We start from the raw sequence: 144,179 nt of genomic DNA on the forward strand, positions 1-144,179 counted from the left end.
GAACAACAAGTATTGATATAGAAGCTGCAGAGAGTTATCCAGAAGATCTAGCTAAGATAATTAAGAAAGGTGGTCACGCTAAACAACAGATTTTCAATGTAGACTGACAGCCTTCTATTGGAAGAAGATGCCATCTAGGACTTTCACAGCTAGAGAGGAGAAGTCAATGCCTGGCTTCAAAGGTTCAAAGGACAGGCTGACTCTCTTGCTAGGGGCTAATGCAGCTGGTGACTTTAAGTTGAAGCCAATGCTAATTTAATCATTCCAAAAATCCTAGGGCCCCTAAGAATTAGGCTAAATCTGCTCTGCTTGTGCTCTATAAGTGGAACAACATGGGATGAAGCATAGCTGTTTACAACATGGTTTACTGAATATTTTAAGCCCATTGTTAAGCCATACACCCCAGAACAAAAGATTCCTTTCAAAATATTACTGCTTATTGACAAAGCACCTGGTCACCTAAGCGCTCTGATGGTGATGTAAAACAAGATACATGTTGTTTTCATGCCTGCTAACACACCCATTCTGCAGCCCCTCGATCAAGGAGTAATTTCAACTTTCAAGTCTTATAGTTTAAGAAATATTTTGTAAGGCTGTAGCTGCCATAGCTAGTGATTCCTCTGATGGATCTGTGCAAAGTCAATTGAAAATATGGAAAGGATTCACCATTTTAGATACAATTAAGAAATTTGTGATTCATGGGAGGAGGTCAAAATATCAACATTAATAGGAGTTTGGAAGAAGTTGATTGCAACCTTCATGGATGACTTTGAAGGATTTAAGACTTCGGTAGAGAAAATCATTGCAGATGTGGTGGAAACAGCAAGAGCACTAGAATTAGAAGTGGAGCCTGAAGATGTGACTGAATTGCTGCCATCTCATGATAAAACTTTAATGAATGAGGAGTTGCTTTTTATGGATGAGCAAAGAAAGTATGTCTATCATTGACATATAATCTACTCCTTGTGAAGACGCTGTGAAGATTGTTGAAATGACAGCAAAGGATTTGGAACACTTCATAAAGTTATTTTATATAGCAGTTGCAGGTTTTGAGAGGATTGACTTTAATACTGAAGGAAGTTTTTCTGTGGGTAAAATGCTATCGAAAGGCATTGCGTGCTACAGAGAATTTGCTCATAAAAGGAAGAGTCAATTGATGCATCAAACTTCATTATTGTCTTATTTTAAGAAGGTGCCACAGCCACCTCAACCTTCAGCAACCTCCACCCTGATCAGTCAGAAACCATCAACATTGAGGCAAGAGCTTCCACCAGCAAAAAGATTATGATTCCCTGAAGGATGAGATGAGGGTTAGCATTTTTAAATTAAGGGGTGTGCATTGTTTTTTTAGACATAAAAAAAATATTGCACACTTTAGACTGCAGTATAATATAAACATAACTTTTATATGTGTTGGAAAACCAAAAAATTTATGTGAATTGCTTTATTGTGATATTTGCTCTATGGCAGGGGTCTGGAAGCGAATCTGCAGTATCTCTGAGGTATGCCTCTGTTAGGTTGAACAAAGAGAGGCAGTTGTGGAAAAGTAAGTAAACTATGTGGAGAGGCTAAAGATAGATAAGAGAGGAACTATTTTAACAAAGTCTGTTTGTGTAGAATTCTCTCCGTTTCAACTTCTCATCCTTGATAAGAATGTTACTTTTCTTTGGCACATAGAAATTCCATTTTCTGCTTTTAAGAAAAGGGAAGAAGGTCAGAGTGTTTTTCCTATATTTGCCGTTTTTCAAGTGCCTTTAACTCGAAATAGTCAATATGCCAAGGTGTATTTTGACTATTTGGGGATGGTGTGTTCTGAACTCCTTCACTACCTACTCAATAAACAAAGGAATCAGTTGTGAAGAAATACATAAAATGGTCCAAATGTGTGGTGCTATGTCATCTTGTGCTGCATCCCAAGTTCATAGCACTTACTGAGTACCTAATACCCATGCATCAAATTAATTAAGGACAAAAGCATTATTAGGGACAGAAAGTATGCTTACATTTTGATAACAGTTCAGGAAGATATAACCATTTCAAGCTTATATGTATCTAATAAGTTAATTAAAAATATATATACAGAAAAATTGATAAAAGTACAGGGAAAAGTTGACAAATCTATCATAGTGATGATCAAGTCTCCGAAAATCTATCTATAGATTCAACGTAATTCAAATGAAATTCCCCAAAGTATTTTTCTGTTTAAAATATATATGGGAAAGCAAACGGCCAAGAATGACCAAATGCTCTTGAGAAAGAGCAAGGTGAGATGACTTGCTCTACCAAACATCTAGATTAACTTTCATCTGAATAAGAAAATGATAGAAAAATCAAGAAATGTAATTTATTATTGCCTTGATATTTGACAAGGGTGGTATTCAATATTCCTGTGGATAGCATACATCTTTTTTTAAATGATGCTGTGATAATTTGTTGATGATATGGGGAAAACAAATAAAATTGAATGCTCACTTCATGTACAAAAATCTATTCCAGATAGAATAAGAACATCAAGGCAATACGTCCAAATACTTAAAAAAAAATAAGAGAATATTGTTATAACTCTGGAATTGGAAAGAACTCCCTAAACAACTTAGAGAGAAACTTATCATAAAATTTTGACAAATTTGTTTACTTAAAAATTAAGAACTTCTATTTACTAAAAGATTTCATAAAGAAAATAAGAATATATTTTCAGTAAGAGCTACTGCCTAGAAAAAAGGACTCTTCCAAATCAACCTGTAGAAGATAATCAGGAAAGAGTGTTAAGACGTGAACATACATTTTGCCAAAAAGAAAATGTGAACGGTGAGTAACCATAAAAAGGAATTCAACTTCATCCATTATCAGAAAAAGAAAATAAGATGAAATAGTATTTTTTACCCACTAGATTGACAAATGTTTACAGTCTGGCAATATCGACTATTGGAGAGGATGTCGAGCAGCTCTTACATGCTATTGATTGGAGTGAAAATTGGCTTAACATATGTAAAAAGGTATTTAACGTTAATAAATTAACATTTCTCATTATCTTGTAATTTAGAACATTTGGATATTGTACGAGAAATAGTTCCGTATGTGTAATGTATAAGAATGTTAAGCCTCACTAGAACATAAGCTCCATAAAGACTGGGAAATTTTTTCGTGTGCTTTTTTTTCTATTGAAACAGTGATTGGCACCTGGTTCAATAAATATTCGCTAAATGGAAGAATGAGGAAAACCAACAAAACATATCTTCTCAGAAGAATAGATACGTATGATGTGTTCAGAAAATGGAATAAATATCAAAATAAAACTTAATAAACTATAGCTAAATAGTGTTGTGTTCAAAAAATAATTTTGAGTGGAAATAAATCTCAAAAATTACATCTAGTATGTTACTTTTATGGCACTAAAAAGCAAGAAGACATAAATTATCTTTTAGGGACATAAACATATATAGTAAAACTTTTTTTAAAACCTCAACAGAATGATAAACATGCAGGAGCCAAGGCAAAGGGATGGAGAGCAACACATGCTAATGCACGGGAATTGGAAACACTCTAGTCACAAAATTGGGAGGAGTTCCAGGGAATTAATATTATTATGCATTATAATTTATAAATGCTACATATCCCGTTGTCTGTACTAATTATAACATTAGAATAATAAAATAAGTACAAATTTAAAATGCAAATAAAGAAAACCCTTTAAAAATATATAGATAATTCTGCACTTGGAACATTTAGGCAAAACTTATAAAATCTGTTTGAAATTGAGTAGTGAGCCAATTGTAGATCTGGCACAGGGACAAAGTTTCCTGCTAGCTAATTTGGTACATTTTCAAAAAGTACATACCTTCTAATTTGCTGGATTAATAATTAGAACTTTGTAAGACTTATTTTTTTAAAAACTAGAATTAAAACTTTAAGAGTTTAGAACCTACTAATTTGGACTTGGCAATAATTCGGAATGAATCAGCCTGATGTTTACCTTCGCACTATTTGAAATGAGTTGGTACTTTAAGCAAATTAATTGTGCTAAGATTGAAAGTTTTAAAACAAAATTATCTTTTTAATTGTTCAAACTTTTCATGGATATAAAAAATCCTGACAATTCTAAATAATCACTCTTCTAATCGCATGTGAGTCTTACTGATTCCTCTGAGCAGGATCTGAGAACTTTGTTCTTCAAGGAATGAGTTTCCTCCAGAAACTTAAATCTATGAAGCTAATTGTTTATAAAATCTTCATGAGCCTATTTTCCAACAATTCTAGTCACCTTTCACTATGGTTGGAAAATGGGAGATTTTCATGCACAGTTCCCTATTAAAAGATCAGTTTAGGAATTAAAAAAAAATTCTTGGCTACTCAGAAAACAAACAGAAAACATTCCCCTATCCTAAATTCTACAACCCAGCTTGATTAGGATTCAATATGGTTTGTATTGATCTAATCCAAAAATAGCCATAGAAAGGACAATTGGAAATGTTCCAGATGAATAAGAACGATACTAAGAGGAGAGTAATTAGGCTAATATGTTTAATGTTCTGAGAAGAAAACACATGGAGAAGGATTTCTCCTATTCCCAGGAACGTAAGTAGTCTCAATGTTACAAAATTACTGAAAGAAATGTTAGAAAGTCTAACTCAGTGAAAAAAATATTATTTCAATATAACGCGTTGAGGCACTTAAAGGACAGAGTACTTAACAAAGTGTATTTAGAGTATTGATTATGGCCATAAATTTATATACTTCTTGTGTAGATAAATTTACTACCGTGTTCCATTCAAAATTTCCATTTTGATGGTATTACTCTCTATAGAATGCTGGCAAACTGGAGTGAAGCTGATTTATTCAAGAGAATTATTCATTTAATTTCCACCATTTAGTATTTATGTTCCCTTTCCATTCATTTATTCATTTTATCTTTATTCATTTATGCATTTATCAAATATTCATTTAAATGAGTTTCATTATAACTACAGAAACTGTAGGGCGAGATTCGCAGTAAATTTATTCTTTTAATAGGTTTATTCTTGCAAAATCCTCAGAGCAGATAAAGGCTGCTTGACCCATTATATTCACATCTCTTTAAATTTTTTACTTCTCCTCTACCCATTTCCTTTCTTTATTTGGATACTTTCCTTGAATTCATTGAATTGCCTGGAATCAACTTTAGTAATCTAATTAATATTTAACACACAAAATATTTATTTATTCAACAAATATATTATATGTTACATTGTAGTTTTATATTATAGCGATTGAGGAAACTTTAACCTTCAACAGTCAAGCAAACATTTCACACTTGATAATGTAATAACACTGAGAATTTTCCCATTTAAAACTATTCATACATCACAAACATTGTCTGTGATCATTTGCGATTTTTTCTGCTTCATGATGTTTTGTTGTTGTTTCACTAAAATTAACTTGCTATTTACAAAAACATCAACTAATTAAATTTTACATTGCTAGTGGAACTGTTATTATTATTATTATTTGTTTAATGATGATTGTGTACCTGGTCTTGCTAGTGCGATGGAGCCTGAAATCCTGCTTTTCTCTGAGCTTTGGCTGAGCCATATGGTTTCCCTTTTCTGCAAATGAGCATTTTCCCACATATACCAACACAGGAACTGCGGTGGAAAAAGAGACAAAGACAGAGACACACAGAGAATGGAGTAATTTTTCTTAACTTTTCATATTTTGAATTTGATGCTCAGTTTTTTTTAAAGATAGTCACTTAATAGATAACTTTTTTCTTTTTTTATCCCCCAGCCTTATCGTTCCCATGCTCCCGTGTTTTATACCTATTTCTTCCCACCCCTTTTCCCTATTTTGATTTGGTTATTCATTTTGTCTCCCCTTTATGGGTTACTGATTTTGGTTTCTACCTAGATTTGGTTTTTCACCCTTCCTTATTTTCATTGTATCTGAAAACTTGGAGTCAGAGTCCCTCACTTGTAGTCCTATAGTTGTAGTCCTATAGAATAAAGAGCGGGCAGTCTACTTCCAGCCCAGAATAATTCTTTCTCCCAATTCCTCCTGTTACGATTTTAGAGAATTACTTAATGAAACCTGATGAAATTATTGTATGGAATTGCATCCCATTTCAAATTGGAGACTACTGAGAGTAAATGAGTTAGCCAGCATCCCTTATTCTAGTCTAGATTTTGAACACCAGAAGGTGGAACACCAATATTTCCTATTTAATTATTTAAGTATTAGGTTTTCTTTATTATTTTTAGGTATTAGGCTTCCTCTTAAATGGCAGGAGAAAAAAGCTACAAGTCAGAGATGGCCAGCAATTGTCATTGTTTTCCCTTTGGGTTTCAATTTTTATTTGAGATCAGCATGAATATGGAGGTACACTCTATAATTCTAATAGCAACAAGTATGCAAATCATTGGAAAAAATGAGTATTCAATCTAGTAGTCTGCTGATAAAGTGAACACAAAATTCCATTTGCCATAAATTGTTCTACAGAAATGTAGTCTGGAAGAACATTGCTGACGGGTGCATAAACCGTGCCAAAACTTAGAGAATTTAGAGAAAAAGGTAAGAATAGATTCCACTTTACATATATCATGCTGATTATCCTAAGCCACATTCAAAATTAGTGTGCTTGGATGAAAGAAAGTGCCTTATAAGTACATTGCGTTCTGTTTGTTTAAATTCCTTTTCCTGAAATTATGACAATGCTCAATCATTTTCTATACAAACAGTTTGAGATTACGGTAGTTATTTTTAAATCAATTTTAGTAATTTAAAAAAAAATTACAAGTGTAGTTTAAGTAACAGGATATTATTTTATATAAATAATAATCATAGTAATTATGTAAGCACTGAATGGTAGCTTTATGGTGAGTTCAAATTTCAAATCTCTGTGATGTCAGTAGTTAAAACATAGAGAAAAACTCTCATGAAAGCCATCTACCATAAGTGCTGTATACTGATGAGAACCTTAAGTAGCAAGAGAGAGAGCTTGGAGAGCTTGAGTCAGCTTCTCAAGAGATTGTGTTTTGCTGTTTTCATTTTGTCTATTAGGAATCAAACATTACATATAAACTCTCTTGTATATAAACACATATCCTTTATGTTTTATTCTTCCCTCAGTTTAAGTCTCTTAAATTCTTGCTACCCATCTCTCACCAACTGTGGGCTGTCTTTCTGATGTACCCTTCCTCACTTTAAAAGACTCTATTCATTCTTTTTTGTTTTCTGGGGGAATTTTTGGTGAAGAAGATTAGCTCTGAGCTAACATCCATTGCCAATCTTCCTCTTGTTTGGCTTGAGGAAGATTAGCCCTGAGCTAACATCTGTGTGCATCTTCCTCTATTTTGTATGTGGGTCACCACCACAGCATGGCTGATGATGGTGTAGGTCTGCAACTGGGATCCGAACCCGTGAACCTGGGCTGCCAAAGCAGAGTGTGCCACACTGAACCACTATGCCATGGGGCCAACCCCTATTCATTCTTTATCAATTGTAAATTTCCTGCACAGTGCTTAGGACGGCCCTTCACAAAGCACAGGGCCTGTCTCCAGATTTATCAGTGTCCTGAACATATATGCTTCTCTACTTCAACAACTGAATCTGAACAGATGTCATTCTTTTTAATGTTTCTATGCCTTTGCATCTCTTGTTCCTTTCTCTAGAAGTCCTCTTCCTCCACTGCCTGGTAAACTCCTTTTTCTATCAACTCACTTGTCACCTCTTTCATGAGGCTTTCCTTTATAGCATTAGTTTTTAAAGTTAATCATTCTGTTTTATTGCTCCAACATAACTTTATCCACATCTTTAATAGTGTTATGTTTAATAGTGCTATGTTATATGATAAGGATAGAGTACACCATAGTGGCTAAGATCATGACAACCTGAATTGGACTGAGTTCAGTCCATGACTCAGGAATTCCCAGAGCATAACCTTGGGCAAGCTATGTGAGCTCTCTGGGCTTCAACTTCACCATCTGTAAAAATGGGCTAATAACAGTAGGTCAAAGGTGACTGAATATTTCGTGTTTCAGCTTTACATGTAAAGAGCTCAGAGGCCATACTCCTGTCCTTACAACAAAAAAAAGGTCAAGCCAACTGAAAATCGATTACTTTTCACGGACGTATCAGAGATGTTGCAGGGCAAACTGCTATCCTGAAATCTGGAGAGACAGGATCATCCAGAGAGTCAGAGACAAGAGGTGCTTACCGAGAGAAGTTGCTAAAGGAATAAACTGGTAGGAACACTAAAATTGTACTTAGGCTGAATTGTGAGAGGCTGAGTGTGGACTAGTATGAGAATAAGAAACTCCTAGGGTCAGTTGTCCTAGGAGGACCCCGGTTCTTTAATAGCCTTTACGTCCAGGTAAAGAACAAAGGAACCAACTTAAAGAGTTCCGCATCCCCAGAGCTGGAGCAATTTGAACAACAAAATTAAGTAGTACTGAATTATAACCAAGAATATAAAGTAAATACCTTGAGTCTACAAATGACATAAGTAAATGATTGAATAAATAAATAAATGGTGGCAAATAGACAAATCTCCCATGCAGAAGAATTCCAAATAATTTAAGTAGCTACTCTGACCCCTCAAGGAGGTAGAATATAACTCCCCACTAATTAAGTATTGGCTGTACATAGCGACATTCTTCAGAAACAAACCAGAAAACACTATCTCAGCCAGGTGATCAAGGTTAATATGAACAGTGATAAGTCATTTTGATAATATGTACCTTTGATATGATGTAATGAAAATGGAACTCTACCTCTGTGATCATTCTCTCAACAACTCATAATCTTGATCTAATCATGAAAAACCATTAGACAAGTTCCAATAGAAGGACATAAAACAAAATATGCCTGACCAGTGCTCCTCAAAAGTGTCAAGTTCATGAAAAAGAAGGTAAATCTGAGAAACTGCCCAAACCAAGAGAAACCTAGGGAGATGTGACAAGTAAATATAGTGTGTTATCCTGGGTAGGATGTTGGAACTGACAAAGAGCGCTAGGTAAAAACTAAGGAAATCTGAGTCAAGTATGGACTTTAGTTAATAATAATGTATCAATAATGGTTCATTAAGTGTGACAGATATATGGTACTGTGATCGTTAATCTTATGTGAATACTACCTACTATTATTAATGTATCATGCATGTTTATTTTGTCAGTTTTTCACTATTCTCCAATCTTCTTGTCTCTCCCTGAGTCTTATCATTTATGTTTGCAAACTCTGGGGATCAATTTTATTAGTTCTGCATATGGCATGCTGTGGAAATTTAACAAGAATGACCAGAATGATTTATTCAATGAGCACTTATGAATGATATCTTCTGCATTTTCTTCTATTCTATTATAGAAGTAGACAAAGGAATAAAAAATGTTTTTAGGAATCTATAGCTTATCCACAGAGTTTTTTTCAATGTTTTTATTATTTACTTTGCTATTATCTATTTTGACCTTTTTTTGACCCTGTCCTCCTCCAGAATGAAGCTAAGGTGATAAATATGTGTGTTAACTAGGTAATAAATAGAAAGATATGGAGGTAATCATGTGGTGTCTGTCATGTAAATAACTCTCCCAATTACACATATCAACTCTCTCCAGCCAGACATGTTTAAGTACTGAGCAATCTCAAGTCACACAGATATAGATTTGATTTCCAGCCTTTGCCAGCTATGTGCCCCTAGCAAGTTTCTTAACCTCTGTGTGTCTATCTATCCTGTTTATAGATAAAGATAAATGTGCGGTTGTTTTAAGGAATAGACTAAACAGATGAAGGAGCTAAAGTAAGTAATGTGTGTTCAATAAACACACCACTGATAGTTATATAGTAATTTCAGCAAGGAAAATTTCTTTATAGTTATTAATCTTGAATCTTGAGTGTTGAAGAAAAGTATATTACTGAGTGGGTAAAGTGTTATTGAGAACATTCTAGGGGCCGGCTCCATGGCCGAGTGGTTAAGTTCGCGTCCACTGCTGCAGCGGCCCAGGGTTCGGATCCTGGGTGCAGACATGGCACCGCTCATCAGGCCACATTGAGGCGGCGTCCCACATCCCACACCTAGAAGGACCTGCAACTGAAATATACAACTATGTACAGGTGGGGTTTGGGGAGATAAAGCAGAGAAAAAAAAAGATTGGCAACAGTTGTTAGCCCAGGTGCCAATCTTTAAAAAAAGAAAAAAGAACATTCTATACTATCTGATTCTGATATTACACTCAACAAGTAATGCCAAATTGCTTTTTCATTAAGGGATTTTTGGTGGTCTTTTCCCTCCATCTCCCTATTTCAAATAGAACTATAGTTTGATTTTACACATAAAACAATTCTTAAGTTCCTTACATGACTTTTTTTTCTTGGCAGGGAAAGATTCGCCCTGAGCTAACGTCTGTTGCCAATCTTCCTCTTTTTTTTTTTTTTTTCCTTCCCAAAGCCCCAGTGTATAGCTGGATATCTTAATTGTGAATCCTTCTAGTTTTTCTATGTGAGCCACTGCCACAGCATGGCAACTGACAGACAGGTGGTGTGGTTCTGTGACTGGGAAATGAACCCAGGTCACCAAAGTGGTGACAGCAAATAACTTTAACCACTAGGCCATCAGGCCTGGCTCTCCATCACTCTTCTATAACTGTATTTTGTGCCTGAGATTAAAAATGAAAATGTTCTGGAAATAATACCAGTACATTTATTTATGGACATTTTTTCACCTTCAATAGTAATTTCGTTTCTCATTGATGCATTAGTCCTTTGTCATTAATTTTCTTCCTCCTGTCATTAGTGTCTCATTTTTAGTCAGTCTTATTTCTCTTTTATTTACCAATGACTCTGTGTATACTAGACTTTCATCTTTCTTTGCCAATTTTGATTATGAAGTATATCTTCTATCTGTTCAGATTTTTCTCCCACAAATTACTTATTTTTTATTTTTGTTTTCATAAACTGTATACTCTTTTCCTCCAGAAGTTTAATGACACTCTTAGGCATACAAATGAGTTTCTGTCTCTGTCAGCCACATTCCTGAAAGCATCCAACTTTCAGATGAATCTATTTTTACTGAACTTCTTGTTCATCATTTTCTTTCTCTCTTATTCCAATATTGATGATAAAGAAAGAAGTGTCCCTTAAAATCTTAGTTGCCACTTTACTTGTACTATCTTTCCTTCTTACCTATTAAATTTTTAGGAAAATTATCAAAACAACATTCTCAATGATAGTATAGGGTCATTTAAAAAAATAACAGAAAATATGTTGTAATTTTATTTATGGAAGTTTTCTGATATTAACCCAGAAGTACTAACAGCAAGTTTCTACACTTTCGAAGAGGTAACTCTATTTTACTGTGTGAATCAGCATCAGGAAATTTTCAGTCCCCAATAGCATGGTTTCTGAGTTTGAAGATCAGATGCAATATGTATAATAAATTGAAGTCTGTCAAGCCTTTACATTCTTTGGATGAAGTTGAAATATGACTTGAAATAATTGCAATTTTCATTGATGGAGGGAATGAAGAAAGTGCTAAGGCTTTGTTTCATCATACACTGCTAAGCGGCAGTTATTGGGAGAGTCTTTGCTGAGGACTCTCCAGTAGCTCAGGCAGAATAGTAAAACTGAACAAAAAAATTCCCTCACTTCTAAGTGGAAGGGAAAGTGGGCTCACTTTCACAGGCTGGAAAGGCACTTATCATGTTGAAAGTACCAATTTAGCACTGAAGATTGCTAATGGGTGCTGCAAGATGAGTCACAATTTATAAGCATTCCTGGCAGAGGGTTGAAGGTTTTATAGCTTAGAGAACTGGGGGCTGTGAGGGCTGTCTTAATTTAAGTGAAACTAGCAAAGATTTAACATCATTCCTCTTTTCTTGTCAAAAAGCAAAGTTTTACTTTTTTCCCCATGGGGTGTTCCGTGCTTGTGTGTCTAGCTCAACTTGGTGACAGAAAAGATTCCAGAGGCCTCATGAATATCCCTGAAGTGGGTGTCTGCCCTGAGGGAGCCAGCACTGATGTGATATGTGTCATGGAGTTGAATCCATCCTGACATGGTGTTTCTGAGGTCTAGTCCACTGCTGGTCTCACATGGATACCCAGACTCCTGGGAAAGTAAACCTAGTCTTCAGCAAAAAAATTCTGAGAAGCTTTGCAATTCTAAATGGGGGTCTTTTATTCTTCTGTTCTCTTTCATTTGGAACTTAAAAAAGATCTTAGCACTTGTCTTTATAGCATAAAATAAACAAAAAGAGCTACTATTGATTGAGTGTCTGCTGTGAATTAGGGACTCTTTTTGATGTTTTACATCCATTATTCCATTTATGCCAGGAGGAGATACTGTTATGCTCATTTTACAGATGGTCTGAGGTGAGGCCTCTGGAGGTCAAGCAATGCACTTGAGATCACTCACCTAGTAAGCAGTGGAGACTGGATTCAAACCCAGGTTTCCGACTCCAAAGTTTGTATTTTTAACCAGCTTTTCACTTTACTATTAAAATCTAAATTTAGAACAGCTGGGTCTGCTCAAGAAGTTCATGGCTCTTAAAAAATAGTCCCTAAAGCATACTGTTGTGTTATTCTCCTTGTACGCCAAAATATGCTTTACTACGAGATAAATGGGAAATTCTTTCCTCTTCGTGATTACCTAGCAGAAACATCTGCACAGTCTAAGCAGTCAGCCTGGTCACTGCCTCACACAAAGTTGTTCAGAGAAGAACTGAGATCATCAGGCATATGTATCTCATTGCTTCTTTCAGAGAGTGTGTCAATGTCCGCTCAAATATACTGCTGTGGGGATGCTGGCTCCACATGAGCAATATCTGAAATGAAGAATTTCATGCTTTGTTTCTTCTTGGGGATAGTATTTGTCCTCTCTGAGATAGACTCTGAAGACTCTAGTACAAAGAGAATGTGGTACTTGTTTTAAAGAAACCAAAGCCAACTTCATCCCTTTCACCTTTATAAGCCAGATCAGCTTAAGACCCAATGGAATACCCCGAAATTGTCGCTAAAACTAAAATCTCAAACCACCCATCTTTTTAGGTCCTGCCCCAACCACTGAATCATATTTCTTGTCCCTACCTTTATTAGCTCAGTTTTCTTCTGACTGAAATACCATTCTTCCCTCCTTTCTGCTTCCTGCCTCCCTGAGCAAATCCTAACCAGCTGCCCTGTTAGTGATGACTGTGCTCACTAACAGAGTTTGAAGATTTTCTAGAGCAGTAGAAAGAGAACTGGACAGTTGAAACACATGAAAAACATCATAGACAGGAGGCAAGCTCATTGTTGGATGATCACCGTCAGCTCACCATCAAGAATAGAAAGGGTAAAGTTTTGGGGAGAAACTAAACAACACAGGGTAGATATGAAGGTGGGGAAGGTGGGGAAAAGCCCACGTGAGCAATGTGTTGAAACAGGACAATTTCCACTCTTGGCTCAGATGCTAATATCTGGGAGATAAACTTCTTTGTTTTTAAAAATGTGCTTTCACCCAGGGCATTTCTTACAGCCAGGTCTGCCTTTGAAGGGAGATAAGGTGTTTTAGTCCTTGCCTTGCTCACAAAAACAGTGAACATTAGATTACATTTGAAGTATTGCATCGATTCAACCAATAACTCCAGCGTTTTACTGTAGGGTATTCACATATAATTTCAGGTATGAATTACTGTTCTCTAATTATGACTCTAATTATCTTTTTATACTCTGGATCAGTTCATTAAAACTGTGCTACTCAGTGACTACTCTTTTATCTTCTTCAGCACATCCATTGTCACAACCTTTTTTGCCAAATGCTCATCTTCACGTACTAAATTGACGTTTGCCTAGAGCCTTCAATTGGCTCTTTTATATATTTAGACATGCCTTTAGCCTAAGTGCATTTGCTGTATTTTGAGAAGTCTTTACAGACTTTAAGAAACTAATTGAAGCTATTACTAGCAATACTAAAGTGCATTTTCAACACTATCAAAAAATGTACATCTTCAAGGCTTAAAAGCTTTCTTTTTTTTCCTCACAAGAAAACTACATGGCTTAGGATATTCATCTATCCTAAAGTAATTTTGAAGGTAAGAAATATCATATTGAGTAGATCTGTTTGGTCTTGACATATACATGAAAGGAGAAATAAGGAGAGGGAGAAGATGCAAAACAATAAAATAATTTTGAGAAAAGAATGTCTAGTTTTGATTTGCATTTCCCTGATGATCAGCAATGATGAGCATCTTTTCATGTGCCTATTGGCCATCCGTATGTCTTCTTTGGAGAAATGTCTGTTCATGTCTCCTGTCCATTTTTTGATCAGGTTGTTTAATTTTTTGTTGTTGAGTTGTGTGAGTTCTTCATATATTATGGATACTACACTAAGATATCACCTTACACCCATTAGAATGACAAAAAGAACTAAAACAAATAGTAACAAATGTTGGAGAGGTTGTGGAGCAAAAGGAACCCTCATACACTGCTGGTGGGAATGCAAACTGATGCAGCCACTGTGGAAAACAGTATGGAGATCCCTCCGAAAATTAAAAATAGAACTACTATATGATCCAGCTATTCCACTACTGGGTATCTATCCAGAGAGCTTGAAGTCAGCAATTCCAAAAGTCCTATGAACCCCAATGTTTATTGCAGCATTATTTACAATCACCAAGACATGGAAGCAACCTAAGTGCCCATCAACAGATGATTGGATAAAGAAGATGTGGTATATATATATATACAATGGAATACTACTCAGCAGTAAAAAGAACAAAATCATCCCATTTGCAACAACATGGATGGATCTTGAGGGAGTTATGTTAAGTGAAATAAGCCAGATAGAAAAGGACAATCTCTGTATGACTCCACTCATATGAGAAATTTAAACCTGTGGACAAAGAGAACAGATTAGTGGCTACCAGCAGAAAGGGGGCATGGGGGGTGGGCACAAAGGGTGACGGGTTGCACCTACAACATGACTGACAGACAATAATATACAACCGAAATTTCACAAGATTGTAACCTATCATTAACTCAATAAAAAATTTTTTTAAAAAAAGAATGTCTAATTTTATCATTACTGGTTGGGTTGAATTGTGGCTCCCCAAAGGATATGCCCACATCCTAAACCCTAGAACCTGAGAGTGGGACCTTCTTTGGAATGGAATTCCTATTGGTCATGCTTCCCTCTTGGGGATAACTTTTTTATTCCATGTAAGCTCACTAAAAATATGATTTTCAACCTTCGAAGGTAAGCAGTGCTTGGAAAAATCTTTGAAGAATAAGTTATTAATTTTAGTCTTTTGCTAAAGTCTATCCATGAGATATTTTTGGTCTAATGAAAAGACAATAAATTACTTCAGAGGATTACATGAATAGTTATTGAGGAATATGTTACTATCACTCATTTGTAAGACATTTTGTACCTACAAAAGAGCACTTGTTTTAACCCGAAAGAAAGCTGAGACATAAATTATCTCTATGTTATTTATGATGAAGCTGAGGCTTTTCATTCATTCAGTGATTAAATATTTATTGAGCACCTACTATGTACCATTCTACATGGTAGAGATACAACAGGGAATATATAAACAATCCTCATAAATCTTATATTCTATTGTGGGTAGGGGAGGGGGTTTCAAAGAACATAACAAATAATAAGTTGTATATTATGTTAGAGAGTGTATGTTAGAACATATATATTAGGCTAAGGAACAAAACGTGCTGTGTTGGAAAAGCTGCAAATTTAAATAGGCTAGTCATATCTCTGATAAGTACTTGAAGAAGGTGAGGAAGTGAGTCATGAAGATACATGAAGGAAAGGCTTTTCAAACATAATGAGAAGTCAATCCTAAGACCTGTGCTCAGTGCACCCAAGGAACAGCAAGGAAGCCATTGACATCAAAGAGGAGGCCAGTAGCAGATGAAGCCAAAGAGATAACAAGGTCAAGATATGTAAGGTTTTTTTGCAATTTGAGAATTTCGGCTTTTTTTTTTTCTGAATGAAATGCAAAAATACTGGAAGTTTCAAATAAAAGTGGTATGGACTTAAAAAGAACATTTTCTGCACTGTAGAAATAGACGGTAGGTATGAAAAGGTAGAATCAGGAAAATCAGGAGGCTCTTGGCATAATGTAGGTCCAGGTTATTTGTACCAGGATGGAGCAGTGTAGGTGGTGAGACCTGGTAATACTAAACATCGTTTACTGATGGATTGGATTTGCAGTGTGAGAAAAAGAGAAGATTCAAAGATGACTTCAAGTTTTTTGGCCTGTCTAACTGGGAAAATGAAGCTGTCATTAACGGGAATCAGGAAGACAACAGATAAAGTGTGTTTGGAGGGATAACATAATGGACATGTTAGCTTTCGGATATCTATTTGATATCCAAAATGTTGAGTAGATAGAGATATACTGAACTGAAATTAGAGGGAGAGATCCAGGCCAGAGATGTGTATTTGCAAGTCATTAGCATATAGGAGATACTTAAAAGTCATGCAGCTGAATGAGATCACCGAAGAAGTGACATAAATAGATAAAATAAGTGGTCCAAGGACTGATTACGGAGCACTCCCGATTTCAACCTCAGTGAGATAGAAAAAAAACCATAATTTTGTGGTTCCAGGAAGCCAATTGAACAAAAATAACAAAAAAGCTTCTTAAGGAGGAAGGCAGATCACTGGGCTGCTAACAGGTCCAGTATTATGATAGCCATTAACCGATTATTGGATTTAGCACTGTAGAGGTCATTGCTGATTCAACAAGAACAAGTTTGGTGGAGTGATGGGGCAAAATCATTATCGCAGTGGATTCAATAGACAGCCAGCAGAGAAGAACTAGAGAGGAAAAATATTGACAACTCTTTCAAGGGATTTTACCAAAAGGGGGACCAGGGAAATGGAGGAGTGGTTGTGTCAAAATAATTTTTTGAGATAGGCCAATTAGCAAGGTAAGTTCTCATAGGAACGATGCAGCAGAGACAGAAAATTTGATGATACAGGAATGAAATGGGGAAAGTTGTAATGATATACAGGAGTAGGTGAGGAGAAATGAACTTTAGAGCTGGGTTGAATGTTTGGCGTTAAATAGGACCATGACCAGTTCAACTCTAGTAGCAGAAAGGAAGCAACTATAGGGGACCAGATGATAGCAGGTACCAGGGTGTAGTGTTGGGAGTTTCCAGTTGCTTTGATTTTCCTGGTGAAATAGAAAAGAAGAGCATAAATTGAGAATAAAGATGAGGTAGGGGTTTTTAGAAGATGAGGAGATGATAAGGTGAAATATTCATTAAAGAGTGCGAGGGAGTGAAAAAATGAAGACATATGGCATGCATTAGAAGTACACAAGACTCCTGGCCTTGAATTTGGAATGAGACCTTCTCATTGCAGTCAGAGCTCTTCTTCAGCCATGCTTAACTCCATGGGAGCAGATATCAAGTAAGTGAAGGGGCTCCACTATAGTATCCCACCTTACATCTGTCATGACTCATTAGTCTCTTACAGTCTGTCTCAGTTCTTCAGTGTTTTGTTTTGTTTGTTTTGCATAACCTGACACTATTGGCCAGCTATTTTGTAGTTTGTTTTTCAGTTTGAGTCTGTCTGATGTTTTCTCAGGATTAGATTACGTACTTTTGCCAAAAATACCACAGAAGTGATACTGTGCCCCTCTCAGGTCATCGTATGAGGCATATATGATATGAACATGACTTACTACCAGTGATGCTGACTTCTTGTTTCAGGTGGTGTCTACCAGGTTTTTCCACTGGAAAGTTGCTATTTCCATCTTTGCAATTATAAGTACCATAAGTGGGGATATTTTGAGAGTATGCAAAGATACCATTTCACATAATTTTTCCCACTAACTTTAACATCTTTCAATGATACTTGCCTTCAGTAATTATTACTGTGGTATTGGCACAATGGTGACTTTCTATTTCCATCATTCCTTACACATTTATTAATTGGAATCCTACTGTAAAGAAGAGCTATCCCTTCTCTCACATTTGCTTATTTAATCAATTATTTAGATAAGAATAGATATACATATATAGAATGTATATAATAAATATATAGAATACAATTAAAAACCATATCTATATTGCTGACCAAATTGTTCCATTTATGGACATTGCAAGGTTCTTCAGGTTGTCCCAACATGTCCTTTCTGAGCACTTTTTACTTTCTGGAACCATAAGACATTCCAGGCTCACTTTGGATTTTTCCCCATCCCAGCACTCGAATCAGCCATTTCTCCAAGCTTCCCTGTTTCCTTTCATTAGTAAATGGTATTTAGAAGCCAAAATCTGGGTGCTAGTTGTGCTTATTGCTTGAATGCCCTCTCAGTGGACAGAACTAGGAAATATATCTATGCATAAACACACCTTTATATTTATTTTTATGTCTATGATCTGTACTTATATATATAAAACCACGAGTTCATACTGATACCTCTGATTCTGATTTAATGCTACAGAATTTATTCTAGCCTTCTCCTTTTCAATGTGTGTAACTCCTTTTTCCCACAGGTAGAAACTTACCTCTCATTGTCCAAAATGTATTTACTCATTTGCTGAATCCTATTATACTTATAAAGTAGTTTCAGAATTGCTAATCCATATCCCTGTGAGGGAAAAATACTAACTAGAGCACAGTATTTGCACACAGTTCCTTTGTATTTAGCCTTACAGTATAAAGTGGAAAAGTTGTTTTCTGAAATTAGTTCTTTTATTCCTACCTACATAATCTTGCTGATGTTCTCATTTGTTATACAGTCAAATTTATATATTACTGCTTGTATTCCATTTTAGGTTTCCCCCACTTCCTGGCTGATTTAAATTATTTATTTATTTTGGGGGTACGTGAACAATTTCCATGGTTCTAAAAATCAGAGTGATGCAAAAAGGTTAAAATCAGAGAAGTTTCACCCTCCCCTCATCCCTACTACCACATTCCCATTTCCCCAGTTCTTTCCAAACTATTCCCACCTACATCTTTAGATAATCAATCTCATCAGTTTCTGGTTTACGCTTATGTTTCTTTTGCACAAATGAGTGGATGTATTCATTTTTTTATATTCGTTTTTTCTTACACTAAAATATACAATAGATACACTTTTGCATTTTGCTTTCATAATATGCCCTTTGTTTTGGTTTCACAATATATACCTGAAATAGTTTCATGTCAGTTTTTAGACACAATCTTCATTCTTTTACAGCTACATAATACTCCATTTTGTGGAGGCATCATAATTTCTTCCACCATCTCCTATGTATGGGCATTTAGAGAAGAGTTCATTTAATTTTAACTAGTGTTATAATTTTGCTATATTAGATGGTTTATGTGACTCATTCTATGGTGGCAGGTTATATATTTGCCCCTTTCCAGTGGGAGGATTATCCTGTCCCTTTGATGTAAGGAGTGGTCATGTGGTTCGCATTGGCCAAAAAACATGTATGCAGAGGTAAAATGTGTAATTTCTAAGTGGAAGTTTTAAGAGCCAGCTGATGCTTCACCATTCCTTTTTATCCATTTGCCACAAGGTGGGCAATGTCTTTGATAGGATTTGCTGTGTCAGCCTGGATTCTGAAATAAAGGCAATGTGGAGCAAAGCTGCAGCCAAGGCACAGTGCTTGTGAAAAGTGGTCAAGAAATAAACCATTGTGGTTATATGCCACTGAGATTTGGGCATCATAGGTTACTTCAATATAACCTTGCCTAACATTTCTCTAGTAACTTGGTACACACTACATACGTTGAAACTACAGATAAAATCCAGGTCTTCGGTATTAGTCTTCTCAGTCTGCTATCACAAGATACCACAATCTGGATGGCTTAAACAACAGAAATTTGTTTCTCATGGTTCTAGACGCTGAAACCCAAGATCAAGGTGTCAGTATGTTTGATTTCTGGTGAGAACTCTCTTCCTAACTTGCAGATGGCACCTTCTTGCGGTGTCCTCACATTGCCTTTCCACTGTGTGCGTGTGCAGAGACAGAGAGAGATCTCTGGTGTCTCTTTCTCTTCTTATTAGGACACTAGTTCTATTGGATTAGGACTTTACCCTTATGACCTCATTTAACCTTAATTATCTCCTTAAAGTCTCTATCTCCAAACACACATTTGGAGACAAGGCTTCAACATATGAATTTGGGGGGGATACCATTCAGTTCATATACCTTACTAGTAATTAATTTGTTATTTTGAAAAAGTATAATAAGCATAATTATTATTCAATTTGAAATATTAGATTATTATATATTATACAACATATAACTTTATCTTGAAATGATCTAACTGGTTAAAAATTTAAAAATTTCTCTAGAATATTGTCCTTGAATTATACTCTCTATGTCAAGAGATTGTGTTAAATTCATGTATTTTTGGGAATGCAGTAATATAAATTCTTAAAGGGATGATTAATGACTGTTTATATATAATTTTATGTGTTATATATTTAACAAGATGTGGGAATTTGTTTTATCTTTACATTTTTCCAAAGGAAATACAGAATAATATTGGTAATTAAGACAACTCTTTATTTGTATAATCTTGAGTAGTGTCCTCAACTGTAAAATGGCAATTGCATTATATATCTCATAGGCCTATTGTCAGAATGCAATCAGCTGATTATGTTTATAAAGCCTATAGCCCTATGTGAGTGTTCTGTAATGTGATCTACAGAATAAAATGAAAGTTATCTTGATTATATAACCACAAATCCCATGGTTTGATTTAATCATACAAATTAATTTATAAACATGTAATAAGAGTTAGAAATAACAATAAAATTTTCTTTGAGTATAAAAAACTATGAGAGCTCTTAAGGCTCATGAGATTTAATATATAATGTGCTCCATTTAGGGAAACAAAATGTGATTTCAAGGAGAGATTATATAACATTTTGAAATGTCTTGGCCTATATCTTTTCAAAGATGATATTTAGTATCCTAGAGTTAGACATAGGGAAATCAGTGACACAAGGAAAGTTTTCGACTTTAGTCACTATGAGGGGAACTTATAGATGAGTTTGACAAGAACTTGAATGTCATTGGCACCTGGACACATGCAGATGTCTTCAGCATGGTGGTGCCATAATGTTGCCTAATGATTTGCATTTTTTTAAACAGCTGTCACTGAATGTGAAATTAAGTTTTTTTTGTTTAGAAAATTTTAGCAGGGGAATGATGTCAGCAAAATGGTGGCATAGGAATTTCTAGTACTGGTTCCCTCCCAGTAACATCAATTTGAAAAACTATCTGCACAAGAAAATACCTTGACAAGAGCCCAGGATTCCAGGTAAGGGCTTACAGCCCTTGGGTGAAGCACAAAAATAAGAAAAGATGCATTGAGGAGGGTAGGAAAGATAGATTCACACTACCTCCATCGCTCCTCCCCTAAGCTGGGACAGCCCAGAGTGGAGAGACATCCTCCCCATGGGAGAAGGATAGTGATGTGAGGGCCCAACTTCACCTCCTCCAGCACCGCTTTAGTTCCTGTGGCCCTGGGTGGCTTCCTGTAGGCTCTTGCAAACCCAGGCTCCCAAAATGTCCCAGCACTGGCCAGCTCCTGTGGCCCGAGGTGGCTTTTGTGGACCTAGGCTCCTGACCAGCTCCTACAAACCCAGGTTCCAGGTAAGTAGCTGCGAACTCAGTCTCGTGGTCAGGCCCAGTGCCAGGTCAACTACTGCAGCCCCAGTCCCCTGATCCAACCTAGTGCTAGGCTGACCCCCACAGACCCAATCTCCATGCAGGCCTGGACTCCAGACTTGCCCTAGTACCAAGCAGGCCACTGTGGCCCCAGCCTCCACGCTGGCTCCCTTGAAACCAGGCTCTGGGCCTGTCCCAGTACTGGACCAGCTCTGTAGGCCCAGACACTGGTAAAATTATTTGAATGGCCATTTCAAAAAGAGTATATAAAATAATAAGCACATGAAAAGTTGCTTAAAATAATTAGCCATTAAGGAAATGAATATTAAAAGCACACCCTATAAAGTGGCTATAATAAAAAAGACAAGCAATAACAAGTCTTGTCAAGGATATGGGGAAACTGGAACCCTTGTACATTGCTCATTGGAATGTAAACTGTTGCAGCCAAAATGGAAAATAGCTTGAAAGTTTTTTAAAATGTTAAACATATATTACTGTATGACTCAGCAATACCTTTCCTAAGTTTCTGCCGAAGAGAAATGAGAATATATGTCCATACATAGATTTGTATGCAAGTGTCCATAGGAGCATTTTAAATAATGGTCAAAAAGTGAAAACTATCCAAATGTCCATCAATGGTGAAAGGGATGGACAAAATGTAATATCTCATATGATGTAATATAATTCATCAATAAAAAAGATAGAGTATTGATACATAATACAACATGAAAGAATTTCAAAATATTATGCTAAGTGAAAAAAGCCAGACACAAAATAACAAATATTATATGATTCCATTTACATGAAATGGCCATCTATGTAATATCCAAATCTATAGTGACAGAAAGTAGACTAGTGATTGTGTGGGACTGGGGGTGGGAAAAGAGTAAATGCAAATTGGTGTAAAGCTTCTTTTGAGGCTAAAGGAAATGTTCTAACTAGATTGTGCTTATGGTTGCCCAACTGTGAATTTACAAAAAAATCATTGAATTGTACACTCAAAATGAGTTAACCATATGGTATACAAATCATGCTCCCTGGTGGTAGACAGAAGAATGACCCCCAAAGATATCCAGATCCTAATCCCTGGGAACTGTGAATGTTACCATATGTGGCAAGAGGGACTTTAGATGTAATTAATTTAATGATCTTGAGACAAGAAATGCTCCTGGATTATTCAAGTGGTCTCTCAATGTAAGCACAAATGTCTTTACAAGAGAGAGGCAGAGGGAAGTTTGAAGACAGAAGGAGAGAAAGCAGTGTGACAATGAGGGCAGAGATTGGAGTAATGTGACCACAAGCCAAGGAACGTCAACAGTCACCAGAAGTTTGAAAAGGCAAGAAAAACGTTCTCCCCTGGAGCCTCTGGAAGAAGCCAATCCTGCTGACACCTTGGCTCTGTGGTATTGGTAGACAAATAGATACATAAATCAACAAAGCAAATAGAGAACCCAGAAACAGACCCACACAAGTCTGCCCAATTGATATTTGACAAAGATACAATAGCAATTCAATGGAGGAAAGATTGTCTTTTCGACAAATGGTGCTGAAGCAATTGGACTTCCATAGGCAAAAAAATGATCCTCAATTTGGCTTTCATACTTTACACAAAAGGATCTTAAACTTAAACATAATACTTAATATAAAACTTAATATAACATAAAACTACAAAACTTTTAGGGAAAAGAAAGGAGAAATATCTTTGAGATTTAGGACTAGGCAAAGAGTTCCTGGACTTGGCATTAAAAGCATGATCCATAAGTGGAAATATTAATAAATTGCACCTCATCAAAATTGGAAAAGTTTGCTCTGCAAAAGACCCAGTTACCAAGATGCAAAGGTGAGTTTCAGAATGGGAGAGAATATTGACAAACCACATATCTTGACTAGGACTAGTATCTTGAATATATAACGAACTCTCAAAACTCAACAGTAAAAAATGAAATCCATATAAAATGAGCAAAAGACACAAAGATATATTTCACCAAAGTTGGTATACAAAGGGGAAATAAACACATTAAAACAAGCTCTACATCATCAGCCGTTAGGGAAATGCAAATTAAAACTACAGTTAGATATCACTATGTACCCATCAGAAAGACTAAAATGAAGAATATTGGCAGAACATGCAATGCTAGCAAGGATGAGGATAAACTAGACCATTCATGCATTGTTGCAGGCATGTAAAATGGTACAGCCACTCTGGAAAACAATTTTGGAGTTTCTTTAAAAAATTAAACACGCAACCACACAAAACTCAGTAAATCCACTCCTGGGTATCTATCTCAGAGAAATGAATATTATTCCCAAAAAAACGAGCAAAACTGTACAGGGGTATTTATAGAAGCTTTACTTTTAATAGCCTAAAACTGGAAACAACCTAGGTATGTTTCAATGGGTGAATTAAAAACAAGAAGAAACTCTGGTACAACCCTACCATGGAAGCAATAAAAAGAAATGAACTGTTGGTACACACAGCAACCTAGCTGAATAGCCAAAGAATTATACTGTATGAAAAAAGCCAAACGTAAAAAGTTATATACTGTATGATCTCATTTATATAATGTTCTTGAAATGACAAAATTATAGAAATGGAGAAAGGATTAGTGGTTGCCAATAGTTAAAGAGGGCCCTGAGGCAGGGGGAAAGTGGGTGAAGCTATATAAGGACAACATTAGGGATCCATGTGGTAATGGAAATGTTCTGTATCTTGACTATATCAATCCAATGTCCTGGTTGTATTATTATTCTGTAGTTTAACACGATGTTGCTTTTGGGAGAAACTGAGTACAGGGTACATAGGATGTCTCTCTATTATTTCTTACTTTGCATGTGACTATACAACTATCTCAAAATAAAAATAGTTAATTAAAGAGCTATTGAAAAGAAGAAAATAAAGAAACTAGTCAGAAAACAGGAGAAGCTTTCGGTAGTTGATGTATCTAACAAAGTCCCTGCCAGGGATATACACATCGGTGAGTAGAGTGACAATTTAGTAAAAAATAGGCAAGAAACTCAAACTTGGGGCTGGCCCCGCGGCCGAGTGGTTAAGTTCGCGCGCTCCGCTGCAGGCGGCCCAGTGTTTCGTTGGTTCGAGTCCTGGGCGCGGACATGGCACTGCTCATCAAACCACGCTGAGGCAGCGTCCCGCATGCCACAACTGGAAGGACCCACAACGAAATGTGCAACTATGTACCGGGGGGCTTTGGGGAGAAAAAGGAAAAAATAAAATCTTTAAAAAAAAAAAAAAAAAAAGAAACTCAAACTTGTCCTTTACGATAAAAATATCCGTATGGCTAATAAACATGTGAAAGCGTTTTCAACCTCACTGATAATCAGGAAAATGCAAATCAAATGCAAATTTTTATACTACTATATACTATTAGAATGGCTAAAACTTAAGACTGACAATGCCAAGTATTGCTGAGGATATGGAGTAAGAGGAACTCCTATACATTGCTAATGGGAGAGGAATTAATTATTTTGCAAAGCTGTTTGAGATAATCAACTATAGTTGTACATTTGACACCTATTAATTGCACTCCTAAGTATTAATTCAAAAGGATGAATGCACATGTATACCAAAATACACGTATAAGATCAGTAGAAAACCATTTTTTGTAATCATTCTAAACTAGAAACAACTCAAATGTCCATTTATGTTAGCAAATAATATGGAGCAGGCCCCGTGGCCAAGTGGTTAAGTTCACACACTCCACTTCAGTGGCCCAGGGTTTTGCCCGTTTGGATCCTGGGTGCGGACCTAGCACCACTCTTTAGGCCATGCTGAGGTGGCATCCCACATAGCAGAACTAGAAGGACCTACAACTAGAATATACAACTGTGTACTGGGGGGTTTTGGGGAGAAGAAGAAAAAAAAGATTGGCAACAGATGTTAGCTCAGGGCCAATCTTTAAAAAAAACAAAGGATAGGGGCTGGCCCCGTGGCCGAGTGGTTAAGTTCGCGCGCTCCGCTGCAGGTGGCCCAGTGTTTCGTTGGTTCAAATCCTGGGCGCGGACATGGCACTGCTCATCAAACCACGCTGAGGCAGCATCCCACATGCCACAACTAGAAGGACCCACAACAAAGAATATACAGCTATGTAGCGGGGGGCTTTGGGGAGAAAAAGGAAAAAAATAAAATCTTTAAAAAAAAAAAAAGGATAATATATTGTGATATATTCAGGCAATAAAACCTCATATATTTCAGCCATGATAATGAACAAGCTATTATAACCTAAAACAGCATGGAGTAATCTTATAAATATAATATTGAGGGAAACATCATTAAGAAGATATACTGTATCCTTTTCATATAACGTCTAAATCAGGCAAAACTAAATTATGATGTAGAAGCAAAGTTGCCTTTGGTGTTTAGGGTAGAGATTTGGAGCGGAATGAAGGAGACTGCTGGTTTGCTGGTAATGCATTTCACATAGGTGTGCTCACTTTGTGTCAATTCCTTGTGCAACATATTAATGATTTGTGCACTTTTATATACATGTACGATGCTTCAATGAAAAGCTGACAAAGTGAAAATCATGCATTTGGACAAAAATACATCTTTATCAAGTAAAAAACTTAACCATTTTATAGGCTTTATTTTCTGGGTTTTAGTCAAATACAATGAAATATAATTTTTGAGTCATTGGAAATTAAGAAGCATTTCATCACATATCATTTGGGTCAAAACAGAAATAAAAAATATTATAATTCTTTTGAAAGCAATAAAAAGTGACATATGTCATACCATAATTCTGGATCAGAGCAAAATCTGTACTCATAGGAAAATATATCATGAAAGTGCTTTCATTAGTAAGTAGTATGACTAAAAATAAATTTATCCACTTAAAATATTTTAAAAAATAAATCAAAGAGAAAAGGAAGAAAAAATTAATAAGCATATAGCTGAAATTAATAAAGCAGGAAAGAACAAACTACAAAGTTTGAATGTAGTTTTTTTCTTTTGAAGAGATAAGGAAATTAGATCAACCCCACATGATCTCAAGGAAAAAGAAAGGGGAGAGAAACAATATAGATTAGGTGTGCAAAAGTAAGCCATATCCTAAACTACAGCGGAAATACTATATTTAACTTTTCTTTTTTTTAAAGATTGGCACCTGAGCTAACCTCTGTTACCAATCTTCTTTTTTTCTTCTTCTTCTCCCCAAAGCCCCCAGTACATAGTTGTATATTTTAGTTGTGAGTGCCTCTGGGTTGTGCTATGTGGGACGCTACCTCAGCATGGCTTGATGAGTGGCTCCATGTCCGCACCCAGGATCTGAACCATGAAACCCCTGGCCATCCAAGTGGAGTGCAAGAACTTAACCACTGAGCCATGGCCGGCCCCTATGTTTAACTCTTTAGACACAAATTTGAAAGCCTAGAGAAAGTGGATGGTTTTCGGCTAAATTTAAATTATTAGAATAAACTCAAGAAGACGTAAAAAACTTGAAATGACCTTAAAGAATGGAAGATAATTAAAGATCAACCTTAAAACAGGTTTGGGCACCTGACAGTTTCACAAGTGAATTCTACGTCGTATTTAACAGATTCGTAGACCTTCAAATACTATTTATGTTATATTTAACAAAAGAAATGATAGAGATCTCTTAATTTTGTGAAGCTAGAAAAGAGATAGCATCAAAAAATTACAATCTCACTTATATATACACAGTATAGAGATGTAAATTTTAAGTATGATTTTTTTAAATAGAAATGTCCAAAACCTTTCATATAAAAATAATAGGACAATATTGTAGTATTGATTAATTCACAATTAATATTTAAAAATCCAATATATTTCTTTTACACCAGTAATAACCCCAAGGAATTGGATTTGGAAAAGAACATATTTTAATTAAAAGTGTGAAGGGGCTGGCCCCGTGGCCGAGTGGTTAAGTTCGCGCGCTCTGCTGCAGGCGGCCCAGTGTTTCGTTGGTTCGAGTCCTGGGCGAGGACGTGGCACTGCTCATCGGGCCACGCTGGGGCAGCGTCCCACATGCCACAACTGGAGGGACCCACAGCGAAGAGTATACAACTATGTACCGGGGGGCTTTGGGGAGAGAAAGGAAAAAATAAAATCTTTAAAAAAAAAAAAAAAAAAAAAAAAAAGTGTGAATAAATGATAATTAATAATGCATTAAAGAGGAAAACATAATCTACAAAAAGAAAACTACAAATATTTTACCAAAGGACAGGAAACAATATTTGAATATGGAGAGCAAATTATTTTCTTGGGTGAGAATAATGTACAATAAAAATATCAATTTTCCCAAAGTTAATCTATAAATTTAATGCAATTTTAATTAGGAGATCAACACATTTTTCATATTTTGGAATTCAGTTAACTGCTACTAAACTTTATCTGGAAGAATAGGTAGGTAAAGAACAATGAGGGTAAGTGGTATGTCTTACTAAATATATTTTAAAGCTGCTGTAGTAATGCACTGTATTTGGAGCAACGTAGTATTGACAAAGGGCAAGAAAATTGTAGGAAAGAAAATGCAGAAATATATTACATTACATGTGAGATTTTATTGATAGTAATAAACACTGCATTTAATAGGTTAAATCTCAGTAGACTATCCCACATAAAATCCAATTAGACCTCTGCCACATTTCACACTTAAAAATGCATTCCAGATGAAATAAAGACATTTTATTTAAGTTAGTAAACATATTTTGAATCTTCACATAAAATTTAGAGGTGGGAAAACTATTGGAAGGAAAAATGTATGTACACGTATACTTTGGTCATATATCTCAGCTCTTTTCTGATTTGTTCTTAACTGATTTAAAATTCAATGCTTATGTCCTAAGAATTTACCAAGAACCAATAAAAGGACTTTTTGATCAGTGGAAGCCGTTATGTAGAGCCCAGGCCCTCTAAATAACCTCACTGCAGTTGACCCCTGCCCAACCAACTTCTTCTGGAAGAGCAAAATGTCATCTTTCTTTCTTCTCTCCTTTGGCTCTATGGTAATTTGTTGTTGTGATATTGGACTGCCCTTTGGACTCTGGTTTGTCGTTTCCCAGCCTGAACTCGGTTCAGTCTTGGCTAGTCTCTGACCCACCTTCAGGCTATTCCAGTCTTTGGAGACCTGCTTTTTGGCTCTCAGCGTAAAAGAACTTCCTTTTGCAGCAACTCTTAGGAGACATTATAATGTTGGTTCTAAACAACAGCACTAAGTACTTTGAGAAACTCAAATGTAAGGAGAGTCCCATCCATCCTAACGGAAGACTCTTTGCTGATCAATAAACAATAATACTTACTCAAAGAGGAGCAGACTTGTGTGTTCGTTCATCTCAACCCAAGGTGCAAGATGCACCTTCCTAACTTAGCAAAATCCAACAAATTTCTTCTTTCGATCATGTAAAAACCCTTGATTTTTTTCCCTCAAAGAATTACTTTGTGAACTTCTTCACTGGTGTATGTTTATTTACATTCCTGGCAAATAAATAATTTCAGTAGTCACTGACTTTACTGTGCTCTCTTTTTTGTTTCTAATTAAACATTGATACTTGTGTCAATGCTGACAACTTGTAGACACCCCAATATGTTATGGGGCAGAGTTTCAAATAGGTATGCAACTTACCATTGTGAAAACATTTCTATCCTTTCAAAACATGTTAAAAATATCACATATTGTGTTCCTCATTAATTCTAAAATATGGACTCATTCAATAAGTTCGCATATAAATTCAATGCTAGAACAGACACGTATTGCTTTTTTACACCAAACAGTGAGAAATATATTAATTCAAGTATTTTTCCTTTGAATGGCTGCTGCCATGATAGTCGGTGCTGAATTTATTGCTCATCTCTACTCAAAAAGTCTTCTTGAATTCCTACATGTCTTTCAAGAATTTGCATATTGCTTTATTGTAAATGCTGTTGTTGATAATATGTTTAATTTGTAGGATTGTCTTATAACTTTATGTGCAGTAGATAGAGCTTAAAGCTTAAATAAGTAACTAAATATATTCTTTTTTTTTGTTTATTACCAGCAGACTGCTTGTGTCATTTTGATTGAAATTACAAGGCAAAACAACTGGCTTGATTGTGAATAGACATGACCTTAATGTCAATTACAAAGGAAGATGTATGAGTCTGACTGGAAAAGGTTGATTCTTCTTCTAGAAAAAATGTCTTTTACTCTTACAGCCCCTGATGGTTAAATTTGTCTCTTTTTTCTAGGTCACAGAGGAGCTCATGTGGTACGGCTTGCCATTCAGATGACCATACAAAAAAATATTTTTTTAATTAAGAACATATTCCTTTAAACCATCAAAAACTTCAAAGTGGCTTTAAATGTTTAAAACTTAAAAACAATTTTGTATCTTATATTTATTGTGAGGTTCATACCAACTGTTTTAGAAACAGAAAGTTTCTATTGTTGTGGAAGAAATCTAATGTAACTTGAGTATGTTTACCTCTTAATACAGGTTCATAAATTCCTAAACTATTACTTGATTTTGGTCTGTTCTGAATATTTTTTCTTTTCTGAAAAATCAGATGGTTTTAGTGATCTTTAAGCTTCTTTCCTTTCTACCTTGTAATTTGTTAACTTTTTTTACTTCTAATTATTTTTTAATATCCAATATCATGGTTTATGTTAATTCTTATATCTGATCACTGGAATATGTGCCACTAAATAGTTTATTAATACTATAACTTCAGACCTATTTTCTGTTTGACAAAATAAAACAAAACCTTTTCAAAGCTAGATTTTTTTATTCAGTAATAGACTTAAAATTGCCTTTCTTTTTCCCTGGCAGTTATTGACCTTTCTTGCAAGAGATTATTAGCTAAAGGTCACCGCCTTTTTATTTTGTTACCTTAAAGTTAAAGAATTTATTATCTCATCCTTAATACTATGGCAGATCATTTTTTTCATGGGCTGCGTAGTACATAAATAATGCAAGATTTAAAGTCTTAGAATTCCTTTATCAGCAGATAGCAAAGCACTTTAAAAAAATCCTTTTCTGGCTTGAGGTAACAGTCCACTTTTATGCTGAATCCACTCAAGGCTTTGTGAACTGCTTATGTATGGGAGACAAGCCACTGACACTGGGCAGATCTGAGAGTCAACCTGCCGCAGACTGAATCTACCTTCCGTAAAATTCACTAGAAAAGAGAATTGATGGAAATGCAATTTTAGTTTTTAAGATTATAATTTGGATCAAGCTACCTTCTTTTATTTCCATTACTAGTTTTCTGGATGACTACTAGAACAGGAAAGAAAGAAATTGAAAAATGGAGATGGAACTATCCAGTAAGAATGGAAAAAGAAACTGCGTAACTGTGATGCCCGGTAGAAATATTTTTGCAGTTGGAAACAGAATGGCCATATTGACTTTCCTTAGCGGAGTTTAAATAAAATAGAAGACAGGAAGGTCCTGACTGACAGAAATGTGACATATTTCTCAAACGTTACAAGTTCTATTACCACCTAGAGGAGGAGAAATAAAAGTCAATAATACACTTTTCCAAAATGCACGTACTAGAATATTGCCAAATAATTATGTGGCAAATTGTGACCTGCTTTGAGATGCTTATCAACAGAGGGTTCAAAAGATCAGCAGTTCTGTCTCTAGAAATTCAGAGGCCTAATTAAACTTATTTATATATTCTAAAAGTCACTTTTATTTTTAAAGCACTATTAAAAACTGGCTTATGCATTTGATTCCTAAGCCTTCCTAATTGTGACAGATGTTAAACTGCTATAACCCAGAAAAAAACATAAAAATCTTCAATTGACCTGAATCATTTTCTGCATTAATTGTGTGACTATCAAAATAATTCCATTAGCTGGTATTGAATAATAATAAGAGAAACAAAATTTCAGTGTGAAATAGTATAAATTAAATCTCCTACATATACAGTATAATGATTACATATTTTCAAACACAAATAAAAAGTTTCAATGAAAAATTTTAAGAAACTTTTTTTGCCTTGCTTTTCTTTATTTCGTGTCTCACTATGGATCTAGCTGATAAAGCAATAAAGACAAACTGCTGACATATATTTAAAAAATCTTCAACAAAAAACCAAAAAAACAAAAAAAGACTTTCTGGTTAATTGTGATTGAAACAAAAAAATTCAGTCCACAAAATACACTGTGTTATGTAATATTTTTACCCTTTGGACCTTTTCTAAAGCTTCTTAGAGTGTAGGAAGAATGGAATCACCAAAGTGCCAAAGTGAGGAATAGTTCAGGTCTTTTATCCAGCAAAACTAATTTAACATTCTCATTTAAAAATAAAAGAAAGTAAAGCCGGTGTAGTTCACCTCTCCAAACCTATTAGTACCTGCAATAAAAATTTTAAGTACTGTAGTTATATATTTTCCAACACAAAGTATCATAGGGATATGGTATTTTGAATAATTTAATACAAGAAAATTAAATTGATATTATGGGGACAAAATACTGCAAAGTCCATCAATGATTAGTTTATTGAAAGTATTTTAATGTAACAAAATATTTATTTAGCATTTAGTGTAGGAAGACGATGCCTGGCAGATGCGTAAAGCAGTCATTGGATTAAAAAACAGTCTAATGGTGACAGACAAGGAAATATTTGTATTACAAGTCATGATAAATAGGAGATAAATAAAGATACAAATAACGTCCCCAAAGGATTTCTGAGTCAGACATAATTTGATGGACATGAGCAGGGGTGTATATAAACGTTTAAACAGTTTTGTGAAGATTGACTAGCTGGGTATGTTTAGTGAGTGAAGGAGTAGCATACTATAGAGAAATATGCTATGGGACAAAAATGAAGGGCCCAAATACGAGTTTTATGACTTGTCAGATAAAATAAATATGCATTTGTGTTTATTTAAACACGGAAATATTTTCTTACTAGTATGATAATATCTCCACCAGGCCCATTAAAACTTATGGCGTCAATCTTGGCTTCACACATTGCTGACAAACTAGGACATAACCATTCTACTCTAAAGGAAATACATACTGAGAGCTGTTTAAAAAAGAAGAAAAATCATCATCTTTCATGTACATATTCTCTCAAGCCTTTTGAAGAAACAGATCATTGATTTGGTGCAATATCTTTTCCAGCCTATCATGTAAATACATATTTAACGACTTTGTAAATTTCAGGTCAATGGTCCGATAGACCAAAGCATCTTGGAGCTGTTATAGCATATCCTGGAAATGCATATTTAGGGAATTAAAAAATTGCAGATTATTGATTTGATTATTGATGCAAAGTGGCCATTACAGTTTATCAGGTAATTAAATATCCCATCATAAGAAGAACATTTATGGAATGCAGTCATAATTTATGAACAGAATTAAATATAATATTACTTTCAAAACCATTTGGTTAATTTTGATATTCTCTTTTGGTACCTCTTCTCTTCTTCCTCATTATACGTATTTCTTCCATGTGTAGGGGAAGTAACATTTTTCCTCAACTCTCTTATGGTCTCTGCCTGGGTCTAAAACTAAACTGACAAAGACAAATTAATAGGAGAAAGGCATACAAATTTATTTAATATACATTTTTTTAAAGATTTTGTTTTTCCTTTTTCTCCCTAAAGCCCCCCAGTACACAGCTGTGTATGTTTAGTTGTGGGTCCTTTTAGTTGTGGCATGTGGGATACTGCCTCAGCACGGCTTGATGAGTGAAGCCATGTCCGCGCCCAAGATCTGAACCAGTGAAACCCTGGGCTGTTGGAAGCGGAGCACGGGAAATTAACCACTTGGCCACAGGGCCAGCCCCTGTTTAATGTAAGTTTTACATGGCACAGGAATCTTCATAAAGAAATGGAGACCCAAAAAAACAGTTAGACCTATGCATTTTCATGCTAGGTTTGATGATGAGTGGGCAGTCGTGTAAAAATATGATAGGCTAAGGAGTATGAGGTAAGTGCAGTGACTTGGGGGAAATTTACAAGGCTTATTTGTTTGAATTCTTCTTGGTGTCCCTTTGTTTTTGGAGATAAGGATGCTCCTTTCGTCTGAGTATATGGAGGGCACCTCTCATATGAGGGTTTTATGAACTGTTTCAGGGGAGAAGGTAAGGTGGGGAGGAGGTCAGAGTGACATTTCTGCCTCTCTCATTTGCTCAAACTCTTTCAACTTAAAGTGGATGTACCAAGGTGCCATATTTTGGCATAGTGTATCCTGAATCTCATCACATGTATAGATACACTTGATGCTAACAACTTTGTAGACCTTTGCAAATTTTTGTAAAATTTCCAGTACACTACATAAATGAATACTGTCAAAATTTTTCACTACATTGTGACTTTGTCAGTTATAATCCAGGTAGTGGTTTTGGGTGTATTCCTCGAATATAGAATAGTTTAAAATATTTCTTTTAAATTTTTTATTCAAAAGACATTCATGTTAATAAATGACTTGAAGCTTGTCTCCTCTGTATTGGCTGAGAGTTTGGCATGCTTTCCTGTTTATGGGATCCATAATTTTTATGTCACTCTGCCCAGGTGGATTCTTATTTTTTACTGAAAGTTGCAATTGTATCTGTTAAAACAGATCTAATTCATTTGTTTGGACAAGAATTAGTCATTTAACTAAAAGCCACCTTATTTACCATAAAGCCTAGTCAAAGTAAAATTGAAGTATAGAGCTCTTCTAAAATGTCATTTTAGGATAACCTTTGATAGTATTTGATATCTGTGTCTGTTTTCTTTTTTTAATCCACATTTAACTTTGGGGCTAGTGCATATAAGCTCTGAATCAGACCATGATTAATGTATTTGTTTTTCAAACAGCTATAAAAAAACTATTTCCGTCAAAATATTTGGGGGCCCAGCCCAGGGGCGTAGTGGTTAAGTTCACATACTCCTCTTTGGCAGCCTGGGGTTTGCAGGTTTGGATCCCGGGCACAGACCTAGCACTGCTAGCCAAGCCATACTGTGGCAGTATCCCACATAAGATAAAGATTGGCACAGATGTTAGCTCACTGTCAATATTCCTCAAGCAAAAAGAAGAGGATTGGCAGCAGATGTTAGCTCAGGGCCAATCTTCCTCACACACACACCAAATAAACAAACAAAAAACCCTAAACTTGGCTTACATGTGATACCTAGAAATACTTCATATCATTTAAATTATTACAAAAAAGGAAAATATTGGCATTTCCAAATCAAAGAAAATTTGAGACATACTTATTAAACACCTTCCTAAGCTTTAAAAATCAATACTCAAAATTTCCACATGTTCTACTTGGATCAATACTTGATGGATAAGTGGCCCATCGTTCAATCTTTTTTTTCGCGCTTGAACTATAAAGTATTTCTTTCAAAGAGAGTTACCTGAATGTTTTGTTGCCTTTTGTTACTTTCGGGAAGAACTCCAAACCTTACAGAGGTCATGATCTTCGGAATTCGAATCTTCACTATCTGGTTTCTAACTTACCTTCCCAGCCTTATCTCTTTACAAGCCCCACGAAACGTGTGCAGAACCAGTGGGTCCCTGAAGCTCCTCAGGTCTATCATAACAATGTGTAATCTGCCTGGAATAGTCTTCATTCCATTTTACAGGTGAAAAACTGTTCTCAGATGTGCTAGATGCTGATAATTCAAAATGAATGAGACACAATTCCTGCTCTCAAATGGCTTTACTGCTCTTTCAGGGCTCTGTTCAGTCATCTTTCAAAATTATTCTTTTCATTTCAAGATAAAGCTAGGTACATCTTCTGAATCCTACAGTTCCTTTCCTATACTTCCATTGTAACTGTAAACTCTGTTATTCTGTAATGTAGTAATCAATTTATATTACATTCTCTATTTTGTGAGTTTCTTAAGGAAAAGGACTATACCTATAGGCTGGCTCATTGTACTTATTTTAATAAATTTTAGTGAATGAAGCATAAATTGATGCTAAATTTAAAGCTAAAGCAAGTTCTAAAATGGAAAAAATATAGTAGATCTATATGTAAAGCATTGTTTTATTTTTTCCCTATATTTACATTTACTGAGAGATGACTGTCAAAAACTCTTTCTTCAATTTGTGTATTTGTCTATTTCTCCTTTTGGTTCTGTTAATTTCTCCAATATACATTTTAGTTTCAAACAAATTTAGAATAGTTAAATATTCTTGGTGGATTGGTCATTTTGTCACTACAAAATTGTTTCTCTGTCTCTAGTAATATTGTTTGCTTTAAAATTTCCATTACCTGATATTACGACAGCTAAACTAGTGATGTTTTGGTTAACGTTGGCTAGTATATATCTGTCTGTTTTCAACCTTCATGTTTCCTTAGTATTTAAAAATTTTCTTTTACAAGCAGCATATAGTGGTTTTGTTTTTGTATGCAGCCACACAATCTTTGTCTTTCAATTAGGTTATTTAATCTGTTCACATTTAATGTAATCACTGATCTATTAGGGCTTAACTACAGACTTGCTACTGATTTTCTGTTTGTTCCAGATATGCAACCTTACTTTTGACTCCCTTTTCTTTCTTTTGGATTAAGTATTATTATGGTTATTTGTGCTATTTTATTACCTGCTTAGTGACACAGTATTTTACCTTTATTATTACAGTGAAAACATGAGATGTTACAAAATGTTATACAAATTTATTAAAGATGAATAAAATTGTACTTTTAGGATTTCCCAGACAATATAAAGACCTTTGAATACCTTCGATTGCTACCAAATACCTTTGAACTACCAATTACATTTATGCTAATGTTGATGTGTAACATATATATACATAATTTTAAAACCAAAATCATCATTAATATTACTTTTAGCCAGCTATTGTTTATTTAAATCTAGCTACATATTTTATTTGACTTTTCTTTTGGTCTTCAATTTTAACCACATCTTCCTTATTTTAATCTGTGATGATTTTTCTTCTGGCTACAGAATTATCTGTAGTATTTCTTTTAATTCAAATCTGCTGATGACAATTTCTCTCCATTTTTATTGGTCTTAAAGTCTAAAATATCATTATTTAACTACATATAGATAAATGTATAAGATTATAGAAACATATATAACACAATATATAAATTTTAACAATTATAGTTTCTGGTTTGATTAGTATCATTTGTATGGGTGGAATAATAATTTATATCAATATCACAACCCCAAGTGCATTTCCATTCAATTGATTTCTTAATTCTTAAGAACAGTTTATTTGCTTCAATGTGAACCCTCTTCTCTAACAAATTTGTTTATTCAATGGTAAGTAATTGTTCTTAAATATTGAGAATTTTAGCTAAATTTTCAGTATTATTCACAATATTGTCAGATGTTATCTTTGAAAGATTAATTCGCCCAAATTTCATTTTTAATTTTTTTGAATTAGATGAAAAAGATCAAACTATTCTTAGAATTAACTTGACTGATTTCCTATTTAAAATATCTTATGATACTAGTAAAAATCCAACTAGTATATCTTGACTGTTTGAAAGTTCTTGTTCCTGCTAACGGAACCAAATTGTTAAGAACTATTGCTTCACTTTCCTAGGTGCAAAACAAAGCTTGCAACAGAAGATGACCAAATGTATTTCCAAAAGACAAAACCATTGTTTAATCTAAATAAAAAGTCATGCTTCACAGAGAAATGCATACATTTTCTCTTCATTTTACTACCTAAAGCCATAGGCAGTAAATCGCCATCTTCAGTCATCATTTTCTTAATAGAAATTATTTTGTATAGAATATGATGATGCTTTTTAAGCAAAAAACATAAATTTTCTGGTTCTCGTATAGCCACTAACACCATGAAGTCACCCTTGTAAATGGAAAATTCTGACTTTCATTTTCTTTTCCACTGTGAATCTCCTTTAAGTTCATCCAGTTTTCACATTCTTTCTTATCTTCTTATTGTATCATCCAGCATCACATAAGAAAAAAAGGCTTTGGGAAAACTTCAATAGAAATTTTACCCACCTTCCTCTTTAACAACGATGCATCTTGATTTTATGATTAAAGAGTCTAAAAAGAGATATTTGAATTTACTATAAATGTGGTGACTTTTTGTGTTTGATGTAAGAAATAAGAAATGTTTTTTTGAATCCCTAAGGTACCTATCTTTGTATATAATATTTGGATTTTATTTGAAAAATCAAGGGGGGGGCATAGGCACTATTGTTTAGCAATATGACAATATTGTGACTAAAGGCTGAACATTGGTTGATGTTGCACTACACAGGATGTCAATAATCAAATTCAGTAATTAAGATCTTTGATGCCATTTAAATAAGATAGTCAGTATCAGTGAATGATTCTTTACTATAACTTGCACTAGAATCATCTTGGGGAACTTTGCACCACAATTCAACCAGTTCCTGCTATAACTACCTTCCGGTGGAACTTAGTCAACCTTCCCAGGTAACTTTAATGTAGAGCCAAGAGTGGATAAACACTATTCAAATTTTTGTTATTGTGCATAAGTTAAAATTCTTTGATGCTTTATGAAAAACTTTGAATTTGGATATTGTGGCATTTCATACCACTTAACACATTTGTTTACTGCTGTCTCCTAAACACATGTAACATTACCTGGTATATAATGAGTGCTCAATAATAGTTATTGAGTTAAAAATTATGTGAAATGAATGTAAAACACTTATACTCAAGTCATAACTGTGGTAACTATTCTAGCATATGACAATGTCTCATAAAACATCAACAGAAGCATTATTTCATGAGTTTGTGAATCACACGTTTTGTGTTCCTCCTTTAATTTAACGATTCTCAATCTTTAGTGCATATCAGGTCATTTGGAGGCTTGTGAAAACACAAATTTCTGGGCTCCAACTCCAGAGTCTCTCATTCTCTAAGTCTGGGGTGAGGCTAGAGAATTTGCATTTCTAAGAAGTTCCCAGGGGACACCAATACTGCTTGTCTAGGGCTGCACTTTAAGAATTGCTGATCAAACTCACATGCAATCTCTGTTCTCGAAATCCCTGCAGCTTACCCAAAACCTTCACAAAGGTCTAACATATCCCACCTGGCTGATGTGCCAGCCTCACTTGGCCCTCATCACATTGCTCTGTGGGAACTAGAATGCCAGGAACCTCACAATGATATTCTGGCTCCTGCTATGCTGTGAGACTATTGCCATCCTTTGTCTCTGACCCAGGGGTCTCATGTCTTCTGCTGCTATTCATTAAATTGTGCATTCGCAAGTGGTGTAAAATCTCTGATCAGTCACAATTCTTGTCAGTGCATATTAAAATATAAAGTCAATTTCAGGACTTCTTTACAGCAGGGAGAACAGCAGTTTCCCTGACATGTTGTAACATTGACATTGAAAAGATCTATAGCGTTTTTAATTGGATGCCCTGAATAGTTACTTCTCTTCAGAGATTCTCAGCTTTCAGTTTAAGTGGTATTCTTAGAGCTTATAATTCATAAAAAAGAATAAAAAAGGAAAAGGCGTGTGTGAATTTGGTCCCAAATGAGCCAGAAGGAACATGCTATGTGTGACTTTTCATAGTGGCTGGTTATTCATTCATTTCAGGCCTGATTCTACAAACAAACAGCAACAATGAAAACAGATCAAAATGGTTTAAGTAATATCACCAATGGATTGGCATACCAGGAGAGTTCATGGCTGGCCTTTGAGATAAACTCAGCATAGAACATGTGGGTTAGTACCTATCAAGATTTAGAGGAGAACTAGTGTAATTTTTCCCACATAATCTTTTCCCTAGTTTTATTGAGATATAATTGACATCCATCACTGTATAAGCTTCAGGTATACAGTATAATGGTCTGACTTACACCATATTGTGAAATGGTTACCACAAGTCTCTCATAATTTTTAAGCGACCTTATTTTTTAGATCAGTTTTAGATCCACAGCAGTATTGAGCTAAGAGTACAGATATTTCCCGTATACTCTGCTCCCACATGTGCACAGCTTTCCCTATTATCAGCATCCCCTATCAGAGTGCTATGTTTGTCACAATTGATGAACCTACATTGATATATTATTATCATCCAAAGATCATAGTTTACCTTAGGGTTTACTCTTGGTGTTGTACATTCTATGGATTTTGACAATTGATAATGACATGTATCCACAAGTATAGTAACATACAGAGTAGTTGCACTGCCATAAAAAAATCCTCTGTACTTTGCCTATTTGTCCCTCCTTTCCCCCAACCACTGGCAACCGCTGACCTTTTTATTGTCTCCATAATTTTGTCTTTTCCAGAATGTCATATAGTTGGAATCATGTAGTATGCAGTCTTCTCAGATTTTCTTTCATGTAGCAATATGCATATCAGATTCCTCATGTCTTTTAATGTCTTGACAGCTCCTTTGTTTTTAGCACTGAGCAATGTTCTGTTATCTGGATGAAAGACAGTTTATTAATCCATTCACTTACAGAAAGCCATCTTGGTTGCTTCCCCGTTTTAACAATTATAAATAAAGCTTCTATAAATATTCATGTGTAGGTTTTTGTGTGGACATAAGCTTTCAACTCCTTTGGGTAAATACCAAGGGGTGCAATTGCTGGATAGTATGGTAAGAGTGTGGTTAGTTTTACAAGACACTGCCAGATTGTCTTCTAAAGTGGCTGTACCATTTTGCATTCCCACCACCAATGAATGAGTTTCTGTTATTCCACATTCTCATCAGCATTTGCTACTGTCAGTGTTCGGGATTTTGGCCATTCTAATCCGTGTGTAGTGGTATCTCATTGCTTTAATTTGCATTTCACTGATAATGTATGATATGGAGCATCTTTTTAGATGTTTGTCTGCTATCTGTGTATCTTCTTTGATGAGGTGTCTGTTCAGATCTTTGGCCCATTTTTTAATCAGGTAGTCTGTTTTTTTATTGTTGAGTTTAAGAGTTCTTTGTATACTTTGGGTATGAGTCCTTTATCAGACATGCGTTTTGTAAATATTTTTTCCCAATCTGTGGCCTGTCCTCCCATTCTCTTAACAGTGTCTTTCACAGAGCATAAAATTTTAATTTTAATGAAGTCCAGCTTATCAATTCTTTCTATCATGGATTGTGCCTTTGTATTACATCTAAAAAGTCATCACCAAACCTAAGGTCATGTAGATTTTCTCCTATGTTATCTTCTAGGAGTTTTAGATTTATGTCTGTGATCCATTTTGAGTTTATTTTTTTGTGAAGGATCTACAGTCTGTGATTAACTTTTTTGCCTGTGGACGTCCAGCTGTTCCAGTAACATTGGTTGAAAAGACTATCTGTACTTCATTATATTGCCTTTCTCCTTTTTCAAAGAGGGGTCAATTATATCTATGGGGATCTACTTCTGGGCTCTCTAATCAGTTCTATTGATCTATTTGTCTATTCTTTCTCCAATACTACATTGTCTTGATTACTGTAGCCTTATAGCATATCTGGAAATCAGATAGTGCCAGTTCTCCAATTTTATTCTTGTCCTTCAATATTGTTTTGGCTAATCTGAGTCTTTTGTCTTTCCAGATAAACTTTAGAATCAGTCTGTCAATATCCACAAGTAATGAGCTGGATATTAATTGAGATTCCACTGGAACTAGAGATCCAATTTGGGAAGAAGTGACATCTAGACAGTTTTGAGCCTCCCTATCCTCGAACATGGAATATGTCTCCTTTTATGTAGTTCTTTGATTTTGTTCATCGGAGTTTTGTAGTTTTCTTCCTATAGCTCTTATATTTCGATAGATTTATGCCTAAGCATTTCAGTTTTGGAGGTGCTAATGTAAATTATATTTTTAATTTCAAATTTCACTTGTTCATTGTTGGTATACAGGAAAATGATTGACTTTTGTATATTAATTATGTCTTCTGCAAGCTTGCTATAACTTATTAGTTCCAGGAATCTTTTTCTCAATTCTTTCAGATTTTCTACATAGACCATCATATTATCTGAAACAAAGGAAGTTTTATTTTTTCCTCCTCAGTTTGTATATCTTTTATTTACTTGTCTTGTCTTAGTGCATTAGCTATGACTTCTGGTATAATGTAGAAAAGAAGTGGTGAGAGAGGCATCCTTGCTTTGTTTCTGACCCTAGTGGAAAAACTTTGAGTTTCTCACCATTAAATGTATAATCAGCTGTAGAATTTTTGGTAGATATTCTTTATCAAGATGTGGAAGATCCTACATGATTAAATCTCTCTCCTTTCTTAGCATATCAGTAATACTTTTTCTTTTGCTTTTTTTCTGGTTGTCCTAGAGTTTGCAACTTACATTTACAACTAATCCAGGTCACTTTCAAATAACACTATACCACTTCTCAGGTAGGGTGAATACCTTATAATAAGTAAATATTCCTAATTCCTTTCTCCCATCCCTTGTATCATTTTGGTCCTTCACTTCACTTATATATAAATATACATGAGCATATATTATATATATATATATGTAATATATACACATAAACATACATAATCATATACATTGTTGATATTTTACATATACCTTGTTCTTATCTGTTAGATCAATTAAGAATAAAAAAAATTATTTTACTTTCACTTATTCCTTCTCCAGTGCTCTTCCTTTCTTTAAGTAGATCCAAGTTTCTGACCTTTACCATTTTTCTTTTCTCCAAAGAACTTCTTTTAGCATTTCTTGCAAGGCAGGTCTGTTGGCAACAAAATTCCTCAATTTTTTGTTTGTCTAAGAAAGTCTTTATTTCTTCTTCATTTTTGAAGGATAATTTTGCAGGGTAGAGAATTCTAGGTTTGTGATTTTTTTCTCTCAACACTTTAAATATTTTACTCCACTTTCTTCTTGCTTACATGGTTTCTGAGGATGTTAGATGTAATTCTTATCTTTGTTTCTCTATAGGTAAGGTGGTTTGTTCCCCCTTCTGACTTCTTTTAGAATTTTTTCTTTAGCTTCAATTTTTTGTAATTTCAAAATGATCTGCCTAGTGTAATTGTTTTGGCATTTATCCTGCTTGGTGTTTTCTGAGTTTCCTGGATCTGTGGATTGGATCTTGTGGATTCTCAGTCATTTTTCTTTCAAATATTTCTTTTCTTCTTTACTCTCTTTCTTCTCCTTCTGGTATTTCTATTCCACACATGACACACCTTTGCAGTTGTCCCACATTTCTTGGACATTCTCTTCTAGATTTTTAAATCTTTTTTCTGTTTGAGTCTCAGTTTTGGAGATTTCTATTGAGATATCTCAAACTCAGAGATTCTTTCCTCCATTGTATCAGTCTACTAATAAGCCCATTAAAGCCATTCTTTATCTCTGTTACAGCATTTTTGACTTTAGCATTTATTTTTGGTTCTTTCTTAGATTTTCCATCTTTCTGCTTACATTGCCCATCTGTTCTTACATGCAGTCTACTTTATCCATTAAGTCCTTAGCATGTTAATCATTGTTTTTTTAGAGTCCTGGTCTGATAATTCCAACATCCCTGTCGTATCCGAATCTTGTGCTAATACTTGCTCTGTTTCTGTGAACTGTTTTTTTTGCCTTTTAGCACATTTTGTCATCTTTTCTTAATAGCTAGGCATGGTTTACTGGGTAAAAGGAAACATAAATAGACCTATAGTAATGTAGGGGTAACATGTGGGGGAGGGGAGGTGCCCTGTAGTCCTATGAGTAGACCTCAGTCTTTTAGTGAGCCTGTGCCTCTAGACTGTGAATTTCACATGTGCTTCTCAGCCCCCTCCTTCCCTTACTCCCTTAGGTGGGGTAGCATGGCTAGAGTGGGCTGGAGTTAGGTATTTCCCTTCTTCCATGTGGAAGGCTAGAGCTGGCTGGGTTGGGTATTTAATTCCCCCAGGCTAGTGAGGCTCTGATAAAATACCAGCAGGTTAGGCTCTGGTTCAATGGTTCTCCCTAAGGACAGACCTTGTTAAGAAAAGCAGAATTCTCAGGAGTATTTCCAAATCATTCCTTTTCCCCTCCACATGCCAGAAACACGGGGAGATTTTTATCTGACATCCACTGTGAGAACTGGGGGACTCCTGGAGGTAAAATTCACAAAAGTCTGTGGTCTCCCCAATGACTGGGTCTCCTTGAAGCTTTTAACTCTCAGATCTGTCCACTCTGAGCCTCCAGCAATTCATCAATTCCAGTTCAGTTTTCACTATCCCAGTGCTGGTTCCCACAGAGGTTTTAGCTCATGGGTTTCTTCTCTAATAAACTGTGATTCTCTGTGTTCACTTGTTTCTCTCTCTAATTTTGTGGTTGGCAGTTTGCCTTCTGACCCAAATTTTTTACAAATCTAACAAGAGTTGTTGATTTTTCACTGTGTTCAGCTTTCATTTGTTAGGATAGAGTGGTGACTTCCAAGATGCTTACGTGCCAGACGTGTGCTATTTCTTTTTGCGGTAAACAAACCATTTGAAGCTAAAGAGATGTTAAGTCTCATTTCTCCTCTATTTTTGTACTCCCATGGTACATTCTAATGAAAAGGAGACAAAACTCTTAAAAAAATGTTTTTGCACTTCCATCTTCATTTTCTTCTCATTAGCCATTCATAACAGCCAGCTTGATCAGCAGGAAATGTTGTAGCTGACAAATAAAAATGGTTAGACATATTTTCTTCATTATTTCCTTAGTTCTCACCCCCCCCTTTCCTTTTCTTTATGATGAATGATCACCAGAGCAGCAAGTTGCCAACTCATGTTTAAGTATCCTTCTTATGCTGTCTCGCTGATATTAAGAAATTTTGACTTTGCTGATCTTGGTTTTTCATTTCACCATTACTCTAATATTTTTCACCCAAAAGTATAAACTTTTTATTTTAGGACTTTTGGATATATCACTTGTGAAAAGAGCACTTCACCATTTAGATATAATGAGAAGTTTAGAAATCTGAATATATAACATTTATTTATTCTCTTTCAAAATGAATCTTGCAGAAGAAAACTTATGCTTTCAGTTAGAGCTGTTGAGATTCTCATAAGCAGCAGAAAATAAAAACATATAGTCATATGCTGTATTAAAAAATAAATTTTAGGGCTGACCCCATGGTGTAGTGGTTAAGTTTGGCGAGCGCCACTTCAGTGGCCTGGGTTCACAGGTTCAGATCCTGGGCATGGGCCTATACCACTCATCTGCCACGCTGAGGTGGCTGCCCAAATATAAAGTGGAGGAAGATTGGCACATACTTTAGCTCAGGGCTAATCTTCCTTGGCAAAAAATAAAAATAGAAAATAGAAAATAAATTTCTGTGATACCGCATCTAACCTACAATTTCAAAGTCCTCTCCTACCACCAGTTTGACTTGATATTGCAAATATGGGCTTTTTTTTTTTAATGAAATTTAATTGTATTTCTCCCTTCAGTATTCTCTCTGTTTATCTAAAAGCTAAGGAAAAATCTAGACTTTCTCTTTCCCTTTAAAATATATATATATATATATATATATATATATATATATATATATATATATTTTGTTTAAATAGTAATTAAATTGACAGCACATTTGAAGGCACTACAAAATTTTGTAGACATTTCCTGTTTTTAGCCAGAAAGATAATAAAAATCTTCTTAGCCCATATTTCTATCTTCAGGGCTGTGATGTGAACAGATGTTATGTGGCCAAAGCACCAACTCATCCTTCATCTCAACCCCATCTCCTTTCCCTTTCAATGCCAATTTCTCTTTTGCCTAGAACTGTATTTATGTTTCTTTTTTCTTAGCATGTTATTTCCAAGACTTCTTATTCAAAATTTTAAATACTTTACTTGAGTGATCTAGGTTCATGTCTTAAAACCTTTTTCTGAGAAATATTATTTTGCATTTTGTGCAACAAGAACAAAGATTGGGGACTGGCAAATAAACCTCCATCAATAATAAATGTGGTTGGAGAAAATCCTAGACTTTATTTGTTGCTATTAATGCTATGATGCAGACAATTACAACCTCTCTACCAATATGGTCATGTAAATTTCCATCCTTAATGATTCTGTTGCTACAGGTTGATGAATATTCCACAGTAAAAAGTTTGTTTGCTTTATAGCAAAATTATAACCAGGCAGGATAAGAGCCTCTAGGGCAATAATTGCTTCACAGTAGGGGGCATCTACATCTCAAATTGCTGTGCATCTGGCCTCTAAATCATCTGTGCAGAAGATGGTACTGCCAGCCAAGAAAGCAGGAAAAGCAAGGCCTATTTATCAATATACAGAGCACAATGTATTTGGAGTATCTATAATTTATTCATATTTTTTCAAACAGAAACTAAGCCAGGCTTAACAGTTTAAAAATAAAAGAAAATTTATGAATCTGGGACTGTGCTAGAAAATCAGGGTCCTGTTGTTACAGCAAGGGTCTTAAAAATTTTCTACACAAAGATAATATCGTAACAAAAATGTGTAAAAATAAAAGATAACCCATATTTTTGCCTACCTTAGGCTAGGCACTAAAGTATGTGTTTTGGATTAGATATTACATTTTATCCTCACCCTAAATCCATGACATACAGAGAATTGCCCTAATTTATCAGTGAGGAAACTGAGGCTTCAAGAGTTAAGGAAATTTGCTTAAACTCACAACTAGTCATGGCCACTCTGGAGATCAAAACTAATTTTTCTGAATCTAAGTTCCTTTTCTTAATGACTGGGATATTTACCTATATTTCTAGGTATGTATGAATTTTATATCTCTTCCGACATCTGAAATACCTGTCAGGAATAGTAAACAAATAAGTGTGTAAGAGATTCAACTCCAGTCGGAGGTTCTGGAATTCTTTGCTGCTCTTCAAGGCTGTGTGGCTGTTCCAGAACCAGGGCAATGTGCCGTTGGCTAACTCGCTAGGGTATTTGCGAAGCCATCAGAGAAACAGAGCTGGCCAAGTTGCCTTCAAGGCAGCATTCCCAAGCATCCGGGCCCCTGCCACTTTTCTACTGCACATCCCTGTGTTTCATTTTCTTCACAGTTCTCAGCACTATGTGAAATTATTGTATGTCCTGAATTATATTTTACCCTCTGTTTGCCTCCCCTTACACAGAAGCATCATGAGGGTAGGGTCTGTCCTGTTGCTCTCAGTCAAATTCTCAGAGTTTAAAACAGTTTTGGAAACATAGTAGCCACTCCAAAAATACATGCTGAATGAATGGATGAAAGAAATAAGGAGTAAAAGAAAGAAAAGTTTCTAGGAAGAGCTGTAACGAACTGCATAAGGAAGGGAAGAGAAGTAAGGAATCACTTCCAAAGACCTGTTGGTTGTATGCTACCTTTTTCTTACTGTCTGAGACACTCTCCAATACAAAGTGTTATAAATGTACGTTGGAAACACTACTTGGAAAAAAAAAAAACAGCAAGAGACATTGTTAAACAATTACTTAGGGTCAGTTTATTCAGACAGGATGGAGAAATAATCCAAGAAGAAAGCCTGTGAGAAAAAAGCTACTCCATAGGGGGAAGAAAACCAAAGAGTGTCAAAATATTGACAAAGAAAAAAGTCTAACACAGCATTTCTCTCTCTTTATCACTGAAACTCTTAGCATCTGAAGATATTTCTACTAAGAGTAAATCTGGATTTTTCTGAATACATAACATTCCATATTTCACATAACAATACAAAAATTTGGAAATTGCGCCAAGTTTGAAGAATACTTATAAAAATGGATCAAATATGGTGATTGGTGATATTGCCTTCAAGGGGCAACAGATTTAAGGCTAATCAGTTGATCAGGTGATGGGCTATCTTCTTGGAAAGTGCGACGAAGATGTGAGAGAGATTTCCCCCAGGATTAATAACAAAAAACTCATTCACCTCTTACCCAGTTGGGCTAAAACACATGAGACTAATACTGAAACTTAAAAAAACCTAGAGTCTGTCATTACTGGTTTTCAAATATTAGGTAGGGAACTGAAGGGCATGGAGTCCAGGTGGTGTTTTCACCTTTTTTCCCCACTTGAAGGTCACACCTTTGGAAGAGAAAAGCACGTATGGGAAATGAACAGCTGTTGCATAAACGACATCAAAGAACAGGATTTGGGTTTTTTGGACCGTGACTATGCTAACAAAATCACTAGCTCCTGAAGCAGCAAAGTTCATCTCATGGGTCCAGAAAGGACATATTTTTCAGGACATTCGCTGACATATTCAAGAAGATTTTTAAATTCTCAAGAGAGAAAGCAAATACCACGAGGAAAGGTCAATAATAAATATTATGATGTACGTCAAGTAAAGTAAAGAGGAAAAACAGTGGTGTAGATGCCTACTGTTTCGAAGGAAAAACCAGCAAGTGTACTTAGAATGCAACTTAATGTCTTTATATTTCTAAATAACAATACTGACATTAAGTATAATAAGATAAATATGAAATCTCAACACAAAGAGGGCAAATATGGGGTGGGAGGTGGATCTAAATTGCTTTAAAGAAAGCTCAGGAGTAAAAATCCTAATGAAAAGAGAAGAGTAGAATTTTATATCAAGATTATGAATAATTATTTGTACATTTACTTAAAGGGGAAAGCACTTGGTCAGATAAAAAAAAAAGATTGTAGGCATTTTATTTTGGAAGTATACTACATCTGCCTGACCAACCACAGTGATTTCCTACTAACGGTTACAAAATAAGCACAGTGGTAAGGGTCTTAGTAATAGGTTTGTCTAGGAATTCCATTTTAAGAAAGCTCAAAATATGGTAAATTCTTGGATTATTTTGCCCCAATAAATTTCTCTTTCCAATATTTTAGAAATGAGAGGATATTTTTATGTGGCTATAATACTACCCCACATGGGGAAAAAATTAGAGAAGAGGGTTTTGTAAATGACAATACTTTTCCTTAAAAGTTTCTTATGCCTTCTCAAAGTCTATAATTGCCAAAGAACAGAATGTGGCTGACACTATAACTAAGGATTTAGGAGCATAGCAAGCAGCTTTAGGGAAAGAGAAAAAAGTGTAATCCTGTGACCTAAATTTCTAGAGCACTTGTTCTCATCTGGGGGCAATTTTGCTCCCCAGATGACATTTGGCAATGTCTGAAGACATTTTTGGTTGTCACAACTTTGGGATACTACTGGCATCTAGTGGGTAGAGACCAGGGATGCTGCTAAACATCCGAAAATACACAGAACTGCCCTCTGCCCCCTGCTCCAACAAACAATGATCCAGCACAAAACGTCAATAGAATCCAAGTAGCTAATAACATAGCCCCATGGATATGTGAGATTATTAAAAAGTCTAAATTACTATACTGAGAAAAAAAGGGAAACATCAAAACAAAATCTCATAGCTGTCTGTGAAGCTCCCTGTTCAAGTTGGAAAGTGATGCTTATACTTTGAAGAGTGGCGGACTTGGTTGGTATCTGGTTCTGTTTCAGCTACATCCTTGTGTAACACAGAGCTGGAAGCAGCGCTAGTACTGATGAGTCAGAGTTACAGAATCACAGAGTAGGATTCAAATCCTAAATCCAAAAACTCCCAGCTGATGACCTAGGCAGGTTCTTTTCATGAGCCTCATTCTGTACTTTTAACCTGCAAAATGAGGATGAAAATAATATCAACCTCATAATATTTTTGAGGGTGTGAGGCGCAATAGTAAAATTAAAATACTTAGCAAAATGCTTGTAATAGTAAGGGTGGTGCAAATAGCAGCTTTTATTTATTACTATTTTCTTAGCCATCATTTTCTTCAGCTGTAAATTAAGAATACTTCATAGGATAATCTCCAAGGTAAAATTTAAGACCTGAAAATTCTTTTCAGTTCTTAACTCCTATGAAAAATCAATAACTATAACTGGAAAAGAAAGAAAAATATATAAAAGTGATTAATTAAAAAGATCCTACTTAAAATAGTGATCTAAACCTGCAGTATACTAAATTCTGAAACAGTAAATTTTGAAAATAATATTAAAAATAATCAAAAGAGCTTTTACATTTAGGGCTGGATGCGAACACAAGAAAACACAAATTTGCAATTTGAGAAAGATAAAGAGGGGGAAAACAGAATTAGGCAATTTCTACTCTGATTTAACTTTTAAAAAATCAAACATGATTAAGAAGTTCCTTGCATTGGGAAAAAACTAGAATCAGTGTTCCATTTGCTGAGCTAAAATCTGATGATCAAGGGCATTGAAAACCAACACAGGAGATAAGACACTAAACCAGAAGCAGGCTCTTCTCAAAAGGCTTGTCTCCAGCCCTAGAAGATGAACACCTTTCAAGTTTATAGGGAGTACTTGAACATTCAGAATGCAATTTTGAGGAAACCTAAAGAAATATGACCTGAAAAATATTATCCTGATATTTCTAAAAGGAGAGATAAATAGATCGATTCTAAAAACTCTGGACTGCTATCTCACAAGAGTCAGTCCATTGCATAACTCTGAGAGGACTTCACTCATTTCTGCACACTATCAATATTTGTTTTAAGAAGAAAGTTTTGATTACTTCTATAAATGGAAACCAAATGTCACTTACTACTAATAGAAATATCATGATGAATATAATGAACACAAAACCATGTTTTAAAATTCTTTCTAGATGCTCCTGCTGCCAAAATTTGAGTCTGAGATCTTCTTTTTTATTTACAAATAGGGATACTAGCAAGTGTTACTAAAAAGTGTTAAATAAATGCTAACACTAAACTGAGACATCTTTCTTGATGGAATATAATTCTTTAATTCAAAGGGAATTATTCAGTATAATTTAATTAATATCACTTAATTATTCAATGAATAATCACTTAAGTCATTGTACCATATAAAATAATTTGAAGTTCATTCAGCTAATGTCAACTTGAACAACCAGAGGTATTATGTCTTGCTTGGGGCAAATATGCCCTAAGAAACACAAGAATCACCTGGGGAGTTTTCAAAATATACCCATGCTCGGGTCCCCCAGTAGAGGTTCAGATTCAGTTGATCTGGGTGGGGCCTGGGCATCAGTATATTCTCCATACTCTCAGGTGATTCTAATGTACAGCCAAGATTAAGAACTCTGCTCCAGAACAATGCGCTTAATAGAGAAGATTATTTAGCAAATTTTTTGAGGGCCTTTAGAAAATGAATTATTTAATACTAAGACCCAACTTTATTTTATTTTATGATACAACTTGTAGATTAATAATCAAGGCAATATCAGGGCCAGCATGGTGGTGTAGCATTTAAGTTCACGCTCTCCACTTCTGCACCTGGGGTTTCCCAGTTTGGATCCCGGGTGTGGACCTACACACCAGTTATCAAGCCATGCTGGCAGGTGTTCCATATATTAAAAAAAAAAAAAAAAAGAGGAAGATGGGCACAGATATTAGCTCAGGGCCAATCTTCCTCAGCAAAAAGAAGAGGATTTGTGGTGGATGTTACTCAGGGCTAATCTTCCTCAAAGAAAAATAAAATCAAGGCAATATCACAGACGTGCCAAATCCTGATTTCAGCAAGGCATTCAACAAATCTTAGTTATAATGCAGAAAGGTTAAAAAAAAGACAGTGCTACATAATAAGAGTAGTTTGATTTCTATCTGGTTAAACTAATATCTGAAATGTATCTAAAGTTATTTGGGTGTGTGTCCTATGTAGTGTAATTCCCTATTTTGACAATTGAGGAATCTTTATCAATGATATGACTAAGAGGCTGATACAAAAATTATGGTGACAATATTAAGAACAACATATAATAATTTGCATGACAAGTCTACTTTTAAAATACGCTTATACTAGAAGGGTAATGATAATGTTCAATAGAGGAAGAAAAGCTGACTCCTAGATTTTGAGTTAAAGATTTGGCTATAAAAGGATAATGGTCTTGTGGCATAGCAATTTATGTTCTAAAAAAATGAAGGAATTTAGCAGTTTGTGTGCTCAGTGTGAACCCTTAGAGTGTTGTGGCTATTAAAACAAAGCAACCCTCCCTAAAGTAAGTTTAGCATCATTAAAAGAAGAGTAGTGACGGGGCAGACCCGGTGGCACAGTGGTTAAGTGTGTACATTCCACTTCCCCAGCCCAGGGTTTACTAGTTTGGATCCCCGGTGCGGACCTATGTACCGTTTGGAAAGCCGTTCTGTGGCAGGCATCCCACATATAAAGTAGAGGTAGATGGGCATGGATGTTAGCTCAGGGCCAGTCTTCCTCAGCAAAAAGAGGAGGATCGGCAGCAGATGTTAGCTCAAGGCTAATCTTCCTAAAAAAAAACATAAATAAAGAAGAGTAGTCACCATATCAGAATATGTATTACTCTCACTCTGCTCATGTCGTACTGAACTTGGAATTCTAGATGCCAACTTTTTTAAGGTATTGCTAAACAAGAGTTTGTTGAAAGAAGAATGAATAAGTTAAAGAAGGATTTTGAAGTATGGTGATATAAAAAAATGATTCACTGAGATGGGAATTTTTAACTTGGAAAATAAATGTACGTGAATCCCATGACAGTCATCCATGACTTCAAATATTTGAAGGGCTGTCATGACAGGATTTTCGATAGATTTCTGCGTGGGTGTGGTGAACTCTAGGAAAAAAATGTTGTTGGGCTACGATCTAACCTCGAATCAAGCCTCAAATCATTCACAGGAAAAGAACAGCCTGTGCTTAAGGTAAGGGCCTTTCTTACAACTGAAGTGTTCAACCAAAGAAAGAGTGACTTCATTTGAGAAACAGAGAAGGCTGTGTGCTGGTGGTGTGGGGAACATTTGGACAATGTTTCGTATTAGCGTCTTTAGAGGTCTAACATTCATTTAACACAAGGTTCAGAGGAGCAAGCAATTTGTTTAACATTATGAAACTACTTAATATGAGAAATAAAATTACAAGTAGGCGCTTCTAATCCTCTTCCAACGCAGGCAGTTGGTTTTTCTTGAAGAAAATAGTGATACATTGCCAATTTATATATCTACTTAGCACCATTATTCTTTTATATTCTATTTCAAATGTCTACAGAGAGTATGAAAAATGTAGAAGTGTGTTTTCTGGATTGCAATAAAAATTTAATATATATTGTCAATTTTCAAGTCATAAGCTATTTAATCTTAACTACTGAACTTCAACTAGGAGTCATGTATGTGTGCATATAAAAGGTAAAAAGTACATCTTATACCATCTTATAACAGTTTATATTTAATAGTTGGGGGAATGCTTTAAGTTCTATTAGAATATATTAGTCTGTCACAAAACTAGCTATGGAAATTATGGCCTTAAGCAAGTTCTTCCTTCTTTGAATGAACGAAATATAAGATTGTTGAAAATAACTTCTTAATGACTTCCATCTATTTTTGAAGTCTGTAAACATGCTGTGAAAGAGAAACAAGCTTTGTCACTTCTAAAAATTCTTCAAATTGTAGATAACTATGTATAAATCTTGCCTTAGTAGACTAAGCAGGAAGGAGATGGCTCAGGACTTCCTGACCATAATCAAATTGAATGAAGGAGAGATCTATATCCCACATCAGATTTTAAGTCAGCCAGCTCTCATAAAATGCCTGAGATGTGATTATAAAATGAATTAACCATAATCTTTACAGAGGTGTCAGTTGCACATATTTAATTTTGCCTGTTTTTAAAGGCTAATAAATCTGGTGAACAGAATTATATGCCAAAAGCCATAACAATTTTCACACTCAGTTAGATGAGGTGTTATTTTCTGTTACTTTAATATTCATTTGGGCAAACTTTCTCCCCAGTGAAACTCTATAATTATACAAACACTCTAAAAGAAAAAGGAACATTTAAGTATTTAAAATCGTTTGTATCTCTTGGCAGATTTTCACTATATATTATTTAAATAAATGAAGAAGAAAGCACAAACACTGAAACAAAATAGCTTTTTGTATGTTCACAAAAATAAAGTCCTTCTGTGTCTCTCTACCTTATTAGCTGTGTTGTTGGGGATGCTACTTTTTTGTTCGTATTTTCTCATCTATAAAGTTAGAATATTACTAATAGTATATACTGTATTGGATTGTTGTAATAACTAAATAGAATAATGAATGTAAAATGCTTGAGATCAGCCTGGCACACAGAAAATGCTCAATAAGCTGCTGCTCCTGTCATTGTGGTTAATACTATCCCTTTTTCTTTTGATTCTTTTTCTATTTAAAAGGTGTGGAAGATACACTAAATGGCCAATAAATGGAATCTCTCTTTGCTTTTTTTACACTAAAATATAGAACATTTCCAGTAAGGACTGAATGTGACCCCCTCAAACTCCTGTCTTGAAACCCTAATCCCCACGGTGATGGTATTTGCAGGTGGGACCATTGGGAGGTAATTAGGTTGGATGAAGTCATGAAAATGGGGCCCTCATGATGGGATCAGTACCCTTACAAGGAGAGGGAGACGTGCCAGTTCTCTCTCTCCATGTGCGTGCGCTGAGGCAAGGCCCTGTGAGGACACAGTGAGGAGGCAGTTATCTACAAGCCAGAAGGCCGGCTCTCACCAGGCACAGCATCTTCCTGCACCTTGATCTTGGACTTCCCAGCCTCCAGAACTCCAGAAATAAATGTCTATTGTTTAATCCATCCAGTCTATGGTATTTTGTTAGAGCAACTCAAGCTGACACAGGCAATTTCACTCTTCTACCCACTTACACACACATATAGGTATGCACAAAAACATAGGCATCCAAAGGACTTAGATCCTGATGAGACCTCCTGTAAAAGCAGCATGGATTCACGTTAGATAAATGTTTCCTCTACTGACAACATAGGCTGATCACCAGATCTGTGCTCCTAAAGTAGTGCTACCCACAGGTGATACCTTAAAACATCATTTATCACATGGATGCTCTGAAAAAAATACAAACAAATAAAACTTAAAGAAGTTCCAATGTCAAACAAACTTAGGAAACAACACACATGAAAATATTCTTAGGAATCCCACATTGTAGTGAGTTTTACTATACTTAACATTATCCAGAATTCCCTTTCTTTGGAAAATAGCACCTTGATCTCTTTCCTGTAGTTACTTCTCCTCTATGTGTGGTCCTGCTGGAACTGTAAATAAAAGGAGCCATTTATACATAAAAGGGGTGGATCTGTAACCCAAACTAGCTGTTTGAAGTCTGTCTCCTATGGGTCTGAATTGCAACCTGAATGACCCGAGGGCTGAAACAATCAACCGAAAGACAATCGGAGCTCATGCATTTCATGGTGGTTCCCTGGCAGGAGTTTTGATAAATTCTTACCACTCAAATCCTAACTTCTGTATTTTCCAAGCCTATTCTCCACCCTTGTCAATTCTCTGAGCTACAAGACATACTTCAGTTATATCTCAATTCGGCTCACTTGAGGCAATGTCTTTCTCTTGCTTGCAATGGAAGCACCCTAACTGATAAACACAAACAAAATAAAGAAACAAACAAATACACACACTACTTGCCAACCAGTCAGGAAGGAAATACGTGGGTATGTATATGTATATATCTGTACATCTCTATCTATTTATCTATCATCTGTTTGTTTATGTTTTACACAATTATTTCTCAATCTGATTTTACCAAAAAACCTTCCCCCCCACCTCAACCTCTTGTGCCCTGAACAACTATTAGCTCCTGTTAACATGCCTTGAGCAACATATTCTGATGCATTAACTGTATCCATGAGGAATGTGTTAAATCTGGATGATTGAGTCTGGCATTCCATGGTCCATTACTGCTTCCATTACATTCATTTCCTCCACTTCTGCATTTCATCTTCATTGCATCTAAGTGATTGCATCACATTTCTCAAGTATTGAAAAATCCACACTTACACAAGAAAACTCATTTTGAATTGTGTCATCTGGGCTTTTGCACAGGAATGTAAAGTGCTATCTTTCATTAGGTTAAAAAATGAGACCACAAACTTACCTAGGTTACTGTATTTCCCCCCCGCTTTCATCTATATTGGCTTAAGGCAATTAATCAATAAGCGAGGACAAGGTGGGAAAACATATGGTCTTTGATATTTAATAAATGAATTAGTGGTGTCCCTTGTTTAAGCATATAAATTAATAAGCATTAGGTCCTTTACTTAATGAGGAATTTCCCTTTTAAAACCTGAATGACTTATCGAAAAGACCATGGCATAAATTCAAAGGCATTTTCTGACCTTCTTGTATTCTGGCTGGCATGAATTTTTAACGAGATGCTCTATAACTGTAAAGTCTATTAGAAATTGTTCATATGAAAATTTTGCTTAAAAAAAGCTAAACTAGTGAAGCAAAGAAAGTTCTAGGATAGAAAAATAATATTTAACTTGTGGGAAATTGAAATTTTGAAAAAAGTGTGTATGATGTCACATTTTACCCTAACATATTAATAGGGAATGATAAAGACTTTTATTTTTATTGACGGTTTTATCTCATATTTTAAAACGTTCAACCCTGTAGGAAATAAAAGGAATATAACTATTAATGTGTATTTTAAGGGTAAAAATCTTAGGTAAAAATAAAAGTTTTGTATGTTCTTGCATGGTGTATTACTTTATAAAATTTGTTCTATAAAATACATTTTCAAAGATTTTTATAGTCAAAAGAAAATTCCTGTGGTAAAATCTGTACAAACATCTGGGACATCTCAGCATTGACATCTGTTGATAATCTTTTTCCTTAAGAATTTTCCTGGTTCTTTGCATGTTGATGAGTTTTGGATTGTGTCTCAGACATTTTTAGTCTGTTGTGAAGACTCTGGGTTCTGTTAAAATCTTCTGATAATAGTCAGTCTTTTGTTTTAGCAGACAATCTACCCAGTTAGGCATAGACTGAGAGTTCTGTCTGAGTTTCTTGGGCAGCGGTTCTAATGTCAGATTATGTTTCAAAGCTTTTGCTAGGCTGCTTTGGGTCAGTCTTCTATGTGCGCAGCTCTGGGGTACGCCAAACTACTGTTGGTTCGTATACTGAATTAAGGGACCCACTTTGCCCCCATTCTCTGACTCTCAGAGGCTGCTTCCTGATCCTCTTATTGAAAGACAGATCTCTCTCCGAGTTTTAGTCATCTGGCCTTCAGTGCAGTCTGATGTGGCTGAAGACACCCTCTGGGTGAGCACCAAAAAAAAGAGAGAGAGAGAAAAAAAATAATGGGAGTTTCACGTACACAGATCACAGGGTCTCCTTTTTTCTACTCTTCTGGCCAGAAAGATGTTTTTTCCTCAGTTTTAGGGGCCCACAGATGTACAGCTCCATGGTTGAGCAAGACCAGTAGTTCCAGTCTGTTTCTTAATCTCTCTATCGATGTCTGCTTCACCTCTATTAATACTTAAATATTCTTTAAGGTCTCTGGGATAATTTATGTTTGTGTCTCCCAGGTGCCTGGTGGCACTCACAATCTAGGAATTCTCAGCTGAAAATGTGTTCTCAGCTGAAGAGTTTCCAGAAGACTTGAGCGGTATGAATTTAGACCACAAACTTATGTGAGGGGAGACGTGTCAGAAAAACAGGTTAAGTCTTGCTCATAGACACAACAACTTTAGGAAAAGTTCTTTTCCTACTTTATCTTTTCACTAAAGGTTTGGCTTCCAGAAGCCTTATTTGTTTGTTTGTTTTCGTATCTCTATTCAGATTCCTCAACTTGTGTGGGACCCACAGAAACATTAAAACCACAGCTTTATCTCACTAGTGATTTCCAGGTGGCCTCAGAGCTGCCAATAACTTCAATCCTCCCATACCTTTCTGGATTTTGATGTTCTTTGCTTGCATTACACTGCCTGTGTGACCAAGTCATTGAGTGCAATATGGGAATTATCACATTCCACGGGAAGCTCTAGCTTTTAGAAACTTGTGGGCACAACTCACTGACGTCATAAATATTCTACATACTCTTAAATGATTTCTTCTTAATCTTTCAGAACATCATCTTGTTTATTAAGAAAAAATGTCATCATGTCCTTTGAGTTAGAAGATACATCCTTCCAAGAATAACACAGAAGGTTAAGTGTGTGACTAGCATCTTCCTCAATGTTATTTACAAAATGGCTATTTATATCTTTCTTAGGGGTCTACTCTGGAAAGAAGAAACAAGAAGAAATAGAAAATAGAATATTAAAGCAGAATATTTGTGCCTCTGCATTTGTAAAACTTTGTATGAAGTGTGCTTATAATTTTATATGGTCATATTTAGGGCACTTTCACGTACACAATAAATGTAAGAGAAATATTACACACATAGTTTAATAAGTATTCTGAGATCAAAGGACGTGAGATGAGTGCTTTAGGGAACAGAGAACGAAGTGAGGTCAGAGCTAAATTTTGATGTAGAGAGAGGTTAAGGAAATCAAAGTAATGATTTGGCAAATGTATTTCAAGGATTTTCTTGAAAGTAAGTCGAGATAGGAGTGTTGATTTTCTTTCTGTTTTCCTTCTCTTTGATATTTTGCTACTACACTGGGGCTTGCCATGTATTAAAGTAAAATAAGGTTGGTTTATATTTATATATTTACATATATGAAAATACATGTATGTATAAATATAATTATGCATATACAAAACATATATTTATATTCAAAAGTATAGGTTAAAGCTCTTCTGGAAAATTTCAGGAAGCAGAGTAAAGACAGATGATACTAAAACATGGTTGGGGAGAAATTATCTTTAAAAAAATTATGTGCTCTTTAGTTTTTCTCACACAAGTTTGGAAATTCATGATACTCATATTTAGATAATGCCTTATCCCATAATCTATTGAAGTACGCAATTGAGTAATTAAGCCCTATGGAGTTTGTTATCTGTTACAATTTCACTGCTTCTGAAAGGACTTCAATGTTTCTCCAGCATCTTCAGATAAAGTTGCAAATCATCAAAATAGCTTAAAATGTCCTTATGCCTTGATCCTTAATTCTCCAGCCTCATCTTTGGTCCATTCTCAGTATACTCCAGCAATACTGAATTTTTAAAAAATTTTGAACATGATCCACTTTCTTCTCTGGGTGCACATGCTGTTTCCTCCGTCTTACGTGCCTAGTACTTTTTCTCTCACTAAATCTTGTTCATCTACCTGTTGTCATCTTAGAAGTCACATGCTCTTCACTGATTTCCTAAGAATAGATAGATTACCTGCTCTTCCAATGTGCTCACATAACACCTTGTGCTTCTCTTAGTTTTGCATTTCCTGGAAATTTCCTATTTATTATATGTTATTCTAATAATCTGTTTACTAGTCTGTATTTTCTCCCTACCATGAGTAATAGTTATTTATTGAGCTTTTACCATGTTTCTGGCTCCATGATAACTCCTCAATATATATTACCTTATTTCATAGAATATACATGACATACCATTGTTTCACATAGAAAATACTATTAAATATAATCGAAGACATTGATTATACATTACATTCTGACTTCAAAGACATTGAAATGTGAGAAAAAAAAGAGCTTTTTAGAATCAGTGGAATATGCTATCCCATGTAATCTTCACAGCAACCATATGAGGGAGACACCATTACACCACTTTATGAGATGAGAAAGAGAAACTTAAAGAGATTAAACAACTTTTCCCCAACATAATGACAAGATTGGAATTTCAAGTCAGGTAAGTTTGATGCAAAAGTCTATTCTCTTAACAAGTTTACTTATATCACGAAATATGTGAGAGTCAAGTCCATCTTGTTCAATATTGAAACTTCAGTGCATAGCACAAAATAATAGCTCAATAAATGCTGAATTAACTAATGAATATATTTTTAAAGTAACTTATTAGTTGTGGTGCTGCTAAGACAAGAAGTTTTCTGAGTCAGAACCCAGTACCCTTGCCACAACACTGTGATGTTCAAAAGCACTAGTTTGATTTTCTCTAGACTGAGAATTAATAATTTTCTTACTCATTCATTAAGATTAATACCAATGGAACAACAGTAACTAATAAGATAAAAGAAAATCACCTATGAGTAATCGTTAAGTTAAACTGGTATAATCTGGGAAGAAAATAACAGGAATTTAGAGTGAGGGGAACCAAGAAGGAAGCAGAATCTGATTAGGCAGAGGTCCTATGAAAGGCATCTCTAGGTTTGGGAGAACTAGCACAGCAGCGATCCAGCGGCACAAAAAAATGAGAAAAAGAACAAACGTCTGTTCATTAATCCGTCTATTTGAAATGAATATTGAAATTGTGGAAACAGAGTAAGAATGGCTAAGTAGGAAAAGGTTATATTCCAAAGGGCTTTATAAGACAAATAAATCAGTTTATATCTGATAAGATAGGACAAATTTTAAGTCCTTGAAGGTTTAATTGAAGAAGAAATTTAGGAGATCAATTTGATAGGTATTTACTGTGTAGGTTGAAGTTAAGATCCTGGAGTCAAAAGGTCATTTTTATGGCTCTTGTAAAAATCAAGGTGTAAACAGTTAAAAATGATAAGGATATGAACCATGACAATGGTTTTCATGATATAGTCAAGAGTCATTTCATACTAAAAAATAAAAAATCCAAACCCTCCAGGACTAGTAAATATGGCAGCTAAAAGAAGTGAGTAGATGATTCCATATTTTGAAATCAGAGAATAAATTGTTCATTGTCAGAAGTGAAATAGACTGAAATAAAAAAAAGTCAAACTTATCTTCTGAGTTGTGGTTAAACCTATGTGAATATTGAATTTTACATTCCAACGTTCCAAGTGATCTATCTCATCTGTCTATATATCAACTGTCTTTCTATCTATCTGTCCATCTATCTATCCATCTATTTATCTAAAGTGTTACTTAAAAACCACAACTTTGACGTTTTTGACCACAAGCTCATTGACACTACCAGAATTATTTCTAACTAAATGTATGAATAAATGCACGTGTTCTATGTTTATTAGAATACTGTGATTTATTTGTGATAAGGAACTAAAAATTCAATATGTGGATAGGTATGAGTATGTGGATGTCTGCTAACAACATCTGAGAAACTTGACCTTAGGACTTATGTGATCATTTTGGACTCAAACATAACTTCTGATGTATAAGTATGTCAATTTTGTCTCTGTCAAATTTGACTGATAATGTTATCATGATTTTTAGTAACATCTGACCAATAAATATGTTCAATGGGTACAATCCCTAACCTTCTGTTTCTATATTGTGTAATCCTCCTAATCAATGAGCATATTTAATAAATTTAGTGATGAACAACATTATACAATGCCTAAAGTAGCCATGTTTGATAGTTTTTAATTCTCTAGGGCTATAGGTTTTCTGCGGACCTTGTTCAACCATCTTAAGGCAACATGATTATAAATGAAATGTTAGAACTTTAAAAATATTCTTTAAGAGAGTTGGTCAATAATTCGCTCATCCTAACTCCTCCTCTCTGACAATCATCTAGTGGTTCACCACACATGGACAAGGTCAATTTTCAGCAGAGGTTTTAGCCTTGGTTTGCATTGCACCCTTAAATCATGAATGACTCTTTATGACTATGCCCTTTATCAGGCATGTTAAGGAGGAACAGCAGTAAACTCACTTGATTCAAAAAAAAGTGGAAAAGCAGAATTTGCTTTTGGAGAACTCATTCTGTTTTCTTTCCCATGTTAAAAATTATTTTTAAATAATCTTTGACCACACTGAGCCAATTCAAAAAGAATACAACTGGCAGACAAATAAAATACAAGTGAAAACACAAAAAATATATTTGCACCTATTTCCATTCTTGATCAGATAATGCAAATCACCATTTTAAAATAATTTTAAGAATTTTCTTGAAGTGTAATAGGCATATATAAACTTCACATATTTAAAGTACACAATTTGATGTTTTGACATATGTAGACACCCACAAAACTATCAGCATAATCACGATAATGAATGTGCTCATCATCCCAAATGTTTCTTCATTCCCTTTTGTGATGTTGCCTTTCCACTTCTTCCCATGCCTTGCCTTCCCATTAACCGATGGTCTGCTTTCTGTCATTATAGATTAGTTTTCATTTTGGAGAATTGTATATGCACAGAACCACACAGGATATTTTCTTTTACCCCCAGCTTCTTTCAGTCAGCGTAATTATTTTGAAATTCTCCCATGTTGTAGTACAAGGGTCAGCAAACATTTCTTTTTTCACAAAGGGTAACATAGTAAATATATTAGACTTAGTGGGCTGAGTAAGGTCTCTGTTGCATATTCTTCTATGTTTATTTACAGCCCTTAAAAATGTAAAAAATATTCTAAACTTGTGGACATATAAAAACAAGCCATGGACCTTATTTAGCCCAGGGCCATAGCTTGCCAATCTCTGTTGAAGTTCTTTCCTTTTTATAACTGAGTAGTAATTCATTTTATGGAAAAACCACAGTTGTTTATCCACTCACCTCCTAAGGGACATTTTATTTGATTCCAGCTTTTGGCTATTTAAAATAAAGCTGATATAAACATTCATGTGCAAGTCTTTGTATGGACATTTATTTCCCATTTTCTATGAAAAATACTTAGTAGTAAAATTCCTGACAAGTATATAGTTTTTAGAAACTGACAAACTGTTTTTTGAAGGAGTCGTATAATTCTTCCTTTGTGCCAGCAGTGTATGAAAGTTCCAGTAACTCTACATTCTAGTAAACAATTGATATGAGCATCTTTTTAAAGTGTAAACATTTTAATGGATATATAGGGATATCTCATTGTGATTTTAATTTTGATTTATCTAGTGTCTAATGATGTTGGACACTTTCCATGTGCTTATTTGCCATTTATATATATTCTTTGGTGAAAGTGTGTGTTTTAATCTTTTGCTTATTTTTTAAAAACTGGGCCAATTATTGGTTTTTAAGGACTCTTTATATATTCTAGATGTAAGTTCCTTATCATATATGTTATTTGTAAATATTTTTCCCACTCTGTAGTTTGTCTTTTCATTCTCTTAATAGTGTGTTTTGAAGAGGAGAAGTATTTAATTTTGGTGATATAAAATTTATCACTTTTTATGCATTATGGTTTTAGTGTCTTATCTAAGAATGTTTCCAAGCAAGACACACAGATATTTCTCCTACGTTTTCTTCCAGAAATTGTATATTTAGGTTTTACATTAAGTTTATGATCAAATTTGAGTCAGTATCTTGGTATACAATACAAGGTATAGATTTGTTGTAATGCAGGTATACTGCTGATGAATTATTATAGCTTTTGCATGACTGAACAAATCTGTACTTTGCCACTATTTTTGAAAGACGTTTTCATAGAGTATAGAATTCTAGGTTGACAGATTTTTTTTTTCAATATTTTGTTACTCTACAGCCTTCTGGCTTACATTATTTACAAACAGAAGTCTACTGTCATTCTTACCTTTATGCTTTTGAATGTAATTGGTCTTTTCTTCTCTGGTTGCTTTTAAGATTTTCTCTTTATAAATAGTTTTAAGAAATTTGATTTTGATGTGCCTTAGTGTAGTTTTCTTCACATTTCTTGTATTTTGAGTTTGTTGAACTTCTTAGATATGTGGGTTTATAATTTTCATGAAATTTAGAAAATGTTCAGCCCTATTTTACAAATGTTTTTCCTGTCTCTCTCCATTTTGCCTGCATAACCTGTATTGTGGTCAAGAAGCCACTATCTGGACAGAATATGAAGAGACAGAATGGATTCCTATAGCAAAAGTGTCAGACAAGGGTGCATTTTATCTTCCCATCTGTTTAATGAGTACACAGAACAGATCATATGAAAAACTGGATTAGACTCAGATGAATGAAAAGTGAAAGCTGGTGGAACAAATATCAATGATCTAAAATATGCAAATAACACCATCTTACTGGCAGAAAGTAGCAATGACTTGAAACGACTTCTGATGAAAGTGAAAGAAGAGAGTGTCAAAGCAGGACTGTATTAAAACATAAGAAAGACAAAAATCATGACAACAGAGGAACTACCTGACTTTAACTTTGGCAATGAGGACATTAAAATTGTTAAAGATTTTGTTTACCTTGGCTCAGTCATCAATTTAAATGGAGACTGCAGCCAAGAAATCAAGAGAAGACTGAGACTAGGAAAGGCAGCAATGAAAGAATTAGGAAAGATCATCAAGAGTAAGGGAGTGTCATTAGAGACTAAGGCCGAGATTATTGACACTGTCGCATTCCCAATTACCATGTATGGGTGTGAAAGCTGGATAGTGAAGAAGGCTGATGGGAAAAAATTGATTCATTTAAAATTTGGTGTTAGAGGAGAGCTACAGATACCAGTTCTGGCAGTTTCTGAACTGCTAGAAAGATGAACAAGTGGGTCCTAGAGAAAATTAAGCCTGAGCTATTGTTGGAGGCAAATATGATAAAACTGAGGCTGTCCTACTTTGGGCACATCATGAGAAGGCAGGATTCCTTGGAAAAGATAATGCTGGGAAAAGTAGAAGACAACAGGAAAACAGTAAGACCAAATGTGAGATGTATTGAATCCATAAATTCAGGCATGAGTCTACAGAAGCTGAGTAGGGTTGTTGAGGACAGGGCATTGTGGTCATCACTCATTCACAGGGCCATCAGGAGTCAGAACCAACTTGATGGCATGTAACAATAACAACCCCTTTGCCTCCTCTTTGGGTACTCCAATTGTTTGTATGTTTGGCTTCTTGAGGTTTTCTCACAGTTCAAAGATGCTGTGTTTACTTTTTCTTCCAGTTTTTTTTCCCTCTGCGTTTGATTTTGGGCAATTCTTATTGCTTTCTCTTCAAGCTTACTGCTTTTTTCCTGTAGTGTCTAATCTACTGTTAATCATATTCAGTGTTTTATTTATTTATTTTTTACCTTGGACACTGTTGTTTTCATCTCTAGAAGTTTAATGTCACCTTTTAAAAAATGTTTCATGTTTCTACTTACCATCCTCAATGTTTCTTCTAACTTCTTGAACATACGACATAGAGTTAAAATTACTGTTTTAATGTGCTTGTCTACTAATTCTATAACCTGGGTTGTATCTGGGTCTTTTCTGAGTAACTGACTTTTCTCATAATTATAGGTTCTGTTTTCTTTTTTCTTTCCATATCTGATGATTTTTGATTGGATGTAAAATATTTATTTTACACATACAATATATGTCGAAACATATATTGCTGCATGCTGAATAATTTTTACTGCTCTAACATTCTTGAGATTTATTCTGGGACACAGAAAACCTGCTTGAAAACATTTTGGTTCTTTCAAGTCTTGTTTTTAAAGTTATTTTATGTAGGATCAAAGAAGCATTTAGTCAAGTCCTTATTTGTCCTATTGAGGCAATACCCTTTTGAGTATTCTAGGCATGAATTAGGAGGTTTTTCCACTCTTCTTGGTGGAAACCAGAACACATGCACTGATCAGTCCTCAGCTGAAGACTCAAGGAAGTCTCTCTACAGAGCCCTTGGTCTGTGCAGCTATCTCTTTGTCTATACTCTATCCTGAAGGCACCAGCTGCCTTAGCTTCTCCAGGATCTTAGCTCTGACTTTTCTGCCTGAGGAAAATTTTAAACTATGCCTGTGTTTCTGCTCTCTGTGCCACAGCCTGGAAATTCTCCACGCACTAAACTATACCAATCATAGGGCTAGCCTCATTTGTTTTCTATACCTTAGGCTTGTTTCCTAATGTACAATATCTTAAAAAACTATTCTTTCATACATTTTATCCAGTTTTTCAGTTGTTTCAAGTATATCTGATGCTTGTTACTCCATCGTGGCTAGATGTGGAAGTAGTACTTATCTCTTTATTGCTGTATGATGCAGACTTTATCCTTTTCCTAAAGAGGTCTGACCTTTGTCCTTGGTTTGTGGTGATTAATCTCTAAGCTCTTGGGACTTTAGGACTTCTAGGAGTGTCTTTGTTGTTCTGGCAGCTTTGAGTCATCAGACAGTGTCACAATATGGTTTAAGGTGAGGGCCATCCATGTCAGGAACAATGTGATTTAAGGTGGGGCTTTGCATCATGTAGTATCAGTTGATTACTGTAGGGACTAGAGACTGAGATCAGCCATAGGGCAGCCAGTAATGCCTACTTGGTGGAGCTCAAGGACAGTAAAATGAATCTTTTGGAGAAATTAGCACAAAGAAATTCATAATGTGAGACAACTAAAAGTTTGCAGTAAAATCCTTTTTGAGTTTCCCAAAGGCCAAGGCAAAGAGAGAAGGGTGAGCCATTACAAGATACAGAATGTCCATGGGATAAAACACACCTTTTCTCATAAAAACTGAGATATCAGAGCAGTGTGTACTGAGTCACCAGGAGGGCAATACTCAGCATCTGTTAAGTTTGTTACATTTTCTGTATTTACTTTGGAACCATGATTTTAAAATTTTGGCAATTACAAAAATAAAGCTATAGTAATTCTAAACAAAATGTGCTAGCACTATAATTAATGCTTTAAGAAGAAAATAATTATTACAACTTTTAAAGTCTTAAAAACACTCATCAATATTCAGGAATTTCCCTGAGGGAGAAAGAGAGCATATTACAACAAAGAAGCTGGTAAAGAGGCAAAATCTGAGAAGCTAAAAATAATCATAAAAAGAAATGTTAAAAATGATTAAATTAAACAAATAATTGCTTATTTTAAATCTCTAAGTTCTTTATTAATGAGACAAATTTCCTAATATGTTTGTAACTGTCGACGAAAATAATCCATAACCAACCTATAAATGAAAATTTGGGAGAGTTTAATCTGAGCTGAAATCTGAGGACCATGGCCTGGGGCCTTTCTTCCTGAAGGAAGAAAGGGCACCAAAGAAGTGAGGTATACAGAGTGGTTATATACCCCCAAACAGGCTGTTTCATGTATGATTGAAATGTCCCTCCCACAATAGTCACAAGATTGCCCTGTTGGCACAGTGCTTGAAGGACACAGCAGGTAGTGGGTCTGCTATCTCGGAGGGCGTAGCAGGAGACAAGTCTATTGTCTCGAGATGGGTGGTCACAGGTGAGCGCAGCAATAAGTTCCTAGTCTAAGGAAAGATGCTTAATCCTTAAGGAAATTCCAGCTTGGGAGGGGGAAGGAAGTTGCACCTTTATCTCAAGGGCCTTTGTTCTTGCCATAGGGAATATCTAAAGCAGATATACAATGCATGCTCAGTGGACTCAGGCCCTTTTGGAAAGACAAGGTCAGGCCAAATTAGGTTTGCAACAAATGGCTTCCTCATATTCTCCAATATATCCTATTGCTTGCCATTTTTATTTGTCATAACTCTCAAGTAAAAGACTAATGCCCTACATATGGAGCAAAACTGTAGCATAAGGAAAGATCTTCCATATTAAATATAACTTGATTAACTCTGCAGACAGTGAAGGCCTGCAGCTCTGGGGAACGTTGGGCTAACTTCAGCGGCATACTCAGGGCCTGGTCCGGGTGCTCAGCCCATGCTCGGGGCCCCAACTGGAAGGAGTTAGAAGTAGCTCTTCACAAAGATGAAGTAGAGTTTTATCAGTGACCTCATTGCTTGCTTGCTTCAGGGCTGCTATCAATGATTATCATCCCGCTTTTCTTGCACTGTTTTTACTCTTGCCTGTTTCAGGCCGTGTTAGTTATCTGCTGCTGTGTAACAAATTACGCTAACACTTAGCAACTTTAAAATAACAAAAACATATTATTGAGAGCAACATGAGTATCATGGCAGAGGGATGTGTTCCCTTAGGCTTTCCCTCCAAAGATGCCACCAAAAAAAAATTCATTAACCAGGAGAGGAAACACACACAACACAACAGACATATGATTTTTCTTATTTGTTATGGTGGGCCAGTATTGCTATGAATTTCTCTCCTAGGACCCCTTTTACTGCATCACATATGAGTTGGTATGGTGTATTTTCATTTTCATTTGTCTCAAGATGTTTTTTGATTTCTCCTTTAATTTCTTCATTGATCCATTTGTTGTTCAGTAGCATGTTGATTAGTCTCCACGTATTTGTCACTTTCCCAGCTTTTTTCTAATGGTTTATTTCTAGTTTCATAGCACTGTGGTCAGAAAACATGCTTGATATGGTTTCAATCTTCTTAAATTTATTGAGGTTTGCCTTGTTTCCCAACATATGGTCTATCTTTGAGAATTTTCCATGGGTACTTGACAAAAATGCATAGTCTTCTGTTTTTATAGGGAGTGTTCTATCTATAGCTATTAAGTCCATCTGGTCTACTTTTTAGTTTAATTCCATTATTTCCTTGTTGACTTTCTGTCTGGATGATCTATCCATTGACGTAAGTGGGGTGTTGAGTACTTCTACTATTATTGTGTTGCTGTTAATTTCTCCTTTTCAGTCTGTTAATGGTTTCTTTATATACTTTCTTGCTCCTGCATTAGGTGCATATACATTTATAAGTGTTAAGTCCTCTTGGTGGAGTGTCCCTTTCATCATTATATACTGTCCTTTTTGTCCTCATTGCATTTTTTTATCTTGAAGTCTATTTTGTTTGATATAAGTATGGCAACACCTACTTTATTTTGTTTACCATTTGCTTGGAGTATCAACTTCCATCCCTTCAGTCTGAGCCTGTGCTTGTCTTTGGAGTTGAGATGTCTTTCCTGGAGCTGGCATATTGTTGGATCTTGTTTTTAATCCATCCAGCCACTCTGTGTCTTTTGATTGGAGAATTCAATCCATTTACATTTAGGGTGATTATTCATATGTAAGGGCTTATTTTATCACTTTTTTTTCATTTTATCACTTGCAGGGTACAAAATCAACTTACAAAAATCAGTTTCATATCTATACTCTAATAATGAACTAACAGAAAGAGAATTCAAGAATTCAAGAACATAATCCCAGAGATCTCATCAAGATGGCAGCATGTCACCCCCTCCCACAAACACAACCAGGTTACAACTATTTTTGGAAAAATTACCCTGAGGAGAAAACTGAAAAACTGGATAAAAAGAAAACCCACAACAAGGGACAGTCCTGACTGAGGCAGAAGAGGCAGAAATTCCTTCTGGAGTGAAAAACTCCACCTTTGCAATCTGTGGACCTTCACAGCCAGCCATAGGGGAGCCACCCTAAGGTACACAGCCCTCCTTGGAGAAATGGGGACCTTAGCAGAGGCCCATTACAGCTATAAGCATCCTTCAGACTCAGCACCACTGAGACGAGTGTCCTACTATTTGGCTTCACTAACCATTCAGTGCAATGAGGAATACCCCCAGAAAAGCCATCAGATGAAAGCCGAAAAAAACCAGCTCTTAAAGGGCCCATGCACAAATTCACCTGTCTCAAAGAGCAACCTAAAATGTCCAAAAAGAAAGCTGCACAGTTCTTTGCTGAAGAGACTCACCTGGTAGGCTCTGGGTACATCTTGGTGAGAGGTGAGACCTCTCCAGAGACTGAGATATGGGTGGTGGCCAATGTTGTGACCTACTACAGGTGTGCTGACACAGACACTGGCAGACGCTATTGAAGTTCTTCCCCTGCCATAGCCCAAGGGTCTGCCACACCCACTAGAGCACAGATTTAATCCAGTTCGGCCAGCCTACCGTAGGGACCAGCCCCACTCAACAGCAAACCCTCAGGATACTTGTCTACCTCTCTAGACTGGGTGCCTTGATTTTCTACAGACAGGCGAGTATGTCCATCTCTGTGGGACAAGGCCTGTGTGAGGACCAGGTGAACTGTGGAGGGTGTCAATGGAGAGGTGGGGGCCTCTGCAGTGAGGCAACTGGGTACAATCCAGGGGGTCGGGAGGTGCACATGGACCAGGGTTGTGTTGATGGTGTGTGTGGACACATGGGGGCTGGAGCTTATCAGTGGCAGAAGACCTGTGCTTCACAAACGGCCACAAAGAGGATTGGCCTCACCTTCCAAACCCTGAAACAAGTGGGTGCTCCCGTGCCTAGGGCCAGCCCCATGAAGCTGCAATCCTAAGAGAGCTGACAATAGCCTTGCAGGCCCTGAGCCTAGCAACAAGCTACACTGGGTACCTACCCAAATGTTAGGAAAACTGCAACAGAAGTGGGCTACTAGACCTTGTAGCCAATGGTGCTGGGGCTCCACAAACCAAATTTACAAACAGGCTGCCAAGGGAAGGAAAGACTAGACTCCCTGGGTACCTGCAGTAAGAGAAACCCTGCCACAGAGGAAGGACACAAGTAGCCCACACAGGGGTCACTCTCAGATCATTTGGACTAATGACAAGAGGGAAGCACACTGCTGGGCCTCAAAAGGCATCTCTTACATAAAACCACTTCTTCAAAATCAGGAGACATAGCTGATCAGATAATACACAGATGCAAGCACAGAGAAAGAGGCATACTGAAGAGACAAAGGAATACATTCCAAGCAAGGGAACAGGACAAGACCCCAGAAAAAGAACTAAATGAATCAGAAATAAGCACTCTACCTGAGAAAGAGTTCAAACAAAAACTCAAAAGGATGCTCACTGATATTGGAAGAAGACTGGATGGACACAGTAAGGACGTCAACAAAGCATTGGAAAGTATAAAAAAGAACGAATCAGAAATGAAGAATACAATACTGGAAATGAAAAATTCACTAGAGGGACTCAATAGCAGACTAGATGATACAGAAGAATGGATCAGTGAGCTGGAAGAAAAACTAGAGGAAATGATCCAAGCTGAACAGATAAAAGGAAAAAGAATTAGACAGAATGAGAACAGTCTAAGAGAATTCTGGGACAATATCAAGCACACTAACTTTCGTATTATAGGTGCCCCAGAGGGAGAAGAAAGAGGCAAAGTGGCAGAGAATCTACTTGAAGAAGTAATAGCTGAAAACTTTCCTAACGTAAGGAAGGAAACAGATATCCCAGTACAGGAAGCACAGAGAGCATCAAACAAGATGAACACCAACAGGCCCACACTGAGACACATTATAATTAAAATGTCCAAAATTAAAGATAAAGAGAGAATCCGGAAAGTGGCAAGAGAAAGGCAACAAGTGACATACAAAGGAAAGTCCATACGGCTATCCAAGGACTTCTCAGTTGAAACTCTACAGACTAGAAGAGACTGACATGACATATTTAAAGTGCTGAAAGGAAAACACCTACAGCCAAGAATACTTTATCCAACAAGGCTATCACTCAAAACAGAAGCAGAGATAAAGAGCTTCCAAGACAAGCAAAAATTAAAGGAGTTTATCACCAAGAAACCAGTTCTACAAGAAATGCTGAAGGGACTAATTTAAGTGGGAAAGAGAAGACCACAAATAGGGATAAGAAAATTATCAAAAAAGCCCCCAAATCACCAGGCAATAAAATCACTGGTAAAGGCAAAAATACAGTAAATGTAGCAGATTTACCACCTATGAAGATAATATGTAGATTAAAAGACAAAAGTACTAAAATTACCCATTTCAATGATAAGAGGGTAATGGATAGACACACACAAAACAAGAGATTAGATATGATTTCAAAAACATAAAGTGTGGGAGGAGGAGAGTAAAAGAGTAGAGCTTTTATAAAGAGGTCAAGGTAAAGAGACTATCAACTCAATATAGATTGCTATATATATAGAATATTATATAGGAACCTCATGGTAATCACAAAGCAGAAACCTATAATAAGTAAACAAAACAGTAAGAGGAAAGAAATCAAACATATTAGTAAAGAAAGCCATCAAACCACAAGGGAAGAGAGCAAGACAAGAAGAAAGGTACAGAGAAGAACTACTAAAACAACCCCCCCAAAAAGTAACAAAATGGCAATAAATGCATTTTTATCAATAGCTATTTTGTATGTCAATGGACTAAATGTTCCAATCAAAAGACATAGGGTGGCTGATTGGATAAAAAAACAAGACTCATATATATGCTGCATACAAGAGACACAATTCAGTCCTAAAGACACACACAAACTGAAAGTGAAAGGATGAAAAAAGATATTCCATGCAGATGGCAAAGAAAAGAAAGAGGGTAGCAATACTCATATCAGACAAAATAGGCTTTAAAACAAAAATTGTAACAAGAGACAAAGAAGAGCACTACATAATGATAAAAGGAACAATCCAACAAGAGAATATAACACTTGTAAATATCTATGCACCCAAGATAGAAGCACTTAAATATATAAAGCAATTATTAACAGACATAAAAGGAGAAATATATAGTAACACAATAATAATTGGGGACTTTAACACCCCACTTACACCAATGGATAGATCATCCAAACAGAAGATTGACAAGGAAACACTGGCCTTAAACAACACACTAGATCAGACGGATTTAGTAGACATATATAGAACATTCCATCCAAAACCTACAAAATACACATTCTTTTCAAATGCACATGGAACATTCTCCAGGACTGATCATATATTAGGCCACAAAACAAGTCTCAATAAATTTAAGATGATTGAAATAATACCAAGAACCTTTTCTGACCACAAAGGTATTAAACTAGAAATCAAGTACAGAAAACCAGAAAAGCCACAAAAATGTGGAGATTAAACAAAATGCTACTAAACAACGATTGGGTCAATGGAGAAATCGAAGAAGAAATCAAAAAATACCTGGAGACAAATGAAAATGAAAATGAAAATACAACATGCCAAAATCTATGGGATACAGTAAAAGCGGTTCTAAGAGGGAAGTTTATAGCAATTCAGGCCTACCACAACAAACAAGAAAAATCCAAAATAAACAATCTAACAGTGCACCTAAAGGAACTGGAAAATGAAGAACAAACAAAGCCCCAAATTAACAGAAGGAAGGAAATAATAAAACTCAGAGCAGAAATAAATGAAATAGAGATTAAAAATCAATGGAAAAAGTTAATCAAACCAAGAGCTTGTTCTTTGAAAAGATAAACAAAATTGACAAACCCTTAGCTAGACTCACCAAGAAAAAAGAGAGAAGGCTCAAATAAACAAAATCAGAAATGAAAGAGGAGAGATTACAACGGACACCTCAGAAATACAAAAGATAATAAGAGAATACTATGAAAAGCTATATGCCAACAAATTGGATAATCTAGAAGAAATGGATAAATTCTTGGAAACATACAACCTTCCAAAACTGGATCAAGAAGAAGTAGAGAATTTGAATAGATCAAGCACCAGTAAGGAGATCAAAACAGCAATCAAAAACCTTCCAAAAAATAAAAGCCCAGGACCAGATGGCTTCCTTGGTGAATTCTGCCAAACATTCAAAGAAGACTTAATACCTTTCCTTCTCAAACTCTTCCAAAATATTGAAGAGGAGGGGAGGGTTCCTAACTCATTCTACAAAGCCAACATTATCCTGATACCAAAACCAGACAAGGACAACACAAAAAAAGATAATTACAGGCCTATATCACTGATGAACATCAATGCAAAAATCCTCAACAAAAGCTAGCAAACCGAATACAACAATACATTAAAAAGATCATACATCATGATCAAGTGGGTTTTATTCCAGGGGTGCAGGGATGGTTCAACATCCACAAATCTATCAATGTGATACACCATATTAACAAAATGAAGAATAAAAATCACATGATCATCTCAATAGATGCAGAAAAAGCATTTGACAAAATACAGAATCCATTTATGATAAAACCTCTAAATAAAATACATATAGAAGGGGGCTGGCCCCGTGGCCGAGTGGTTAAGTTTGCGCGCTCCGCTGCAGGCGGCCCAGTGTTTCGTTGGTTCGAATCCTGGGCGCGGACATGGCACTGCTCATCAAACCATGCTGAGGCAGCGTCCCACATGCCACAACTAGAAGGACCCACAACGAAGAATATACAACTATGTACCAGGAGGCTTTGGGGAGAAAAAGGAAAAAAATAAAATCTTAAAAAAAAAAATACATATAGAAGGAAAATACCTCAACATAATAAAGGCTATATATGCCAAACCCACAGCTAATATCATTCTCAATGGAGAAAAACTGAAAGCTATCCTTCTAAGAAGAGGAATCAGACAAGGATGCCCACTTTCACTCCTCTTATTTAACATAGTATTGGAAGTCCTAGCCAGAGCAATCAGGCAAGAAAAAGGCAAAAAGGGATCCAAGTTGGAAAAGAAAAAGTGAAACTGTCACTGTTTGAAGATGACATGATTTTATATATAGAAAACCCTAAAGAATCCCCTAAAAACTTTTAGAAATAATAAATGAATACAGTCAAGTTGCAAGATACAAAATCAACATACAAAAATTAGCTGTGTTTCTATACACTAACAATGAAGTAGCTGAAAGAGAAGTTAAGAATACAATTGCAATAATTGCAACAAAAAGAATAAAATACCTAGGAATAACTTTAACCAAAGAGGTTAAAGATCTGTACACCAAAAACTGTAAAACATTGTTGAAAGAAATTGAAGAAGACATAAAGAAATGGAAAGATAGTCCATGCTCTTGGATTGGAAGAATTAACATAGCTAAAATGTCCATACTCCCTAAATCAATCTATAGAGTCAATGCAATCCTAATCAAAGTTCCAACAACATTTTTCACAGAAATAGAATAAAGAATCCTAAAATTTATATGAAACAACAGAAGACCCTGAACAGCCAAAGCAATCCTGAGGAAAAAGAACAAAGCTGGAAGTATCACACTCCCTGATTTCCAAATCTACTACAAAGCTATATTAACCAAACAGCATGGTAGTGGCACAAAATCTGATACATAGATCAATGGAACAGAGTTGAGAGCCCAGAAATAAAACCAAACATCTAGGGACAGCTAATTTTTTACAAGGCAGCCAAGAGCATACAATGGAGAAAAGAGTAAATTTACTCTCCAGTAAATGGTGTTGGGAAAACTGGACAGCCACATGAAAAAGAATGAAAGTAGACTAGCACCTTACACCATGCACAAAAATCAACTCAAAATGGATTAAAGACTTGAATGTAAGACCCAAAAGCATGAAACTTCTAGAAGAAAAGATAAGCAGTACGCTCTTTGACATCGGTCTTAGCAGCATATTTTCAAGTACCATGTCTGACTGGGCAAGGGAAACAAAAGAAATAATAAACAAATGGGACTACACCAAGCTTAAAAGCTTCTGCACAGCAAAGGAAACCATCAACAAAATGAAAAGACAACCTAATAATTGGGAGAAGATATTTGCAAACCATATATCAGATAAGGGGCTAATATCCAAAATATACAAAGAACTCATACGTCTCAACAACAAAAACACCAAAAATCCAATTAAAAAGCGGACAAAAGATTTGAACAGAGATTTCTCCAAAGAAGATATACGGATGGCCAATAGGCACATGAAAACACGTTCAACATCATTAACTATGAGGGAGATGCAAATCAAAGCTACAACGAGATATCACCTCACTCTGGTCAGAATGGCTATAATTACCAAACAGGAAACAATAAGAATTGGAGAGGATGTTGAGAGAAGGGCACCCTTGTACACTGCTGGTTGGAGTGTAAACTGGTGCAGACACCATGGAAAGCAGTATGGTGTATCCTCAGAAAATTAAGAATAGATCTACCATATGATCCAGCTATTCCATTGCTGGGTATTTATCCAAAGAACTTGAAAACACGAATGCATAAAGATACATGCACCCCTATGTTCATCACAGCATTATTCACAATAGCCCAGACTTGGAAGCAACCTAGGTGCCCATCAAGAGATGAATGCATAAAGAATATGTGGTATATATACACAATGGAATACCACTCAGCCATAAGAAATGATGAAATCAGGCCATTTGTGAAACATGGATGGACATGGAGGGTATTATGCTAAGTAATAAGTCAGAGGAAGAAAGTCAAATACTGTATGATCTCACTCAAAAGTAGAAGATAAAAACAATGACAAACAAACACATAGAAACAGAGATTGGATTGGTGGTTACCAGAGGGCAAGGGGGGAGAGGGGAGGGTGAAAGGGATGATTAGGCACACATGTGTGGTGATGGCTTGTAATTAGTCTTTGGGAGGTGAACATGATGTAATCTACAAAGAATTTGAAATATATTACGATTTACATCTGAAAGCTATATGATGTTATAATCCAATGTTACAGCAATTAAAAAAATGAATGCAATTGCAACAAAAAGAATAAAATATCTAGGAATAAATTTAACCAAGTTGATGAAAGACCTTTACAATGAAAACTATAAGACACTATTGAGAGAAATTGATGACGACATAAAGAAATGGAAAGATATTCCATGCTCATGGATTAGAAGAACAAACATAGTTAAAATGCCCATATTACCGAAAACAATCTACAGATTCAATGCAATCCCAATCAGAATCTCAATGACATTCCTCACAGAAATGGAACAAAGAATCTTAAAATTTATATGGAGCAACAAAAGACCCCAAATAGCTAAAATCATCCTGAGAAAAGGGAACAAAGCTGGAGGCATCACAATCCCTGACTTCAAAATATTCTACAAAGCTATGGTACTCAAAACAGCATGGTACTGTTACAAAAACAGACACACAGATTAATGGAAGAGAATTAAGAGCCCAGAAATAAAACCACACATCTAGGGACAGCTAAACTTCGACAAAGGAGCCAAGAACATTCAACGGAGAAAGGAAAGTCTCTTAAATAAATGGTATTGGGAAAACTGGACAGCCACATGCAAAAGAATGAAAGTAGACCATTATCTTAGACCATACACAAAAATTAACTCAAAATGGCTTAAGGACTTAAAGGTAAGAGGTGAAACCATAATACTCCTAGAAGACAATATAGGCAATATACTCTTTGATGTCTGTCTTAGAAGCATCTTATCGAATACAGTGTCTACTTAGTCAAGGGAAACAAAAGAAAAAATAAACAAATGGGACTTCATCAGACTAAAGAGCTTCTGCAAGGCAAAGGAAACTAGGAACAAAATGAAAAGACAACCCACCAACTGGAAGAAAATATTTGCAAATCATATATCTGACAAGGGATTAATCTCCAAAATATGTAAAGAAATCACCCAACTCAACAACCAAAAAATAAACAATCCAATCAAAAATTGCCAGAGAATTTGAACATTTTTCCAAAGAAGTTATATGGATGACCAATAGGCACATGAAAAGATGTTCAACATTACTAATTATTGGTGAAATGCAAATCAAAACTACAATGAGATATCATCTTGCACCTGTTAGAATGGCTATAATTACCAAGACAAAAAATAATAAATGTTGAAGAGGATGTGGAGAAAAGGGAATCCTCACACACTGCTGGCGGGAATTCAAACTGGTGCAGTCACTATGGAAAACAATGTGGAGATTTCTAAAAAAATTATAAATAGAAGCACCATATGACCCAGCTATCCCATTACTGGGAATTTATCCAAAGAACTTGAAATCAACAACTCAAAGAGACTTATGCACCCCTATGTCCATTGCAGCATATTCACAATCGCCAAGATGTGGAATCAACCCAAGTGCCCATTAAATGATGAATGGATAAAGAAGACATGGTGTATATATATACAATGGAATACTGATCACCATTAAAATATACAAAATTGTCCCATTTGCAACAACATGAATGGACCTTGAAGGTATTATGTTAATGAAATATGCCAGACAGAGAAAGATACCACCCATATGATTTCACTCATACGTGGAAGATAAACAGACACATGGACAAAGAGAACAGATTAGTGGTTATCAGAGGTGAAGGGGATTGGGGGATGGCAATAAGGGGTAAAAGGGCACATATATATGGTGACTGATAAATAATAATGTACAACTGAAATTTCACAGTTATAAACTATTATGACCTCAATAAAATAATTTAAAAAAAATATATATATATATAATGCTATTGCTTCACAAACTGCAAGTTAGCTTCATAGAGAAGACCATAATAGTGGTATAAATAGTGAGGTTTTATGAGGAAAAATATCCACAATTGCTTTTCATATTTCCATCATGGTTAATACGAATAGATAAATGGAAGAGCTTAGTGCCTGACCCCTAGTATGTACTTCACAAGTGTTTATTGAAATGAATGCCATGTTTTCCAACCCTTCTTCCATCATTTTTCCAGAACAACTCTAGGCTGAGCAAGAATGAGAGTGGAAGTAAGCAAACAGAGATTGCACTAATGGTGAGAGAGAGTTTAAGAAAGAGCAAGAGGTGCTGGCACCTTGGCTGAGTGGTTAAGTTTGCGCGCTCTGCTTCGGTGGCCCAGGGTTTTGCTGGTTCGGATCCTGGGCATGGACATGGCACCACTCATTAGGCCATGTTGAGGCAACATCCCACCTGCCACAACTAGAAGGACTCAGCAAAAAATACACAACTATGTGCTGGGGGGATTTGGGGAGAAAAAAGCAGAAAAGAAAAAGATTGGCAACAGTTGTTAGCTCAGGTGCCAATCCTTAAAAGAAAGAAAGAAAGAAAGAGCTAGAGAAGGGAATGATAGTAACTTCTCTTCCATTACTCAGGATTGTCTAAGAAGTATATATATATATATATATACATACAAATATCTGCATTCTGATGTGGGAGATAAATTTTGTATTCAGTCTGAAAAGTTGCAGATCACTGATATACTAATATATGCAAATTATTTGCACAAAGTATTGTGTTGAGAGAATAAAGGAAACAAGATTGCCTCTTGTGGCCATCAGGGGAGGGTGTGCTAAGGGCACTATCATGTTGCTGGTATTACATGACTCGACTTGCACGGCTGCTCTTTATCTGGCTCTATAGGTACTTGAAATGTGCCCCTTCATATATGACTATGACACATATCTTTCCTTTCTTCTTCATACATTGAGAAAGATTTCATTTAGCCAACTACAGCGAATTTTGAAAAATGAGCTCACTGTTTGGTCAAGTCTGTCAGATAGTAATAACACAAGTGAATCACTGAGCAACACAAACACACATCATAAAGTCACACACATCAAACAAACAAACAAGCCAGAGTGAGTCGACAAGTGGAGGTTAAATCCTTGCAACACATAGCAATGCAGGTCCTATGTTTGGTATCTGAACTTCTTAAAACTTTCTGGAATATCACCAAGACTGTCTCATCAGAATTCATTTCCCCTGCCAAAGCATTCCATAAGTGTGGAAGAGATAAAACGGCAACACAGAAACATATGGGCAGAAGATAAAAGGAGATCAGTGAGCAGGAAAATATGTTTCTTAAAATCTGTGCTGCAGTCATTTTTCTTCTCAGTTTTGTTGTTTGTTTTGCCAGTGAATGCCCATAGCCAACATTAAAGAATGTTCCTACACAACAGCAAAAGAATAAATTGATTCAGACCAAAAAGAGTCGATTCAGTTAGTAAAACAACAACAGCGACAAGTGGAAACCAAGTTGTTTGGTATTTTATAATAAATTGGATGATTTGTTTGGGTGTGATGTAGGTACAGCCAAAATGACTAATAACAAAGGTAACTTTTTCATTTAAAATTTGCTTTACCTGCAATCCTGAGTACTTTTAATATTCATGTTCCAATGTGCTTTACGCGAGGTTTATTATGATGAGTTCTTTGCTTTCTTCAAATTAGTACATCAGAAAAGTGGGTAAGTTTCCATAAAGAGGAGAATGCTGTTTGAGAAACGATCTAGCATTCTAACTAGGCAAGCTTCCATGAGTTAGTGAGGTAGCAAACAGGCATGTTGTTAGAGCCATCGAGTTGATTCTGACTCCTGGTGACCCAGTGTACAGCAAAGTGGAACTCTGCCTGGTTTTATATTCCATCCTCTCACCTTCTGATGCTATGTCAGACAATGCTCTGCTGCTATTCACAGGGTTTTCATGGCCAATTTTTTTGGAAGTGGGTGACCAGGTCCTTCTTCCTAGTCCATCTTAGTCTGGAAGTTCCCCTGAAATCTTTCCACCAAGAGTGGCCCTGCTGGTATTTGAAATAGCAGTGGCATGGCTTTCAGCATCACAGCAACATGGAGCTGCCAAAGTATGACAACTGACAGATGGGTAGAGTGGTTCCCTGACCAGGAATCAAACAAGGGTGGCAGTGGTGAGAGTGCCGAATCTTAACCACTAGACCACCAGGGCTGGCTAAATAGATATTTATATCAACATACTTTTCCTAAGCACGTTTATTTTCTGTGGTACACACAACGTTAAAATCATTGATTTAAACTGTTTCCATATTTGATTTCTTCCAAGAATAAATTTTCAATTCTGTTCATCTAAGTTCTTTTATGATGTTACAAATGGTTGAACAAATTCTCCAACCCACTGATTGGTACCTGGGATAATACTTATTTGTCTCAAGTCCAGATTTTCTAGGACAAACCTGCTTAAACTATTCTGTCAAATGGTGCCAATATATTCTGAAATACTCTCAACATCTAAATATCAATGAAATTAAGAATTGAATTAAAGAAGAACTGTGTTAAACAAGCAAGAGCTTTAACAGAAATGTACACATCAAAAAAAGTTTCTGGTTGGGCCAGTCCTGATAGCCTAGTGTTTAAGTTTGGCGTGCTCCACTTCAGTGGCCCAGGTTTGGTTCCTGGATTCAGACCTACACCACTCATCTATCAGTGGCTGTGCTGTGACAGTGGCTCACATATAAAATAGAGGAAGATTGGCTCAGGGAGAATCTTCCTCAGCAAAAACAAAACAAAACAAAAAAACTACTAGTCATAAAATATGTATAATTGCTTGTTGAAAAAAATCTGTAATTGCTCAAAAAAGCAAACATGTTCACCAATATTGTTTTAATTTCATAACTAATACATAATTTGCATATTAGTGGTGCTTGTCAAATCTTCAAAAGAAAATTGTAAAGAACCTAACTGACATCTCCTATGTGAATGAAGCTAATCGTGCATGACTTTAAAACAAATTGCCCTTGAAGGCAATTTTAATTTAGGAACTTAGCCAAAGCATGAGTGATCAGAGAGATTGAAAGAAAAAAAGAATAAGGTCGCATATCAAAAGAGGGGACAAACCATCAGCAGCAAAAGTAATCCCATTACTTAGTATTTAGATTTTAATTTCTAAACCTCAGGTTCAACCAGCAACTTGAAAATTTAGAATGACCTGTATTTTGTGTTACAAAGGACTCTCAACAAACATCTGTTGAACAAATGAATGAATGAAGAATGAATATACCAAAAGATAAATATGTCATAAATCAACTGAAAAAACACTGTCTAATGGGTTCTTTGGAATGAGGACTTGAAATACAATAATAGTTAATATACAATAACGTAATAGTAATACAATATTATTAATATAAAATATAATATACATAGAATATTGCATTAATACTATGAATACAATAATGGTTAATAACAGTTACTAAATCAGTAAGTCAATGAGTATCTATTGAAACTCTGATCCCCTTGGTTCTGGAAATACTTTGAGAAAAAAAAGGTAAAAAAATGGAAATACATGAGATGACATCAGAAAGGCATAAAAGCTAAGCAGAGAATTAAACCAGGTTCACTTCTTGTAGAATGAGATGACCTCTTTGAGGTAGTGATATTTAAGTGGGAGTCTGAGTAAGGAGAAAATAGCTATGTAAAGATTGGAGAATATCATAACAGGCAAAATGAAAAGTTACTGAAAAAGCTATTAAGTTAGAATGTGTTTGATACGTGTCACTGTCACCCTGAGCAGAAAGTAGGCAAGTGCGTCTAGAGGTTAAGGGGATAATTTACTAAAGGCCAAATAGGATGGCATGATTCAGATCATTTAAGGTCTTTTTAAGAAAGGAGATAGGTAGGGTGATCTTCATCAAGCAACTAGAGGAGTTTAAGAAGAAGAATGTCATTAACGTATATTTTAGAATATTCTATTATTTATATATTTTATCACTGAGTCTGGAGTTCTTAGAGAATTCAAGATTGGAAATAAAAAGATACGAGTCATTGGCATATAGGTGTTTAAATCATGAGTCTTCAGGTTTCACCCTGGAGAGAGAGTGGAATGAAGGAGAAAGACATCAAGAAAAGGAGTCTCCAGAGAAAGCTGAGAAACTGATTATAACCACAAAGTGTAGGAAATATTTGATGATTTTGATTTATTTTTTCTTTTCCCACTCACTAATTTTTAAATAAGAAATAAAAATCATAAAATAAATCTGTTATAATGTTCTTTAACTTACCTAGTGATTGTTTCTGCAAAAAAATGGGTCAGTAATCCTGCCATATATGTAATTTTATGGGAATTCATAGTATCACTGACTTTTAATTGGGCTGTGGGATTTTGCACATTTATGTTCAAATTGTTTGAGTAGGAAAAAATTAAATAATATTATGACCAATTATATTTAACCTACTAATTTTTAACTGAGATATATTAGAGACTTGTTGAGTATTCTCCATTGATAAAACTTCCAAATCATCTGTGAGTGGAACCATGAAGTGTGTCTTTATTTGTCTACTGTGATGGAATTGCCATGTCACTCAAATATTCAAAGCATATTTTCCCTATGTCCAGTATTTAGTATAATTTGAAAATCACCTTGATATTCAAAGCATATATTCATTTTGTATAATGGAATGGTCTAATCTGGAAATGCACTTGACCATTTGAACAACAATACTTGAGCATGTACTCCATGCCAGTTTTGGTCATATTTGGTCCTATTAGTGAGTACACTGGCTATTGTGCAATTAGAAATGAAATAGATGGAATCTGAGAAGGCTGATTAAGCATATTTGAATACATATTCTAGTAAATAAGCTTAGACTTTTTAAAGTGGAGTTGTAGAGAACTTTTAAGTCATCTAAACATTTTCCAAAGCATATGTAGTTCTTGTATGCATCATCCTTGATGCAGGTCTGCGTATAGTTTTCCAGAGTTGGGTAGTGGCAAATGGCAGAAATTTTCTGGGTAGAACGGCCTATCGTGTTGTTCGGTAACTGGACAGAGCTTGTGGCAATATTATCTTTGCCTTATTAATTTGACTGAAGAGATTTTAGCTTGTTTTTAACTTTCCTTGTCTTATTTTCACACACATTAGAGTTCCCTTCTTCTGAAGATCTAAGAATTTCAATTTTAGGTTGCAACTCTACGGAAATAATAACTATATCTTCTTAGTTTAATCACAATTTTAAAAATAGAGGGAGGTCTACTAATATTTTTCATATTTTTGCAGTTTTAATTTTGTGTATGATTTTAATTTTTCTTACTTTGCATATTTGTAAAAGTTGAGTGCCATGTTACATGTATATTCTAAAACATATTTGTATTCTTATATTTGTATTCATGTCTGTAAAGTGATGAATATCTAACTCTAAGGACTCGCAAAGTAATTATTTAAGTAATATTTAATTTTTTTAAAAAAACAGAATTAGGGGGCTGGCCCCGTGGCCGAGTGGTTAAGTTTGCGCGCTCCGCTGCAGGCGGCCCAGTGTTTCGTTGGTTCGAATCCTGGGCGCGGACATGGCACTGCTCATCAAACCACGCTGAGGCAGCATCCCACATACCACAACTAGAAGGACCCACAACGAAGAATATACAACTATGTACTGGGGCTTAGGGGAGAAAGAGGAAAAAATAAAATCTTTAAAAAAAAAAAAAACAGAATTAGTTCAAACTAACAAAATTCATTTTTTTAAAACTTCCTGCATTAGATTCCTGGCACTTACATCTTGCAAATGTAGAGATCAGGATAATTTTTTTTTTAATGAGGAAGCTGTACTTCCTGATTTATTGACTACGTCATTAAAGAATAGATGAGCTTGCATGTGGAACAGATTATTTTTTATTCTTAATTTTATATTTTTGAGAATTGGACCAGATTTTTAATTTCCCAAGGGTTTATACATTCATATGTCAATAGCCATAAAAGAAACAGCTCTTGCAACTATACATAAATGAGTTTATTTACTTGTTTAGTATTCAGAGAATATGGGGCTATTGTGTTCCAAAAAGCCATAATATTTTCATAGAAAATTTAGTGTTTCTTCTTGCTGACTACTGTAATTGATGTGATAAAAATAGCAGGCCTGAACTTCAGCCTGTGTACACAAAGGGATTTCTTCCATAGAGTTACGTTGAATGAATTTTGAGCCTAGCATATTTATCGTCATGGTAATATGAAGAAATATTCATATTCCTGCCCGTATTAGATTGGCAAAATAAGAGGCAGAACATTTTCCTGTATATCCATCTGTAAACCCATCAAGTGGCTCGGAGCAGAAACCAACATATATGACCCAGATATTGTAACAGCTTTTCTACCATCTATATTTGACAGATCCTTGGGGGAGGGCAGGAAGAAGAAATGAATGGGATAATATAATATTTTAAATTGGGAGCATCATAATTTGTTGTCTATACCATGACCTCAGTATTACCTTTAGTGAGATGCATGATTTAGAAATGCTGATGTATGCTTATTATTTCAAGACACACTGGGTATTTTAGTGGTCTCACTTATGATTTTCTGAGGACAAATTCAAGAACTTTTTTAAAAGCTAGTAACACCTTAATATATTTTCTTTACAATATATATTTTTTTATGCAGATAAAATCCATGAGCCTATTCAATCTGGGACTTTTAAAAAATGTATTTTATTACTTTTTCCATCATTTTTTTATTCTATTGACCAAATTATTTGTATTTATCAGTGTGATAGTCTCTAAATCTATTTAATTATGATGTATGCTTGGAAAACTTTGAAAATATTGTTTCATATGTTCTTCCAACAGCCAGATAAAATGTGAGAGATATAGACAGTTTGTCATGGTGATGGAGAAGAGTTTAAAACAATAAGTGGAAAGAAGCAACGAAAAGACTCTCAGTATGAAAAACATCTCTGAAAATTTTTAAAAGTCAATTGTAAGTGCAATCAGTTCTGTTATCACCATATTAAGATGGCAGGCATCCTTCAAGGAGAGTGCAGCATACATTGCTGCATACTGCTGTTACCCAAGTGGCCTCTCTGTTATGTCAAAAGTCTTTTAACTTTTATTATCCGTGGTCCAGAATCCAAAATTTTCCTGGGCTTATCTATCTCTTTAATATCTATGTATTTTCTGGTGGTCGTAGTTTGCAGCAATGTTCTCGTTTTCTTATGCCAAGTGAATCCTAGCTATGTGTATTGAGCCCTTTTGACTTACGTATATAAAGATCTTTGTTCTCCAATAGAATGTCTATCAAATATTTCATGTTTGATGACCAGTAACTTTTGAGTCTCATCTGAAATATAAATAAAATTGGTGATTTTGTGTGCTTGCTTATGCCTTTCTAACACCAGGGCTTTGCATCAGGCCGATTCTCAGAATGAGATTCATGAGAAGGTCCATGCCATTAAGAATGGAGAACATTTCTGAAGATTGGTACTCACCTGCCAATCTCAGTAATATTATTCTAACAACAGATCTAGGAGGGAGATCCTGTTATCCTTCTGTGTACGTATGAGAAAAGTGAATGCAGGTGAGGTTTAGTGATTCACGTGGGCTTCCAGCAAGGAAGTGAGGGACCTATGATTCAATCCAGGCTGTTCTACCTGCAGGAAGCATTCTCTTTCACTAGACATGCTGCATTGGGTTACACTTTCAGCAAATGGAAGCCAGTCTATCATAGGGGGCCTTCTGAAACCCAAATGGTTCCTAGTTTAAGTTCCTATCATTATTCACCTTCTGTTTCAATGATTATTATGCTATAAGAAAGCTTTTTTTCCCTTAAAAGGGAAAAAAGAATGTCATATTTGGCTATAAAATTATATGAGTAATTTTAAGCAAACAAAGAACACTTAATTAAGGTAGAACCTTGGTAATGTCCTTTCGTCAAAACACTAGGACCACACCCATAGTTCGACAAGTTTGGTTTATTACTTACTTATTGCACGATACCATTAAACTTTGTGCAGACAGAAAGATTATATATGTATATTAAATATATAACAAAAAATTACACAAGGAGATGTGTTACCACAGTTCAGTGCTCTGAAATCAATCAAGTAGGTAAATAATTGAAGACATATTTATTACAGCCTATATTCAACATATTGAGCTAAGTAATGGCTATCTGTCTATCTATCATCTATCTATCAATCATCTATCTATATGCCTACCTATTTATCTATAACCATTTTGTTTTAAAATATGAAAGGGCTTCCTGATAGCTTTTATGTACAATTTTTGACTTGGTGATTAAGATAATCATAAGAATTTTGTGCATCTTTACGACTCTCTATATCATAAACACCTGACAACTTTTGCCCCTTGGTGTCTTCTGATTTCTGAAACAGGGAAATCACTGCATTACAGTTCCGCCTTCACATTAGTAATTGTTCTCTGAAATTATGAAATAGAAATATGGTGGAAGACATTGATTTTAAAATGATAATTAACTTAGAGTCTCTATTAAGAAGCTCTATTAGCAAAAAACTAAACAAACTGACAAAGAAAGTAATAAAAACTGCAGTAGCTGTGGGGTACTAAGCATTTGACACTGATTAATTTGAACATTCTCAATTTACCTCTACAGATAAGAGTGAGTAAAGAGAAGCCGGGGGCAAATTTCTTTATCTTTTCATTCTAAATCACTATGAGGCAAATCTCATTATTTCTGTTCTCCACATCTCCTAGTTCACTACACTTATCCTTGCTATTTTAATCTTTACAAAGTCAAACAAATCATACTTCTAGGCTGGTAGATAAGTTTTTTGGTTTTTTGCTTATGGGGGACAAATTTTCAAATATCAACTAGTCTTACAAATAAAAAGCTCATCTTTTTTCAATGATTCTAAAAAGTGAATAAATTAGGGAATTGCTAAAAAACAGCATCTCAAGCAACACCTAATGTTTCTGAAATTCTGATTAAAATGATCAAAAGGCTATAAAAGTAGAGGAGAACATATATAAGGGAGGATATTATCCATAAAAGATAGGCCTTGAGAATTTCTTCTGTATGTGGCGAACATAGGACCAGACTGAAAGGAACAGCAAGCTTCTACTCACAACTGGCCTTCTTGAGAAGCTGATGCTTTAGCCACAGGATGTAAACAGAGCATAATTTGGCCAAAGTGCTCTACACCTAGCATTTTCTTCTTGACAGGGTGTGTTTGGATGCTGACACTAAAGACAGACTAGAGGAAAGATAAAGGCCACTTTCCTTGGAACGGCGCACTAGCATGTGTAAGCAAGTGCAGTAGGCTTTCCAAAAGCAACTTGACCACCTCTAGTAGAAAGCATTCCAGGTGCAAAAATTGCCTCAAAATGTTTTTATTGAGTAGAGATGAAAATGTCCCTAGTATGGAAAGTGGAACAAAGAGAAAAAATATCTTAAACACATAAATAAAACTCTACTCTGGCACAGTGGGTTCTTTAGACCTCAAGAAGAGATTAAAGAGAGAAATTCCACTTCTGAGACAGTAGAGTCCATGTTCTCAGCCTCACTGGTGCCTGGATCATCACCCAGTAATGGACTCACAGTAACTCACCAACTAGTTATACAGGTCAAGGACGAAAGGCCACAAAAAAGGATGGGGGTCATTGATATGGTGAGAAAGTTTGGTCTAATGTATCTACAGTGAATTTTGACATATAAACTGAGTAAAGAGAATAATTCATTTTCATTACCCGTGGAACATTAACAAATTTTGATTACATTACTTTCACATATCCAAAAACTCAATATATTTCTATAATCAACACTGTAAATCACATATTTTGGTCAAAATGTAATAAAACTAGAAATTAATAGCATAGAGATTTGAGACATTGCAACTAATACATATAAAAATTCATTTTAAGAAATTCTTGTAAATGATAACCTATTTGGGTAATTGAAATCAATGAAAGTATTACATATAATGATGTATGGGATATAGCCAAATCAACAATCAGAATAAATAATCAGATCTAAACAGTTTATTTATTAAACACAAAAAAATAAGTATTCAACTCAAAAAAGTTTATAAATATTACAAATATGGCTGGATTATAAAACAGAATTAATAACAAACCCAGGAACTGGATGAACTATAAAGGGTAGAATTGATAAGTGTATCTAGGAACATTGAAATGGCCAATATAAAATACACAAACAAAAAATCAGTAAAAAAAGAAAAACACAACATTGAGAAGGAGAAGGAGCTTAAAATTTCAAAGAAAGCAGCAATTTAAAAAAAGCTTTTAAAAAATATAATTTCTACTTCCAGTACTATGGTAGAGTGGATACCTCCCCAAAGGTCCTTCTGAAAAGTACATCTAGACTGTGGATGTTACAGCAAATATACATTTTAACACTCTTCTAGACTTTTCAGAAAGTAATGGAAATCCGCATCCCCACCCCCAAATATGAAGCTGTAAATGAAACAAGAAGTATGGAGGTTTAATACAACTTGAAAGATGGGTTGGTCTTCAGGATAAAAGTCTGCATATGAACTAAAATGGAATTCTATGCTTTGTGCCCTTGGCATGGTGTTGCAGCTGAATCCTAGACTCCTTTATACTTGGCACTTCTAAGGAGGAAAGCAATCAATAGCAGTTGAGGAAAAAACAAAATCCACCCTGGAAGACAAGATTTAGATCCTCATGGGCCAGCCCAGTGGCTCAGCGGTTAAGTGTGCACGTTCTGCTTCTTGGTGGCCCAGGGTTCGCCAGTTCCGATCCCAGGTGCGGACATGGCACCGCTTGGCAAGCCATGCTGTGGTAGGCATCCCACGTATAACATAGAGGAAGATGGACATGGATGTTAGCTCAGGGCCAGTCTTCCTCAAAAAAAAAAAAAAAAGATTTAGATCCTCAGAATTACAAAATATAGGTTATAATTTAAAAAAATGCCAAACACACAACAAATAAGCCACTTTAAGAGACTATCACTAATTTGAATGCAAATATTACAACCCCAATGGAGATGTATTTGGCACTATTTATCAAAATTGCACATGCATGTACCTTTTACTCATTCTACATTTAGCAATCTGTCTCAAGGATAGATTGACTATCACTAGCAAAAAAGCATAACAACACATGCACAGAATATTAACTGCGGCTTTATTAATAGTAACCAAAGACTGAAACTACCCACATTTTATCAATATGGACTGGTGAAATAAAATCTGGTTTATGTGTAAATGTACTCTTAGGAATACATAAAAAGGATTGACGAAGGTCTTTATACACTGCCTGGAAGCAAAATGCAGAACAACATTTACTGTATATTTCATCCACAAGCATCATTTTTGTTTGAAAGAGAAATATATTGCCTGTGTTTATAAGTATATGTATACACACCTGGTGAGTTTGTGTCTCAATTTCTCATATTTTCTAAGGAAAATGATGGTAGAATAAGCAAAAAACTAATAAATGTATAGCAATGTGAGGAGTGAGAAAACAGGGATGCAAATGAGACTTCTATGACTTTAACTTGCTTTACGGTTTCGACTTTAGAACAATTTAAATGTTTTACATAATTAAAAATAAGTCAAAGTGGAAAATAAGCCAATGACTAAAAATTGAAAGTGAATAGAAAAAACATGACTCCAAATGTCTATCAAAATGATGAAAAAGGATTTTCCTTCACAACTTTGGCAAAAATTGACTTAATTCTTTCCCAATTTGATTCTTAATCACTTACATAATAATGTACCTTGATCGTTTTTTTTTATTCATTGGTGGCAGATGTCTTCATTTTGGGGAAACTTTCACATATATATGACATTTTTTCTCAGTCTTTCTCATTTTTGTTCCTGGAATTCCTACTATCCAGCTGTTAGATTCCTCTAACAAGAAATCATTGTCAAATTGAATGTCACGAAGCTTTTCTTCTATGTTATATTTTCAGAGTTTTATAATTTTAGCCCTTGCATTTAGGTCTTTGATCCATTTTGAGTTAATTGTTGTATATGGTGAATGGAAAGGACCCAAATTAAAGACGGGTGTGTAATTTATCTCTACACACAATTGCAAAACACTGGAGAGAGTGTTTGAACCTGACCAGTCTGATTCCAGTTTTAAGAGCTTTAACTTCAACTGGAGTCAAACTGGAGTTTAACTTTTAACTGGAGTTTTTAAACTCTAGAGTTTAAGAGCTTTAACGACTCCTCTCTCCAAGCTCTGCATTGCCACTTGCACAGAGCTCTTGATTAATGCACACCAGCCCTCACAGATCTTTTCAGCCTAAAGGATTTGTACACCAACACAAAAATGACTTAAAAACACAATGTAACCAACAATGTCACTCTTATTGTGTGCTCAAGAGAAATGTAATTGTATGTGTCCCAAAAAGACAGATGAATGTGTTCACAGCAGCACTTGCGTCAAAAGCTACAAATTACCCAAATTTTCATCAACAGTAGAATGGATAAATAAATTGTGTCATATTTACACAATGGAATACTATACAGAGAGAATGAATGAACTACAACTATACACAATGATATGGATGAATATCACCATCAAAATGCTGAGCAGAAGCTAGACACCAAAGACTACATCCTGTATGCTGCCATTTTATGTAAGCTCAAAAATAGGCAAAATAATCCATAACTTATACACATTAGTTAATAGATATTTTATTTGAAATTGGTCCCCTCTCCAACCTGCCCAGTAAACTGTCCTTATATTTAATACATTCCTAATTTCACACTTAAAAATATATCAGAATATTATTTAGTCTTAAAGAAGAAAATCTGCCATTTGCGACAACATGGATCAACCTGGAGGACATTATGTTTTCTGAAATAACGAGGCACAGAAAGGCAAACACCGAATGTGGAATCTATAAAACCAAACTTATAGTAACAGAGAGTAGAATGGTGGTTACCAGGGGCTAGGAGCAGGGGGAAATGGGGAGATGCTGGTCAAAGGGTACAAACTTTTATTTATGAGTAACTTTTGCAGACTTAATATACAGCATGGTGACTGTAGCTAATAATGATGCACTGTACACTTGAAATTTGAGGGAAAGTAGGTCTCAAGTGATCTCATCACACAAAAAAATGTAATTATGTGAGGTGATGGATATGGTAATTAGCTTGATTGTGGCAATCATTTCACAATGTAAACATGTATCAAGACATCATGGTGGATGCCTTAAATATATATAATTTTTGTCAATCATACTACAATAAAGTTGGAAAAAAGATATCTATATCTGTACTCATTCTTTCCCCTTTTGTGGGGAAAAAAATCCCTTCCTAAAGTGCTATTTTCAACAGCAAAAATGGGAAACAAGTGAAATATTCACTATTGTGGGAATGGTCAATAAAATACATTCATACTAAATAGCATTAAAGAGCAACCATTAACAATGACATGATGCGTATGCACATTCACCTGGAAATATATCAATATGTTTTGTAGTGTAAATTGCAAAACAATATGTATACAATGATTCATTTTTATAAAACCAAAATGTATATATGTGTAGGCATATATATGTGTAAGCATGCCGTCAAAGCATCCAAAATAAACAGCTCAATATATACCAAACTTAGCAGTATGTGGAGGAGGGCAGGTCTGCGATGATTTGAGCTGGAGCTAGTGGGTTGACGTTGGGAGACTGAAAGTGTAAAGATGAGAACTTACTCTCCTTTAAAACTTTAAAAAGATTTGTGTGTGTGTGAGGAAAATTGGCCTTGAGCTAACATCTGTTGCTAATCTTTCTCTTTTTGCTTGAGGAAGATTGTTGCTGAGCTGACAGCTGTGCCAGTCTTCCTCTTCCCCCATCCTCCTTCTACTTCTCTAATAATTCCTTCTAAGTCATCTTTGTGGACTCACTTCTTACAGCTCCTTCTTAAATGCTGGTGGATCTAAGGATCCTGTTCTTGATCTATTTCACTCTCACTTTGCACAATCTTGGACAATGGCAATCACACTTATGAATTCAATCCCTATATACTGATAAGTTTAAGCTTGGAGTGCAAATCAATAAGTTTAGGCTTGGAGTGCAAGGAACTAGTCACTGGATGTTGCTGTCTGGGTATACCCTAGGCAGGTCAGAAAGGACATATCTCATACTAGCCTGCTTCTCTTCTTTACTCCCTAACTCAGTTACTACCACAGGCTCACCATGTTTCTAAACTAGGAATCTGAGTGTCTGTCTTGAACTTGTTCTCTTACTCCTTCTACTTTCACATTTCAACCATTACCAAGCCCTACAGATTCTTATCACAACGTGTTTTGCATATGGATTTTCCCTCTGCATCTCCACTATTCATATGTTGGTTCAAACTTGCATCTTCTCTCACTGAGACTATTGTTCTGACTTCCTAATTCACTTTATCCCTTTGATTCCATCCTCCATCTGCACAGTGCTGCTGATTTGATCTTCCTGATAATGCAGATCAGATCTCATGGCTGTCATGATCCAATACTGACAATGGTTCCCTTTGTCCATAGAAAATTCTACCAAGAATTCTTGCTCTATTTTTTGCCATGCCTTTCTTTTCACGTGCCTATAACTAGGGGTAAGCCTAGCTAATTACACCTACTTTAATGTACCATTTCATTTTATACACCTGTGCATTTGTCCACTGGACCAAGAATGCCCACCCTTTCTACTTGTTTAGTTCCCCGGCTTCTTTTGAACATATTCTTGAAGATCTACTGGGAAAAATTATCTAATTGTTCTGTGTGTCCCTGCTATCCTAAGACTAACTCCAGAATTCTAAATTCCCAAACAAGCAAAAATCAGCATCCAAGGACACTAGTTTGCATTTTACACAATCTGCTACCAAGGCAACTAAATGCTTAAGATGGCAAATCTCATCTCGGCTATGTGGTTGCCATCTTTGTTCATTTATATGCTAATTCAAATGGAAAGCAATATGATATCATGATGATGGTTATTTCAGAAGACTGGGATCCTAATACCTTTTTAACGCATAATTTAATATTGTAATTTAGAGACCAGCAGTAAAGCTTGATGCCTTCTGTTGTTTTGCAAATCTGTTGATTATTTCCTTAAGGAAATAGTGTCAAACCGACTTCTCAGTTGAAGGGGCAGCAAGGTCTTAAAATCTGTTCTGGCTCATTGGGCTTCTTAGTTATACATACGAACGTTGGAGTAAGTTAAATGACTGTGTAAAACAACAAGAAAAAAATGAATGATGGAATATACTGTGGAATTCTGTCCACTCACCGTAGAGCATGGTATTCTAAGTGAAAGAATCTTTCTTTAATTATTAGGCTTACTAAAAGAGTGATTATTTTGGTGTTAAAGAATGTTTTAATAAAAATCCATGATCAAAACATTTAACTAGTAATTTTTTACTGTACTAATGGACTAATATTTTATTAAATTACTTTATAAACATTAAATTAATCTTAAAACCTTGCCTATCCAGACAGTGAATTTCACTATCCCCATTTTACAAAATAGAGACTACACATTAAAAATTCCAATTTCCTACAAACACCAGTTACTCACATGTGGATGAAGGACAAAGATTCTTTTATTTTTTGAGTCAATCTTTGTTTCATAGAGTCATATTAACAAATGTGCCTTTATATTTCAGCATTTTCTGACTTCCTTTTTTGCCAAAATTTAATATAGTTTAAGTGGGCAGCATTCTAAATTTAAATGATTTCCTGTCCTCTAGTACACACTTGACATCAACATTACTGGAGAGATGATCTTTAAAAGTGGCCAGAACATGATCCATAAAGACCAACCATGGCACGATGACCATTTCACTAGCCCATTCAAGAGGCACCTGCATTAGACTACCTTGTTCTATAGTTTTATACTGTGCTTTGTCTCTGCAATGTGAAATATAAAACAAAACAAGGTCACTTATGTCTTAGGGCTTTAAAACGGAGCCAGGAAGTCATTAAGGAAATGGGTCTCATGCATGTCCTCATTGGGCAGCACGTGAATTTTTGAATTGAGTCAAGATACAAATATTCAGAGAGCTCTGCAAGAAACCTGCAACTTCTCACAGTGATGACTTTTGCCTCCCTCTTTAGCCTTTGCAGTCAATTATGTTTAGCCAAGATTAGCTTTTCGGTCACCAACCCCAATTAGCATTCTTTGTAATGTAAACCTCACTCTTTTGCCTTTAAAAGCCCCTGCCTCTTAATGGCCAGTGAGACAGTATTTGGGTTGCTACCTGAATCTGTGTGCCTTGAATTGCAATTCTTTGATCCCAAAATAAACACCCCTCTGCCTCTCATTTTGGCCCTTTATTTCTAGGTTAACAGCAACTTTAGTGTAAACGCCTGAGGTCAAGGACTGTGTCTCATATATCTAGCTCTCAAAATAATGAGCATAAAACTCGGCACATAGCAGGCATAGACTAAATGTTTATTAATTTATTGCCCGAGATACAGAAATAATTAGAATAATATGGCTTTGTTTTGAAAGAGCCAAGCTTTAATAATTTAAGGAGAGGAAGGAGATGTTTAAATGGTTGGGGGATGGAAAGAAAAATTAGAAGTAAGAGCTAGAATCTAGTGTATAAGGCATGCATTCAGAATCTTTTGAGAGAACAAAACCTGTGCATATGGTTAAAAAAAACAAAGTCACAGAATACAAGGGACTCGTGAGTAGGTACTCTTGACTAATCTTTGAAATTTTATCCAGTGATTTTAAGAAGTAGTGAAAAAGAAGACTAAGCAGGAATACACGAATCTTTGGATGTTGAATGAAGGCAAAAGTTCTCAAAAATTGTATCCAGATTTCAATCCTAAAAGCCTCAGCTCTGGGTCCCTAAGTATTGGTCACCTGACACCATCCTGACCCAGTTTTCAGAGGTGGACTTGCTGTTTGAGATATTGCTTAGCACAAGGCATCTCAGAGAAGTAGAGAGGTCAAGACCTTTTCCATATTTGAGAATCCTGATATATTAATCAGTTATGTAAGTATCAGTCCCCCCAAAATCTCAGGGTATTCAACAACATGCATTTATTTCTTGCTTATATCTCTTTGGTTCAGCTAGTGACTCTGTCATATTGCAGGTCTTCAGGTTAGTCAGCCAACCCTGCTTCAGGCTGTAGATGTGTGAGCCTGTTGCAGCGGCTCTGCTCTGTGTGTCCCATTCTGAGTCTCAGGCTGGAGGGTCAGTGCTTGGTAGGGACTGAATGTTTGTGTCTCCCAAAATTCACATGTTGAAACTGCCCCCTAATATGATGGTATTAGGAGGTGGGGCCTTGGGGAAATAATTAGGACTAGATGATATCATGAGGGTGGAGCCCCCATGATGGGATTAGTGCCCTATAAGTCCCAAAAGAGCTGGTTTCTCTCTGCTTTCTGCCATATTAGGATACATCAAGATGATAGCAATCTATGAACCAGGAAGTGGGCCATCACCAGAGACCAAATCTGCCAGCACTGTGATCTTGGACCTCCACACAGGGCAGCCTCCCAGGGCACAGAATAGGGTGGAAAGGGGTGGAGAAAGAATCTAGACGGCCAAACGGAAGCTATATGGCCCAGTGACCATTATATTTGACAATATACACATTGTGGCTGACTGTAACTGGAAAAATGTTAGTAGATTGCTTGGAACAGAAACCCAGTTGAAGTAAATTCAGAGAATTTGAAGTAGGGGTGTGGAGAAAAGGACTCTATATGACATATGGCTGTAAATGAAATCAGAGATATTGGAGGGGTGAGGGATTCCTCGGGTCAGGTCTACTGAGGATTCTTTCCTGTTGTTTTTGTTGTTTTAGATAGAATATAGTAAAGAACGTATGCTAAGAGGAATGATCTAGCAGAAAAGAAAAAATAAATGAGAGACAGAATAATTACAAAAGGAAAGATCTTGAGAAGATCAGACAAAGTAAATTAAGAGAAGAGGACGGTTTGGTCTATGATATGAACAAAGTGAACTTATAGGGAGCCAGAGCCATGGCGGAGCAGTTAAGTTCGCGGGCTCTGCTTCAAGGGCCCAGGGTTTCATGGGTTTGGATCCTGGGCGCCGACAGAGCACCGGTCGTTAGGCCACGCTGAGGTGGCATCCCACATAGCACAACCAAAGGTACTCACGACTACAATATACAATCATGTACTGGGGAGATTGGGGAAGAAAAAGCAGAAAAAAAAAAAGATTGGCAACAGTTGTTAGCTCAGGTGCCAATCTTTAAAAAAAAAGGTTAATTTACGCATAGTGAAAAAAAGAAAAGAAAAGAAAGGCAAGAATGTGAATGGATATGGGTAGGCTGCTTCTTTGCAAAATGAGTAAATAAGGGACGTCCTATCTTATTGACTCTATTTTCTTAGTCATCAGGTAAGAGTGAAGGATACAGAGGAAGAATGGTGAGGTGGAAGGAGAACACTGAAATTTCTTTTGGATTATGGGGAAATAAACATAGTAGGGAATGCAATCAGGTTGCCTGGCAGTTGTGAGCACTGCCGGATACTTGGCCCTGAATTTAAATTGGGCAGTCAGCAAATGTGTGTATTCTCTAGAAGCATTTACCATCTTAAACTCAGGCACAAAGGTGATAGAAATTTATGTTTAACTTTACCTGGGCTTTTACCATTCATGTTCAATAAAGGAAGAAGCAATGAAAGTAAAGGGTTTTGTAGGGAGAATTAAATAAAACATAGATTCTAAGCTCATAAGAAGGACATGAAGACATAAAGTTGGTTATTGAGCATAAGAAAGTGATAGCTAATGCATTAGAGCTCTGTATGAGGTGGAAGAAGTGCAACAAAGGGTATATTAAAGTATGTGAGCTGGAAGATTAGGAAGTAGCAAGAAGGGAGGGTAGTTGACGGTTTTATATTTGATGCAATTAATAAAGATATCCATGTGAGTTAGGCTGAAGTGATATGGAGGACAAAAGATGAAGGAACTGAGAGACCACGGTCCTGGAAGGATCATCCATGTGAGTGATGAAGTTGCCAAGAATGTTGACTATAATTGTGGAAAGGTCAATGGTGAATGAGGGGAGGCTGTAGATGGGAAAGTTGAAAGAAATGCCTGTCAAAAGTCCTGGAGTTTGGAGAAGAAAGGAGAAGAAATTGTTTGAAAGAAGCAATAGAGAGCAAGGAGGATTTGTATCTCAATGCCAGGACCTAAGATGCGTAGACTGTGAAATGAAAGAAAGAAACAACCTTCATTCAGAGGGCTTCATCAGAGCTGAGCAGATTTCCTTTGGGGCAGGTGGAGAACCTTCAGAGATATGGTTAGATATAGAGGTCTTTGCTGTCAGTAGTAATCATCAGCCATCCGAAGGAAACTCAGGAAGAGAGCTGGGGGTTGAAACTGGGTCAGGAAAGATACGCAGAGTGGTATGGGTCTGGGAAGAGGAGTCTTCGGGCTAAAGTTTAGGTATTAAGTGAAGTAAATAGGAATGTGAGGCGTGAAGGGATTAATCCTAACAATCTCTTGGGAAAGCTGGGTCACCAATTTAAGTTGAAAGTAAGGGGTCACAGGCAATTTACGCAATGCTCCTGGGAATAAATGAGCTAACCTTGACATCAGGGACTTATTTTGCTGACTTTTTTAGTTCTGTCCCACAAAGAATATTGACTAGACCTAGCAAAAAAGATCCCCACCGTTGTGTCTAGGATTCTCTGGAAGCAGTCTCATGTGGGTTCAGAAACAACTACAATACCTGGCAGAGAGTGATGCTCAATAAATTTTTGTTGAATGAGTAACATTTATATCCGCTCTTCTACTGTGGCCTCCTAGTTGAAATCAGTTGCCTCTAAACCATTTGACGGAGGCATTTTGCCCAGTTCTGCTTCTGATGCCCTCTGCCAACACTATCCAGGGGTCACCCTGTTGGCAAGGCTGCCACCGTCACTCTCATGGGCTTCCACAACCCTGCCTCTGAGTTCTGTGCAGGAGTGAAGGGAATGATCCTCTCTTCAAGTCTCCTTTCTAAGAGATCCCTACTTCCCTCAGGCTTCTCAAGGTCCTTCTTCAACCCACATCCTGTAACATCATTCTATGCTCCTACTGATCATAGAGAAACAGATGGACACTGTATTTTCAGCATTTCCTTCTCCCCGCCTCTTCCCATCTTTCTTGCTCGCTCTAACTCTCAGCGACTGCTCTCTCCAGTCACATCCTTGCCTTCAATATTAAATCATGCAAATATATATTTTAGAAGTCACTTTCCCAACACATCTGCTTCTTGGTTAAATTCATCAAAGTTTATCACGAAACCCATTATTTGATCAAGATGCCTAAAAAGAAAAATATCTGTCTCATTTGTCTAATGTTTCTCCTAATTTATTGTACATGATGGTACACAGAAAGAACTTACTGTTGGGCATTATTTCTTTCTTTTTTTTTTTTTTAAAGATTTTATTTTTTTTCCTTTTTCTCCCCAAAGCCCCCCGGTACATAGTTGTATATTCTTCGTTGTGGGTCCTTCTAGTTGTGGCATGTGGGATGCTGCCTCAGCGTGGTTTGATGAGCAGTGCCATGTCCGCACCCAGGATTTGAACCAACGAAACACTGGGCCGCCTGCAGCGGAGCGCACGAACTTAACCACTCGGCCATGGGGCCAGCCCCAGTTGGGCATTATTTCTTAAACAACTGCATAGTGGAGGTTTTATTAGAATTTGGAATATACCTATTTATTTTCCCCAAAGTTATCATATTTTTCAATTGTTATAGTGACACCTACTAATAGGGGTTGATGGGGAGACAGGATTAACTAGTGGACCCAGTGAACACAAACATATTTCTTAACAATCAAATCAAGATGGACCTGATTTGGTGGAAATTTTTAACTCTATAGTTATTTCTTACAACTCTTAAGTAATTCATGAAATTGAGATTTTATGTAATAAGTCACACAAATGAACATCACTTCTAAATTAAGTAAAATAGAATCTGATTAAAACTAACCCTCAGATATCAGCAAAATATTTTTTATTATATTACACATCATAATTTTTACTGAAAAATAAAAACACCCAAGGTAGGCAATTTATGCTATGATCTGAAATAAAAGTATTGCTCCTCAATTTTTCCAGAATTGTAATCTTTATTAAATTCATATAAAATATTTAATAATAAACAGAAGATATAGAAGAAGGTTAGCAGCATCATTTTAATCTAATAATTCAACGAGACTGTGAGGAATATAAAATCTTATGTATCTGGAGAAGTACTTTAACTTGTTATGCCTAAGGTTCTTTTTTTTCCTATTTATATTTTAAATTAATACTATTGACATTCACAAGGTTGTTGAAGGGTATGAGTAATATAAAAATTGTAAAGCAGTGAGAGATATAAAGTGCTATATAAATGCTTGAAGATGGCTATCCTTCTGTAAAGAAAGACCAAATTTCTATTTATTTCATCAATGTAAAATGAAACACTCATATTACTTGAGTGCTATGACAGAGAAATCAAATCCAAATTCTCCACACATAATCAAGAAATAGCTGACATAAAATGAATGGTGACACAAAATTTACATATTTCAGCTCTTACCTGACCCTTTCATATTATCTAAAATCTTTGCCTACAATAAATGGCTACTTAGTCATCTAGAAAATCAAATTTGGTTGGGCCAAATGCTTTATAATAAAACGGCCCTATAAACTAAACTGTCCTCTGAAGAAACTATTCATGAAAAGTGCTGTAAGTATCAGTTGAAATATTATCCCTGGGGGAATAATTCAAGCTTATCTGGAGAATTATTTTATTGATCTTTGCAAAAACCCTCATTCAATTGACCCAGTATGTGACCCTAGACGAGTCTTTTAACTCTGAGCCTCAGCTCCCACAATTATAAAGGCAAGGAGGATAATAACACCTGTCTGACTGCCTCATAAGGTAATTCTAATGTGATCAGATATGATAGTGTTTGTTGAACATATTTCTCACGTTTATACATAAGGAAAAAGGATGCTGAAAAACTCTGGTTCTCACTTTAAAATTTTTTGACTTTGACTCCCTTAGGAAAAGCAAAATATCCAGTGATGTACCTACCCCACTTGCTCCCTTTTTCCAGGGCCAAAAGTTCAATAATAGCAACATTTAATAAAGAAACATATTTGAATTAATCTTTATTTACTTTTGTTTAAAAAAAACCCCAAAAAGTTAACTTGTAGACATCTATTTATATAATAAAATACTTATAACCCAGTGAGATTATGATGATTTCATTGGTGGTATGTTGCAAACTGTGTAAATAGTACACTCCGATTTCACCTAGTTCATCACTCTTGAGGTTTACTCACCTAGCTTGGTGTCTCCAAGGCCTGTCAACTCTGCTGCCTTATCCACAAATATAAGTGCCATGCATGAATCTCTATTAACTGACCAAGAGAAATGTAACTTTTTGGTATATATCTCAGTAGCCAACTTAACTAACGTATATTTCCTGAGTGAGCCTTGTTTAGAAAATTTAAATCAACGTATTCAAACAATATAGGAGGATATAAAATAAAGGGAATAATAATCACAGGACTGGACAAGCAGAAGTAACTTCTGTTACATTTGGTTTGTGCATGTGTTTGTGTTTATGTGTACGTGGGTGGCATATAATAATGTATTATTTTGTTTTTATAAAAAGTGAGATTATATTATTGATGCTGCTCTCTAACTTGCTTTTTAGTTTAACTGCCCATAACTATCTATCACCTATCTATCTATCTATCTACCTATCTGCATGACTATCTTTCACAGTTACCCTTCCCACACAAACTTCTACAGCATGGTGGTATAAGAAACAGTAGGGCAGGGAGTCTAGGAATGCCAGTTCTCAAAGCCAGGACAAGAAACTGGCATCAAGAAAGTTTGTCAGCAGATAGCAAGACTCTAACCAGCAAGCTCAAGGTCAGGGGAACATTGCAGTCCATTGGAAAGAGTACGGTAAAAATAAGAGTGGCCCAGTGGTACAGGATCTGGAGTTTTTGTTGGTTAGACAACAGAGAAAATTAGATAAAAGCCCAATTATTGAAACTCAAGTCTGAGGTTGCATACAGGGTAGAGTGGAGAAGAAAGCATTTGGATTCTCCAACAAGAAAGAATCCAAAGACAATTTTCATTCTTCTATTTCTTCAAATGTCCCGAGCTCTTCCACACGTTAAGACTTTCCCCTATGCTTTTTCCTCTCTCTGAATATACTCCCCTTGCCATTCTTTAGCTGACACTCTCATATTCATCCTTTAGATACTTTCTCAGAGAACCCTTCCAGACTCCGTAAGCTAAATTAGGTCCCCCTAACATGCTCTACATTAGCTGGCTTTCAATGCATGTAACAAAATACCTCAAACTTAGTTGCTTCATAAAAATCATTTATTGAACTCACAAGTCTATGAGTCATTATTTGGGGCTGGTCTCAGCTGTGTGTTTCTTCTGCTGGTCTCAACTAGCACATTCATTTCTCTGTGGTCAGGCACAGGTTCTACTACCAGCTAGTGGTTTGGCCTCGAGCTGGCTGGTGCCAATGGTCTCATCCACATGTCTTGGGAGTGGCCGGCTGTGGAATGGGACATCTCAATTCATCTTCATGGTCTCTCATTCTCCAGTAGGCAACCTGGTGGTCTTATGATCTCACATGACAGGCATAGCAAGAAATAAAACCTTTTTTCTTCCTTTTTAAAGTTTTTTCTTTTCACCTTTCTTCGGATATAATAGACATATAACTTTGCGTAAGTGTAAGGTATACAACACGGTGATTTGATACATGTGTATACTGCAAAACCATTACTGCGATAAGGTTAGTTAACACATCCATCACCTCAGATAGTTACAATTTGTATGTGTATATGTGGTGAGAACTTTTAAAATCTACTCTCTTAGCAACTTTCAAATATACAATACAGTATTGTTAACTATAGTACCATGCTGCATTATATCCCCACAACTTATTCATCTCATAAGTTTGTACCCTTTGACTATCTTCTCCCATTTCCCCCACCCCCTACCTCCCACCCCTGGCATCCACCAATCTGCTCTCTGCTTCTATGAGTTTGGTTTTTTTAGATTCCACATATAAGTAATATGATACAGTATTTGTCTTTTTCCATCTGAGTTATTTCACTTAGCATAAAGCCGTCAAGTTTTAACCATGTTGTTGCAAATGGCAGACTTTCCTTCTTTATTATGACTTTATTATAGCTGAATACTATTCCATTATGTGTGTGTGTGTGTGTGTGTAGTAAATAATGTAATGTAACTATATTGTAAATAGACAATACAATATGGCTATTGTAAATAATGCTGCAATGAACATGGGGTGCAGGGAAAGCCTTAATATGCAAATACTTCTCAAGTCTTTGCTTGCATCACATTTACTAAAGGCCTATTGGCCAAAGTGAGGCACATGATACACTTAGCTGTAAACTGGATTCCATCTCTTGATGGAAAGATCTGTAATGTCACATTACAAGGGCATGAATTCAGGAAGAGGAAGTATTTCTGACCATGTTTACAATCTACCAAACACTCATATTATTCTAGAATTTTTTTTCATAATACTAATATTGATATACGTATGTGCCTAATTATTTTTTAACTCATCTGTCTGTACTACTAGGCTATAAATATCATATGGGTAGAGTCCATGTCTATTTTTTATTTTTTTCCACCACTCTCTTTTAACTGCCATGTCCACAGTCTGCCTGATAGCAGGCCTTTTATACTCAGTTATTGAAAGGATGCATGAATGAATCAGAACTGGGGCATAAAATTAGAGTTTGAATTGTAGCCCTGGTAACTCAGTAATGAGTCTCAGAACGTTGCATTACAGATGCACAAATATTTCTTTCTTATAGTGACTTAGTTTATATAGGAGAAACATTAATTTGTTTCCGTTTATCTATTTATATTTTGGTTACAGTGGAATACAAGTCCTAACTGATACAGCAAAGGAAATTTGTAACAGTAATTACACATGGATTTATAAAACTTACAATGACAACATATTTTGGTGATATGACTGTTTAGGCTATAACACAATTGTATAGGTTAGAAATATTTGTAGAGTTATGGCAATAATAAAATTAGTTTCTTCCTACTTAAATAATTGTTTATTTTTGCTTTTAAGAATACATATTTAATTCCTTTTGGTTCTCTCTTATCAGATCAAGGAATGAAGTTTCTGCTGCATCAGCAGTAGAGGTCCCAGTTGTTAGCCTGCTGAGATTTTCTGATCTGAAACTTCAATTTTCAGTATCCTATTTGGTCTATATAACCCAATTCTTTCCACAGTGACTTGTTTCTCACCTTAGCATGTGCTTCAATGGGAAACAGATATATAGATGTTACTATTATATTGGTTGTTTCTTTTTTAAAAAATTATTATTTCAAAATAACAGTAAATTCTCCTATGACCTTACCCGGATAGGCCATCCTACTAAGGTGGGAGACTGCCTTGTATATGCTAAGAGAGACCTGTGGTCTCAGTTGCCTTTTAGGACAGCTGGCGTTCTTGTTACTTACATCACATTAAGCAACATGAAAATGGAAATTAAAATCTCATTTGTCAGCAGTTTTTTCTGTTATGCCATCTCAAATATAGATCATAATCTGAAGATGAAAAACTACGAGATGTAGTTGTCAATATTTTCCCTAAAGGCTCAGTAACTCTAAAAAACAGTTAGGTTTTGATTGTCTTGGTAAAAAATATACATATATGTATGTACATGTATATAACTGTATATGTATATATGTAACATAAATAAATATATGTATATTTAAATATATATATGTATATATAAAAAGTCTCTTGAGCAATTGAGATCTTGGATTTTCTTCTTCAGCTTTATTTTGAGAAACAATTACCGTCCATAGACCAAACTGCTCTATTTGCAGTTTTTTAATTATTTCATTCTCACACCTCAGTTTGGATGTAAATATGATTAACCCAATTTTGCAAGTATTAAAAATGTGTTTAAAAAGGTCAAACTAAATTTTCAAGCTTTTCAAGGAAAAACAATATCAAAATACAAATTGCTCTCTTTATCTGTTCAATTAATGTGTTTCTCTCTAGATGTCACTACTTTAAGTTGCCAAATTATTGAAGAGAAAGAAAAGTGATGTAAATTTAATTTTGTGTAGTATATTAGACTTTTTAATACGGTTTACATTGAATTATATAAACCATGAACAGTGAGAATAAAAGTTTAAAAAATATATTATCCTGGCTTTTGACTTAATCGGAAAGCATGGTGACACAGCATGGTATGAACGGATTCTCAGCACTCCAGGATCTTCATAATGTAACGCAGCCGTTGCTCTATCACCCAACTCTCAGTCTCTTTGCTCTGGATTTCATTAGGCTTTACTCCAAGTTCATAAGGCTTTTCTCCAAGCTTCCTTGAACAAGGGAAATAGATAAAAAGAATATGGCTAATATTGGAGGTGGGGCTTAATCTCAGTTTAGAAAAATGAGAGTAGACAAATAGGAGATTCCACAAAGAAGAAAGAAGTTAGAATAGGTCCTGGATTCCTAGGAAGGACAGCAACATTGCATACTCTAGTTAAGAGGAATGAGTTAGAATATCTCAATATTTTATACTCTACTTAAGATGAGTTAGTTAGGATATTTCAGTATTTTTGCTGAGGATAAGAAAGTTAGTCAGGAAGGGGTCAGCTGTGCTGTACACAGGAGGAGAGGAAATGGGGGAGGGTACCTTCTTTCATCAAAGGGCAAGTGGAAGCCGGCCTGGCACTGGGGTCTGTATGGATGGGGCAATGTGAGCAAGACCCAGAGCAGGAGGAGGTGAGGTTGGGTTGGGAAGGGAACAGGAATGAGAGGGAGGGAATGGGAAGAAGAACTTGCAGGGCCTCCAGGCTAGAAAGGAGTTAGGCTTCCCCGTGACCTGGGAAGCCTTTGGAGAGTGCTTGGCACAGCATGCTGTGATCTACCTACATTTTCAAAAGGAAAACTCCAGCTGCTGCTGTGAGAATATATTGTTTGAAGATAAAATCAGAGAAGCATGATCCAAAAAGGAGAACATAAAATAGAATTATACTAGTTGAGCTTCTGCCTCCTTAGATTTTTTTAATGTTTAGAACCAATTTTGTTTCAATATAGCCAGCAAAGTCCTATTTATTATTATAAAAAAGTAATTAGGACACAGGTAACTTTTATGTGTATTAGTATTTTTGTCAAATTTAAGAATCTAATATGAAAGAAAGTATAAAAGGAAAATAGAAATTTAGAAATAGTCCCTAACTTTTAATACATTAATTTTTTTTTTTTTTTGAGGAAGATTAGCCCTGATCTAATATCTGTGCCAGTCTTCCTCCACTTTCAATGTGGGTCTCTGCCAAAGCATGGCTGACGTGTAAGTCCATGCCTGGGAGCTAAACTCGTGAACCTGGGGCACTGAACTTAAACACTACACCATGGGTTCAGCCCCTAACTTTTACTATTTGAAATATTTAAAGAAACAATCCTTTTAAATCTTATGATTAACTGATAGTACACAGGCATTTTCAATTGACTGGTGAATAAATGAAGATGCTTCAAAGAGCAAGAATATAAATAAAAGTGGAAGAAGTAAAAGTTTTAGAGAAACTCAAATATGTTACTTCTTGTAAACAGGTGTTATTTTTGTTAGAAATTACCTCTCTGAAAAGAGAAAGCAGCAAATGCAAAACAAAGTGGGATCTTTTAAGTCATATTCAGAGAAGCATCAAGGAGTTCAAGCAATTATCTGAGAATAATGGAAAATCTTTGTAGAACTGCCACAGAAATTCTAATAGGTCATATCTTTTTTCAGTTCCAAATCAGAAGATGTAAGACATATTCACATATAATGAATTATGTAGCAGATGAAAATAATGGTTTTAGCTACCATTTAAGCACAGCACAAAACTTCATATGGACACTTTTATTCTTAGCTAGTGAAAAAAAAGCAGAAAAAGTAAATTCTGAATATTTTAGTCATTAACCTTTCCATTCTGGAAATAGAAGACTTTTTGTTTTTAAACGAAGTGCTGTATCATCATCATCATCATCATCATCATCATAATAAACATTTAGGTAATTAATCCCAGCTCATTTCCAGCTGTGTGGCTCTGGGCAAATTGAACCTTCTAAGATTCCGTGTTTCCTTCCATCTTCACAGTGAAAATAATATTGTTGACATCTATCTCATAGAATTAGTATAATGATTAAATGAGATGATGTTTTTAAAGTGCTGGCACAATACATAAATAATATTAGCTTTTCCAGTTGTCATTTTTTTATTGGCAGTTATGCAAAAATTACACACCTGTGATCTTCTAAAATTTTCTATAAAGGTGTAAGCATTTTATTTTATATTCTCTAACTTAAAAATATTTTCCATCGCAATTCTATGCCCTTACCACAAAAATCCACACATTGTAAGGAGCTATGATTCAATATTGTCATAGAACCAAAAGGTTATATTATTTATTTAAATATTAAAACAATGGCGAGAATTAACTCTCTTTTATATTTTCCCTATTAAAAAATACTGTGCTTCCTCTGTGTTTTCTTAGCTTAGGAATATCATTGAAAACCTATAACAACAAACTTTATGGGAAAACAGTATCTCTTCACCTCTATCATTTTTAGTATATTAAAGAAGGAAGCATGAGGATTAAAGACGTTAGCCAAGACGCGGAAGAAACCCAAGTGTCTATCAACAGACGACTGGATAAAGAAGATGTGGTGTATATACAATGGAATACTACTCAGCCAGAAAAACACAAAATAATCCCATTTGCAACAACATGGATGAACCTTGAGAGTATGATGTTAAACGAAAGAAGCCAGACAGAGAAAGACCAGCACTGCATGATTTCACTCATATGTGGAAGATAAACAGACACATGGGTAAAGAGAACAGATTAGTGGTTACCAGAGGGAAAGGGGGTTAGGGGGTAGGCAAAAGGCGTAAAGGGACACGTATGTATGGTGATGGATGAAAATTAGACTTTTAGTGGTGAGCATGATGCAGTCTACACAGAAATTGATAAACAATAGTGTACACCTGAAATCACACGTTATAAACCATCATAACCTCAATAAAATAATTGAAGAAAAAAATGTTTGCTGAAATTGAAAATAAAGTAAAATAAAGAAGGAAGCATGTTAGGCAGGGCCAATATCTGACACAATTTTCTCTATTCCTTGTTCTTCCCACTTTTGTATTCCTTCCCCACAGCAAGAGCCATCTTTAGGCTAGTACTATGACTTAGACATTGATCAAAGGTTGGGTTCTCAGCTATGAGCCTCTCTGTTCTCTTCCAATTCATTTCTTCTCAAACTGTGGCCTATGGACGCTATGCCAGTCTATTAACTGGCTCTTAGCAGTTCATGAGAAAGGTACAGAACAGGAGACAAAGTGTTTATAAACACAGATGGCAATTTGACATTGTCACAACATCCAACCATGTTATCAGTGCGCTCCTCTCCTTGAACAGGAGGGAGACCAGTTTGTACCCAGTTTGGTAGAGCTACATTTTTGTCATGTGCAGTAGGACCCCATAAAGAGGTATATGCATTTTTTTAATTGAGGTATAATTGACATATAACATTAAGTTAGTTTCATGTGTACAATGTCATGATTCAATACTTGTATATATTGAGAAATGATCACCACAATAAGTCTAGCTAACATGTGTCACCACACATATTTACAAATTTTTTTTTCTTGTGAAGAGAGTTTTTAAGATTTTTCTCTCATAGCAACTTCCAAATACACAATACAGTATTATTAACTATAGTCACCATGCTGTACATTACATCCCCATGACATTTATTGTGTAACTGGAAATTTGTAAGGGGTACGTTTTTAATACTTTTGTTGAAACAAATTAAAGCTTACAGAAAAGTTTTAAGAATAATATAAAATAACTCTGAGACTCTTGGCCCAGAAACCCCATTCATATTCCTGCAATAATAGCAAAAGGATACAATCTAGTCTCACCCCTTGCACAAGCCTTTCCTTGTGCTTCATGCCCTTGAAACTTTATTCAAGATTACAAAGCAGTATGATCATGGACTATGTCACTTAATTTGAGCTTTGTTATGTATATAGCTTTACTGTATGCATATATATTGTATATATATAGTATATATATAGTGCTGTGTTGAATCAGAATAACAATGGGGCTTGGGGGTTTTTTTGTCTGTCTCTATTCTTTCTTGGACACTTAAGCATCTGATCCCTGTCCCCTGGTGCCTCTGACCTGGCTGCAGCCAGGAACAGGAGGGACATTTCCCCCAGAATTTGCATGTTTCTGTGGTGATTTTGCCCAGTCACCATCGCAGTGCTGGCTTTAACTCCTTAGCCCCCGACCCTTTTTTTTTGTTTTAAGATATAAGACAGGGGGCCGACCCAGTAGCACAGCGGTTAAGTTCACATGTTCCGCTTCTCGGAGGCCCGGGGCTCGCCGGTTCGGATCCCGGGTGCGGACATGGCACCGCTTGGCAAGCCATGCTGTGGTAGGTGTCCCATGTATAAAGTAGAGGAAGATGGGCATGGATGTTAGCTTAGGGCCAGTCTTCCTCAGCAAAAAGAGGAGGATTGGCAGCAGTTAGCGCAGGGCTAATCTTCCTCAAAAAAAAAAAAAAGATATAAGACGTTGTTGAGTGTTTAAAATGTCATTGTGAGACAGGATAGAAATTTTACCTTGAAGGTCTTTCAGTGTCTTGTCCAAGGCCACAAAGCAAATAAAAACTATATAAACACACATTATATGAAACACGTCTGAACAGGCTGCCGGAAAAATCAGGGCTCACATGAGTGTCAGTAATTTGTAATTGCTGGGTACAGAGTAGGTCCATGTAAGGGCTCCAGTCCCTATCATTTGTAGGTACTCTTGAGTCATAATGTGGCCAGGTTGCTGGCAATCAGATTTCTGGCCTTCTGGTCCTGTCTGTGCTCCATCAGTCACCTGTGAGGCTGAAGTAGGAAATCTCTCTTCCTCAGCCATCAGTAGTCTCTGGGCTCCCACATCAAATTTAGCTTTTTGCAGCTCAAGAAGCGGGAGGGCACACTCTGGGTGTCTCAAGGCCTCACAGAGTACAGCTACCCCACTGTGGCCCAGGGCATTTTGAGTCAGGTTGAGTATTCCCAGGGTTTTACTGCTGGTGAGAGCAGAAGAGAGGTCCTTGGAGCAAGCACTAGTTAATATATACATTTATATATATAATATATTTCAGTGTGGACTTACAAGTTTGTATTTTATTCAGTAGATTATGATCTGTTATTATCATCATTCAGTTTGGTACTAAAATTGTCCCAGATTTGGCCAGTGTATATACCTTCAGGGCAGGCTGCCCCTTGTGTCTTTGTGACGATGCATCATTCACTGAGCACTTCCTTGTATTCATGCATAACAAGATTTTTCATCCTATGCATTCCCTGCAACAGCCTTGGGATTAGCCGTTTCTCCAAGGAGCCCTGGTTCTTTTTGAGAAGACTATATTCAGAAACCAACATCTGGGCACTAGATATGCTCATTGCCAAAAGGATATTTCAGGCTTCAGACCACTCCTGTGGAAAAATAAATATATGGATTCTCTCTGCCTCTGTCCATCTGTCTCTATGTGTCTCTCTCCATTTATATATATACACACACACATATATATATACTCCCTATATATACATAAACACACATATATATGCACCCTTATTTGTATCTGTATTTCTATATCTATATGTGTGAACCATCATTTCATGCTGTTACTTCCAACTTTTATACAATACCACAAAATTCATCCCAGCTTCCCCCCTTTCCATGTTCCAGCATCCCCCCATGCCATCTCTTCTCCATCAAACACTTAGAGGCATTTACAACTTCTTAAAGGATATCTTGCATGGGCATAATAACCTTGGTTTGCAGTTTCTTAGTTTTTTTTTTAAATGTTCCTCCACTGTGACCTGGCTTTGCAGGTTTTAATTTGAGAAGTCTCATGCCAACCTAATTCTCTTGCTCTTATAAGTTACTTCATCTTTTTGTCTGGAGGTTCTGCAGATTTTTTCTTTATCTTTAAAGCCCAGTAGTTTTACCAGGATATGTCTTGGAATTGACCATTCCTTTCAAATTTCCAAGCTACTTGGTGGAATGCTTTGATGTATGTATTCAGGTCTTCTTTTATTTCTGGAAAATTTTCATTGGTTACAGTTTTAAGAGTCAGCCCTATTCCACTGATTTAATATGGTTCCAAGACTCCAACTGTGTGAATGTTGGGTCTTAGCTACCTGTCTTCCATTTCAAAATCTTTCTCTCTGATTTTTCTTATTTCATTCTTTATTCCATTTTTATTCTCTTGGTAATTTTCCTGCTTCTTTCAAATCTTATTAAATTTTCATTTAAATAAATTCTGCATTAGGCACTTTGTAAATTAGGCTTCATTTCTGATATAATTTTGTTTTTTTCCTTCTATTTCTTTCCTAATTTCAAGCTCTCATTTTATTTCTCTTTATTTTTGTCCATTTCTGTTCTTACTTTCTGTATTTTTGATTCAAAAACATTTTTTTTTCATATCTTCCCACTGTCGTTTGATGATATGCATTTCTGTTTGGAGTGTGGCAATATAGTTACCATTAACTTGTTTTTGTGGGGTTTTTTGGCAGAAAATTTTCATTAGAAAAAATTTTCATGACCACATCCTTGTTTAAGGATTTTAAATTCAGTTTGGAGTGATATGTTGCAGCTCTCTTCCGCTTCCTGTTTTGAGGGCAGAAATTTATCACCAGAAATGTTTTGATTTGCATTTACTGATTTTTTTCCTGGTAGTTTTACATGGGCATGACCTACTTTTTTTGACAGGGTTTCTATTATGAAAGTGCCCTATTCTGTCCCTTCTGACCTATTCTGTGCAGTTTCTTTTGTGGATATGTTATTGGATGTGGTGGAGAGGTGACTGGCATGTCTTGGTTCTTTTCATTTTTATGGGATCTGTATTTCCTCCACTATTTCTTTCTTTTCCTTCATTTCCACCAATCCAAGAGGAACTGCCCCTTCTCTATATATCTGGTTCTATCCCAGATGGAATGCTTCTCTGTGTCTGCCTCTAATGGCCCTGCTTGCTTTCAAGCATCTTCCTTGGAGAGAAAGCTGTGAGTTACTAAGTCCCAATCTGTCTTAGCGCACTAACATTTCACCTTGAATTTCTTCTTTCCTGGGTTAGTTTTGTCCATGTATCATCTAAGTCCTTCAAGCATCTGTACTCACTTCATAGTGTCTTTTAAGCTTTTAAGTCTTGTAAGCTTAGAGTGATAGATGATAGAGGTCTTATCAGAATTTGGTTTACTTCTCTACTTACAAGTAACTGCAAAGTTGTGACATTTTTCTTTCTCCTAGTACTGTTGAAGTCCTGAGTCATATATTGTTTTATTTTTTTTCCTTGTTGATTTTATTGTTTTGGTGGAGGATAGTAGAGAGATTCAAAATCAGGCAGCCATCATTGTCCCCCAAATCCAGATATTCCTTGTAGCTGATTTTTTTATAGTCAAGAATATTGATGCTAATGAGATTGCTTACCTTACTATTCTCTACAGACTTCACAAAAATACTGTTTGATATGTTAACTTTGCACCAGAAAGAATCATCAATTTCTGCATGGTAATATTATAAGCAACCAAAACATAGAATCAATGATATGTATGTGACTAAATGTCATAAAGATACAAATTATCTGGTATGTATATACATACTTAGACTATTATACACTTCCTGTCATCATTTTTATTCCATTCAACATTTTCTCATCCAAGAATAGCCTTTATATTAAGAAAACATGGAGATTCAAGGAAACAATAATAACCAACATTGCTTATCATTTTGGCTTGTAACTTAATGGAATCAAGTATCTTCTAGTACTATGAATTTGTAAAAAAAAGAATTACTAAAAAGGAAGAGAAATCTAAAGAACAAGACCAGTTAAGAGGAAATGACAGAGACATATATTGTCTCAGTCTTCATTTATTGGTTAGCACTTTCACTTCCAAGACATTCCAAAATGGAGCTTTGAAGACAATCAGCAATGAGGAACAGATAAAAGCTAGTATAGAGCAAAATTATCCCAAACACGAGCAATTGCAAATAAAACATTTTCCATTACCGAAAGAGGTAAATACTGGGAAAATTTATATTTAGAATGGAAATCAAGTTGAATTTATGGTAGTCCAGCCCTATTTGCTCTGGTACTTTCTCCAAAATCAAGTTTTCTGTGACTATGATCTCTTACCCGATCTTACCTGCATGGCTTACTGCTTCAGGGCTCCAAATATCACTTGATTTTATAAACTCATCAGTTTATAAAAGATACACTGATGTCTATGTCAATGTGGTTTTCTGAAAGTACTTCATCTATTTTAATTATAAGACTATAATCTACAGCAAAAGGTAGAGATTAACAAGGCTATTGTACCATGTCTCCTTTTCAAGTTCTTTCACCATGCTAGTTGTTTCCCATGGGTATGTTTCTATTTGTCCCTCTTAAAACTTGGCACATAGTAATTTATACCTCCAAATTTTAGTGAAAATGGTGAAGTGTAAATCTAGAAAAGAAAGAAGGAGGAAACAGGAAAGAAGAAAGGGAGGGAGAAATGAGAAGAAAGTAAGAGAAGAGAAGAGAATTTGAAGAGAAATTTTAATATCAATAATAAATTTTGATGAGAATGATGTTTATTATTATGCCTTTTTTTCCTGAAATATTTACCTAAGTATGCTAAGTATATTTCTTATCCTGCTACTCGGAGACAAACTATACAACTATGTTTTTTAATATCTGTTTAGTATATTTAAGACGACCCAACAACTAGTATTCGGCTTAACTGCATTCCTAAAATGTGTAAGTATGTATTTGAATCTGTTGGCATTTACTTCAATAGAAAATTTCAGAAATTCAAGTGTATTAGCCATTCAACTAAATTTGTAGTTCTAGACAAGCTCTTGGGTTTTCTAATATTTTTTCTTCTATTATTCCTTAAAAAACTTACAATTTTTCTATTGAGTATTTCACCATCTGTCTGTCTTGTAAAGGTGAAATCTTTTCAGACTAAAAGCTTTTAGTAAACAGCAGGAAAAAATCGCACCACAGTTCTGTTGCTATTGAGGCAGGAACCGAACAGGCTTGCTCTTAAAGGTTCAGTTGGAAATCCACAGGCGCAAAGTCCATTCATTACAGGCAAACAGTGTGTCCTTGTTGCCACTGTGCATCGTCCGTTCAATCAGAACCTTGGCTGATAGCAGTAGGCAGAAAAGCTATCCAGCCTTAAGTAGACAGCAAGAAAATAAAATGAAGTGCTTGTGGCAATTTCCAGTACAAGCCAGGATTAGAAAAAAATAGCGTTCATACAGAAAGGGAAAATATTGCCTTGATTTGAAATATTTAGACAAATTGGTTTGAAATTGTGGGTGGGTTTTTGTTCATTTTGCCTTTGCTCTAAACTTTTCAGAATATTGCCTCAATATTCAAGTCCACTTTATTAGTGAAGATGTACATTTGTATAAGAATACAACAGGGAATAAAGTGTTTTGTGCTATAGTTGATTTTGAAGAAAGCTTAAAATGACCAAACAGTGGGCAACAATATTCTGTACGTAGGAACATAATAGTAAAGAAAAAGAAGACAATTATTATACAATAGTCTGTATTTACTATACCATAGGATGACAATATGAGGTTGTGGTAAGTGTTCAAAGTTGGAGCAGAGACTCGGATTCTGAGCCTAGACCTGGCACTTATTAAACTCGTATGATCACTGACAAGCCATGAGATCTCTTTCAGCCTCAGTTTCTACATCTTGAAAATGGGAATTAAAATAATTGTTGTTCTACCATACACAGTGGTGTGAGATTGAATGATAAAATGTGGGTGAAAGAGACTAATAAATTTTGAAGTTCCATACACATTATTGTAATTAGTCTATGGTAAATTTTAACCGATGTATTTAAACCTTTGATTTTCAAACCCTTTCTTTTGCACCATCTTTACTATCCTTAATGAAATTCATGGAGCAAATAACTTACCTACATGCATAATTTTTAAAACAAGCATTGTAACTACCAAACTATAATATAAAGATGAAATAAAAATAGTTTATAATTAAATAATATAAATTTCAGTATGTAAATATTAGGACATGTTGCTAGAAGACATAGTGAGCTATATAGAACAACTGTATGTGGGATTGTTGAGAAAATAATAGTTACAAATGTTGACACACCTGGGTTGTATAGGCAATTCCAAAACCACAAGCAGTGCTGTGTTCATTGATGTGATTTTTATGAAACGGTGAATGATTCCTGTAAATTTGTGAACCAATAAAATAGATCCTTCTCTCTATTTACCTGTTAGCAACATTCCTGGAAATTCTGTAGACATTAAATGATACAAATATTAGCTATATTTATTTGTAATGTGGTGTAAAATTATAAGCTAAAGTGGTTTTAAACAGGTTTTCTGGTTACATGAAAATCTGGTGAACATTCAAAATTTGTGCTGGCTGTGAGATAATTCTGTATTGTGCAGGCCTATTGTAAATATTGTAGTTTGTCTAGTATTTCTTTCTGACTGTCACCCACGAAGGCCAATAGTATGCTTCTAATCATTTTGATAAACAAAAATATACACATTTGCAAATATCTTCTTGTGATAATACCACCAGCATTGCAAACCATGAGTTTTTAAATCAATAACATTTAAGTTATTTTTTTCCCAATAGTAAGCCTAATGTATGGAAATATATCATATTTTGATAATGATGATGGTTGATTTGGTTCATATTTGATTGAAATGTCAGTCAAATGCATGTGGAAACTTTATTCAATCTGAGTTTTACTTTTGTCCATCAACCTTCACGAAGTCCCAGTTTGAGTAGAATCATCCATCTATCTAGTACCTGATGTACTTCGGATTCAATTTTTCCTACACTCGATTTACTATCACTCACAAACCCTTCTGGTGTAATTACTATATGCCCTACGTTGGTGAATGGGTGCTGGCTGCATTCTCTCATATCCCTTTATCCAATTGATACCTGTAATTCAACATCTTTACTACTGTTTACGTTAGAAACATCCTCCCCATGTCCATTTAGACCGCATATGTGCAGCTTCTCCCCATTCCTCAAATGAACTTTTGCAATTATTTCCTAAATGGCGATTAATTTAAACATAGGTCTGTTAATGTTATTAACTCATTTGCCCATTTCAAGTTTCAGGATAAAATTTTTTTCATTGCTAGGCATTCAAGGTTCTCCGAAATCAAGTGTTTTTCCCAGAACACCAGTTTCATTCTTTATAGATTTTGGTTGGTTAATCTCACATCCTTATTCTTTTGACGGTAAAATAATGAAATACTTAGAAGTCTTTGTACATTCTAGGCTAATTTATACCTATATATCTTTGCTCACAGTGCTTATTCTATGTGAAAATACCTAGCCCAATCTCATTTCTACTATATCTCGAATTTGTCACCAATGAATATCAAATCACCTTTCATTGCACAGCTTAATAGTCACCTTCTCTAATTTTCTCATGGAATCTTGATAATACTATTGTGGGGACTGGAATTGGCCACCCCAAGATATGTCTCTTTGGCATGAGGATTATTTGAGGCTGGTTACTTTTGATAAACTGGGAGAGGGAAGGAGGCTCTGAGGAGTGGAAGTTGCCAGCCCTTTGTTAGGAGACATTTACTTTTGTAACGTAAATCTCTATCTGTAAAGGTGCCTCCCTCTCTGTACCAGAAAGAAGAACGGGAATGACCTTGTCTCTAGAAACTCTTAATCAATGGGAAAGGCAAGGACTTAAATCTGCATTTGTTTATTGTGCTTGTCTGGTAACCTCCCAAAACTGGCTTCCCTCCCCCTCCCAACGTTGGCATTTCTTTAATGATTAAGCATCTTTCCTTAGGCTAGGAACTGATTGTTGCACTCACCTGTGACCACCCAGCTCAAGACAATAGATTTGCCTCCTGCTACGCCCTCCAAGATAGCAGACCCACTACCTGCTGTGTCCAACAAGCACTGTGCCAACAGAGCAATCTTGTGACTATTGTGGGAGGGACATTTCAATCATACGTGAAATATCCTGTTTGGGGGGTGTATAACCACTCTGTGCACCCCACTTCTTTGGGGCCCTTTCTTCCTTCGGGGAAAAAAGGCCCCGGGCCATGGTCCTCATAAAGCTTTGTTTAATTATCTCTTGCTATTCTGTCTCACGTGAATTTAATTCGTTCTCTGTTCAGACGAACCCACATTAGGTAGAGGAAAAGTCTTCCTCTCCTACACTATCTAAAATAGACTAGTATCACAGTACCTCTTGCAATTAATGTATTTTTTTATGAGTGACTTTTCCTTCTTGTTTTAATTTGCTAAAGGCTGGTCAATGATTATTTCTTACCCATCTGAATCATTTCTTCTTTATCTAAACCAAATTTAAAGTCTGATATACTAGGCAATTAAACATATTTATTAAAATAAATAAATGAAGTTAAGCTAGTATTAGGTAAATTGACAGGCCTTGAGACTAATGGTCTAGCAAAAGTACTTAGATTTTATCTTTTTTTTTCCTTTTTAACTAAAAACATCAAATGAGATTTACCAAGAAGCCAGACTGGTTTGCAAAGTACATGTGACATCTCCTGGGTTTAGAATTTGACTGATGTTAATTGAATAATCTTAACATTTCTTAAGAGTGATCTGACAACAATAAAATCTCTAAAGATCAAAAATCACAGGTGTCTTTTCCATAATGGGATGACGTTTTCCATTTAGGCCTTAAGTATAGCTTGTCTCCTCCATTTTTTTTGCTTAATTAAATTAAGTCATGCTTTGGTAATTTAACTAAAATTTCCTTTTGACTTTTTTTTTTAAAAAAATTCAAATAATTATGGTGTATAGATACAGCCTCAGGGAACACAAACCAATATATTTGTGAGGGAAAAAATGATCTCCGTATGTAGTACAGCTACTGGGAGAAAAGTGGGCTGTCAGCGTTTGCCAAGAGCACTGTCGAAGGGCAGTGAGTCTGTCGAGTCCAGATTTCCTTACTTCTCTTAAATCAGATCTAGTTTATATGCTTAATATTCATGATGGCAATTTCTGTACTCCAAAGAACTATTTTAACTGCAGTTTGAAACTAGTGTCAGACACATTACATTTCCTTAAAAATAATTACAATTTTTATAAATTTGTAATTAACTCAACATACCCTCATCACCTAAAATGAGAGTCTAATGTGACCAGTCCTTATTATAAGCTTAAGAACTTGAATTGAAATTGGTTTTTAAACTCCTCATTACGGAGTTAGGTCTTTAAAATGGGCAAGAACTTGTCAAAGTCTTATTTACTTTGACATAAATGTTTAATTACATCCTATACTATCAAAAATATTTATATATTTACATTTATATAATAATATGTGTATTTATTACATAATATTTTATATAACATATACAGATATTTATATATTTGGCATTTTTAAAGTTACATATATATTTATACAGTCACATCCCATTTTATTGCACTTTGTCTTATTGTACTTTGCAGATATTGTGCTTTTTACAAATGGAAGGTTTGTGGCAACCCCAAATTGAGAAAGTCTATTGGCACCATTTTTTCAATAGCATTTGTTCACTTCATGTCTCCGTGTCACATTTTGGTAATTCTTGCAATGTTTTAAACTTTTTTGTTATTATTTTATTTGTTATGGGGATCTGTGATCAGTGCTCTTTGATGTTACTATTGTAATTGTTTTGGGGCTCCACAAACCATATGTATATAAGATGGCAAACAATGGATAAATGTTGTTTGTGCTCTGACTGCTCCGTTGACCAGCTGTTCCCCCATCTCTCTCCCTCTCTTTGGGCCTCCCTATTTCCTGAGACACAACAATATTGAAATTAGGTCCATTAATAACCCTACAGTGGCCTCTAAGAGTTCAAGTGAAAGGAAGAGTCATACATCTCTCACTTTAAATTGAAAGCTAGACATGCTTAAACTTAGTGAGGAAGGCATGTCGAAAGCCTAGATAGGCCAAAAGCTAGACCTGTTGTACCAGTTAGCTAAGCTAAGAATGCAAAGGAAAAGTTCTTGAAGGAAATTAAAAGTGCTACACCAGAGAACAGGTGAATAAGTAAGACATTGCTGATATGGAGAATGTCTTAGTGGTCAGGATAGAAGACGAAACCAGCCACAACATTCCCTTAAGCCAAAACCTAATCCAGAGCAAGGCCCTAACTCTCTTCAATTCTGTGGAGGCTGAGAGAGGTGAGGAAGCTGCAGAAGAAAAGTCTGAAGCAGCAGGGCTTGGTTCATGAGGTTTAAGGAACGATGCCACCTCTGTAACATAAGAGTGCCAGGTGAAGCAGCAAGTGCTGATGTAGAAGCTGCAGCAAGTAATCCGGAAGATCTAGCTACGATAATTAGTGAAGGTGGCCACACTAAACAGCAGATTTTCAATGTAGACAAAACAGCCTTCTATTGGAAAAGATGATGCCATCTAGGACTTTCATAGCTAGAGAGGAGAAGTCAATGGCTGGCTTCAAAGCCTCACAGAACAGGCTGGCTCTCTTGTTAGGTGCTAATGCAGCTGGAGACTTTAAGTTGAAGTCAATGCTTACCTACCATTGCAAAAATCTTAGGGCCCTCAAGACTTAGGCTAAATCTACTCTGCCTGTGCTCTATAAAGGGAATGATATGGATGCAGCACATCTGTTTACAACTCGGTTTACTGAATATTTGAAGCCCACCATTGAGATCTATTGCTCAGAAGAAAAGATTCCTTTCAAAATATTACGGCTTATTCACAATGCTCCTGGTCACCCAATAGCTCTGATGGAGTTGTACCCTGAGATGAATGCTGTTTTCCTGCCTGCTAACACAACATCCATTCTGCAGCCCATGGATCAAGAAGTAATTTTGCCTTTCAAGTCTTGTTATTTAAGAATACATTTCATAAGGTTATAGCTGCTATAGATAGTGATTCCTCTGATGGATCTGGGCAAAGTCAATTGAAAACCTTCTGGAAAGGATTTGCCATTCTAGATGCCATTAAGAACATTCATGATTCATGGGAAGAGGTAAAAATATCAATATTGACAGGAGTTTGGAAGAAGTTGATCCCAATCTTCCTGGATGATTTTGAGAGATTCAAGACTTCAGTGGAGGAAGTAATTATAAATGTGGTGGAAACAGCAAGAGAACTAGAATTAGAAGGGGAGAGTGAAGATGTGGCTCAATTGCTACAATCTCATGGTAAAATTTGCACAGATGATGAGTTGCTTGCTATGGAGGAGCAAAAAAAGTATATTTCCCTTTCTTGAGATGGAATCTACACCTTGTGAAGATGCTGTGAAGATTGTTGAAATGACAACAAAGGATTTAGAATATTTCATAAACTTAGTTGAAATAGCAGCAACAATGTTTGAAAGGATTGACTCGAATTTTGAAAGAAATTCTACTGTGGGTAAAATGATACCAAACAGCATCGCATGCCATGGAGAAATTGTTTGTGAAAGGAAGAGTTAATCGATGTGACAAACGTCATTGTTGTCTTATATTAAGAAATTGCCACAGCCACCCCAACCAACAGCAACCATCACACTGATCAGTCAGCAGCCATCAACATGGAGGTAAGACCCTCCACCAGCAAAAAGATTACAACTTACTGAAGGCTCAGATGATGTTAGCATTTTTAGCAATAAAGTATTTTTTAATTAAGGTATTTACAGTGTTTTTTTCGACATAATGCCATTGCACACTTAATAGACTATAGTATAGTGTTAACATAACTTTTACATGTACTGGAAAACCAAAAAAATTTGTGTGACATGCTTTATTGTGATATTTGTTTCATTGCAGTGGTCCAAAATCAAACTCACAATATCTCTGACATATGCCTGTAGAACATCTACCTATCTATAGTTTTGGGGTTTGTTTTTTTTTGAGGAAGATTAGCCCTGAGCTAACATCTGCTGCCAATCTTCCTCTTTTTGCTGAGGAAGACTGGCCCTGAGCTAACATCCATGCCCATTTTCCTCCACTTTATGTGTGGGATGCCTGTCACAGTGTGGCTTGATAAGCAGTGCCTAGGCCTGCATTTGGCATGCGAATTGGCGAACCCTAAGCCGCCGAAGCAGAATGTGCAAACTTAACTGCTGCACCACTGGGCCAGCCCCTACCTATCTATAGTTTTTGAGTATTTCCTGGAGTTGCCAAGTTTACTGCTTCTGGAAACTGTCCCTATCACAATATAGATGTTTCAATCTTTACATGTGCTTGTATTTAAGCCTCTGTTAGTTTGGAGATCTTCTCTATCTTATTCACTTCAGAATCTCTAGTGCCTTCAATGTAAGAGATGATTAATAAATATCTATTGAATGAAAAATGAATCAACAATGGATACCTTTGCTGGACTTTGGAGGGAAGGATTATTAATTTGCTCCTTATTTTAGATGATCTGCTATTTGATTTTTTAAACTTGGTTCATGTGCTAATTGAATAATTATTATTATTATTATGAAAAAGAAGAAGAAGAGGAGGACATGAAGAAAGGGAAGGAGGAAGAAGAAATAAGAGGGAAGAAAAGGACAGATAAGGATAGTGTTGTGAAAAGAGATGGATGGGATGGACTTGATAGAAGAAAAGAGTAGAAACTATATAAGAGGGGAGAAAGAGTAGGGAATTGGGAACAAACGATTTAGTCAATAAACAGTGTTAAAATAATTAGCTATCCATATGGAAAAATAAAATTAGACTGCTTTATCACACCTCATAAAAAAAAGTAAATTCCAGATGGATTAAAGATCTAAATGTTTAAAAAAAACCTTTCAAACCTTTTAAAAGAACCTATAGAAGAATACTTACAGATTCAGTGTAAGAAAAATTTCTTTAAACAACAAATGAACATATATACTCATCAGCAAAAAGGAACTTATTTCATCAAGGTCAAATAAAAAATAAAACTCTTCGTGTGACAAGGCATTATAAGAAAATTTAAAATGTAAGTGTAAGACCCAGAAAACATATCCACAACATATATAATAGACAGAAGCATTAGATCTTTGATTAGCTCTAATACCCACACATCAATATAAAAAAGACAATTTTAAAAAACTATTCAGAGAAAAGCAGGCAAGTCACAGAAAAGAAAAAGAGAATGGAAAATAAAGATATGAAAAGATTGCATTACCAGTACTTAGAAAAATGCAAAATAAGAGAACAATGAGGTATTATTTCATATCCCTCAAAATTGAAAAAATGAGAAGTCTGCTAATAGTAGGCATAGTGAGGGTGTAGAATAATTGAAAGTCTTTCTGCTGCGGCTAGAAGTATTCATCGGAAAACAGTCTGTCAATATCTAGCAAAGCTCAAAGAATATGCACCCTACTGGATAGCAGTTTCATTTCTATGTATATGCCCCACTGAAATTCTTGTGTATGTGGGCTGCACAAGTACAATACACAAGATATTTGATAAAGTATTGTTTTTAAAAATAAAAAAATTTAAAATGACCTAAATATCTGGCAATATGGGAATGAATAAACACAATGTGACAGAGTTCTTTTCTAAATTGAAATAAATGTGCTAGACTTATAGAGAAATCTCCAAAACATAACATGGTATTGGCAGTAAAAAGCAGTTGAAGAGGATCTACGTATATGTATGTCATACATGTACATAAAAAGCACACAAAAAAGGGGCTGGCCTGGTGGTGTAGCGGATAAGTTCGTGCACTCCACTTTGGAGGCCCCGGGGTTCACCTGTTCGGATCCCAGGTGCAAAGTGCACATAGCTTGTAAAGCCACGCAGTGGCAGGCGTCCCACGTATAAAGTAGAGGAAGATCAGCACAGATGTTAGCTCAGAGCCAGTCTTCCTCAGCAAAAAGAGGAGGATTGGTGGTGGAGGTTAGCTCAGGGATAATCTTTCTCAAAAAAAAAAAAAAGAAAGCACATAAAAGATACATAGCTATATCTATAGAATAAGTATAAAAACATAAGTAGGATTCATACTAGTCACAATAGCAGTGACCTTGTGGCTGAAAGAGGTACAAAAATAATTTAATTTTATTTGTAACCTTTTTTTTATTAGTTCAAGAGGATTGATAAGATTAAATTTAAATAGGATGAGTGTTATAATTGTTCTTAGTGGTGGGTGTATGAATGCTTATTGTATAGTTCTATGTATTAAAAAAATAAAAAAAATTAAGACAATCTTTAAAAGAAAACATACTTGTTCCAAGACTATGTGGCCAGTAACAACAGTTGAGCTGGAATTCCAAACCAGACTTTTCTCATTCTAAAATCCGTGATCATACTACTATACAGTTCTCTCTCAGACTATATTATTTGCTACTTTACAACCTAAAATACGTTGAAAAGTCCAATGTAAGCATCTCCTACTCCTTGGTTATTTTGTGTTTACCTCTGTCTTTGTTAATTGTGAAAGTTGATGTCCAACTGCTTCAATTTGGGCATCTCTTTTAAGAGATAAAAACAAACACACGGCTATACTTTTTGAAAACATCAATGAAGAAATTGAGGCCACTGCCAAGAGCTTCTGTTTATAAGAAGAGATTACATAATTATTTCATTTCGATGTGCTTTGTGTCCAACCTGGTTTTGGACATTACTTCTGTAATCTCACTAATTGCGTATTTTAACTTCAGAGTTTGCTCATTTTTCCCCAATATACATTCTCTATTTCTTTCTTTTAGAACAAGGCCCCGCTAAGTTTTAGCTGGGCACACGCCCTACCAGCTGGAGACACATTCTCTCAGACTCCCATACAGCCATGTTGAGCTTTCACCTTCCATTGGCCGGAAACAACGATCACCAGCCTCGATCCCATAGATAGAAGCCACGTGTTGACAAAGCCACCTAGTTAGCCCTAGACTGCTCAGCTTCAAACTGTTTTCATGACAGAGAAATAAACTTCTTGCTTATTTAAGTCTTGTGTATTTTTGCATCACTTTGTGATAGCAGGCTAAGTTTAACTTGTTCTGTAACTAAAATTAACATTTATGTATCACAGAAGAGTAAATTGATTCTCAGAGAAGTTAAAGACTTTGTCCATGATTATACAGATAGGAAGTGGCAAAGTGATGTGTAAAAAATGGTATTTCTGACTCCAAAGCTGTGCAGTGTATATCTTACTCCTAGGAAGGGAAAGTCTGACCCAAGTAGGTAAATTCTCAAATGTGATTGTAAAGGCTGGCCTCGGAATGACTGCTGACTAAAGCCGAGGGCACATGGAAACCCTAATTAGGAAATACTTGGCTCTTTTATATTTGTTTTTAAAGGTCTCAGATATTGCACTAGAAACAATGCTAGGGGCACATTTGGGGATTCAATCTGGCTCATAGGTGATGAGAAAATTACAAGACATGCTTCTCAGTCACTCCACCACATCCGCCCTGACAGGAAGCATGAAATATTTCGTTACCCTGATGGGAGGTTAGTTCTTAGAAGTCACAGTTAAATTTCCTCGCTCTCGGCCTGTAGCACACAAAGTATAGCAGTCTGTTAGGAAAGAGACTGATAGAATCTATTTAATTTTCTCGGTGGCCTAATGAGGAAAGTGTCGGTGAACGAGTTCAGCCGCTATTGTCCCAAACAACATTGAATACAAAATTTTTCCACACTGAGGTGGAAATATAATAAATCTAGGCCAAGAAGAGCTATTTAGTTACCAAGCAGTGACTTGGAACCAAGGCAGCAATTCTCTTTCAATATAAGAAACAAAATCATTTTGTTCTTGCAGCTGATTCAATTAAAATAAAACACATGAAAACATTAAATTCTCTTTTCCTTGGTGCCAGAGTTGCAGGAAGACTAAAGAGATATGTAACGTGGGCAATATTTCGGTCATAAAAACTAATCTGCTTTGTTAGTGATGTGTTCAGGGGGAAATTCAAACTCACCAATTACATTAGAGTGGCCCAGAGGCAGGGCAGATTCTGGAAGCACGGTACAAACAGGGGCTTTCCTCAGAGACTTCCTCGTTGTCAGCACCGCTGCTTCCGGTACAGATAACAGAATATCTGAGAGGAAACTGGAGCGCGGAAAAGGAAAATCGAACACTTCTGCTGGCCAACATATTTACAAGCAAGACATTAAGCAAAATGAAAACTAAAGGCAAATTAATTTTAAAATTCTAATTCATTTTTTGAAAATTAGATCTGAATAGTAATAATATAAATATGTGTGTATATATGTGTGTGGGGAGGTATATATATGGTATATACATTTGTATACTTGTATGTAGATATAATATATGTATGTATTTATATCTACATACATATATATTATATATACACGTGTGTGTATATATGATATATATGTGTGTCTGTCTGCATTTATATCTACGTATACATTTAAAGAAATTAGAGGTTAAGTGGGAGTTCTTTTTGTTGGTTATAATGATAAAGTGAAAGGAATCCAGAGTTTTCCTCTTTGCTATGTTGAAAAATGATGTTTTTCAGATTTTCATTTAAAACAGGACAATGAATTCTTGCTCTGATATTTGTTTCCAAAATTTTTAAATCAAGTGGACCATTAGAACAACTGTACATAGCTATTTGTTCTCTGATAGAGAGAATGGGAGCTCTCTACCAGAGAGCAAATTCACTATATGTATATTTTATCATTATTGAGTTTTGGAAGTATTTTATATATCCCGAATACAAAACCTTTATCAGAAGTCTGATTGGCAAATATTTTCTCCCAATCTGGGGCTTGTCTTTTCGTTTTCTTCAAAGAATTTTCAAACAGCGGCAATTCTTACTTTTGATGGATCTCAATTAACCATTTCTTTTTCCTTTATAAATTGTGGTTTTGGTGTTATTAACTGAGTTCTTTGCCTGGTTAAAGGTTACAGTAATTTTTCTTCTATACTTTTTCTAGAAGTTTTACAATTTTAGGTTTTCCATTTAGGTCTATGATTCATGTTGTGTTAATTTTTGTGTATGGTGTGAGTTATGAATAGGAGTAATTATTTTTGCATATGCATAGCCAATTGTTCGGGAACCGTTTATTGAAAGAACTGTACTTTCTCCACTAAATTGCTTTTGCACAAAAATTAATTGACTGCATATATGTGGATCTATTTCTACATTTTCCCTTTTGTTCCATTGGATTGTTTGTCCATCTTCATACCAGTAGTTATACGAACAGCATTACTGTGGCTTTATAATGAGAATTAAAGACAGTATTGGAGGTCCTTCAACTTTATTCTTTTTTTTCAAAGTTTTTTTTTTTCATTTCCATATGAATTTTGGAGTCAGCTTGTCAATTCAAAGACAAGAAAAAATGTATCTTTGGAATTTTAATGATATTGCATTCAATTTATAGATATATTTGTAAGGAACTGATGTATAAACAATGTTGAATTTTTGGATCCAGAATACACTATATTCTCCATTTCTTTTTGTCTTTTGAATTCAGAATATTTTGTAGTTTTCAGTGTATAGGTCTTGCAAATCTTCGGTCAGATTTATCCCTAAATATTTCTTACTTTTGTATATTATTATAAACGATATCTTTTTAAAATTTCAATTTCTAATTAATCACTGCTACTATATTGAAGTATAATTTATTTTTGTATACTGATTGTATCCTACAACCTTGCTAAACTCACTTTAATTCTGGTTGCTCTTTTGTAGATTCCATCATATTTTTACATATACAATTATGTCGTTTGCTAATAAGTACAATTTTATTGCTTCCTTTCTAATCTGTAAACCTTTCTTTTTTTCTTTTCTGCCATATTACACTGGCTAAAGCCTCCGAGGCAATGTTGAATAGTAGTGGTGAGAGCAGAAATTCTTGCTTAATCTTAGAGGGAAAATATTCTTTCTTTCACTATTAAGTATGATATTAGCTGTAAGTTTTCACAGATGGTTTAATCAAGATGAGAAAGTCCTTTTATATTTTATATTCCTAGTTTGCTGAAAACTTCATTAATCACTTTTTCTATATCTATTGAAATTATCGTAAAGCTTTTCTTTTTTAGTCTGTTATACAGTGAATTACATTGATTGATTTTGGAATGTTTAACCATGCCCTCCTGGCATAAACCTGACTTAGTCTCATGAGATATTATCTTTCTATATATTATTGTGTTTAATCTATTAATATTTTGTTAAAACATTTTTCCATCTATATTTATAATGGATATTGGTCAATAGTTTTCTCTTAATGTCTTCTTCTGTTTTTGGTATCAAAAGAATGCTGGTTTCATAGAATGATTTGAGAAGAATTTCCTCTTCCTCATTTTCTGGAAGAGTTTATGCAGAGTTGGTATTATATTTTCCATAAATATTTGGTAGAATACCCCAGAGAAGCCTTCTGGGCCTGGAGTTTTCCTTTTTGGGAGGCTTTTAACTACAAATTCAATTTTCTCAATAGATATAAGGCTTTGGGTGTTAACTGTTTCTTCCTGAGTCAACTTTGTGTCTTTCAAGAAATTTGTCCATTTCACTTAAGTTGTGGAATTTATTGATACAAAATTGTTTATAATATTATCATATTTTTCTTCTAATATCCATTGAATTATAGTGATGTTACCTCACTCATTTCTGATATTGCCTTTTTCTAATTAGCCTGGCTGGAAGTTCATCAATTTTGTTAATCTTTTCAAAGAATCAGCCTTTAGCTTTATCAGTTTCCTCTATTATTTTTCCATTTTCTCTTTTTTTTCTTTCTCACTTTCTCTCTCTCCCTCTGATCTTTATTATTTCTTTCTTTTTCTGCTACTTTGGGTTTTACGTGATGTATTTCTGATTTCTTAATGCTGAGGTAATCGATTGGAGATTTTCTTCTTTTCTAATATAGGTATTTTGTGGTATAAATTTCCGTTGAACGTGTTATTAGCTGCATCCCACAAATTTTGATATGTTTACCTTTATTTTCATTCAGCTCAACATACATTCTAATTTTTCCTTTAGGTGTACGCTATTTACTTTCCAAATATTTGGGAATTTTCCAGATATCATTCTGTTATCGATTTCTAACTTAATCTCACTTTTATCATACAAAATATATTATATGACTTGAATCCTTTTAAATTTATTGATACTTCTTTGGTGGCCAAAATGCTTTATGTTAGAAAATGATTCTTGTGTACTTGAAAGGAATGTTAGTGTGCTACTGTTAGGTGTCCAAGTCTTCTCTATGCAGAGTGATTTTCTGTCAATTTATTCTACTAATTTCCGCTAAGATTTTTCTCCCTCTGGCTGCTTTTAAGCTTTAGAAGCATACTTCTAAGATATAAGTGTGGTTATAGTGTACCTTGCGTAGTTTTTTCATTTTTTCTTGTGCTTTGGTTTCTTTGAGCTTTTTGGACATGTGGTTTTACCGTTTTCATCAAATTTGGGAAAATTTCAATAATTATTTCTTTAAATATTTTTTTATGTACCATCTCTCACTTTCAGGATCTTTGCGTCTGTATTAGTCTGTTTGAAATTTTCTCACAGTTTACTCTTCGTTTTCCTTTAATTCTTTTTCTGAATTTGTGTCACAAACCTTTTGCATAGTTTCTCTTGGTATGCCTTCAGGTTTATTCATCTTTTCTTATGACATGTCTAATCTGCCATTAATCCCATTCAATGTACTTTTCATTTTAGACATTGTAATTGTCATTTCCAGGAGTTCAAATTAGATCTATTTTTATAGCTTCCATTTATTTACTTAAATTTTTGAACATATGGAGTATAGTTATAATAATTTCTTAATGTCTTTGTCTGCTAATTCTAACATCTGAGCCAGTTCTTTTTTAGAAAAAATATTTATATACGTTTTTGTGAAGAAGATTGGCTCTGAGCTAACATCTATTGCCAATCTTCCTATTTTTTTTTCCAATCTTCCCAAAGCCCCAGTACACAGTTGTCTGTCTTAGTTGTAAGTCACTCTGGTTCCTCTATGTGGGATGCTGCCACAGTATGGCTTGATGAGCAGTGCATGGTCCGCGCCCAGGATCTGAACTGGCAAAGCCTGGGCTGTGGAAGCGGAGCGTGCGAACTTACTTGGCCATGGAGCCAGTTCCCTGAGTCAGTTCTTGATCAAATTATTATTGTTCCTTTGCATGACTGGTAATCTTTCATTGAATGCCTAATGTCACGAATTTTACCTTGTTGTGTCCTGGATAGTTTTGTATTTCTTTAGCTTTGCTTGCCATGTAGTTAGGTTACTTAAATACAGTCAGATAATTTTGGATTTTGCTTTTATTTCTCTTTTGACTGATTAGAAGCAGTGTTCATTCTAGGGCTAATTATCTCCCACTACTAAGGTGAGGCATTCCTGGCTACTCTATTCAGTGCTTCATGTTATGAGTTTTTCCAGTTCGGTTGGTTGGAATAGGCTCTGTTCTTGGCACTTTAAGAGCCTGGGCACTATTTCTTCTAATATTTTCAGATGATTCTTTTCCTAGCCTTGGGTAATATTCTCTCACATATGCCATAATCATTACTCTACTGAATACTTGAAGGAGACCTCTGTAGATTGCCTCTTTGGTACTTTGTCCTGTCAAATCTAGATATTTTGTTTTCCCTTAAATTTTTTGTTTAACAGAGATCAAAAAACTTAATATGATACCGTACATGGATTAAGTGGTATAAATAACATTACTAAGGCATAACAAACAGATCAGATTTGTTTGTTTAGTCCTGAATCACTAAAAATTTATTAAGGATATTAATATCAATTATTGTTTAGCTGAGTTTTTCCCAATTAGCTAAATTTATAATCTATTTTAGCAATAGTTTTCTTTTTATGTAAATTTTTGTTGTTCATTTCTACTCTCCAAAAATGAACACTCCTTGATATGTGGAAGAAAAATTGTGATTTTTTTTGACTTTATAACTACTACTTGACATACTAACCGACATACTAATTGACATACTAACTGCCAAAACTTTTTCCCATAGCCTTCTACCAGAAAAACTACATTACATACATTTCTGTGGGTTGACAGAAACAGATCCAAGTGTTGAGCCTATTTTGTCATCTAATGAGAGACTTCTTTCCATCCAGGAGGGGGTCAAATTGGTTTCAATCTTGCTAAAGACAGGTTGATGTGAGACCAGTCCATAGTCCTGGCTGAGAAAACAGAAATTTCATATTGAAACCATTTGGGGTACCTTAGCATGACTTCAGTAAAAGTTATTCAGTAAAATAACCACACATAGGGTGAGGAGAATATGCTCAGGGAATATTCTCCCTCAGTTATTGGTGCAGCCAGTCAGTATGTCTCTCTGTGATGCATTCGTTCTTCTTATCAAAAGTGGGGCCACAAAACAGAAGTAACGAAACAACAACAAAATCTGTCAGAGAGGCTGTGGATATCCTTTAAGTGTTGTATTTGGGGCAAAAGTAAAAACTAAGGAAGCAGGAAACATTTAGAAGATGTATAGCAGAGGTCAAATCATAAGGTGCTGAAAGATTTTATGAGAATTATAAAGTATACATATATTATATACCAAATATGGATTTTCAACATTTTGTAAGATTCATTAACAATGTAAAGAAGAATAATTTCAGTTGAAGAGAGCAAATAAAATTAACATAAATGGCATTTTTTTCCTATGCTGGTAAGTAGAGTGTTACATAATTCATCATGAGAGGCACTTTTATAATCCACATAAATGAGTTTTATGATGATAGCAAATCAGAGTTATGTGAGAAATATTATAATCTGAGACAAAATAATTTTACCATTAATGTCTGGTTCAGTTTACTAATAACTAAGGTTCAAAGAGTTGAGGAACATATGCCATTCAATAAACACTGTGGAGATTGAAAGAAAAACTAAGTTGGAAGCCATTGGAGAATAGTTCTTTTATTGTTTGCTTGGCATAGGTATAAAACTTAGTGTAATGAATCTTGTAAGGGCAGAGGGAGACCATAAATGAAAAGGCATCATATTTTACCAAATAGCACCTCGATAAGTTCCAACGTGAGATTTTTTGTTGGTAACAATATTATTCTTGCTTTCAAAGGTTACAGTTTAAGACAGGCCAAATGATACCAAGTTATGAGAAGAAAACTGATGAGAAATAGCTAAGGAAATCATAAGAGTGACAACTGTAATTGGATTGCTCTCATTGGCTATAAAATTAGAAGATACTTTGAAAGCATAATAAACATATGGATTATGTTTTGAGAGATTCAAGCTGGAAGTTATAACACAAACAGAGCCAGAGAAAAGACCTTGGGGTTGAAATTAATCAAAATTGATCAAAGTTCTCTGGCATGGTTTTCCTTTTCTGTTATCAAATAATTTTCATTTATACCTTAATATTGAAGTTGATGCCAGAGTTTTAATTAGGCCAAATTACATCGATCCTTAGTTCTGGTGCTTCCTATTAGTTTCTTGAAAAGGAAGGAAAAGAAAATATAGCAGAGCAACTGAAGGCTCTGCTTTATATATCAAACATTTTAATATGGATAATTACATTTTGAAAACTAAGACAAAGTAATCATTATTTATCACCGATTTGAGCCCAAACTGTTGCAATTAACTAATTTGAAAACTTGAATCACATTTTTACAATGAGAAGAGTCTATAACGATTTCCAATTTTATTCATTATGGCTCCTTAAATTGCAAGCAACTAATGAGAAGAATGGAAGAACAGCATTGGTCCCTGATTGAGCAATAAATGCTGATTCTCTTCCTTAAGTTCATAAACAGATGCTTTAGAAGGAGTACCTATCTCAATCATTTTTCTACAGAGAGGGGACAAAAACAGAAACAAAAAAGCTTCCTGAAAGAAGCGTGCATCACTGTCCTTGTAGATAAATAATTAATCCATAACTTTAAGGTAAGGGCCAGGTTCTTGATTAAATAATTCATTAAATAAGCACTCTTCTAGGGGATGGAATATAGTAGTAAAAATGTACAAAATCTTTGCATTTATGAGGCTTACATTTTACTTTTAGAGACAGATATTGAATAAAATGATTACTGTATTCTATATTTTTATATATAGAAAACTACCTATAGAAAATATATTCCATATTTCTCATATAGAAAACTATATGAGAATTTAGATAATTGTAAGTTTTACGGAGAAGAACAAAGTTGAGAAGAGGCATAGAAATTGTTGATGTGGGAACAGAGATTCAAAATTGGGTAAGGCAGGGTAGTTCTCACTGCAAAGATCACGTTTACATAAAGAAGTAAAATTAGTGAAGGAATAAACCATGCAGTTATCAGGGAAGAGCATTCCTGAAAGAGAGAACAGAAAATGCAAAGGTTCTGAGGCAGGAGGTACCTTGTGTGTTTTTGGAACAGAGATGAGGCCAGTACAGCTAAAATGGAATAAACAAATAAGAGAGAGAGAGTAGCAGAAGATAAAATAAGATTGGTACAGAGGCGTCAACTATGTAGAGTTTTAAAGACCACTGTGGACTTAGGCTTTCACTGTGGATGATATAAGAAGATATTGGAGGTTATGAGCAGAGATATAACATAATCGGACTTACTTTTCAACAAGGTTACTCTGGAAGCTGAATTGAAAATATGCTGTAGGAGGCGTGGCAGAATCAGGTATACCAGGTAGGAGGCTATTGCTGAAAACCTAGCAAGAGCCAGGAGAGCTTGGATTCAAGCAGCAACATGGGAAGCAATGTAAAAGTGATTGGATATTACACATATTTTAAAGGTAGAACCAACATGATTTACTGATGGATTGGGCATGGAGTATGTACCAAGTAAAGCAAGTAAGAATGGCATCAAGTTTTTGGTCTTGACAAGAGATTTTCACATATTGGCATACATAGGGCAACTATTCTGATTTGAAACTGATTTGGTTTGAACTGGGGAGAAAAAGCCTGATTTAAGGCCTATCAAACATACATTGTACATCTGCTTTAATCGTTAAAGTAAGAATACGTACTTCTCTTACAAAGCCAGTAATGCCCTCTTGGTAACACCCTATAGATAGCACCCTGTTGGTAATGCCCCATCAGTAACACTGAGTATTTATACTCCTCAAATAAATTCCATTTCCCAACATTAGGGTCATGTTGGTCTGCTAATTTGCAGCTAAATACCTCTTTGAAACTTTGTAAATGTATCTTGGGTGTGTTTAATTTACATTCTTTGTTCTAAAAAGATATCAGACTGTAATGAAAACCATGTTTCTCTAGAACGGCTTTTTCCTTTGTGAAGACTGCCTGCTTTCCTGGATTCTGATCCTCTCTTTGGCTCAAGTAAAGGTCACCTTATTTCTCTCATCCATAGTTTGGTTATTGGTTATTTTGCGACGACAGTCTATATACATCAAGAAAACTAGAGCTGTCATCAACTGAGATGGCAAAGATTGAGAGAGAAGCAGGTCATGGGGAGGGGGGGAATCGGGCAATACTGATAAGAACAATTTTCCAAGATTGGACCAGGTTCAAGAAAGAAAGAATGGAGAGTAATTAGAACAGTGGAATAGAGTACTTCTTCAGAGAGTTTTGTTATGCAAGGAAAGAGATGGATGAGACTACAACTGGAGGTAAGAATGTAGATGAGGGTGTATTTTTTTGTGTTTAAAACAGAGTTAAAAATGATGATGCTGGGGCTGGCCCCATGGCTGAGTGGTTAAGTTTGCGCGCTCCGCTGCAGGCGGCCCAGTGTTTCGTTGGTTCGAATCCTGGGCATGGACGTGGCACTGCTCATCAAACCACACTGAGGCAGCATCCCACAGGCCACAACTGAAAGGACCCACAACAAAGAATATACAACTATGTACTGGGGGGCTTTGGGGAGAAAAAGTAAAAACAAAAAAATCTTTAAAAAAAGAAATAATGATGATGCAGGAGAGGAACAGGAAAATTGCTGGAGTGCCGTGACTGACTCAGCCTTTAGGATAATCCCCAAAGTAAAATTGCCACATGTTATATTCATTACTTGTAATGTATAATATTATAATCTAATTTTCATAAAAATTTGGGTAATAATATTAATACTCATATAATAGTCTAATATTAAAATAAAGTTAACAGAGAACTCAGAGGAGCTAGAAAATTTTCAAACAATACTTATTTCCCTATTAGCCTTTAGGAAGTAACTTAAGACAAGATAACTTTTAATAGGCAATTATCTACCTAAAATCTTTCCTAGATTCTGAGTTAAAATCAAAAACAAAAACATGCCTCCATATTTGGACTCATGGAACCCATATAACCCCAAGCATAAATTAGTTAGGGTTAGCCTGGTTATGCTACAGTAACAACACAAATTGTTAATCTTTTATCACAAAATTAGTTTATGTTTTGTTCTCACAATATGTCCATTATGAGTTGACAAAACAACTGTTGCCCACTGCACTTACTTAGGGAGCCAGGTTATCAGTCTCCATCTCACACATGTTTCCACAATCAGGATGGAGACTGGTACAGTGCTTCATGCAGGCGGCTAAATTAATTCTTCCAGGAAGCAATACAGATTTCATTGGTTAAACTGAAAATACAATCCTACCATTAACCACCATAAGAGAAAAATTAAAATTTGAAACAGTCTTAAATGACTACCACAGTTGGGGAATGCGAAGCATGTCTGCATTCCTGTACCAGATATGTAAATTCGGATTTTATGATATTCATTTAGGCATCAAGTTGCATTTCTTGATAAGTTTCTCTCAATTACCTCTATATCTCCAATTTGGGTGTGGGTAGTGAGGATTTTATGGTGGAAAGGAATGAACATATTTGAGTAGGGTCATGGAAATTTAACATTATTTTGAAACTCCTGTATTTTATGAAAATCTCTCCTTTGAGATTTTAGATTTGATTCTGGACATTATCTGACATCTATGTATGGTGTATGATACATGGTTGTAATAGTTGTTGCTGTGTGAGAAACTACTGCAAAACTTAGCAACTTAAAAGAACACACATTTATTATCTCATAATTTCTGTGATTCAAGAGTTTGGCATGGCTTACCTGAGTTGTCTGCTTTAGGGTCTCTCACAGGCTGCAGTCAAGGTGTTGGCTGAAGCCTTAGCTGGAGAAGGACTCACTCCTACACTCATTACGTGATTTTTGGTATGATTCAGTCCCTCATGGGCTATTGGATTGAAGGCCACAATTCCTCTGTGGTAATTGGCCATAGGCCTTCTTCAGTTCCTTACCACTTGGGTTTTAGCAGATTGCTTCATCAAAGCAAGCACATGAGAAAATCCAGAGAGAAAGAGAGAAATCAGTACAGAAATCTTGATCTTTTGTAATCTAATCTTTAAAAAGACAACCCATCGCTTTTGCCATATACTATTTGTCAGAAGCAAGTTACTAGGTCCAGCCCAAACTTTAGGGGAAAAGATTATACAAGGGCCTGGAGACCAGGAGCAGGAAATCATTGGGAGCTATTTTAGTAGGCTGTCTACCAAAATGACCAATACAAATCTTCAAATATTTCTTTATTCAAAGGGTTTTCTCCTAATTTGGGGCACTCCAATAAGCCAAGGCTACAGAGGCAGGGTGAGTGGGGAGGGGGGTAATCCTGGATAATTAAAACATAAAAAGCCAGAAATAAAAATCATAATTAATTTTTAAACATTATTCAGTGTATAAATTAGAAAGCCATGTTAGTTTTTTATCTAGTGTGAAAAGAAAATTCAAAATCTATTGAATCCAAATGACAAAATTTTCTACTACAAAGAAAATCTCAAATAAGTTTTACCAGCTCTGGATCCTGGGTTGCCCACGCCCAGGCAAGGAGCGGAGTCACTCCCACGCACTGTGGAGAGTGTATTCTGGCCCCATCTGAGCAGAAGGGCTGGTGACAACTCTCAGAAGCAGTGCAACCCAGCAGTGCTCGAGTCAGCGTGGGTAGGTAGAGCTGATTGCTCTCTGAGCAAAACCAGTATTGGGTGTGAAGTGTTCCTGTGCCACACATAGGTAAGGAGATTAATTGATATCAAAGATAAGCTCCCAGCCCCTCCCAACCTGAGAGCCAGTTTGGGAAATTCAGAGCAGCCTGGAGAGGCTCCTGCCCCTCCTGCTTAGGCAAGGAGCTGAATCACAGACCCATCTGCGGTGGAGAGCTTCTTCTGGCCCCCTCTGACCAGAAGAGCTGGTGACAACTCGTAGAAGCTGCATAGACCAGCAGCACTCAAGCAAGAGGCATGTGATCAGAGCTGTTAGTTTGCAGAATAAATCCAGTGGCCTTGCTCAGCCAGGGAACTTAGGGTGTGGGTCAGCTTGAGTTAAGACAACAAACGAAGAGCTTTATCAGCTTTAGAGCTGCTTCTCCTGCTGCACCTGGGCAGGAAATCTAATTTGTAGCCTCACTCATTGCTGAATACAGCCTTTAGCCTCTCTGACTAGGGAACCTAACCAGAGCACAGGAGAAGGTACACAGCTCATTCAACAGCCCTAGTACAGTGGGATTTGAACAGAGAGCACAGGCCATGGCTTCCCCTGTCTATAGAGCAAAACTGGTGGTGTCACCTGACCAGGGAATTCAGTACACACTTTGGCCTAATTAGGGTCTCCAAACAAGAAGCTGTATATGCCCTGGGCGCCATACTGCTGCCATGTCAGTTCAGGGAATCTAGTTCACAGCACTATTTACTACCAAATATAGTACCCAGTCTCGACCATCTAGAAAGCCTGACCGGAGAATCTAGGCAACCATGGAGACAACCTGAGGCTCACTTGAGTATGTAAGAGAGTGAATAGTTCTATTCAACTGTTCTCAGCTAGTGGCACACTCCTATCATCACCATCCTCAGATCTGGAACTGTTGCTTTGCTGCAAAATAGATCATAATAGCAGTCCCCTTCTGCCTAAGGACATTTCCAGCAGACACACCCAAAAACCCAAACTGAGCTTATGGTGAAGAATGGTCTCTGCCAACGCAAACCTGTAAAGTCTGGAAGAGGAGCTTGATTACTTAAATATGTAGATATCAATGTAAGGGAGTAAAGACCACGAAAAATCAGGTAAATATGACACTGCCAAAGGAAACATATAAAGCTCCAATAAATGACCCTAAAGAAATGGAGATCTGTGAACTGTCAGATAAAGAATTCAGAATATTCCTCTTAAGGATGTTTACTGAACTACCAGAAAGCTCCACAGACAACTAAACAAAATTAGGAAAATAATGCATGAAAAAGAAAGGGACAGAAAATATATTTAAAGCAATAATGGCCAAAAACTTGTTGAACCTGGGGAGAAAAATGGACACCCAGATTCTTGAGGCCCAAAGGACCCCAAATAGGGTTACACTGAGACACATTATAATTAAATTGTTAAAATAAAGGACAAAGAAAGAATTTTAAGAGTATTGAGAGAAAACAGAGAAGTTACGTATAAGGGAACCTCCATAAAACTATCAGTGAATTTCTCAATAGAAACTTTCCAGGCCAGGAGAGAATGGGATGACATATTTTAAATATTGAAAAAAAAAAAACTGTCAAAAAAAGAATTCTATTGCTGGTTAAGCTGTCCTTCAGAAACAAAGGAGGCATAAAGACTTTCCCATACAAGTAAAAGCTGAGGGATTTCATTACCATCAGACCTAACTTACAAGAAATGCTGAAGGTAATTCTTTGAATGGAAGTAAAGGAATGCTAATTAACATCACAAAAACTAAAGGGTAGTGTATATATCACTGGTAATAATAAATGTATAGTCATAGTTAGATTCTGCAATATGGTAATAGTGGTGCATAATTCACATACAACTCTAATTTAAGAGTTAAAAAAACACAAATGTAGTAAAAAAGAACCTTAAATATAATAATCTCTTATTAGCTACACAATATAAAAAACATGTAAATTGTAAGAACAATAATCTAAAATGTGAGGGGGAGGAGAAGTAAGAGTGTAGTTTGTGAATTCTATTGAAGTTAAGTTTTTATCCACTCAAAATAGGGAGTTATAAGTTTAAGACATTTTATGTAAGCTTCTTGGTAACTACAACGGAAAATCCTGTAGTAATTACATAAAAGAACACAATAAAGAAGTCAAAGCATACTGATATCAAAAGACATCAAAAAATACAAAAAAAGACAACAGGATAAGAAATAAGAAACAGTGGACCTACAAAACCACCAGAGAACAATGAACAAAATGGCAACAGTAAGTCCTTACCTATCAGTAATTACTTTAAACACAAACAGATTAAATTTTCCAATTAAAAGACATAGACTGGTTGAATGTATTAAAAAAAGAAAAAACAAGATCCAACATATGCTTCCCACAAGAGACTCATTTTTGCCTTGAAGATGCACATAGACTGAAGAGTGAAGGGATGGAAAAAGACATTTCAAGCAAATGGTAAAAAAAAAAAAGTAGGGGAAGCTATGCTTATATCAGGCTAAAAAGACTTTACACTAAAAATGTTAAAGAGAGATGAAGAAGGTCATTATATAATGATAAAAGGGTCAATAGATCAAGAAGATATAGCTATTATAAATATTTATGCATTCAACATTGGAGCACCTAACTCTTTTATAAACGTTTGGGAAACAAGCAAAAACTAACAGAGCTAAAAAGAGAAATAAACAGTAATACAATAATAGCAGGAGACTTTAATACTGCACTCTCAACAATGGATAGATTATCCTGACAGAGAATCAACAGGGAAACAGTGGATTTGAACAACATTAAAGACCAACTGGATCTAAGAGACATATACAGACATTCTATCTTACAACAATAGAATACATATTCTTCTCAAGCACATGTGGAACATTTTCTAGGATAGAAAATATATTAGGCCACAAAACAAGTATTAGCAAATTCAAGAAAATTGAAATCCTACCAAGTATCTTCTCTGACCACAATGGCTTGAAGCTAGTAATCAATAACAAGAAGAAAACTGGAAAATTCATGAACACATGGAAATTAAACAACACTTTCATGAACAACAAATAGATTAAAGAAGAAATTAAAGGGGAAATAAAAAAGTTTCTTGAGACAGACAAAAATAGATACATAACATACCAGAACTTGTGGAATGCAGCAAAATGAGTTCTAAGAGGGAAGTTCATAACAATAAATGCTTACATTAAGAAGGAAGAAAGATTCCAATTAGACAGCCCAACTCTATACTTTAAGTAACTAGAAAAAGAAGAACCCACTGAGCACAAAGTTAGCAGAAAGAAGAAAATGATAAATATTAAAACAGAAATAAGTGAAATAGAGAACAGAAAAACAATAGAAAAGATTAATCAAACTAGGAGTTGGTTCTTTGAAAAGATAAACAAAATTGACAAACACATAGCTAGACTAAACAAGGAAAAAAGAGAAAGGATCCAAATCAAGAAAATTATAAATGAAAAATGAAACATTATAACTGATACCACAGAAATCCAAAGGGTCATAAGAGGTTTCTATGAACACCATATGCCAACAAACTGGGCAACCCAGAAGAAATGGAAAAATTCTTAGAAACATCCAACTTGCCAAGACTGAATCAGGAAGAAATATAAAATCTGAACATACCAATTACTAGTAATGAGATTGAATCAGTAATAAGAAGTCTCCCAACAAAGAAAAGCCCAGGACCAGATGGTTTCACTGGTGAATTTTCCCAAACATTTATACAAGAGTTAAGAGCAATCCTTCTCAAACTTTTCCAAAAAATCAAAGAGGAGGCAATACTCCCAAACTCATTTTATGAGGCCAGCATTATCTTGATAGCAAAACCAAAAAGGATACTACTAGAAAATAAAACTATAGCCAACATTTCTGATGATGATAGGTACAAGAATTCTCAATAAAATACTAGCAAACTGAATTCAGCAGTACATTAAAAGGATCATTCACCATGATCATGTGGGATTTATCCCTGGGATGCAAGGATGTTTCAATATATGCTAATCAATCAATGTAGTACATCACATTAATAGAATGAAAGAAATAAAGCATATGATCATATTAATAGATGCAGAAAAAGCATTTGAGAAAATTCAACATCCATTCATGATAAAAACTCTTAACAAGTTAGGCACTGAAGGAACATATCTCAGGAAAACAAAAGCCATATATAACAAGCCCTCAGCTAACATCATACTCAATGGTGAAAGGTTCAAAGCTTTTCCTCTAAGATCAGGATCAAGACAAGGGTGCACACTCTCACCACTCCCAATCCACAGAGTACTAGAAATCCTAGCTAGAGCAATCAGTCAAGAAAAAGAAATAAAAGAAATTAGAATTGGAAAGAAAGAAGTAAAATTGTCTCTATTTGCAGATGACATGATTTTGTAGGTAGAAAATCTTAAAGACTCAACCAAAGAACTGCTAGATCTAATCAATAAGTTCAGTAAAGTTGCAGGACATTTTTTTAAAGATAAAGTTTGTTTTTTAAAGTAAAGTTTAGACAAGCATTCAAACTTATGAGCTCTAACATATACTCTAATTCCAAACATTTTTTAATTTATGAGCTGCCAATATCAAAGTTATTTTGTTCTTCTGCACTTTAGTCATTCAGCGATCATTTATCCTTTCTTGGAAAAATACCCAGAGAAGCATAATTAGCAGTTGGCAATTGATCCCTTTCTGTTCTCAGTGAGAACATGGGTCGACAGTTCACTCTCTGTGAAGTAAAACTTTTTTTCTAAGCAATAGTCCATAATTATTTCTGCTATTTCTTTAGCATCAGCATACTGTTTAACCTTGAGGTTAGCTGTTTTGAGAGTCTGCATCTATGAGTAAATGCCCTATTTTGCAGTGCAGAGGTGATACTAAAATATCCTGCTCTAAAGATTACGTTAATTTTCAGTCAAAATGACAATATTGTTTTATAACTCTCCCTTAAGCTCTGTGAAGGATCTTATTGGAGTCTAACATTTCTTGCTAAAACCAGGTAAATATGAATGCAGATGGAGTGATTTTTTAACAAAATATCACAATACAACAAAAATAATTGGCCAACATATATGTTTTCATATGTCACTTGCAGGTTGGGAGAAGAGGTACCTCTGAAGTCTCTGCCACTAAGCAGAGATCAATAACAATTGGGAGAACATTTCAAGAAATGATGGTCATTTAAGTAATCAATATCACACTCACTGTTCTACATTTTGGAAAAGAAGAGCATACGTATTTCACTGATTGTAAAAATCACTATTACTTAATGAAAGAAGTAGGAAAATCCACAGTTTCAAGGGAAATTCCCAAATGTTTCACTTCTAATTCCTTATTTCTTTTTTTGTGAAGAACAACAGAGACTAATGCAAACATAGCAAAAGAAATTTCAGCTGCACAACAAGCTTGACAGTGTCTCAGAGATGTTTTGCACACAGTAAGAGAATTCTTAGAGAAACAAGAGATGCTGTAGAACACGTGCTCCGGGCGAAATCCAGAAGTCATGTTTGTCAGATGTGTTGAAACTGCTATGGTCTCAGGATCTGTGTTGTCTGGAGAATTGAGGTTTGTGGGAGAAAATACAGTTAGATTGTCAGGATTCTAGGGAGTAAGGAAGAAATTATTGTGGACATCTCAGAAAAAAATCTTTCTTTTTTTCAATTTCTCCATCTCACTGCCTCTCTCTTTCATATTTGGCTTTCCTATTTTTTTCCCTGCTTTATTGAGATATAATTGACATATAAACCTGTGGAACTTTAAGATATACAACATGATGATTTGATATACATATATATTGTGAAACGATTACCATAGTAAAGTTAGTTAACACACTCATCAAGTCACATAGTTATTACCTTTTTGGGGGAAGTTGAAAACATTTAAGATCTACTCTGTTAGCAACTTTCAAGTATACAATACAGTATTGTTAATTATAGCCACCATGCTGTATATTAGATCCCCAGAACTTATTTATCTTGTAACTGGAAGTATTTACGCTGACAACCATAACTCCTTTCCCCCATGTCTAGTCCCTGAAAACCACCAATCTACTGTTTCTAGGAGTTCAGTTTCTTTAGATTCCACATATAAGTGACATCATACAGTATTTGCTTTTCTCTGACTTATTTCACTTAGCATAACCCCCTCAAGATTCATCCACATTGTTACAAATGGCAGGATTTCCTTTTTTTAATTGTTGAATAATACCATTGTGTAAATATACACCACATTTTCCTTATCCATTTGTCTGTCTAGGGACGCTTACCTCATTTCCAAGTTTTAGGTATTGTATATAATGCTGCAATGACCATGGAGGTGAGGATATCTCTTTGAGATAGTGATTTTGCTTCCTTTGGATATACACCCAAAAGTGGGATTGCTAAATTTTGGTAGTCCTATCCATAATGTTTTCAAAAAATTCCATACAGTTTTCCATAGTGGTTGTTCCAATTTATATTCTTATCAACAGTGTTTTCTCCACATGTTCATCAAGGCTTGTCATCCATCTCTAGTCTTCTTGATAATAGTCATTTTTTGTAACAGACGTGAGGTGATATCTCATTGTGGTTTTGATTTGTATTCCTTAATTAGTGATGTTGAGTACTTTTTCATTGCCTGTTGACCATTTGTATATTTTCTTTGGAAAAATTCAGTTTATTCAGTTATTTTGCCCATTTTTAAATGAGATTATTTGTCTTTTTGCTATTGAATTGTATGAGTTCTTTATATATTTTGTATATTAACCTCTTATCAAATATATGGTTTGCAAATATTTTCTCCCCTTTCATAGGTTGCCTTTTTCATTTTGTTGATAATTTCCTTTGTTGTGCAGAAGTTTTTAGTTTGATGTTGTCCCCTTGGTTTATATTTGCTTTTGCTGTTTGTGCTTTTGGTGTCATATCCAAAAAGTCATTACCAAGGTTAATGTCAAGGAGCTTTTCTGTTTTCATCTAGGAGTTTTACAGTTTCAAGTCTTACATTTTAAGTTTTTAATCTATTTTGAGCTAATTTTTTTTTTAAAGATTGGCACCTGAGCTAACAACTGTTGCCAATCCTTTTTTCTTTTTTTTTTTTTTTTATGCTTTATCTCCCCAAATCACCCCTGATACATAGCTGTATATCTTAGTTGCCGGTCCTTCTAGTTGTGGCATGTGGGACGCCGCCTCAATGCGGCCTGAAGAGCAATGCCATGTCCGCGCCCAGGATACGAACCAGCAAAACCTTGGGCCCTTCAGCAGAGCGAGCGAACTTCACCTCTCGGCCACGGGGCTGGCCCCGTGCTAATTTTTGTGAGTGGTGTAAGGTAGGCATCCGATTCCATTCTTTTGCATGTGAATATCCAGTTTTCCTAACATTATTTATTGAACAGACTACCCTCCCTCCATTGAGTATTCTTGGCTCCCTTGTGAAATATTAGTTCACTACATATTCAAGGGTCTATTTCTGGGCCCTTGATTCTGTTCCATTGGTCTATGTATGTTTTTATGCAAGTATCATACTGCTTTGATTACTATAGTTTTGTAATATGGTTTGAAATCAGGTAGTATGATCACTCCAGCTTTGTACATCTTTCTCAAGATTGCTTTGGCTTTTTGGGGTCATTGGTGGTTCCATACAAATTTTAGGATTGTTTGTTACATTTGTGTGAAAAATATCATTGGAATTTTTATAGAGATTGCGTTGAATCTGCAGATTGCTTTGTAGTATGGATATTTTAACAGTATGAATTCTTCCAATCTGAACACAGGCTATCATTCACTTTCATTGTGTCTACAATGTCTTTCATTAATGATTTATAGTTTTCAGTGTACTGAACTTTCACCTTCTTGCTTAGATTCATTCTTAAGTATTTTATTCTCTTTGATGCTATTGTAAGTAGGATTGTTTTCACAATTTCCCTCTCTAATAGTTCATTGTTAGTGTATAGAAACACAACCAATTATTGTATGCTGATTTTGTATGCTGCAAATTTACTGCATTTGCTTATTAGTTCTAATGGTTTTGTGGTAGAGCCTTCAGAATTTTCTTTATATAAGATCATGCCATCTGTAAATTGTAAAATTCTATTTCTTCCTAATTTGGATGTCTTTTTCTCGGCTAATTGCTCCAGCTAAGACGTCCAGTACTATGCTGAATAGGAGTAGTGACAATGGACATCCTTGTCATGTTCTTAATCGTAGAGGAAAAGCTTCCACCCTTTGACTGTTGAGTATCATGTTAGCTGTGGGTTTGTCATATATGGCTTTTATTTTGAGGAGGTATGTTCCTTCTATACCCAGTTTTTTTAGATCTTTTACCATGAAAGGACGTTGAATTTTGTGAAATTCTTTTTCTGCATCTATTCAGATGATCTTACGAGTTTTAACCTTTGTTCTATTAATGTGATGTATCACATTTATTGTTTTGCATATGTTGAATAGTCTTTGCATTCAGCAGATAAATTCCGCTTGATCATGGTGTATGATCCTTTAAATGTGCTGTTGAATTTGGTTTGCTTTTGTTGAGAATCTTTGTATCTATATTTTTCAGGAATATTGGCCTATAGCTTTCTTTCCTTGTAGTGCCGTTTTTCTGGCTTTGGTATTAGAGTAATGCAGGCCTCATAAAATAAGTTTGGAAATATTTCCTCTTCTTCAATTTTTTGGAAGAGTTTGAGAAGGATTGGTCTTAATTTCTTTAAATGTTTGGTAGACTTCATAAGTGAAACCATCTCTCCCTGGACTTTTCTTTATTGGGAGGTTTGAAATTATGGATTCAATCACTTTACTCATTACTGGTCTGTTCAGGTTTTCTGTCTCTTCATGATTTAGTCTCAGTAAGTTGTACACTTCTGGAAATTTATCCATTTCTTCTAGGTTGTTCAATTTGTTGGCCTATAGCTATTCATAGTATTCTGTCATGATTGTTTACATTTCTGTGGTATCAATTGTAATGTCTCTTTTTTCATTTATAATTTATTTATTTGAGTCCTCTCTTTTTTTTTTCTTGGTTAGTCTAGCTAAAGGTATGTCAATTTTTTTTTTATTTTGAAGAACAAACTCTTAGTTTCATGGATTTTTATATTCTCTATTTTATTTATTTCTGCTCTAATCTTTATTGTTTTTTTCCTTCTGCTAACTTTGGGCTTAGTTTTTTTTTTTTTTCCTAGTTCCTTGAGGTTTAAAGCTAAATGTTTATTTGAGATCTTTCTTTTTCCTTAATGTAGGCATTTATTGCTTTAAACTGTCTTCTTAGAACTGCTTTTGCTGTATCCCATATGTTTTGCTATGTTGTATTTCCATGTTTGTTTGTTACAATATACTTTTTATTTCCTTTTTGATTTCTTCTTTGGTCCATTAGTTGTTCAGAAGTGTGTTGTTTAATTTCCATGTAGTTGTGAATTTTCCAATTTTCCTCCAATTGATTTCTAGTTTGATACCATCATTATTAGAAAAAAATTGATATAATTTTTATCTTCTTGAATTTGCTGAGACTTCTTCTGTAGTCTAACATATGATCTATCTTGTAGAAAGTTCCACATGCACTTAATAAAAATGCATATTCTCTGCTGTTGGATGAAGGGCTCTGTAAAATCTGTTAGGTCCATTTGGTCTATAGTATTGTGCCAAATCTGCTATTTTGGACCAGGTCACAGGCTGTGTTCCCTAGAAGAGAAATTGGGCAGGCCTCAGGCTGGCCTCTGCAATTGATGCTGGTTGTGTGGGGCCTTAGCTGTGCTTCTCAACTGGATGATACCACTGGCTGGAGTCTAGCCCTGGTGGCACTGCAGGCAGTGCTTAGCAGTCAGACAGGGCCTCACTGTTGGTCGAGGTCACTGGCAGGGCTCTCTGGTTGGATGAGGCCTCCAACTGTACTGCTCAGTTGAGTAGGACTGGAGGCTGTATACTGTGGTAGGATAATGTTGCTATCTTGGTTCCCTGCCAGGGCAAGGCCACAAGCTATGCTCAGCAATGAGTCAGGGCCATTGTCTGAGTTTTGCTGCAGGAATGGTATGACTGCCAGGCTTCTGAGCCTGCTTGAGGTCACTGTATGGGCTCCTAGGTTAGGTGAGGCTGGAGGCTATGATCAATAGTTGGGTAGAGTTGCTGGTTTGGCTCTCTGCTCAAGCAGGGCTCGCAGATGAGTTCTGTATCTATTCAGGTTCTCTGTCTAAGTTTCCTGGTCCAGAGAGACTGGAGGTTAAGTTCTATAGTTGGATGGGGATACTGACTTGCTTCCCTGCTTGAACAGGCCATAGGATGTGCTCCAGGGCTGCCAGGCATCAGAGGCCAGGCTTTCTGGTTGGGTGGGACCAGACAGTATGCTAAGCAATTGGGTGGGGCTGCAACCTTGCTTCTCCGCTTAGGCAGGGTTGTATAATGGTCTCCACAGCCAGTATGGCCAATTGGCTGGGGACTCAAACCAAGCAGAACTGCCAACTGAGATCCCCAGCCAGATAGGGTCACCACA

At 35.6% G+C, this 144,179-nt stretch overlaps 1 pseudogene; it reads left to right on the forward strand.

Annotated features, from left to right (window-relative positions):
* The first annotated feature begins 759 nt into the window (after positions 1-759).
* LOC138918941 (tigger transposable element-derived protein 1-like) lies at positions 760-118,644 on the forward strand (annotated as a pseudogene).
* Positions 118,645-144,179: the final 25,535 nt, after the last annotated feature.

The sequence above is a fragment of the Equus caballus genome, chromosome 19 (assembly GCF_041296265.1).
Source record: "Equus caballus isolate H_3958 breed thoroughbred chromosome 19, TB-T2T, whole genome shotgun sequence".
Taxonomy (NCBI): domain Eukaryota; kingdom Metazoa; phylum Chordata; class Mammalia; order Perissodactyla; family Equidae; genus Equus; species Equus caballus.